Genomic DNA, 113,705 nt, shown 5'->3' with positions numbered 1-113,705 from the left:
ACATATATATATCAATATATAGTTCTATTTTTATTTCTCGAGACAGGGTCTTGTTTTGTAGTTCAGGCTAGTTTTAGCCTTAAATTCACTATATAGCCCAGGCTGACCTCAAACTCATGGAAATCCTCTTGCCTCAGCCTCCCAGGTGCTGAGATTATAGGCATGTGCCACCATGCCTGGTATGGTTTACTGTACCATTTTATGTAAGGGACTTGAATATCCATGGATTTCGGGTTCCCCATGGGAGTGGCAGTATCCGGGAACCAGTCACCCACAGATACAGAGGAAAAATGTCTGTATTTTGAAAACATTGGTGGCGGGGCAGATTTGGCCCAAGAACTAGACTTTCCCAACCTTAGTTTTTGTTTTTGTTTTTGTTTTTTGAGACAAGGCCTCCCTATGCAGTTCAGGTAGGTCTTGAGCTCACTTTGTAGCTCAGGCTCGCCTCAGACTCGCAACAATCCTCCTGCCTCAGCCTCCTGAGTACTGGGATTACAGGCGTGAGCCACCATGCCTGGCCCAACTTTGGAATTACCCACCACCACCACCACCACCCCTCAAAAAGAAAGAAATTATATCATCCTGGAAAAGAAAGCACGGGAAAAATGAAGAGAAACAGTTAATTTTTAAGTATGTATTTTAAAATTTTTAATTGAAGTCTGGGTGGGGGCCTGAAATCCCAGCACTGGGGAGGTTGAGGCAGGAGGATCACAAGTTCAAGCCCACCTTGGGCAATTTAGTGCAAGTGCCTGTCTGTCTCAGAGTAAAAAATAAAAAGGGCTCTGGGTATGTAACTGACTGGTAGGGTATACTTGGGTTCCATCCTCTGTGCTGGAAAACAAATTGACACAATAATTGTCCATATTTATGGGGTACGGCGTTGTGTGTGTGTGTGTGTGTGTGTGTGTGTGTGGTGTGGTGTGCGTGACACTGGGGATAGAATACAGGTGCTTTGGGCTGAGTTACATCCTCAGGCCTTAGTTGGAGACAGGGGCTTGCTGCATTGTCCAGGCTGGGTTTGAAATGTTATCTTCCTGCCTCAGCCTCTCCGAGTGCTGGGATTATAAAGGTGGGCCACATAATGTGACATTTTCATACATGCATAAATATACGATGATCAAGGTAGGGTAATGAGCAGATCCTTCACCTTAAGTGTTAATGGTGTCATTGTGAATAGATGCATTTTTTTAGTGCTAGGGACTGAACCCAGGGCCTTGTACCTGCGAGGACAGTGTTCTACCACTGGACTACATCCCGAGCCCGTTTAAAGTTTTATTTTGAGACAGGATCTCCCTAAACTTCCCAGGTTGAGCTCTAACTTGCAATCCTTTTACACCTCCATCTCCCAGCTAGCTGGGATTATAGACCTGAGCCTTTACACCTGGTTGTAAGTTCATTTCTAACTGTTTAATGAGGATCCAGGTGTTGACAGTGTACAGAATCTTTTTTTTTTTTTTATTGGTACCAGGAATTGAACTCAGGACCTGTGCTTGCCAGGCAGGTGCTTATGTGGCTGAGCTACATGCCCGGCCCAGAATCTTCTAAAGACATGTTTGAAAGTTGAGAGCAGTAGCACATCTCAGTACTCCCAGCACTCTGGGAAGCTGAGGCAGGGAAATCTCAAATTTGAGCCCAGCCTGGGCAAGTTGGGCAGTTTATCAACTTAGAAAGACCCTGTCTCAAAAGAAAAAGGACTGGGGATGTAGCTCAGTGTGAAGATCCTGAGTTCACTCCCCAGTACCCCAAAGAAAGTGGGGGAAAGGTGGGAGGGGGCATGTTTGATCCAATAAGCTTCTCCTAGCACTTGTCTTGATCTTCACAGTCTGAAGAACATTGTGACGTGGGGAGGTACGCATGCCTCGGGTTGGGAAGGTGCCGTCGGAGGCACCTTGACCCTGGGCGGCAGCTGCTCCTAACCCACTCCCTCCGTCTTCCCCTCAGGGCGAGAAGTCTTTTTTCCTGCAGCCGGGCGAGAAGTTGGAGCGAGGCATCCAGGACGTGTACGTGCTGTCTGAGCAGCAGGGACTGCTGCTGAGGGCGCTGCAGTCCCTGGAGGAGGGGGAGGAGGGCGAGGAGGGCCCACACCAGGCCGGGGACCACTGGCTCATCCGAGGGCCCCTGGAATACGTGCCGTCGGCCAAGGTGGAGGTGGTGGAAGAGCGCCAGGCCATCCCTCTGGATGAGAACGAGGGCATCTATGTGCAGGACATCAAGACTGGAAAGGTGACAGCTGGGGGATGGGCCGCTGTGCTGCTGGGTGCGCGGTGGTGGCTTCCTCTGGCCAAGCCGGGGATGGTGATGGGGACAGGTCTGAGGGGAGGTTGGCAAGGGAACTTGAGCAGCATGGACAAGAGCATCTGCCTGGAGCCGGGCGTGGCGGCGCACGCCTGTAACCCCAGCACTCGGGAGGCTGAGGCAGGAGGATCCTTGCGAGTTCGAGGCCAGCCTGGGCTACAAAGTAAGCTCAAGGCCAGCCTGAACTGCGTAGCGACACCCTGTCTCAGAAAGACAAAGAAAAAAAAAGAAAAAGAGCATGTACCTGAATGAGACATTCCATGGAGAATTTGTCATCTCTTTGTCTTAAATATCAAACTTCAAATTTGAAAAACTCAGCTGAGAGGATGAGCTAGGTTTTAGGGTGGAGGTTCTGCCCCACCGCAGATCTGGTACCAGTATAGAGGTCTCCCTGGCGCATGACCTTGGGACAGTAGGAACCTCTCCCCCGAGCCAGGCCTGTAATCCCACCACTCTGGCATCTGTCTCTGTGACACTTTCCCAGCCACCCCAGGAAGAAAGATTCTAGAATTAATATCAGACACTCACCATGTATCAAGTGCTGTTCTTTGAACTATGCGTACGAAATTCCTATCAAGGTGAGGTACCACCGTCTAGTCCGCTTTACAGACAGTGACGCACAGGAAGGAGGCAGCTTGCCCAAGGTGACAGCTAGCAGATGGCAGAGCCCAGGTGGAGGCCAGCTTTGCTGTTGCTGCAGAAACTGCTGAGCCGCGAAGCTGCACCCCCATTGCCAGCCAGTTCTGCAGAGCACTGCGGGCTGCTCCCGGCCTTCCCTCCCACTGTAACGCCCCCACCCCGTCCCTGTCCCTCAAGGTGCGCGCTGTGATCGGAAGCACCTACATGCTGAGCCAGGACGAGGTCCTGTGGGAGAAGGAGCTGCCTCCCGGGGTGGAGGAGCTGCTGAACAAGGCGCAGGACCCCCTGGCCGACAGGGGCATGATGGACACCACCGGTGCCCCTCAGCCCCCGGCTGTCCGGAATAAGACCCATGTGGTCAGGTACCGCGCGCCGCACAATGCAGCCGTGCAGGTGTACGACTACAGAGCCAAGCGGGCCCGGTGAGCCACGGCACAGGGGCGGCCGGCCACTGGGCGGGGGGCGCTGTCCGCTCGTGCATGTCTGACCTCCGGCTCTCTCTGCAGCGTGGTCTTTGGGCCGGAAATGGTGTCGCTGGGTCCTGAGGAGCAGTTCACTGTGTTGTCCCTCTCGGCAGGGCGGCCCAAACGTCCCCACGCCCGCCGGGCGCTCTGCCTGCTGCTCGGGCCTGACTTCTTCACAGATGTCATCACCATCGAGACAGCGGATCATGCCAGGCTGCAGCTGCAGCTCGCCTACAACTGGTGAGGGCTGCGCCTGGGGCCTTGGCAAGGGCTGCTGCGGGCACAGTGCCAGGGAACCTCTCGGAGGAGATGCGCCTCACGAGGTCAGAGCATCGAATCTGTGAGATCAGGATTCGATGCCCTGGTCAAGAAGGAAGCTGGAGGCTTGGAGGGTAGCTCAGTGGTTTAGGATGCCGGAAGCCCTGGGTCGCATGCTCAGCACTGGAAAAGAAAAAGGCTAGGAGTTCGTGACGTCTAAGGAAGATGCCGGCTCACCTCCTGGCACCAGGAATTCAGGGATCCAGTAGCAGGACACTACCCCAGCTGAACTCGCAGTTTGTGTTCAGCCAGCTGTATCCCTGGAATGCTTTTAACAGATCAGTGGTTGATGCCCAGGGTGGTGGTACGTGCCTGTAGTCTCAGCTTCTCAGGAAGCTGAGGCAGGAGGATTTCAGGTTTGAGCCCTCCCCAAGCAATTTAGTGAGACCTTGTCTCAAAACTGAAAAGAAAGAGGAAATGGGTGTAGTGGCACACACCTGTAATCCCTGCATTCTGGAAGGCTGAGGCAGGAGGATCTCAAATTCAAACCCACCCTGTGCAAGTTAGAGACATAGGATTTAGCTCAGTGTGAAGGCCCTAGGTTCAATTCCCAGTACCAGAAAAAAGAAAAAAGAAAGAAAAGGAAGAGGTAGGGGAAAGAAAGAAAGAGAGAGAGGGAGGGAAAGAAAGAAAGAGCGAGCAAACCAGCTACCTAGCTAGCTCACCAACTCCCGAGCAGGTGGGCCTCACCCCCCCGGCTGAGAGTGGTCACCAGCACTGTGACAAGGGCACGTGGTGCTGGCATAGTCCAGGGCACAGTAGCTTTGTAGTTGAGAGCACAGACTCTAGGGCCAGATTGCCTGGCTTCAGCTTTTTGGCTCGCCATATACGGGGTGACCTTGGGCCCCTTAACCTCTCCTGTTTCCTCTGCTGTAAAATGGGAAGAATGTTTGTCCCTACCGCCAAGGTTGGCCGAGAGGTAAATGGGAACAACTGTTAGGCTTTTTAGGGTCTTACTGGGCACAAACTGTGTCTGAATCGTAGGGGATGCTGTCCAGGTGCAGAAGGTGGGTGTTAAAGTCCTATTGAAGAGAGAATTGTCCTTTCCCAGGGTGAAGTAACTCCCCTGTTCTGGGCCTCTCTGCTCACAGGTACTTCGAACTGAGCAACCGCAATGACCCCCAGGAGGCAGCCAAGCTCTTCGCAGTGCCCGACTTCGTGGGGGACGCTTGCAAGGCCATCGCATCCCGTGTGCGGGGGGCTGTGGCCTCGGTCACCTTCGATGACTTCCATAAGAACTCGGCCCGCATCATTCGCACGGCCGTCTTTGGTTTTGAGACCTCCGAGGCCAGGGGCCCCGATGGCTTGGCCCTGCCCAGACCCAGGGACCGGGCCTTCTTCCCCCAAAACGGGCTGGTGGTCAGCAGCGTGGACGTGCAGTCTGTGGAACCTGTGGACCAGCGGACGCGGGACGCCCTACAGCGCAGCGTGCAGCTGGCCATTGAGATCACCACCAACTCCCAGGAGGCGGCGGCCAAGTGAGCGGCACCTGGGGGCTCGGCTGCCCAGATTTCCCCGGGTACCCCATCACCCACTGCTGGGGCCTCAAGCTTAAGTTTTAGCGAATAGATGGTGAACGCGAGAGCTTCAAACGATGACGAAGAGAACCTCCAAGGCACGCAGGCTCCCCGCGAGGAGCCAGTTCTTTATCAGCAGACAGTGTGGCCTGCTTATCTTTATTTGTTTTTTGGTGCCGGAAATCGCACTCAGGACCTTGTGCTTGCCAGACAGGCGCTGTGCCACTGAGCTATATCCCCAACCCCCGTGTGACCTGCTTAGGTTGTGACTCAGGCGCCGCACCGCACCTTGCTTGTGCAAAGACCCAAGGTCTTCCTATGGCCTTCCAGGCTCTGTGGGGTCCAGCCCAGCTCCCCGCACCCCGCTTTGCACTCTGCTCCCTGCGGGACTGTTGCAGCCCTGCTCAAATGCACACGGTTCCACCTGCGGCCTCTCGCAGTAGCCATCCTGCCGCCTGGGAAGCACTGTCCCTGGGCCGCTGCAAGCTGTTCCAAGGCAGCTCCTCCTTGGAGAGCCTTGCGTTTTCTTACTGACCTCAGAGGCACCCTCTTGGCTGGGTCCCCTTTCACCACATCCACGGAGCTCATCGCTGCGTGAAATCGTCGTTGGTTGTGCAGTCGCTGGAGGGTCCTTTGGGGGAAAGCGGGGCGCGCGCTCCCCTGCCCTCCTCAGGCCTGGGGCTGCGGGTGTGTGCAGCGGGCGCGAGCCACGCCAGCCCAGGTGTATGCTGAGTGCCTCTGGGGCGCAGGGCCTGTCCCGGGCTCGCTGTAGCCTGGTGGTCTCTGCCCTTGGCACTGCTCCCCCAGCTCGGGCCCACACAGGGTCTCAGCTGCCCCTGCTCCTCCTCCAGGCACGAGGCGCAGAGACTGGAGCAGGAAGCCCGGGGACGGCTGGAGAGGCAGAAGATCCTGGACCAGTCGGAAGCCGAGAAGGCTCGCAAGCAACTCTTGGAGCTCGAGGCCATGAGGTGAGTAGAGACTAGAAGAGGAAGCCTGGGAGGGAGGGCGAGGGTCTTGGAAGAGCTGTTGGTGGGGGCAGTGGTGGGTGTGAGAGAGGAAGAAAGACACAGCGCGCATGCGCTATAAAGTGGCTCAGGCCCCCAGGTGGGCGGAGCTTCCTCCTGGGTCTTGCCTGACTCCGCCTCCTGTCTACCCCCCAACAGCATGGCGGTAGAGAGCACTGGGACAGCCAAGGCTGAGGCCGAGTCGCGGGCAGAGGCTGCGCGGATTCAGGGAGAAGGTTCTGTGCTGCAGGCCAAGTTGAAGGCACAGGCCCTGGCCATTGAGACGGTGAGAGCAGAGGGGTCACTTGGGAAGGGCGTGACCATCCCTGAAGGCAGATAGGCTACCAAGTGCCCTCCGCCAGAGCCCTGTTCAAGTGCTTTGAGTTTATGGCAGTTCTTTGCCCTGCAGCAATGTATTTCTACCTTCCCCAAAGGCACAGAGTATCATACCCATTCTACAGATGTGAGCCCTGAGGTTGGCCCCTTCTGTGCCACCTGGTGCATGTGGTTTATATGCAGGGCCTTATTTCATGCTTAAAATCCCTCTGAGGGGCTGGGGTATAGCTGGTGGTAGAGTGTCCATGAGGCCCTGGGCTCCATGTCCAGCTCTGCAGAAGGAGAAAGACTTCCCGTTGTGGTACATTTCATTCTCACTTACTGTGGAGGGACCAAGGCTTGGGTGAAGACGCTCCACTGTCACCAGCTCAGTGGTGTCCTTGAGGTGTGCGCCCTGCTGGCTGAGCTTGCAGCTCCCTGCCAGGCTCGGTGGCTTCAGTGGCTTGCTGGGCAGTTCCCGGGGCCACATGATCTGAGGTGGCCAGCGTTGTCCCCTGCAGGAGGCTGAGCTCCAGCGGATACAGAAAGTACGAGAGCAGGAACTGGTCTATGCCCGCGCCCAGCTGGAGCTGGAAGTGAGCAAGGCCCAGCAGCTGGCGGAAGTGGAGGTGAAGAAGTTCACGCAGATGACGGAGGCCCTGGGTCCCAGCACCATCAGGGACCTGGCCGTGGCCGGGCCAGAGATGCAGGTGAGAGTCGGGGGAGGGAAGAGGGGCTGTGCGTGTGTTTGGGGCCAGCCTTGCAACCAGCTGAGGCAGAAGAGAAATGTAGCATCTGGATGTCACGGAAGGGCGAGCAAACGGTCCCTGTCTGTCATTTGAGCGGTGTCACACTGTATCAGGGTCAGTCAATGTATCAGTCCATCAGCCTGCTGGACTTCAAGGAGCTGGGGCTCCTGGGGGAGATAGAAGACAGATGGGACAGGAGCCGGGCATGGTGGCGCACGCCTGTAATCCCAGCACTCGGGAGGCTGAGGCAGGAGGATCATTGCCAGTTCGAGGCCAGCCTGGGCTACAAAGTGAGCTCAAGGCCAGCCTGAACTGCATAGCGAGACCCTGCCTCAAAAAGACAGAAAAAAAAGAAAGAAAGAAAGATGGGCCAGCAGTCTGCCACAAGTGCTCTGAGGCAGGGGGAGCAGGGTGATACAGTGAAGGAGGAGGTGGCGCCTCAGCCAGTGGCTTATGGAGGGTGACACCAGAGGCAGCCAGAGGTTGAACGGAGTGATCAGTGTCTCATTACATCTCACCTTGCTTTTCCTCACACCTGCCAGGTCAAACTGCTGCAGTCCCTGGGCCTGAAATCGACCCTGATCACCGACGGCTCCACGCCTATCAACCTCTTCAACACCGCTTACGGGCTGCTGGGGCTCGGGGCTGACTGTCAGCCCCCAGCCCTAAAGGCAGCCGGGGGGCCCCGCCTGGAAGGCTCGTCCCATCAGCCCCCTGGAGGAAACCACGTCGTGCCTTGACAGGTCCGCACTGACAGCTGACCAATAAAAGTGGGAGAGCAGTTGCCTGGCATGCTCTAGGCGCTGGCTTCAATCCCTGACACCACAAAATAAACAAAAAAAAATGATTGTATCTAAAAAACAAAGAGAATAGTCCTTTTCTCTTGTCTCAGTCCTTGGTCACAAGGGACCATAATTAATAGTGGAGGGAAGGTACCTCTGAAGTCTCGGGGCAGTTATGAGAGACTACTCCTATCTTTAAAGTGAAAGGAAAACTAGGCCAGGCAGAAGAGTTCATTTGCTGGGCGTGGTGATGCGTGCCTGCAATTCCAGCCCTCAGTAGGCTGAGGCAGAGGGATCTCTGCAAATTTGAAGCCAGTTTGCACTACACTGTAAGAGCTCATCTCAAAAAAATAAACGAAATCAAACAAAAGACTAAGACTAAAAATCACACCAATGGGAATGTCACCCCAAGCCTGAGCAAGCCAGCTGGTTGTTTTTTGTTTTTTTTTTTTTCTTTTTTGGTACCAGGAATTGAACCCAGGGTCTCACACTTGCCAGGCAGGTGCTGTGCCGCTGAGCTAAATCCCCAGCCCTGTTCTTTATTTTTTGTTTTTTTGAAATAGGGTCTCGCTATGTAGTTCAGGCTGGCTTTGCACTATGTAGCCCAGGCTGGCCTTGAACTTGCAACGATCCTCCTGCCTCAGCCTCTGGAGTGCTGGGGTTGCAGGTGTGCACCACCATGCCCAGCAAACCAGCTGTCCTCTGGGCAGTCAGTGTCCCCAGGTCCCAGGAGAGGGATGGGGTCTGCCTGGCAGGCTCCTCTGTGATGTTCCCACCACAGCAGCACTCACTGCCTCTCCTGCTGGAGCCCAGCCTGTCCGGGAGCTCTTGCCTCCAGCTGCGCAGCCATCTGAGCCTCTAGCCATGCTCAGCGCCAGTGGCTGTGGTGGGCCTGAGCCCTGTCCTTTCTCAGATGGGAATGGTGGCTGGGCAGGAGGAGCCGCAGCAGCCCCCCCGACTGGGGCTCCTAGTTTGACTCTCGGAAGCATTGAGGAGGTGGTCCTCTTCCCACCCCCCGCAACCAGAAGGGGCTCTCAGTGGGGAAGCAGCCAGGCACAGTCAGTCTGGAGCAGTGACAGCTCAAGGGGCCCCAGCCCTTTGGGCTAAGGAGCGTTGTAGGTGCCAGGCCTGCCCCGTGTCCACTGAGGAAGTATAAAGACACTTAGTGCTGTTTTAATTTACATTTTCCTGACCAGGCGTGGCACATGCCTGTGATCCCAGCACTTGGGAGGCTGAGGCAAGAGGATCCCCGTGAGTTAAAGGCAACCCTGGACTACATAGTGAGTTCAAGGCCAGCCTGAACTACATAGTCTGTCTCAAAAAAAAAAAAATTTACTTTAATGGCCAAAAATGGTGAATATTTTATTATGTACTTATTAACCATTTGTATTTTCTAAGAAGTGTCCATATCCTTTGCCTCTTTTTAATTTGATTTTTTTTAGGAGCATAATTTTTTGAGTTCCTTTTTTTTTTTTTTGAGTTCTTGATACATTCTAAATATTACCCCTATCTGAGGAATCATTAGCAGAATTTTTTCCATCCTGTAGGCTGCTTCTTCGTTCTGTTGCTTTCCTTTGTTGTTTTTTTGTTTGTTTGTTTTTGGTTTTTTTTTTTTTTTTTTGGTTTTTCTCCAGTGCAGGGAACCGAACTCACGACCTTGCGCTTGCCAGGCAGGCGCTTTGCCACTGAGCTAAATCCCCAGCCCTGCTTTCCTTTGTTGTGCAGAAGCTTTTTCATTTGACCTGATCCCATTTGTGGATTCTTTGTGTTACTTCTTTTGCAATGGGGATTCTGTTCAAAAAGTCCTTGCCTATGATTTGTCTTCAGAGGGTTTACCTATTTCATATTCCAGCAGATTGTTTCTGTTTTAACATCCAGGTCTTGGATCCATTTTGACTTTAGTTTAGTACACATGAGCGGTATGGGTCTAGATTTAATCTTCTGCATATGGATAACTGGTTTTCCCAGCACCATTTAAGGAAGAGACTATCTTTCCTGCAGCATATGTTTTTGGCCCCTTTGTCAGAGATCAGATATCTGAGCATGCCTGGGTTGTTTCTGCATCTTCTGTTCTGTTCCATTGAGCAACATGTTGGTTTTTGCACCAGTACCATGCTGTTTTTAATCATTGTAGCTTTGATTATTTGTTTGTTTGTGACAGGGTCTCACTTTGTATTTCAGGCTGGCCTCAAACTCATGGTGATCCTTCTGCCTCAGCCTCCTGAGTGCTGGGATTACAGGCATGCGCCACCATGCCCAGCTTTATCAGTGTAGCTTTTTTTATTTTTGAGACAGGGTCTTGTTGTGCAGTTCAGGTTGGCCTTCAACTCAGGCTAAACTTGAACTCACAGCGATACCCCTGCCTCAGTCTCCTGAGTGCTGGGATTACAGGCATGCGCCACCACACCCAGACCCACTGTAGCTTTGTATAGAGTTTGAGATCCAGAATTGTGATGTTTCCTGCTTTGCTCTTGTTGCCCAGGATTTCTTTTATTATTCTGGGCCTCTTCTGGCTCCACATTAATCTTAGTGTAGCTTTTTTCTAGTGCTGTGAAGAATGCTATTGGTATTTTTTTTTGTTGTTTTTTGTTTTCTTGGTACTGGGAATCGAAGTCAGGACCTTGCTCTTGCCACGCAGGCGCTGGTGCCACTGAACTATATCCCAGGCCTGGCATTTTGATTTGGATTGCATTAAATCTATATATTACTTTTGGTAATATGGCCATTCTGACAGTACTGGGTCTACCTATCCAGGAACAGGATTTCTCTTCATTTGCTGGTGTCTTCTTTGACCTTTTTCGGAGTACTACTGTTTTCTTTCCTTCCTTCCCATTTTTATTTTTTTTTTGGTAGTGGGACTCGAACTCAGGACCTTGTGCTTGCCAGGCAGGCGCTTATGCCGCTGAGCTATATCCCTGGCCCTCCTTTTATTTTATCTCTTTGTGTGTGCTCATGCTATATTGTCTGTGAGTACAGAGGCCCATTTTACCCACCGTTGCTCTGTGTGGCTGCCAGCTTCCTGTCCTTCAGCAGTGGTGAGTTGGATTCCTTTTCCTCAAGGCAGAAAAATCCACTGTTTTTTTGCCTTTGCCAGTAAGGTGAGCTGGGTGCCAAAGCTGTGGCCATCTTTTATCTAAACCACATCAAAGAACCAAGTGTCCTTCCCTGTTGGTGATCACAGTTCTTCCTAAGGTAGCACCCCCGTCATCAGGCACAGGTTACCAGGGTCAAACTTGAGGAAATCGGGGATCTCACCAGCCTCCAGATCAGTCTGGGTGGCATCATTCGCCTTGGTGAGGGGTTGGCATAGCAAATGGCGGAGCATCAGGGGTCACCAGATGCAGGCCTCTGACTGCCAAGATGTTTCTTACTTTGCTTCCTTGTACTTGCACTCCTCAGGCCTCATGTGATGAATAACAAAGGACCACTGGTGTGGTTCATCAGATGGAAATTCGTTCCCCGGTCTTGTCAGTGCTGACGCCATCCAGTAAGCCAGCAGAGTAGGTCATGTCAGTGCCGACTTCGCCATCAATCTTAATGTAGTGCTGCCTGCAAATCTTCACTTCATTGCCAGTCAGGGAATAGTTAGCCAGGCGTGGTGGCGCACGCCTGTAATCCCAGCACTCGGGTGGCTGAGGTAAGAGGGTCATTGAGAGTTCGAGGCCAGCTTGGGCTACAAAGTGAGCTCAAGGCCAGATTGAACTGCATAGCAAGACCTTATCTCAAAAAGACAAAAAATAACCCAAAAAAACACGCCATAGTTAAGTCTGGTCCTTGAGAAAATGAAGGGCAGACATTCTCTCAGCTTGCGGGGACCAGTGGAGGAAGGAGGAACAAATATACCCGTCAGTTTAGCCAGCATCCAGTGCTCGGGAGCTGCTACTTCAGACGCTTCTAGGGAACAGGAGCCGTGGCTGTGCTGGCTCTAGATTTGGGGGTGTTTGTTGTGATTTTGCCTTTTTCACTGTAATTGCGTTGATATTTCCTTCTTTTGGTAAGTTTGGCTACAGGTTTGTCCGTTTTAATTATTCTTTTGGAGAACCAGCTCTTTGATTCATTAATTCTTGGTTTTGTCTTGGGTTTTTGGGTCTCAGTTTCATTAATTTGTACTCTGATCTTTATGAGTTTCTTGCTTGTACTAGTTTTGGATTTGCATTTTTCTAGGGTTTTGAGGTGCATCATTAGGTTATTTATTTGGAATCACTCTAAATTTTCTTTTTTTTTTTTTTTTTTTTTTTTGGTCTTTTCGAGACAGGGTCTTGTTATGCAGTTCAGGCTGGCCTTAAGCTCACTTTGTAGCCCAGGCTGGCTTCAAACTTGCAGTGATCCTCCTGCCTCAGCCTCCCAAGTGCTGGGATGACAGGCATGTGCCACAATGCCCAGCTTGGAATCATTCTTAACTTTCTGATGTAGTCATTCACAGCTATAAACTTCCCTTTATTTTGTCCCGTAAGTTCTGGTATGTTATACTGGCATTAACATTTGATTCTAGGAAGTATCTGAATTCACGTGACCCATTGATTATTCAAGAGTATATTTAACTCCATGTATTTACATAATTTCTGTAGTTTCTCTTGCCATTGACTTCTAGTTTCATTGCACCGTGATCTGATAATATGTATAAGACTATTTCAGTTCTTTTATATTTAAGCAAGCTTTATGGTGTGTCATGGAGAAGGTTATGTATGCGGCTCAGAAGAATGCATATTCTGTTTTTACTGGCTTGGACACTCCAAGCTCTTGGCCTTTAAGGTTTGTGTTGAGAAATCTGAGTAATTGTAATAGGTCTACCTTTATAGGTGATTTGTTGCTTTTCTCTAGCAGCTTTTACTTTTCTGTCCTGCTGTTGAACTTCTGGGATTTTTTTGTTTTGTTTTGTTTTGTTTTTTTCCTTTCCAGTACCAGGAATTGAACTCATGACCTTGTGCTTGCCAGGCAGGCACTGTGCCACTGAGCTATATCCCCAGCCCCGAACTTCTGGGATTTTGACCATGATGGTCATGGAGTTCTTTTCTGACTGTGGCTATTTGGGGTTCTGCATGCCTTGCTTACTTGTATATTGAATTCTTTCCTGTTACTGGAAAGTTCTTTGCTGTAATTTCTGTAATATATTTTTTATTCCCTTCATGCTGCCTTCTAATTTTTCTCTAATTTCAAATTAGTCTTAGGTTAGGCTTCTTTGCATCATCTAGCAGTAGTTGGATCCATTTCCTGTGATCTGTTGTTTTCAAGGCATCTCTGAGTATACGGTCACTTGCGTCAGAGCTGACTTCTACGGCTGACGTGCTCTGCTCACATTGGTCTTTTTTGTTTGTTTTGAGACAGGGTCTCACTCACGAGTTCAGGCTAGCCTTTAACTATGTAGCCAAGGCTAGCCTTAAACTCACAGCAGTCCTTCTGCCTCAGCCTCCTGAGTGCTGGGATTACAGGTGTGTGCCACCACACCAGGCACCATTGATCATTTCTGCTGCCCATATTCCAGTAGAATTTTTGATCTCCTGGATTTCTGTTTGGTACCTTTTTTTGTTTTGTTTTTGTTTTTCTTCCGGTACCGGGAATTGAACTCACGACCTTGCATTTGCCAGGCAGGCGCTATGCTGCTGAGCTAAATCCCTAGCCCCTGTTTGGTACCTTTTCATAGACTCTAATTCTTTGCTAAGCTGCTCATTCAAATGTTCTATCATTTTGGTTAGCTCAGATAGCTCTGTATTTGTCTCTTTAAGCTTGCTGACATTTTAATTCAGCCCATCGTTTGTTACATCATGTGTGAGCTCCTTTTCCTGTTTCTTTCTGGTGTGGATGGGTTGAGGGTTGAGGACCCATCAGGGTGGAATGACTGTCTGCTTCCCAGTGACGTCACCTTGGCTTTGGTTGCATTTTGATATTTAGCCACCTCTTCATCCTATTTAGTTTAATGGGTGAGACCCTTTCGCTGTGTTGAAAGCAGAAAATTCCTACCACTTATATCAGTGTTAACAGAGCCGACCATACATCAGTCATGTACATTAACACTTGTTTGAACAATTTCACCCTTTTATCAGTACCCCGTACAGACTAAGCGTACTGCTACTAACAGGTAGACTGGGACGGGATGCATCAGGGGAAGGAGAAATGAAAAGAGGAGGGTGTAAATCAGAAGAAAAAGAGAGTAGAGCGTGGTGGTGCATGCCTGTGATTTCAGTACTCGAGGCTGAGGCAGGAGGATCGCCACCAAGATTGAAGCCAGCCTGGGCTACATAGTGATTTCAAGACCAGCCCAAACTATAGATTGAGACTCTGTCTCAAAAAAACAGAGACAAAAAAAAAAAAAAAAGTACTATAGTGCAGGCTGGGTGCCACTCCACGTCCACTGTGAAAACTCTGACCCGTGAGGGGTTCTGGGTGGATTTCTGGGTCTGGCTCCTTCCTGCTTCTCTGGCCTCCTGGGAGCATCACTGTGACCACAGCGCACCCTGCTCAGCCCCCCACTCGCTGCCTGCCCCCGCAGGTCTCTGAGCTGGTCCCCTCCGGGATTTGCTCAGCTGCCTGCCTGTGAAGGAGGAGGCTTGGCAAGCCAACGACCCCCTGGGCTGCAAGCTACCCTCGGGGCGAGGCTCCCGAAGGCCCTTGCCTCTGTCCCAGGATCCAGCGCTCCCAGCTCATTTGAGGAGGGGCGGGTGCGGTGTGACGGGACCAGCGCCCAGTTCTCCGCTGACTTCCGCCAGGCCCGTCCATCGCCGCTCTCCCGCGCACGGCAAACCCCGCGGCTCCTTCTGTTTTCTCCCTCCACGCTTCCTGCTGAGCCACCACTGCACGCCGGGTGACTAGGGCACCTCTGGCGCTACCTGGGGCTCTTCCCAAAAAATACCACTCCCCAGCCCGAAAACTCGGTGGAGCCTCAGGGCCTGCTCTCAGCAGCCCTCCCCCTCCTGACAGCAGGCAGTGGGCAGTGGGCAGTGGGCAGAGCGCAGGATGTGCCATGGGCACAGTACTCCTGACGTCTCGGGGAAGCATGGGCGAGAGCCTATTCTGGGCCCGTCTGGGCCCTTCTCTCCCCGGGTTTGGCCACTGCAGCTGCTGCGCCCCCAGGTTGGCCTCCGAGCCCAGCCGCCGTTTTCTCAGCACTCAGATCTGGCTCCCTCGGGATCCTGCATCTTATCTTTGCGTCCCCCAAGGGTCCCTTAGCTTCTCAGACACCCCGCTGGCTTCCACTTTCTCTGATTGTGGGAACATCACCCCTCCCTACTTACCTTTCCTGGCAGAGAGGATAAGAATGTTGGGGCTAATTCATGAGCCATGGCTGCTCCTGGAGCTCGAGCTCCCACCCTCAGGGAATCAGATCCTTTCCCAGGTCCCGAGGTCCATAGGCCACACCCGCAGTGTTAACGGTGCTGTGCTACAGTGCAGCCCCGCCCCCTCCAAATCATTTTCTTTTTTATGCTTACAGTGCACAATGTCCACGCTGTGCCTTGTGGGGGGTCGGTACATGTATATAACACATATTAATTTTTTGTTGTTGTTGCCTTTTTTGGAGATAGGGTTTCACTATGCAGTTCAGGCTGACCTGGAACTCGCAGGAATCCTCCTGCCTCAGCCTCCCAAGGGCTAGGATTACAGGCCTGTGCCACCACGCCTGGCACATTTTAATTCGTTTTCATCCCCTTTCCTCCTTTCCCTCCGCCATCTCTCGATCCCCTTCCCCTCTGAGAACGATCTATCTCTCCCTATTTAGTATCTTTTTTTTTTCAGTACCAGGAATCGAACTCACGACCTCACGCTTGCCAGGCAGGCGCTGTGCCGCTGAGCTAAATCCCCAGCCCCTCCCTACTTATTATCTGTCTTTCGCTTTGCTCTTTATTTATACTTCCGGTGTCTCACCTAAAAGACCAGCTTCACTTGCTAAGCCCTCCCAACACTAGATTTGGGGCTGCTGGTTTTCTCTCGTGTGTTCACACGTCTGGTTCTCCTGCCGTCCGTTTCAGTGTACCCGGAGATTTCCGGGTGCATGTCCTGGAGCCCCCGCCCCTGCGGGGTGAGGTCAGTGCCTCCACTTTCCAAGTCACCTTGGGAGGGTCGCTCCCAGCCTCCTCACTGAGCTTGCCCGGAGGCTCTCAGGACCTCCCTTAACTCCTTCATCTTCCCCTCCCCGGAATGCTTAGCGGGAAAGCGCCATCCCTTCCACCAGCTTTCTCCCCCCACACCCTGCCCGCGCATGCCCTGACTGAGCTCATGCCCGGGGGGCCGGGCTGGTGCCCGCTCCGAACTCCCTCGCTGCTTCTGGTGCACTGCGTGCGCGCGATGCCCTCACAACTATTCATACCTCTGTCTTCTCAGCCTCCCACAACCCCGCCCACTTTTTCTCACCTCTTTGAGAAAATAGAAGCACACTGGGCTGGAAGGCGCTCTGCATCTTCGCTGCAGGGAGTCCACAAGCTGTGGGCTCTGCGCCTCCTGTCCTCCCCCCGTTCCCACCCGGCCCTCATCCGCGTCACCCCACGCCCGCAGCCTCCTGTCTCAGCCTGAGGTTCTCCTGGCTCCTGGGGCCCTGCCCCGTGGGGGTCTAAGCACACATGGGACAAGCAGATAGTTCCTCCCTGAGCCTCCCTGGCCCGCAACTGCCCTCTCTTTCTCTCCCTGGACGGATCCCGCAGGTTCTTGCTGTACCCCGGGAAGGACGGGCGGCGAGAACGAGGGAAGAATAGACAAGAGACAAAAAGCTGGGGTCAGGCGGAGGTCCTTTGTCTCCTGAGCGGAGAAGGGGACCTGCCCAAGAACAGGAAAGCGTTTTTTTTTACCCCGAGAGGTTGATTAATTTCAGCCTGGCTGCCCAGCAATCTGTTAACGAGCTACCACGGCCTGTTTACGCGCTTCCAGGAGCTCCCCTGCCCTCGGGCTGGCCTCGCCCTGCGCGGTAACTACTCTGCAGCTTCCGCCGCTCCCAGCATCTCCCTCCACAGCCAGGTCCTCCAGGGTGCTCTGTGGTTTCCACTGCTTACGTCTCATCGTCTCTTCAGACCACTCTAATCAGCTCTTGTCTCCACCCTTACTTTAGGGAAACCGATGTAATGGGCATCAGCGGTGCTCTCCCACTGGTAAATCTGAAAGCTGGAGCTCCTCTCTTTTTTCAGCTTTTATCTTTTTACTGGTACACGTTTGTGGTCCATAATGATTACATTCCTGTGAGGAGTTGGTACGGGTACACAACACACCTTAATGCCCCCTCCCCTGCTTCTTCCACACATCTCTCCCTCCCCTTTCCTTCTGCAAAAGATCTGTCTTTCTGTTTGCTCTTACCTTTTCTTGCTCTTTGTTTATACTTTGGGTTTCTCATAAGAGAAACCATGTCAGAGATGTAGCTCAGTGGCACAAGTGCCTGGCTGGGTAAGCACAAGGTCCTGAGTTCGATTCCCAGTACAAAAAAAAAGAGAGAGAGGGAGAGAAACCATGTAAACCGGGTATGGTGGCATATGCCTGTAATCGCAGCACTCGGGAGGCTGAGGCAGGAGGATCATTGTCAGTTCGAGGCTAGCCTGGGCTACAAAGTGAGCTCAAGGCCAGCCTGAATTGTATAGTGAGACCTTGTTCAAAAAAAACCAAAAACAAACAAAAAAGAGAAACAGTGTAATATTTAAGCTTATGTGTTTTGTTTTTCTCACTTAACATTATGGTCTCAGAGTGTGTATGTTTTCCTACACATGACTCAGATTTATCTTTATAGCACAGTAGTACTCCATTGTGTAGAAATACCACATTTTCTTTATCCATTTCTGTTCATGGACAGAGGCTACTTCTGCGATTTACCTATTACAAACCGCTCCATTATACACATGGGCGCACATGTATCGCTGTGGTATGATGCTTTTAATCCTTTTAAGAAGATACCAAGAAGGGGAATAGCTGGGTCACATGGGACCTCTAGTTTTAGTGTTTGGAGGAGTTTCCACACGGATTTCCACAGTGCTCACACCAGTCCACAGTCCCACCGACAGTGGAGAAGGGTCACTTTTCCCTATAGCCCCGCCAGCATTTGTCATTGGTTGATTTCTTGATGATGGCCATTCTTTCTGGAGTGAGAGGGAATGTCAGTGTTGTTTTAATTTGCATCATTTGAATGACCAGTGATGTTGGACATTTTTTTAAATCATGAATGGAACTCTGTCAAACCCTTTTTCTGCATCTATCAAGATGATCCTATGGTTTTTGTCCTTGGCTCTGTTAATATGGTGAATTACATTTATGGATTTGCATATGTTGAACCATCCCTGCATCCCTGGGATGAATTGTGTTGGTTTTGGGAATATTTTTGCAAGGGAGAACAATATAATAAAGGACACATATTTTATAAGCTTATTTATAATAGTCACCCAAAGAATGATATACAAGAGTGCAGGAAATCTGTCTACACACTAAGACCAAGGAATCCAGCTGAGAGCCTGGATCCCATAACAGTATCTCAGGCAGACATGTTTCACGGATTTGCACTGGGAAGGCCCAACAATCAGTGGTGGAATCTAGGAAGTCTGTGCCAGCGGGATAAAGGATCTGTGCTAGCAAGCTCAGGGATCTGCACTGGAGCCAGGAAGTGACACTCAGACGAACCGGAGCTCCCCTGAAAGATACCACAGCCATCCTCAGCAACAGTGAGGTCCCAAGCTCCTCTGATGATCAAGATGGCCGAGTTCCCATCAGGGAAGCCAACACAGCAGGCTTCTCCAGGAGACCGGCAGTGCACCATCTTCCCCTCCGGAGCCAGGAAGCGATGCTCAGAGTGAGGACCAGAGCTCCCCCAAAGTGAATCGAAGCCTTTCTCAGTGCCATCAAGGTCCCGAGCTCCTCAGAGGATGAAAACAGCCAAGTTGATCAGGAAAGCCAGCATGACGAGCTCCTCCAACAGAACTAACAGCTCCTTACAGCTTCTACCAGCTCCCAACAGCCTCACTTCTTCTCCAGGTCTGCCTCTTATGCTGCTGGCAACAATCTTCAGGTGGGCCTCCCACACCCAGCACCCTGCTTACTCAGTTCAGCTGGGGATTATAAATTGACCACCAGTTGTCAGTCCACTACCATAATCTTTTTTTTCTGTCTTTTTGAGATAGGGTTTCGCTGTGTAGTTCAGGCTGGCCTTGAACTCACTTTGTAGCCCAGGCTGACCTTGAACTCACAGCAATCTTCCTACCTCAGCCTCCTGAGTGCTGGGATTACAGACATGTGCCACCACACCTGGCCTTCTCCTTGATTATTTGCTACATTCTGTTTGCCAGTATTTATTAAGGATTTTTCTGTCTATGTTCATTAGGGAGATTGGGCTGTAGTTCTCTTTTTTGTTGTGTCCTTTTCTGGTTATGAATTTGGGAGTATTGCTTCCCTTTCCATTTTATTAAAGAGTTTAAGAAGTAGCAGCACTAGGTCTTCTCTAAATTTCTTGTAGAATTTAGCAGTGAATCTGTCAGGGCCTGGGCTTTTCTTTGTTGGTGGGCTTTTTCTTAAATGAGAAAGAATGAACTTTATTTCCTAGACCTTGGAAATAAAATATGATTGTTTAGCTAGAACCTTAGAGAAGCTGAATATCAGGGATATGACTAAAGGGAAATGGCAAGGAGTAAGAAAAGAACGGAAGAATCTCCCTAGAGTAAAAGCCCATTGTTGTGGCACATGCCTGCAATCTCAGCACTCAGGAGGCTGAGGCAGGAATATCACAATGAGGTCAAGACCAGCCTGAGCTGCATAACAGGACCCTGTCTGGAAAGAAAAATTCCCTGGACTATAAAATAAGAAAAAGAAAAAAGAGTGGCTGAAAAGACATGGTATAATAAGAAGGGTCACTTCAGAAGTTCCAGTGTCCATCCAGTCGGAGTTCCAGGAAGAGGACAGAGAAATTGGTGTGTGGTGTTGGTAGGTTTTTAATTCCATCTTCAATTTCATTGGCTGATATTGGTTTATTTAGAATTTTTATATGGTCTTAATTCAGCATTGGTAATTTATATGTTTCTAGAAACCTGTTTCTTCTGTGTTTTCCATCTTATTACAATACAGATTCTCAAAGTAGCTATAGATGATCTTCTGGATTTCTGTAGGAACAGTGGTGATTTCCCCCTTTTTATTCCTCATGGCATGGATTTGAGTCTTTTCTTTCCTTTTTTGATAAGGTTGGCTCAGGGTTTGTCAGTTTTATGTACTCTTTCAAAGAATCAACTATTCAGTTCATTGATTTTTTTGTATTGTTTTCTTAGTCTCCATTACATTAATTTCTGCTCTGATCTATATAATTTTCTCTCCTATACTAGCTTTGGGCTTGCCTTGCTTTTATTTTTCTGGAAGCTTGAGGTTCAATGTTAGATTGTTTATTTGAGCTTGCTCTGTTTTCCTAATATGGATATCCCCTGCTATAAATTCCTCTTGTAGGACTACTTTTATTGTGTTGCATAAGTTCTGGCACATTGTATTGGAATTATCATTTAATTGTAGAAACTAATTTCTTCATTAATTTCATTTATATCCCATTGGTTGTTCAGAAGGCTGTTATTTAATTTCCATGTGTTTATGAAGTTCTTGTTGTTTCTTTGGCCATTGATTTCCAATTTCATTGCACTATGGTCTGATAATATGCATGGGATAATTTCAGTTCCTTTTCATTTACTTAAGCATGTTCTATGAGATAGTATGTAATCTATTCTGGATAACATCCTGTGTGTAGCTGAGAAGAATGTATCAGAATTGATGCTGTGGTGTGGAACACCCTGTAGACACCTGCTAAGTCCATTTGTTCAAAAGTTCAGTTCAGTTCTAATATTTCATTGTTGATTTTTTTGTCTAGTTGATCTGTCTATTTGTGACAGTGGGGTAGTTCGGTCCTGTATTGTGATTATATTAGTGCTTATTTGATTTTCCATGTCCGTTAACATTTGTTATATATAGTTGGATATCCTGGTATTTGGTGCATATATATTTATTGTTGTTATATCTTCCTATTGGATTGTTGCCTTTATAAGGGTATATTTTCCTTCTTTATCTCCCTTTATCAATCTTAGTTTGAAATCCATTATGTCTGCAAATAGAATAGCTACCCCTGCTTTTTTCTGGGTTCCTGTCACATGGAATATTGTTTTCCATCCTTTGACTTTCAGTCTATGAATTTCTTTTTGAGTTAAATGTATTTCTTGTATGCAGCATAGTGTTGGATCTTGCTTCTTGATCCATTCTGGCAGTCTGTTTCTTTTGATTGGTGAATTGAGACCATTAACACTGATGGTTATAACTGACATATATTGACTCAACCTGTTGTTGCCCACCCCCCTACCCCCCCATTTAATTGTTTGCCTTCATTCTGGAGGCAAACAATTCATTCTGTTGGGGTTCATGGAGTTGCAGTCTTTGTTATCTCTTACTAGACTATCCTTCAGAATGTTTTGGAGTGCTGGTTTGGTGTTCTTTGTCATGGGAGTATCTTATTTCTCCATCTTTTTTTTTTTTTTTTTTTTTTTTTTTTTTTGTCTTTTTGAGACAGGGTCCCGCTCTGCAGTTCAGGCTGTCCTTGAGCTTACTTTGTAGCCCAGGCTGGTCTCGAATTTGCAACAATCCTCCTGCCTCAGCCTCCTGAGTGCTGGGATTACAGGCATGTGTCACCATGCCCAGCTTCTCCATCAATTTTGGAAGACAGGTTTGCAGAGTACATCAATCTGGGTGGAGGTTGTTTTCTTTTAGGGCTTGGAATACTTCACTCCAAGCTGTCCTTGACTTGTGGGTTTGTGTTGAGAAGTCAGCTGTGCTTCTGATGGGCTTTCCTTTATAGGTGATTTGTTTCTTTTCTCTAACAGCTTTTACTATTCTATTCTTGTGTTGAATTTCTGGAATCTATTATATGCCTTGGTGTAGTTTTTCTAAATCATGGCTTGGTCTGGGGATATAGCTCAGTGGCACAGGCGCCTGCCTGGCAAGCATAAGGTCCTGAGTTCAATTCCCAGAACCAAAAAAATTTAAAAAAAAAAAAAAAATCATGGCTTATTGGAGTTCTATATGCCTCACTTAATTGTATATCAAAATCTTTTTCCCTGCTTAGTAATTTTTCTGCTATGACTTCTGTGAACAAGTTATTTATGTTATTTTTGCTAACTCCTATGTTTTCACTGACTCCAAACATTTTTTTTTTTTGAGACAAGGTCTCACTATGCAGTTCAGACTGGCCTTGAACTTACTTATATAGCCCTGCCTGACCTCAAATGCACAGTGTTCTTCCTGCCTCAGCCTCCTAAGTGCTGGGATTATAGGCAGCACAACCACACCTGGCTACTCCAATCAATGTTATGTTATTCTTTGCATCACCTAGCAGCTCCTGGATTGATTTCTTGTGGTCCCTTGCTATTTTTAAAAAATCTTTCTTTTCATGATTGCTGTCTGCCATCCTGTCTTTTATAGCTGAAATTTTTTCTTCATGCTGGCACATTCTCTTTTTTTTTTTTGTCTTTTTGAGAAAGTGTCTCGCTATGCAGTTCAGGCTGGCCTTAACTTTGTAGCCTGGGCTGGGTTCAAACTCACAGGGATCCTCCTGCCTCAGCCTCCCAAGTGCTGGGATTACAGGCACGCACCACCACACCCAGCTACACATTGGCACATTCTGCTGTATAAACTTTTGATGGAATTTTTAATCTCCTGGATATCTGTTTGAATCTGTTTCATGGATTCCATTCCTTTCCTATGTTGGGCCTTCATGGTTTCCATCATTTCCCTAAGCTCTATTTTTTAAAAAATCTGTATCTGCTCTACAGTCACTAAGCATGTCTTTCACTATGGTCACCATCTCTGTATTTATCTGAGAAATTATTTATGCTTTGAGTGTTTCTAGAGCCTCATTCCTTTACTTTGTTACTTCTGCTATTACTACTTCAGAGAGGTCAGGTGAGTGGTTTTCAGATTGTCCCCCCCCCCCATTACCCCCTGGGTTTGCCTTTGGTGAACTGGAAGTCTGAGACTGCATCTTGTTTAAGTGTCTTCTCATTTTTTCTCTCTCTCTTTTTGGCTTAATTCCTGAGCTGATGCTTATAATTACGTATGTTGAGTAGCTTCATTGCTAGTATTTAGAATCCTTAGAAAATTACTACTTCTCATAGATATCTTCCAAGTGTATCTGGCTTTTGGGTTTTGAGTATATTGCAAGATCCTACCTCTTCAATGTATTGGGGATGAGAAGTTGCTGCTCACTTGGCGCAGCTCCTGGCTCCTTGGCACTGGTCTACAGTATTTTTTTAATGACCATTAGGCAATCTCAGTCTTGGCATACTATGAAGAACAACTGATTAGAACAATTATGTCATCTTGGCTAAACTAGTACAATCAGCAATAACAACAGCATCAAACACAGCCTACAAAATGACTCATTGTGGTTACTATTAATTTACCACCTTTAATTATATAAAATAGATCTGTGGTTATATAACAAAACCTGAAATGAACCAGAAAATTGTGTGCAGTAAATAAGCCCTCAATATGGCAATTTGGGGCTGGGGATATAGCTCAGCAGTACAGCACCTGCCTGGCAAGTACAAGGTCCTGAGTTCAATTCATATATATATATATATAGTGATTTTACCCTCAGGGGAGAAAATTTAAAAGGGATTAGGGGAAAAATAGTGAAATAGGAGAAGAGGAAGGGATTAGAAGCAAGGCTGGAGGACAAGGGAAGATCAGGTAAACTTTGGGAAACTGGTAAAGAAGACAGGAAGGAAGCTGGACATGGTGGCACATGCCTGTAATCCCAGCACTTGGGAGGCTGAGGCAGGAGGATCATTGCGAGTTTGAGACCAGCCTGGGCTACAAAGTGAGCTCAAGGCCAGCCTGAACTGCATAGTGAGACCCTGTCTCAAAAAGACAAAAACAAACAAACAAACAAAAAAAAAAACCAGAACAAAACAAAAAAAAGAAGAGAGGAAGGAAAGAGAGAAGGAATAAATAGAAACAGGAACAAAACAGAGTACAATAAAAAATTGGAGACTGGGCTCACATTCATAAAAATGAGAACAAGTGGGGCATGGTGGTGTATGCCCGTAATCCCAGCACTTGGGAGGCTGAGGCAATAGGACCACTGTGAGTTTGAGGCGAGCCTGGGCTACACAGTGAGTTCAAGGCCAGTCTAAACTATGTAGCAATACCCTATCTCAAAAAAAAAAAAAAAAAAAAAGAGAGAGAGAGAAAGAGAGAATAAGCAAGAAAAAAACAAAACAAAACAAAACAACAAAAAGCAGGAAAGGAAAGAAAAAAAAAGAAAACGAAAATAAGAAAATAATGTCCACTTCAAGGTGTGTCTCTGCTGTCACTGGTAGACAGCGTGAGAAGTCAGAGTCCAGATCCTAGCTGATTAATCCCAGCAAGCCAGCCATAGCTGTAAGGCAGGGTAGTAGATAATCCCAGGGAGCCTGAACCTTTAGTTCCCCTGAAGTTAAGGCTGGTTTCTGGCTATGAAGCTAGAACCAGATTTGTTCAGCCTACAGCAGTCCATGTACCTCCTGCCAGTCTGAACTCAGCTCCCTGACCCTGTCACACAGTGGCCACTAGATGGAGCTGGTCCATGGTTGTCCTGAGTTCTGAGCTCAGCTGGCCCCTCTTCAAGATGGCTACTGGCCAATATCCCTCTTAGGGGACGTCTGAACCCAAATAACTCACCAGCCACTGCAGTCTGCTGCATCCACTGCTGTGTTCCACTGGTGCATTTCTCCATGGAGGCCTCTGGGGTCTCCAGTAGTAAGTCGTCATCTGCAAGTCCAAGCTGCTCCTCCCACGCAGGGAGTCGGACTCAGGAAGAAAGCACCACCTGCCACTTCCTCCTTTGTTGAAGGTTCGCTCTTCCCTCTCCCTGAGGGCTTTAATTCTCACTTCAGATCCTTCCTGGGTCCTGGGTCCCGGGGACCCACTTCCCTCCTTCTTCTCTTCCTCAAGTTGCTATATCCTAGCGTCTGGACACCAAATCTCAGAGACACTATTTCTGTGCTGCTCACCACTCCACCATCTTTGTGAAAGCCCACCTGCAATATAAATTCTTTAACTCTTTCTGGAAGAGACCTAGAAGAGTGGGTCAAATGGAATTCTTATTTTTAGTTTTTGAGGAATCTCCATACCGATCTCCATAGTGGTCACACTAGTTTACACTCCCACCAGCAATGCGGTTGTGGTTCTGTTTTCCCTGCAGCCTTGCCAGCATTTATTTGATTTCTTGATGATGGCCGTTCTTTCCTGGGTGAGATGGAATCTCTTACTCAGCCATCATTCACTGGACTCTGTGAGGGATCAGTGCCAGGACTCCCACAGAAATCCAAGTGCAAGGGCACTCAGGTCCCATGAATAAAATGGCACAGTATTGGCATATAACCTATGTGCATCCTCCTGTACACTTTATTTTATTTTTTGGTTTTTTTCTGGTACTGGGATTCGAACTCATGACCTCATGCTTGCCAGGCAGGCGCTGTGCTGCTGAGCTAAATCCCCAGCCCCACTTTATTTTATTTTATTTGGTTTTTTGAGACAGGATCCACTGTGTAGTTCAGGCTGGTCATGAACCCAGTATATAGCCTGGGCTGGCTGCAAACTCGTTGCAATTCTCCTGCCTCAGCCTCCGAGTGCTGGGATTACAGGTGTGTGCAACCATATCTGGCCTCCTGCATACTTTTTTATTTTCATTTGAGTTTTGAGACAAGGTCTCACGGTGTGGTTCAGGCTGTCCTTAACTCACTGCGTAACCCAGGCTGACCTTGATCTTACAGCGATCCTCTTGCCTCAGCCTCCTGAATGCCAGAATTACAGGCATGCACCACTATGTCTGGCAATCTGTTTGAAATCCATAGATGCAGAAACCCATATACGAAGCCCCAACGGCATCGCACATATGTCAAATGCACTGACTTGGGCCTGGGGGTGGGAGGCCTCCTGTGCATGTTCTGATCGCGGGTGCTAGGCCTTCAGTCCTCAGGGCCCTCAGGATGTACCCACATTTCGCCCTAGGTGGAAAGTACTTTCCTCTCCAGCTCTCTCTTTTGTCTTTTCTTCTTCTCCTCCTCTTTCCTCTTCCTCTTTCTCTTCCTCTTCCTCTCCTTCTCTCCTTCTGTTCCCCTCCCCCTCTTCCTCCCTCTTCTTCGTCTTTTTGGGGTGTTTTTGGCAGAACTGGAGAGTGAATCAGAACACTTCATCTCTGCATTGGGCTACATCCCCAGCTGAATTTCCTCTCTGGAGAATGAGCACATTAGCAGGACTGTTGCGTGATAGATTGCAGTCGTGAGACGAAGCGAGATAATGTGTGGAAAAATCGCTTAGAGATGTAGTAGCGTGCATTAGCAGCGCACTAACAGCCAATATATGAAATGAAAGCTAGAATACGGAAACAGCACAGTACCACACACCTGTAATCTAGGATACTTGGGAGGCTGAGGCAGAAGGATTGCAAATTCAAGGTCAAGGTCAACCTGGGCAATTTAGCAAGAGCCTGTCTCAAAAAATAAAAAGTGCTGGGGGATGTAGCTCAGTGGTAGACAGATTACCTAGCATGTGTGAGGCCCTGGGTTCCTTCCTTCCGCCTCTCTCCTTCCTTCCTTCCTTCTTTCCCTCCCTCACTCCCTCTTGCTCTTCCTTTTTCCTTCTTTGTATTTTTTTTTCCAGTACCAGGAATTGAACTCATGACCTTGCACTTGCCAGGCAGGTGCTGTGCTGCTGAGCTAAATCCCCAGCCCCCTTCTTTGTATTTTTGAGACAGGCCCCACTATGTGGACCAGGTTGGCCTCAGACTCATGGTGACCCTCCTGCCTTAGGCTCCAGTGCTTGGATTACAGGTATGCTCCACACCACACCTGGCTTCCTTTTTTGTGGAGAGCCATAGAAGTTTTTAAGGCAGAATTGTAAGTACATACTCTGAGAAAGTAGCATATAGGACCCTCAAGAGAAACATGCATTAGGTCTGCAGCTGGGAATATTTAAGTGTTGGGAGCCAGAAGTCAGGAATTTGTGAATCTATAGAAAATTTTAGTTTGGTTTACAGGAGAATGGCTCATTTGACACATGAAAGGACAGCCCAATTTACATGAGAAAGGGAAAGGCCCAGGATGTAGATGTATGGCTTTTAAAATTTTCTAACTAAGTTTATTGGTACATTTTAGGCATACATAATAACTACATTCATCATAGGAAATTTGTACCTGCACATGATATAACTTGATTCTTTTTTGTTGTTGTTGTTAAATGGGCGTGGTGGTGCATGCCTGTAACCTCATCATTCAGGAAGCTGAGGCAGGAGGATCCCCATGAGTTCAAGACCAAACTAGGCTACATACTGAATTCAAGGCCAGCCTGACCTACATAGTGAGACCCTGTCACAAAAAAAGGCAATCTAACTAAAAAACGCCAGATAGACTTTAAGAGATACAGACTCCTCCCTAAGAAACCCTCCATCCTCTTATTTTAATTATAACAATAGCCAAGGCATACACTAAAGATATCTACATTTTTAGGACCATTCAGCCATTAACATTTAAATTTTTATCCTATAAGCACACAAGAAGCCAAATCATGAGGAGTACTTGAAAGTACATTAAGATAACACTGAGGCTGAAGGGCACATCTTCGTTGATTTTGTTTGTTTGTTTTGTCTTTTTGAGACAGGGTGTCGCTGTGCAGTTCAGGCTGGCCTTGTGCTCACTTTGTAGCCCAGGGTGGTCTCTAACTTGCAATGATCCTCCTGCCTCAGCCTCCTGAGTGCTGGGATTACAGGCGTGCACTGCCATGCCCAGCCCTGAAGCACACATTTTCGGAAGAGCGGGTGTACTAGGGGTCCTGCCTTCTCCTGGCTGTGGGCTAAAATATCAGGGCAGCTGGAGACTGCTGATAACAGCAGCTACAGTGTCTCAAGCTCCTAGATATGAAACTATCTAGCCTAGCTCTGTTTTATTTTAATCTGCATATATATGTACATATGTATTTCATATATATACTTATATACTTGATATATATATATATACTTTTTTTGACAAGGTCAGTTAAATCTCCTCAGAGATTACTTTTGGAGCACACGAGGAGCCTCTTCGCTGCTCTAGTTTTTCTTTTTGGTACCAAGAATCAAGCTCAGGACCTTGCTCTTGCCAGGCAGGCGCTTGTGCCACTGAGCTAGATCCCCGGCCCTCTCCTCTAGTTTTTCACCTGTTGTCATCTGCCAGGATGGGTCACAGTCCTGCTGGACCGCACGCCTTTCCTGGGGACCGTGGGGGACCCCTCCCTCTTTACTTATGCTCCTCTGTGCAGAACACGCATCGCTGGGCACCTGTCCCATCCAGGTCTACTTGCGTTTGTCACTGCCTGGGTGCCGTCTGGCTTCCCCGCCTCGCACCGCTCCCCCAGCTAAGAGCACGGCCGCAGGCCTCCCGGTCGCTACCAGCTCCGCCCTTCACCCAACGCTCCCGAAGGAGCTGTGGCACCTTCCATCCCATCCGCACAAGCACCTCCCCGTGTGTCCACCGCTTACCCAGCGCTCAGAACCTTCCAAGGGGCTGGGCAGCCAGCGGCGAGTTCCCGTGGACGCCCCTGGGCCTCCCCCAGGACTTGAGGCCCAGTGCATGCCTGGTGAATTTGTTTTCCAAGGCGCAGGAGCCTGCTCTGGCCACCCGGCTGAGCTATTCTGAGAATGGAATGAGGAACGTCTGCCGAGAGCGCTGGCACAGGAGCTGGCATAGGGTAGATCCAATGCAGTGTAGAAAGGTTTCTAGTGGCTGGGGATGTAGTTCAGTGGGAAGTGCTCGCACAAGAGCCTGAGCTCAATCCCCAGGAACACCAAAAAAGTTTACTTGGCACAGGACAGAAGAAAAACTTAGGTGGCAGGGGCAGTGGATAGGGACAGAGCCCCAGAACAATGCCCAGCACGTGGCAAATGACAGCTGCCCCCCGCCATCCCTTTTGAGACAGGGTCTCACTTTGTAGCCCAGGCTGACCTCAAACTCTCAGCAAGCTTCCTGCCTCAGTCTCCCGAGTTCTGGGATTACAGGAGTGGGACACCACGCCCGGCTCCAGAAATGTTTAAGAAGGAACATGATCCTCAACATTATTGGGAAGAATGGCCTGGAATTTATCAAAATTATAGACTTGGCCCATTTCTGAAGATTCTGTGGTAACATTCTGTGGCCCAAGTGCTAACATTTTTTTTTTTTTTTTTGTCTTTTTTGAGACAGGGTCTCACTATGCAGTTCAGGCTGGTCTTGAGCTCACTTTTGTAGCCCAGGCTGGTCTCCAACTTACAGGGATTCTCCTGCCTCAGCCTCCCAGAGTGCTGGGATTACAGGCATGTGGTAATCAATGATACCACACCCGGCAAGTGGTAACATTTTAAGAACTATTCTACCAGGTGTGGTGCACACCTATAAGCCTAGCACTCTGAGAGGCTGAGACAGGAGAGATTACTTTTAGAGCACACGAGGAGCCTCTTTGCTGCTCTAGTTTTTTTTTTTTTTTTTTTTTTTTTTTGGTACCAAGAATCAAACTGAGGACCTTGCACTTGCCACAAGTTTGAACCCAGCCTGGGCAATTTGGCAAGACCCTGTCCCAAAAAAAAATGTTTTTCTGGGGGTACTGGGGATCCAACTCAGGACCTTGCACTTGCCAGGCAGGCACTGTGCCACTGAGCTACATCCCCAGTCCCTAATTTTTCTTTTAAAATGCTGACTAGGCTAGGTGTGGTGGCACACGCCTGTAATCCCAGCACTTGGGAGGCTGAGGCGGGAGGATCTTTGTGGAGTTCAAGGCCAGCCTGGGCTACAAAGTGAGCTCAAGGTCAGCCTGAACTGCATAGGGAGACCCTGTCTCAAAAAGACAAAAATAAAATAAAGTAAAATAAATAAAATGCTGACAATATAGCTCAGTGCGAAGACCCTCAGTGCAACGCGCAGTACCATGATAGAAACTTAAAAAATGAAAAAACAGAACAAAACAAAACGATCCAATAGGCAGTCTAAGGACCCCACTCTGCGAAACCAACTGATCTTTTCAAGAATATTTATTAAGCAGCCTACAATATGCTAGGTGAAGGTTAATCTTCATTCTACACAGAGAAAGGAAGAAAAGTCTGTGCCTTCCCAGAGTTCATATTCTAGCCGGGGGAGAAAATACCCAGAATACAAATAAAAGCAGACGAAGTAGGTGGGCAGAGAAGTGCAGCATGAGCCGGGTGGCACGAAGGCCTCTCTGCAGGGTGGCACTGTGCCACGTGACAGGAAGGGGCCAGCAGGAAAACTGGGGGGGAGGGCATTCACATAGAGTTTCCTTTTTCTCCATGTTCCCCTCAACCCAGACCCTGAGCCCAGAACTCCAAGGAAAGCACACCCACAAGAGTGAAGCTCCTGCCTTTATTACGGAGGCTTCCAGGGCTGGGCCAGGCCGATCGGGGAGACCGACAACCTCTTTCCTTTCGGGCACGGTGCCCCAGGCTTCATCTGGCCCGGAACAGAGGTCTGGTCCTCGGTCTTTTGGAAAGCCAACTCCTACTTTATCGCTGGCACTCAAGCGTCCCTAAATTCGCAGGCCAGGTGGAGCCTAGGGCCCGGCCAGCAGCAGGTGTGGCGGTGCTCAGCCCTCAGAGAGAGGCCCCCGGTACCCAGCCGGCTGTAAGGGTGGGAGCTCTCAGCATCCTTCATTTGTAGCCCAGGTCCTTGGGGACCCCAGGGATGGGCCCACAGGATGGCAGACATGGTGACAATACCAGAGACAGGCTGACCCCATCCACAGGGTGGAGAACACAACACAGGAAGACGTGAGACTGGGGCCTCCTGGGAGCGGCAGGGGGCCGTGTGGCGCTGTGAGACACCGGGCAGGTGAGGGCTGGAGGTTCCAGGATCACTTCTTCTTGGCACGGTCTGCTGCATCCAGGGCAGCCATGTTGCGGGCAGCAGTGATCAGGTGGATGACGCTGATGACAGACTTGAGCAAGGCGATGGGGGCAGTGATCCAGAGGCCCATTCGGAAAAGCCCAACGGATCCCACTGCGGGAGGCAACAAACAGTGTGTGCGCGGGAGAGCGAGACGGAGGGGCCCAGATGCCAGCACAGGGACCGGGCAGGGACAGGGCAGGACCCCCTCCCACCCTCCTGCCAGCCCCTCCTGGCCTACCTAATGGTCCCTCGGAGAAACTGAACAGGTAGAGGAGGCAGTAGAAAAGCTCGTTTCCAGCGCACAGCGTGAAGAGAGCGGGCTGCACAAAAAGCAGACTGTTGAACAAGAGGCAGGCCCTGTGCCCCTGCCACCCTCCGCCGCTGAGGGGGCAGCCCGTCTCAGCAGATCACCCCTCTCCGTAAAACCCCTTCCGGAGGCGGCCCAGGCTCCCAGATTGAAGGCCACACCCAGCATCCTCACACACACTTCTCTGGCTTTTCTCTCTCCCTCTCCTCCTTCCAGCCTCAGCTCCTCCCCTGGGGTGCTGTAGGCCTCCTTAGCACCTCTGCTGGAAGATTCACACCACCCTCTCGCCCTCTGGACAACCCACAGGCTCCTCCTCCCCAGCGTCCTCCAGGGCCCGCCTCTGTCGGTGCCCTCTCCAGACCTGGGGCCAGGGTTCAGCCAGGACTTCCCACACACGGCCCAGTGAAGCGGGGAAGGACAGAAGGGCTCACCCTGGATGTGTAGTAGATCCGGAGCACAGGATTCCCAGACAGGTCGATCATCTTGTGACTCTCACTGCCTCGCACCACGGAGCTTGGGGAGAAACAGGGAGGATGGGTGAGCGTTCATTACCGCTAACACCCAACCAGTCCTCACATCACTTGGATCCCCAGAAAGCCAGCCAGAAGGGGCTGAGGAACTGTGTAACCCCACAGAGAGACAGCTTGCCTGGGGTCGTTCAGCAAAGCAGAACCTAACAGCAGACATCCGGAGAAGCCCGCGGCCATCCCAGACGCCCTCCCCACTGCGGTGTCTACGGCTGTCAGCACCCAGAAGCAGGGCAGACCTGTGCAGGTGGAGCCAGTGACTGGCCACATCCAGGCTCATGCTGAGCTGGAAGAGAAGGGTGGCCCGAGGGTACAGCAGGGCCAGGTTGACCAGCAGACACATGGTGGAACAGCGGTCCGTCAGCATGTCCAGCATGGCCCCAAACCGTGTTCCTGGAAAACAGGGACTATTAGGGGGGAAGGGGTTGTTGGGGCAGTGCCCTTACATGGTATACCGCCCTGATACAGGCTAAAAGCATACTGAACATGTCCACCATGTGCAGCCCAGGGAGGAAAAGAGGCTGCTGTCAGTAGGTGTGAGAATAGTGCAAGGGTCACAGAGGCAGGAGATGACAGTGTGGAGGGAACCATGTGGGGGGTGTCTGCAACTCAACCTCAGAATGCAGGCTCCCCCAGGCAAGACAGGCAGAATTAAGGGAAGGCTTTTTTTTGAGACGAGGTCTCAAAGCTGGGCGTGGTGGTATACTCCTGTAATCCCAGCACTTGGGAGGCTGAGGCAGGAGGATCCTTGTGAGTTCGAGGCCAGCCTGGGCTACAAAGTGAGCTCAAGGCCAGCCTGCACTGCATAGCGAGACCCTGTCTCAAAAAAAAAAAAGAAAAAAAAAAAAAAAGACAGGGTCTCTATGTAACCCAGGCTGGCCTTGAACAGGCATGTGTGTGTGTGTGTGTATAAGCCATACCCAGCTAGGGGAAGTCTTAGCAGGTGGGTCTGGACATGAGATTATTTTTATTTTTATTTTTTTCTCCTTTTGAGAATGGGTCTCACTATGCAGTTCAAGCTGGCCTTGAGTTCACTTTGTTAGACTTCGGATTAATGAAGCAATCAACCCTCCTCTCCCCTCTCAGCCTGCCTGCTGGTGTCCTACTGCTTGAGCCCAGCACACAGCAGGCCCTGGTAAACACCTGTTGAATGCAATATTATTCAGAGGCCTCTATCAATGTCAAGGCCACGTTTGGTCTTGCGCTTCCATCCCTCTCACAAGCAGGAAATTTTCTGGAGCAAGTTTAAATTTCTTCTGCAAAACCAGGCAATTCTGCTCTGCTTGCTACAGAGATGGGAAGGACAGAGCCCTCCGACTCCGAAGTCCCGAGCGGGCAGGGAGAAGGGGCAAGGGGGCGTCGGGCCCCAGGGCTGGCGGGGAGGGGCATCTGTTACCTTGATCAAGGGCTCGAGCCGCGTGTCCGTCGACAGCGTCCAGAAGCCCGCTGAGCAGGTAGAAGGAGGAGGCCGTGAGCGGGCAGCAAGGCATGAAGTAGAAAGAAACGAGGGCGAAGACAATCCGGGCATAACCTTGGAACGGGAAGGCGGAGACACGGCGGGATCAGGGAGTCTGCCCGAACCCCGCGCCCTCCCATCGGACCCGGGGCCGCGGGCGTCACTCACCGATGAGGTTAGGCACGAACAGGAAGATGTTTTCGCCTGGCATCGCGGCGGCCTCCTTGCTGCCCAGGGCCCGCTCGGGAGGGGCCCGTTCTGTCTCACCCCTACCTGCGTGGCCTCACCCTCTGGCCAGTCGCATGGGCCACGCTACCTGCGCACTGGACCCCGCTGTCCCTGCCCGGACCCAGATGTTCAGCTCCGCAGCCGGCCGGGGCCTGGAGTGCAGAGGGCAAGTGCACCCCACCCCACCCTTCCGATGGGCAATCTCACGCCTCCTCCCGGCCCTTGGCGCTCCCACCTCCAGCAGCAGCGATGCTGGCTGCTCCAGCTGTGCTTGGCTTCTGGAAATCTACTCAGAGCCTGTCGTTGTGAAATTGGAGAAAGCCGCTTTAAAAATAAAAAGTCTGCGTCCCCTTTAAAATCTGCCTGCTTCCTTTTCCTCGTCCTGCCTTGGCCTCTTAGCATCGGCTCGTACCAAAGCTCAAAGGATGGGGGGAGGGAGCAAAGATCTGCCGGCCCCGAGCCAAGGAAGGAGATGAAATCAGGAGCAAAGTAGGAGCCTTGCATAAATAATTCTACCTCGCTTTTCACGGAGGGTAAAACTTGGGGCAGACAAAGAGAAGGCTGTAAGACTCCGCCCTCCTGAGTCTTCGCCTCCCCTGGATATCAGGGGATTTAGTACAGTCCACATTTTCCTTCCCCGCCCCCTAAGGCTCCGGCAGCCTTAGCTCTCGCTGGCTCTGGGCGGGGAAGCTGTGGCTAGAGAGGCTGCAGGGCGGGGGAGGGCGGGGTCCTTGCTTCTAGGAGCACCCTAGTGGTGGGAAGATTAGGGAATCAGGATCCATCCTGCGTCATCCCTCCAAACTTCTCAAAGCCCCGAGGAGGCAGGAGGAGGGGAGGCCGGAAGAGTGAACGGGGCACGCTAGAACAGTACCTTCGTCCTTGGTTCTAGAACCCCTAATCTCCTAGCAACGGGGCTGCAGAAGCTCCGCAAACATTGAGGTTCTCAGAAGAACCAGGAGCGGTGCCACCCTGGCTCCCCCTCTTTCCAGCCTTCCTCCCCGGCTCCGACTTCCCATCCCCGGCGACCCGAAATAGGAGCCCGCGGACCTGTTCTTCTCCCCTCCTTCCCAGGGTCCCAAGGTTTCTACCCATCTGCTGAGGGTGGTCGGCGGCAAGTAGGCTGCCTTGGCATGGGATAGGCCACAGGAGGGAAGAAGAGACTTTCTTGGCGAAATTGGGGAGGGGGTTCTTGTGGGAGCCCGCTTTACCGAGGAAAAAAAAAGACAGTGCCCCAACAATGGGTGGTGATGGTTGGTGAGACAGGGTTTTGCTGTAATAACACAGGCTGGCCTCGAACTTGCGATTCTCTTGCCTTAGCCTCCCCCCCAACTTTTTTTTTTTTTTTTTTTTTTTTTTTTTTTTTTCTCTAGCTATGTTTTTCTAGCTTTTTTGTCTTTTTGAGACAGGGTCTTGCTATGCCGTTCAGGCTGGCCTTGAGCTCACTTTGTAGCCCAGGCTGGTCTCGAACTCTCAAGAATCCTCCTGTCTCAGCCTCCAGAGTGCTGGGATGACAGGCGTGCTCCACCACTCCCGGCCTTTTTTTTTTTTTTTTTTTAAAGTTTTGCCAGGTGAGTTGTGACATTGCCTCAGCCTCTTTAAGTGCTGGTAATATAGGCATCCACCACTAAGCTTGGCTTAAAAAAATTTTTTTTTTTTCAGAGAGAGGACTGTTTCATCTAAAGTCTTTGATTAACCTGGGCTGGAAAAATGGTGGCACATGGGTTCTGTGGGAGGGGCTGCTTCCTCAGGCTGACACGGGCTTTGTTCCCAGGGCATGGCATCCACTCCTGTCAAGGAGGAGGGAAACAGCTGGCCGCCTGAGGCTGCACTGACCCTGAGTGGAGGGCCGGTGAGTGCTGGCCCGGAGTGCTGGAGGTGGGAGTGTGCTGAGATGTGCTGCCAGGCAGAGACGCGCAGACCTGGGTCTGAGCCACAAGCGCTGAGACTCCAGCGCTGATACCGAGCCTTTAGGTTTAGGCCCCACCCATGGCTCCACCAGATCTGGGGCCTTTGGGCGGGTCTCAGACCGCAAACCCCCAGTGCCAGACTCTTCAGGCCCTGGCTGTCCCAGCGCCAGAGCCCCCAAACCCGGGGCCCCCAGACTGAGTGGGAGTTCCCGGCTGAGCCCCTGGGCTTGTCTTTTCCCAGAAGGCTTCGGTGTCTCGTTCTGAAGAATCCCTGACTCGGATCAGCACGGAACTCACAGAAGAGGCCTTGTTTGTTGCTCGCTGCCACATGTACCCTGTGCCCCTCAAGAAAAAGCAGACAAAAGACCAAGGGACTCAGATGTCCAAACACGGTGATCCTCCACTCAGGAGCACGGTGTTTAGAGACCCTGCCACCTGTCTAGTTCCAGTCCTTGATCCCCTCTCCACCACAGCTGACTTCTCCGGGAACCTGGCCATGCGCGTCGTCTCTGAGCCAGTGGGAGGCACAGTGCCCCTACCTCACTAACCCTGTACCCACTCCTCCCTGGGGCCAGGAGTCCCCTTGGCCTCTTCTGCCCCAGTCCTGCCTCTTGCTGGCTTGTGGCATAGTCATGTCTCTGACTGAGCCTCTCTTCCAGCCTTCCTCACCCAGAGTCAAGGCACAGACCCCTGGTGAGTAAGTGATGTTGGGGAAGACGGCTTTTGTCCTGGGGGGAAGAGCAGGAGCCTGGAGGGGGCAGACAGCAAGGGCTTTGGGGCGGGGGCGGGGGCTGGGGGGGAGCTGGAGCCATGCAGTTTACACGCTTGCCTGATCCTCACATTCAGCGTTCTTAGCCTTCTTGCTTCTCTTCTGCCGTCTCTAGCTGCGACAAAAACCGTACTCGCACCAAGGCGCACCTCCGGCCATCCCCTCATGACAAGGTACGCGCACGGCAATTCCATGTTAGCCAGACTTAGGGGGTTTGCACAGCTGTCCAGTGCCTGTTGTAGGAGGCTGGGAACTAGCAATAAATGACATCGTTTCGGGCCTTGAAGAATTCTGTTTCATGTGACAGAAGACAAGTGAATGGCCAATTAAAAATTTTTTTTATTTTTGTGTCTTTTTGAGACAGGGTCTCGCTATGCAGTTCAGGCTGGTCTCGAGCTCATTTTGTAGCCCAGGCTGGTCTCAAACTCACAACGATCCTCCTGCCTCAGCCTCCCAAGTACTGGGATTATAGGCGTGTGCCACTGCGCCCGGCTTGACCAATTAGAATATACTATGGATGCGTGTCCATAACAAAAATGGAAATAATGAGCAGACCACTTGTACTGGAGCATAGCTCAGTGGTGGACCATTTACTTAGCAGGCATGGGGCCCTGGCTCCATCCCCAGAACTACAAAGAAAAAAAAAAAGACAGCTTATATCCAGACCTCAACTGAGACAGGAAAAGGAATCATGGAACTTCCTGAAGGCAGTGACATCTAAGGAAAGAATTTTCCAGGAAATCAAGGGCCAGGATTGATATTCTAAGCAGTAGGGGTTTCCTGAGCAAAGGCCCAGAAACGAGTCTTAGCAGAGTGAGCAGGAGCACCGGAGAAGTGTGTGTGAGTCTGCACCCGGCATGGGCAGAGGGCGTCCGAACAGTGTAACCACTGGGGGATGGAGACAAGGTAGCCAGGGACTGATGAGGGGAGAGTTGTGTGTGCCCTGCGAAGATGCATGGGTGTTTCCCTGTCGGTGAGGGTCACTGAAGACTGAACAAAAGCCAGTGTCGTCCAGTGCTACAGGGCCCCATGTGATTCCCTCCTGCACTGTCTCTCAGACCTCACTGGGCCAGGGATACAGCTCAGCGGCACAAGTGCCTGCCTGGCAAGTGCAAGGTCCTGAGTTCGATTCCTGGTACCAAAAAAAAACCCAAGGGACTCTCAGACCTCATTGCCTGTAACTGCTGTCCTTGTTTCAGGTTCCTGCTGTTATACACACTAGTGTTTATGAAGCTCATGGGACCTGAAGTGGAAATGCCCTGTAGACATTGGCAGTGCGGATTGTAGGCTAGTCATAGGGTCTGGAAGTCATCCTGAGGGAATTAGGACTGGAGGGAGAGCCTGTACTGGCCCCGCAGAGTTTAGGTACAGTAAAAAAGAAGGCAGTGCTGAGGGTCTCACTGAGGAACCCCTCCATGTGAGGGGTTGGCGGTTCAGGAAGTAGGCAGAGCAGGAACTGACAGCCAGCATGTTTGTTGAGTGTTTTATGACGTGCCGGCTCTACCAAGCCATGGGGATGTCATTTCTGTCCTTGGGCCACTGCTTCAAGTATTGGTCACCAAGACCTGGGACAAAATGCAGCTGAGAATAAACCACCATCCTTGTCCTCGTGGAGCTGACTTTGTAATGCCTTTGGGACATTTGATCTCTCTCAACTTGGATATATTAGAAATAGCTTAAAGTAGCATTATGCAAGTTGTGCCCTTCTGCCTATCTGTCAAGATGCTTTTTGTTTGTTTGTTTTATGTCTTTTTGAGAAAGGGTCTCGCTATGCAGTTCAGGCTGGCCTTGAGTTCACTTTGTAGCCCAGGCTAGTCTTGAACTCGCAAGGATCCTCCTGCCTCAGCCTCCTGAGTGCTGGGATTACAGGCGTGCGCCACCATACCCAGCAAGCCAAGATGTTTTGTGAGGACCCTCATGTCCTCCCCAGTGGTATTTGGTTGAGGATTGAATCCTGAGCAGACATCTTCTCCTGGTTCCCCTGCCAGGCTTCTATGATCCCAGGAGACTTTTTCTTTCTCACCCAAGAAAGAGACTCTATGTCACACATAAAAAAAAATATTGCCGGGGGTGTAGCTCAATGGTGGTGCGTTAGTTTGTCCAAGGCCCTGGTTTTGATCCTCAGTCACACATAGAAAGGAAAGAAGGAAGAAAAAGAAATTAAAAAATGAAGAAAAATTCAGAAACCTATTGATCTTTGAATTACCTTTTAATCTGGGTGCGTAGTAGGTAGTAAAAATTGCTACGAGGGGTAGTGGGTGAGTACATGGGGTGGGGGGGAAATGCGTGAGTGGATAGGTGGGCCGTTCATTGGCTGTGTGTTAAGGACCTGCTGTGTGCTGGCCCTGTGTGGGCTAAAGCTAGTGTGAGCAAAATGGGATTGGTGAAGCTGGGGGGCACGGGTGATTAGATAGCAGGGGGAGGGGTGGATGGGTGGGTTGACGAGGCGTGGATGATGGACGAGTGGAAAGATGGTTAGGGTACGGTGCACAGATGGTGGGTGAGTGGCCGGATGGATGGGGAAGGATGAGGGTGGAGGGGTAGGTGCAGAGCTGGCTCAATGAGAAATGGTGGGTGGGTGGTGCGTGGATTGGAGGGGTGGGTGACAACAACACACGAGCCTTAGGTCCGAAGCATCAACACGCTCTAACTCGCAGGGAGCTCTTCCCGGCGGCCCTCTTGGTGCTGGCCTCTCATGCCCTCCCCCATTCTGTCCCTCTAGAACACGCCTCAAAACGCCCCCTTTGCGACTCGCTGAACGCTTCCTGTTGAGAGGAACTCCTCCTGGTCTCGAGCAGCGTCACCTCTGAAGCCAATGGAGCCTTTGGGAACCATCGCGTGACTCCATTCTCAGCCAGCAAGGACTCCGCCAAGAGGAAAAGGCTTCAATAAAGAGCCGGGGAAGCCCCACCTCCACCCCCAACTGGTGCTCTGGTGTGGCTCCTCTGGGATGGAGGTGTGGGAGGCTGGGCCCTTTTTTCCAGATGTGGATGCAGGGTGTGAGCGTGTTATAGGGATGGCCTTCTCTCAGGCGGTGATCTGTCACCTGTTGGCAGAGGTGAGCTCGTGGATCTAAACCTAGACTCTCAGCCAAACTCTAACACCGTCCTGTCCAGTGCTGCGGCATTTGGGAGGGCCCACTCCTGCTCTGAGGAGCAACCGTGGCCTCCGCTGTTGGTGCCCAGCATCCTGAGCCGTGGCTCTTGCTCTGAGGAAGCGGTTCCTTTGGGCCTCATGTCTAGGGGAACACATCACACCCGTCACTAGCTGGAGGTCAGTGTACAAGGCCTCATGGCGTTTTCATTGCAGTGGCCCTGGGCCCTTTGGGCTGCCTGAGGATGTCAGTTTACCTCTCAGAACCTCAGTTTCCTTATCCTAAAAATGGGAATAGTCGGGCGTGGTGGTGCACACCTGTAATCCCAGCAGTAGGGAGGCTGAGGCAGGAGGATCATTGAGAGTTCGAGGCCAGCCTGGGCTACAAAGTGAGCTCAAGGCCAGCCTGAACTGCATAGCAAGACCGTGTCTCAAAAAGACAAAAAAAGAAAAAGAAAAATGAGAATAGTAAATTGACCTGGTTTCACAGGGCACTTGTGGTTGGTGCCAGAGAAGGGCCACACACCTATAATCCCAGCCTCTTGGGAGGCTGAGGCAGGAGGATGTCAAGTTCAAGGCCAGTCTGGAAAATTAGTAAGACCCTGCCTCAAAATAAAATGAAAAAGACATAGCTCAGTGCTCCCTGGGTTCAGTTCCTAGTACTACAAAACAAAAACCTATTGCATACAAAGTGCTTAACGTAGTGCTGATTCGAAAACAAATTTAAAGCCAGGTGTGATGGTGCACACCTGTGATCCCAGCCCTCAGGAAGCTGAGGCAGGAGGATTACAAGTTTGAGGCTACCCTGGGTTACATAGTGAGTTTAAGGCCAGCCTGGAATCCACAGAGGGAGCCTGTCTCAGAAAACAAACTAAAAAAGAACTTAAACTATTATGAAGATGGATTTGCCTCATGTTTGAAAATTCACCCCCCTTGGAGCACCCCCTCCTGTCTTAAACATGTTTAGTTGAAGTTTAATATATAATTTTATGTTAAGTAAAATTTAGTTCATTTAGAGAAATACTCTTTTGAAAAGTAGGCTATAAATTGGACTGAGGGTGCAGCTTGTGGTGGGGTATATGCTCGCACATGTGAAGTCCTCACGTTCACTCTCTAGCTGTAAATTGCTTACAACGTTCAAAAGTTTATTGAACATTATAGAAAGAAAGAACACCCATAAGCTCAGATGTGTAACAGCGGATGCCAAAAAACTGGGTGGGGGAGAATGGTACATTTGAATGAAAATAATTCTCAGAAGGAGGTAGACTTTAGGGAAATTATCCATGACATAAATTGAAAGCTGCCTGCCTGTTGCCAAACGGTGACAGAGAGGGCTGGCCACGGTCAGCTGTCCTAGCTGAAGCCACCGGGCAGCGCCACAGCCTGCTGCCAAGGCAGGTTGACCCAGTCCTCCCAGAGGCCCAGCCGAAGGCCAGGGCTTGTGATACCAAGCCAGCACGCATGCGTTGCTCTAGCCTGCTTGGCGGTGGATTCCCACCTTTTCCCCCAGCGCTTCCCCTTCCCGGCCCTCTCTCCCCTGAGGATGCCCGTCGTGGTCTGTCTCCAACACTCTTCGACCCTACCTTCCCACACCCCACCAGCCCGGTTACAAGTGGTGATTTTCTGTTTATTGCTCAAAACCAAAAAACTCCAGAAGCAAAGGTGGAGAGACTGTGGGTAGGGAAACAGCAGGACGGGGCAGGACCTTGGCCCGGCTCTCCCCGCTTCCTTCTTCTTTGCCCCTGTCCGAGGCCGGGACTCAGGCATCAGGGAGGGGAGCAGCCTTCACAGCCAAGGGGAGGGTAGAGCCGGGAGTTGCAAGGGAGCTGAGTTCCCTTCCCAGGGTCCGAAAGCCAGCAGGGTAGGGGGCAGGCCCCTTGTTTGGCAACTGAGAAGAGGCGGCTTTGGGCGGCAGGATGCTGGTTTATTTACTGTAGGGTCTCCAGGGCCATCAAAGCCCCATCGTGGGATGGGGCAACTATTTACACAGCAGGGATAAAGGAAGCCAGGAGCCAGAGACCAGGCCCTGGGCTCCCCACTGCCCTGAATGAGGAGGGAAGGGGTGTCCTGGGTCCTGCAGACTCGGTCTTGCGCTCAGATGGAAACTTCGTACTCCCGTGTGTCCTGAGGAGGGAGAGATCAGGTCAGTTGTGGGTGTGAGATGGAGGTGGGGTGGGAGGTGGGATCCGCAAGGGGAGGGAGGACCCTGCGTTTCTCAAGTAATTGACGAGGGGCCTGGAGTCACAGAGTGAGAACAGGGCTGAATCTGGCCGGTGGGTGTTTGGTTCATGCTATGGTGTCTTAAAATGGTATAAAAAATCCATTTCTGGATTGTCTGGAGCAACTGGAGAGCTGGCAGCGAGGCAGAAGTGCCCAGCGTGGGCTGGACATGTGCCCCTCAGGCGCCGTGTGAGTTCTCCCGTTAGCCACTGTCCTCACTGTTCACTCATATTCGCACATGGTTTGCTTTGCTCGTTGACACGGCCTTGTGGGCAGCCGGGCCTGACATTCCCAAGGAGAGATTACAGGGACGCGAGAAAGGGCCGTGGAGTCCTGGGGGAGCAGAGGGGGAAGGGGCTCACCCCAGCTTCATACAGGGGGTTGCTGAAGTCCGACTCCACGGTGATAGGGCTGTAGGAGTGCGAGCCCGAGAAGCCGAAAAGGGATTTTCCCTGCAGCCTGGAAAGGGAGGGGACAGATGGGCTTTCCAGCGCGTGAGCCCCCTTTGTCCAGGCCCCTGTGCCAGGCCGGCATACGAGCCCCAGCAGGCAGTAAGAGGGTACTTACTTGGTGTAGTATATGTAAACGCCACTGCCGAGGACAATGACCAAGCCCAGGGGCAGCAGGATGGCCAAGGCGAGGTTTCCACCCTCCAGCTGCCGTGACGGGTCTGTAGTCTGGGTCACTGGGGAGGAGGAGAGGCCAGTGAGCCAAGGCTGGGCCTGGTCCTAGGCTCTCCCAGCCTCCTGCCCTGGGCCCTGAAGCCTGGGCTTCATCCCTCCGGGGCCTGGCCTCCTGCCCCAGGCCTCTGCCTTGCCCTCCCGACCTGGCCAGGCCTGGGTCTCCACCTGTGCCCTCACTGACCTTCCAGTTTTCGGTTGTCCAGGAGCTCCTCATAGGCCACTGCGGGGAGAGGAGGGGGAGGGACGGGGTCTGAGCCAGGGAGGGAAGGAGGCTGGGGGGAGGGCCGGAGCCCGGTGGGGCTGGGCCAGACAGCCTGGTTCTCTCTGCCCTCTGCGCAACCTGAACTGTATCCTTCCCTGAGGTCTGACCAGGGCAGGGCCTTCTTTCTTCTCTGGACTCCTAAATTAAGGTTCAAAGCTCTTGGATGGTTTGAGCCAACCAGGTCTTTAGAGTTTATCAAAAGTCGGGAAACTAAGGCCTATCCAGAGAGGGCAAGGGCGTTCCAAACCAAGGTCCCCTCTGCTATGTTCCTTAGGATAATTCTGGGACCTCAGATTTTCCCAGGGCTTCTAGACATGCCTGTGAGGGTGACAGCCCACAGAAGGGCAGTGTCACCCGCTGTCCTGAACTTTCTACACAACTTCCCCAGCCCTGTCACTCCCTGGACACTGACGTGCCCCTCCTGCCCTGCCCGCCAGGCACCTTTGCAGAGTGGGGGCTGGCTGGTCCACTGGGAGGGATGCCCGGGCACACAGGTGATGGTGACCTCGCCGATAAGCTCAAAGCCCTCATAGCAGAAGAAGCGCAGAGATTCGCCAGCCTGGTAGTGATGCTTATACAGCGTCTGGTAGCCATTCTCGGGGACCCCGGGGTTCAGGCACGGCTCATACTTCACTGCAGGGAAGACACGGGTCACATGGCGGCTGTGCCCCTGAGCAGGCCCAGCATGCGGCTGCCAGGCTCTCCCCAAGGCTACCCAGCCCCCCTCCTGGCGTGTGTCTGGACTTACAGGCGCACTTCGGGACCCGGTCGCTCCACTTGGGCGTGCCGGTGTCCCGGCTGTAGCAGGTGAGCACGGCTGCCCCCTCCAGGCTATACCCTGGCAGACAGCGGTACTGCACATGGGAGCCCACAGGAAAGCCAGCGTCCGAGGCTGTCCGGTGCCCGTTGGTGATCTCTCCAGGGTCGGCACAGGTCATGACTGGTGGCAGAAGAGCAAGGTCAGGGTGAGCAAGTGCCTTCAGACTTCTCCCAGAAACTGGGAGCTGGGAGAGGCCTGAGCTTTAGGCCATCTCTGAGTAACCCTCCTTCCCACCTCCCAGCTGTTCCTAGGAAAGAGGGCATTTAAAATTCATTGTGTTCTATATATCACAGTTCTTTTGGAAAACAGGGTGAGTAGGGCAAACCTAGGCCCTGACCCTGGGGTAAAATTGAAAAATATTTAACTACCATACCAGGGAAGGGCAGCTCAGCCCTTGGGCTTACGTGCACAGCCTACCCAGCCCCTGCGGGCCTGTGAGGTTACAGCCCAACTGGGGAAGGTCATAATCATCACCATTTATTGCACCTGGGCCAGGCACCCGGCTCCAGGTTTTACAGACATAACATTTAACCTTGATTATCCTGAGGTCAACCTCGCTGTTATTTCCCGGGGGCCGAGGGCCCAGCACTCTGGCAAGGAGCAGCAGAGCTGGAACTTGCTCAGAGTCGCAGCCTGCACCACCGGGCACAGATTCAGAGGCCTGGGTCCCTGAGCTTCCGGTTGGAGGTGCTACCTTGGACCCCTTCTGAACCTCAGCTGGGTCAGCTGCAGGCCAGACATTTCGTGAATCCTTCCAGGGATGGGGGGCTGCGCCTGCCAGATCGTTTGTCTGGTTTCCTAAAATTCCTCCTGTTGGTCCCACCGTTGCCACGATTCCCAGGGACATGTGGAAGAGCCACAACCCTGTATCCATGGGTCAGGCTTCCCGAAATATGGAGACGGTAAGGACAAGCCCACCACTCCTGCTACAGGAGCACCTGCTACCCGCTGCCTAGAGCACCAGGCCCTGGGTGAAAATCTCCCAGCCCCTCGCCTTCCTCACCCAGACTCAAGATGTTAAGGACCTTGCCCAAAGTCACCCACACTGTAATGTCCTGTCTGCGTTGCTCAGGCAGCCCGTTCCCTCCCAGGTTGTATGCTCAGTAAGTGTGGGAAGGAGCCAGGACCCCTTCCTATAACTCCTCAGCCCAGAAATCCTTGGGAAACTGCATGACAATAAGCCAAATGCCCTGGTAAGCTTTAGTCCTAGTAAAGTGACCCCGGGACGTCAAAGGTTGGGAACTGAGAGACTGAGGAAGGAGGCAGAACTCGAGGGGCGGGCTCAGGCAGGGCAAGAGGCGGGGTCGGGCGGGGAAGGGGCGGGGTCGGACGGGGAAGGGGCGAGGGAAGGGCGCAGCGGATGCGAGGGACCCAGCCGAGGAGGCAGTTTCGCAGCCCTGGACGCAGGTGGGAGCCAGAGGACGTAGGCGCGGGGCCTAGAGAAAGACTCGGCGGGATCCAGAGCGAAGGGTGGAACCCAGGTAGGACAGGGACCCGACAGGGCAGGGCGGGGGCGAGGCACAGAGAGGCGGCGAGCGCGGAGGCGGGACGCGGCTCACTCTTTTGGCAGGCGGGCGGCGCCGCGCTCCAGGACAGGTCCCACTGGCAGGTGAGAATGTCCGAGCCCAGCAGCTCGTAGCCAGGCTCGCACTGGTACGTGAGCACCGTGCCCCGAATAAGGTCCCCGTGGGACGCTGTCCTCCAGCCCCATTCCGGAGGGGGCAGCTCGGGGCAGGTGTCGTTCCTCGGGACCTCTGCAGGAGACAGGGCGAGTGTGGGCGCCGCCTTGGGGACCGCGCGCTGGTGCCCCTCTCGGGACCCCTGACCCGCCGCGCCCCTGCCCGTTCCGCAGTCTCTGTGCCTTGGTACCTTTGAAGTGCAGTACGAAGCCCTGACCCAGGCCCGGATTTGGGGGCCCGGGAGGCGCCTGGAACTGCAGCGTGAGGTCGGGCCCGGAGGAGAGGAGGCGGCGGCGCGGCTGAGGCCCCCGCAGCTGGGCCAGGACCCGGGCGCTGGGACCGTCCCCGTCGAAGAGTGTCAGCATGTCGCCCTCCCGCACGTTCAAACTGCAGGGTGTGGGACATACAATAAGGTGGGGCGACGGGCCACCCCGCCCTCCTGATTTGACCAATCCCCAGCTCGGGTCATCAGTAACCCCACCTGCTCGGCTCCTTATTCCCCGCCCTCAGGGGAGGCGCAGCCTCAGTTTTACAGGGTTATTTTGTTTGTTCATTTGAGCAGGTTCTCCCTGTGTAGCCCAGGCTGGCCTCGAATTCACAGCGATCCTCCTGCCTCAGCTTCCCTAGTTCTGGGATTACAGGCATACCCCATGATGCCCAGCTATGCAACCTCAGTTTTAATTAATCTCGAGTTTCTCAGCTGCTCTAGCCCACTCCTCACCTTTCCCCCATGCATCCTCCAGTCCCCGGTTCTATGGCGTCTCTCATCCCCTGCGTCCTAATTTTCAGTCCTTTATATTGCTAGCTTCTCACACACTCCAGTCCATCCTTCACCTCCTCAGGAAACCCGGCTCTGACCAATCACAGACCAGTCTTCACCACCCCGCACATCACTGAGTCCCGCCAAGGTACCTTTTGGGCCACACCCCCTTGTGGGTGCATCCAGTCACGTGACCACTTCCTATCAAGTCAGCCTACTCGGCCCTCCCCGCGCCCATGCCCACCTTGGATGTTGGTAATGATCCAACATTTTGGGGCTTGGGTCCCTGGAAATCGCTCCAGGGGCAGCCTCAGAAACCCCCAGGGTGAGAGATGCCAGGCCAGATCCCTTGCTCACAATAGCACTGCCCCTCCACAAAAGGGCTGCATTGCCCCCTTGTCCAAAGTCTCCTGGCTAATAAGTGATTTGCACCCAGGGCTCCCACACCGTGCTGAACCCGCACACTATATCCAGCGAACCTCTTTGGACACAGGCCAGAAAGCTGTCATCCCACCTTGGGCCAAGCCCACCCACCCACCTCACCTTCCGTGGGACCCAGACATACATCTCAACCTGGAGCAAGATGCGTTTCTCCTCCTGGACATGCAGGCCCCACACGCAGTCCTGGCCGGGGCTGTAGCTCTGGGGCCAGTCAGGAGAGAGGACCACGCCAGCTGGCTCAGACAGCTCCCCACCACACATGGCTAGGGCACAAGAGGCGTCTGGTTTAGGATCCCTCACCACAGCCCTCACCAGACCACCTCGCATGTTGCCTAGTATTGATGATCTGTCTGGTAGTGTTTTTGCTTTTTGTTTTGTCTTTGTTTCGTTTTGGTATAGCGGACTGAACCCATGGCCTTCACACTAGGCTCTATCCTCGGCCCTTTCCACATCTTGGTCTTGTGCCCAATCCCCAGCCCTATTCTTTTTTCTCTTTTTGAGACAGGGTATCACTATATAGTGCAGGATGGCCGAGGATTCACTTTGTAGCCCAGGCTGGGCTCAAACTTGCGGCAATCATCCTGCCTCAGCCTCTCAAGTGCTGAGATTACAGGCATGCGGCGCCACGCCAGCCCAGCCCTATTCTTAAATTAACCCCACATACCCTCCACTTTACCTGCCCAGTCCCAGGCTTAGCCCAACTCTTGTTCTATGGCTTGGAGATATTCAAGTTTGCGACCTCTGAACACGGTAAGAGGTCCACCGATTATTCAGCTAAGAAACAGCCCCTGAAGGAACAGGATTGGCCCACGGCTTGGGTCTCTGAATGGCCTCACTGGTGTCTAGGGGGCCATCTGCAGGCCGAAGGACATAGTGGGTGTGGAGGCTCACCCTTGCAGGCTGGCTCTGTATCGTTCCAGTGGGGTTCTGTTGGATCCACACATTCGATGGCATTGGGAGGGCCTGGGGGCTCCAGAGCGTACCCTGGGAGGCACGAGAAGGTGGCCAGTGCCCCTGGGCGGTACTCAGGGTCTGTGGTCGTGACATTGCCATGCGCCAGGAAAGGAGCAAAGCAGCGGTCCTCCTCAAAGGCTGGGAAAGAATCAGTCATGAAAATTAAACATTAAGATGGGCCTTAAATTCCGGTGTTGTTTGGCCACATGGTGGGTTTTTAAAAACACAGTGCCCTTGAGCTTAGCTTTCATTCTCCAGTTTGTCAAAAACCTGAACACCCCTGACTGACACGGTTGTTATCTTGCTGGCCTCTGGAGGGGCCCCCTAGGCTAGTCCAGTCTACGGAGAGTCCAGCCTACGGCCCCCGAGGCTAGTCCCCATTCTACGGAGAGATCCACAGACAAAAGCCACTTGCCCAAGGTCACCTAGCAGGCAGTGGTAGAACCACGCCTCCCACCCAGAAGGTTCCACAGCCAGCCATAGACTGCAGTGGTGCCCCAGGGAGCTGTCTTGTGCGGGTGAGTTCCCTACTCCGAGATAACAGCTGGATTCGGATAATCTGCGCTGTTGCTGGAATCTAAAACTGCAGCTAATGCAGAAGCTGCTCAGTTTTTACTTTGGACTCGGTCAGCAAAAATGAACATTTGTGGAGCATTTTAGTTTCTGTCCACCTGATGGCATCTTAGCTGCAAAACTACCTGTGAGGTGAGACTTCCGTGCCCGAGACACAGATGAGAAGTCTGACACTCCCAGGGCAGCAGTGGTCCACGTGTGTGGAAGCGGCATCACAACTGGGCGGGAGGACCCTTACCAAAGGGCGGAGCTCTTCGCTCTGTAGCTTTTTATTCCTGCAGATCCACTGTTTGTTACTTAACCCAACAAGGCTTCAGGCCCAAGTCCTGCCCACCCGTCAGGGCCCAGTGCCAATTCCATTTCTCCCATGAATCATAGCAGAAACAAGCCCCCCTTCTCTGACTGCTTCCTTTTTTTTTCTGTCTTTTTGAGACAGGGTCTCGCTATTCAGTTCAGGCTGGCCTTGAGCTCACGTTGTAGCCCAGGCTGGTCTCGAACTCACAATAATCCTCCTGCCTCAGCCTCCCAAGTGCTGGGATTACAGAAGTGTGCTACCACGCCTGGCTGCTTCCTTTTCTTTGTCTCTCTCCTGCTACTGTTTATACAAATCCTCTGCTCAAGCCCCAGTGAAAGCCTGTTTCCCAAACATACTGGGCACTTTTCTACCTTCTCACCCTTGTTCGTACTTGTGCTCTTCACCGGAGCCTCTTTCAGGCTTCGTCTTCCAAATTAACCTCCATCCTTTAAGGCCATGTTTAATGCTTCTCCCATGAGCACTGTCCTGGTTGTTTCTACTTGCCCAGTGTCCATTCCCCCTTGTGTTAGTAAAAGCACCCCCATTTTCCATTTGGAAAAAAGGCCCTCTGTACGCCTAGCTCTTGAGGTTCAGCAGGGGCCAACCAGCAATGGCTGTGTGATATAGATCTGCCAAGGACAGCCCTGCCCCCGGCAGGGTGATGGACTCAGGCAAAGGCACAGGACCATAACCAGGTCAGAGGGCTCTTTCTGGCATTGTTCCTGAAGGGCTCAGGAAGCGTGTGCTTTTCTTTTCTCCCATGGAGTTACTGTGATGCTCTATGTAAGTGTGCAGCTAGGCCCATCACATGGGGAAGCTTGCCTGAGAAGGAAGCCAGCACTCTGGAAAGAACCTTGGGACTGAGATACCTGGTCCCCCAGCTTTGGCCCTGGATCCAGCGATACAAGGGGTGATCAAAATATATGGTGAACGTTTACATTAAAAGACTTTTTTTTTTTTTTTTTGTCTTTTTGAGACAGGATCTCACTATGCAGTTCAGGCTGGCCTTGAGCTCACTTTGTAGCCCAGGCTGATTTCAAACTCGCAGCGATCCTCCTGCCTCAGCCTCTCGAGTGCTGGGATTACAGGCGTGCACTATCACACCCAGCCTTAAAAGACATTTTGACATTGATGCCCCTAAATATGCCTCCCTACCTCCAAGCACACTTATCCCTTCATTCTTGCCATTTTCTGAAGCAGTTCTGAAAGTCCTCACTTGTGTCTTTATGAGGTGTGACCAAAAATACCAGGAATGTTTGTGCCAAGCGCCATCCAACAGAAAGGCAGGCTCTTACGACCATGACGGTGCGTCTTCATCCACTTCACTCACCGCTCTGGCACCCTGTGCCTTCTAGCTCTTCCACCAGATCAGCATGATCACGGGAGGCAACCCTTTCGAATTGATTCAGGACATCAAACAGCTACGACAGCACAACTAAAGGTACTCACAAGAGAGACTTCCAGAACTGCTTCAGAGTGGCAGGAATGTTAAGTGTGTCTGAAGGGAGAGGGAATATTTTGAGGGGATTAGTGGCCATGTGTTTTTTACTGTAATATGCTTTAAGATAGTTTTAAACATTCACAGTATTTTTCAATCATACCTTGTACGTGAAACTGAGTTAGAAATGGCAGTGATGGAACGAGAAGGAGTCTCTGTGAAGTGACCTTTGTAGTTTTGGGCTGGAGAAGTCAGATTGGAGAGCACCAACCACGGAAACGAGCAAAAGGGCAGAGTATGCTTGTGATGTGCCCCGTGTCAGGAAGAGGGGCCTGGGTGGGGCCTGGCGGGGAAGGGGGGGATCGTCACCTTCAAATCGGAGGCTGAGCAGCAGGGGGTTGGCGGGTGTCTCTGAGAGCAGCTCCACGTAGAGGGACTGAGCGTCACTGATGAGGCCTCGCTCTGGGACATCGTCCATGTCTGAGTCATAGATCACGGGGGACAGGGGACCGCCCCCTGAGCGCACCATCAGCCTGCAATGGACAGAAGAGTGGCCGAAGCTCTGTGTCCCCTCCAAAGCTGCTGTGCCTCTGGCTGCTTTCCTTGCTTATCTTTTTTTAAAAATTTATTTATTTTTTGTCTTTTTGAAGCAGGGTCTCGCTGTGCAGTTCAGGCTGGCCATGAGCTCACTTTGTAGCCCAGGCTGGCCTTGAACTTGCAACGCTCCTCCTGCCTCAGCCTCCCGAGTGCTGGGATTACAGGCGTGCGCCACCACACCTGGCCTTTCCTTGCTTATCTTTATAGCTTTTACTAGCAAACGTTACCATATGCCATGCATTCTTCTAAGCCCTGACACATTTTATCGTGTTTGATTTTCACAAGTGCTCTTGAGCCATATACCATTATTATCCCTCATTTTATAGATGGAGACAGCAAGGTACAGAAAGATTAAGTATCCTAAGGTCACATAGCAAGGAGAAAGATACAGCAGGTAGCAGCAGAGCTGGGGTACCAGGTTAAGTAAAAATGATAACGATGATGACTGCAAACATTTTTTGTAGTGCTTATTATGTCCTGGGCACCATTTCATGTACTTTACATATGTTAATGCATTTATTAATTATGCATTTAGGTACCACTATCTCCACTCTAGAGGTGGGAAAACTGAGGCACAGAGAGCTTAAGTGATTCATTGAAGATTGTGTGGTTACATTCCTTAAGAAAAGGTTAGGACTGAACTTTGACACCTATCCTGACAGAGATCTCCCGCAGGTCTGACTCCCCACGGCAGCCTCCCTATGTCCACAAGGTGGGGACATCTGATCTGAGGCCCAGACTCTCACCGGTCATTGTCCTCATCCAGTGAGACCCTCTCAAAATGCAGGTGTAGCCGGCGTCCCTCAGCTGCTTCGATGACCCAGCGGCAGGTAAGATTGGGCCCCGCCGCTCCCCCAGGCTCAGGGGACACGATGCGGCCCAGCGTAGCATTGTGGATGGTGCCGCCGCAGGAGGCTGAGGGCAGAGGGAAACAGGTTGAAGCAGCTCTGGGTACAGCCACATCTTCGGGCTGCTCTGGTCCAGGGCTCACCCGGGGGACAGGACCTTCACCAGGCCAGCCTCGAGAAAGGAGACCTCCCAGGAGGGGCAGCCCCAGGGTGGAGGTCCTGTTAAAATGAAGACCCCCACATGTAGACACCCTGGGGCAGGGAGTTGTCCTCAGATGGGAGGGCGTCATGGTAGGAAGCCCCGGAAGACATTACAGGATGGGGAGCCACAGGATGGAGACGCTAGGGTACAGGACCCCAAAATATGAACCCTAAAGATAGCTTCCTCTAAGACCAGGACAGAAGCCTCTAGGTGGGCTATCCAAGATGGCGGCTACCAAGGATGGAGGCTCCCCACGGAGCCTTGGGGTAGAGCTCCATCCTGAGGATGGAGACTCTTCAGAATAGAAACCTCTCCATATGGGCTTCCCTAGAAATGGAGACCTCAAGATAGGACCCCCCCCTGAGGTTCCTAGGACAGAAGCCCTCACCCCGTGGCAGGGGACTCACCCATGCAGCTGGGGGGTTCACCACTCCAGGCCGGCCGGGTACCATTGAGGCAGATGAGCGTCTCCTCACCCTGCAGCTGGTAGCCTGAGTCACAGTGGAAGGTGGCAGTGCCCCCAGGGTGCAGATCTGTCACACTCACATCCCCATGCGCCGGCCGGGGAGGGAAGCCACAGCTCAGGAGGTAGGCTGGACCAGGAGGGGAGACTCACTGTCCCGTGCCATCTCCCACGTCAACCCCGCCCCCCGGGCCCTGTGGGGCACAAACAGGCCCATACAAGCTCCTTGCACAGGCTCACTGTCCTGTGAGGAGGTAATTTCCACCCTCGTCATCTCCTCTAGTCTTTATAATTTACCTACTTTGGCTTCCATTTATAGATGAGATAACTGAAGTTCAAAGAAATTATTCTGAACCCTGATACTCGTTGGTTATATGAGCTCAGACAAAGCAGCTGACCCCCCTAATAATAACTAACAGTATTTGCAGAGTGTGTTCAACTTCCCAAGTGAGTTCACACAGTGAGTTTGAGGTAGGCAAAGAAAGACCGTGTCACCCACTTTCCAGGTGTGGAAACTGAGGTTCCACATTACTCAGTGCCTCCTAGCATTCTCTCTCACAGACTTCCATGGAGGACCACTACTTCCAGTCATACAAGCCACATAAAATTCGATTGGAAGCTGGGTGCAGTGGTGCACGCCTGTTAGCCCAGCACTTGGGAGGCTGAGGCAGGAGGATCGTTGTGAGTTCGAGGCCAGCCTGGGCTACAAAGTAAGCTCAAGGCCAGCCTGAACTGCATAGCGAGACCCTGTCTCAAAAAGAAAAAAAATTGCATTAGAAACTATTTTGCCATTAAAAACATTAACATTCAGTGTCCCCTAAATGAATCCCCTGGTGAAAATGAAGTGCTAGAGAAAGCTTTGCATTCTTTGAGAGACTGATTTGTCTTCTTTGTTGCAGCGAGAACTGTGAAACTTCCCTTTTAAACCGGCTACCAGGTAGCTCAGAATGGGATTAAATTTTGTCCCTTGCAACAATAGCCTGGCCATTCATAGTCCATTTTTTAAAAAGTCAAATAATTACCCCCTACTGCCACTTTTTCCTTACATAGTCTATATAATTGTATTGCTTGCATTCTTTCTGAAAGCCTCCTGAAATTCTTGTAGAAGTAGATGGGATAAAACAAATAAAGTGAAGGCCACTTGTTAATAAATGACAGGCTCTGAAGTTGATCCCAGCAGAACCCAACAGGGTTCATCACGAAGGGCTTCCTGGATTCGAGGCCAGTCTGGCCTCTACATCTGCACCAGCCTATCGGTCTCCAGGGTTGACTCAGCCAATCTGGCTGGCGAGGTGGGCGTCCCTTTCCTGCCTAAGCACTCCACGTGTGGCCCTCCCGAGGCAGCACACCTGGTGGGAGACCAAGTGTGGTCAAGGGTTCACATGGCGGTGCTCCCCTGCTAGCACCTCCAAACATTCACACAGGAGGGACTGGCTCTTCCCAGCAGAGGGCTTGGGAGACCCCAGCTTGCCCGGGCTTATGCCTTTGTGATTTGACATCCCTCAGTGATTCTCTAAGAGACCTGCTTTGCTCCATATTTCAAAATTCAACAAGTACTTCCAATCCTTGCCCTTCAGGAGCCTATAGTCTACAGAGATAGGCATAGAAACCACCTTCTAGAATGCAGTGGTTTCAATAAATGTTAACCTCTATATTGGCCTTCTATGGTCAAAGGAATCAAGTCTGAATTCTTTTAACATGACATTTTTAACTCCTGGATTCAGCCCAGCACTTTAGTGGTCCACATCAGAGACCTATATGTTCTAAGCAACCATTTTGTGACTCCTTACTGTCCCTCTTCAATATTTTTTTTTACAGCTGGGTCCCTGTCTATAAGGTCCCTTTTGAGCTCTGTCTCATCTTTCAAAGAGTAACTTAAGGGGCCGGGAATGTAGCTCAGTGGCACAGCACCTGCCTGGCAAGCATAAGGTCCCAAGTTCAATTCCCAATACCAAAAAAAAAAAAAAAAATTGCCAGGTGTGGTGGTGCACACCTGTAGTCCCAGCACTCGGAAGGCTGAGGAAGGAGGATCTTTCCAAATTTGAGACCAACCTGGGCTACAAAGTGAGCTGAAGGCCAGCCTGAACTACATAGTGAGACCCTGTCTGAAAAAGACAAAAAAAACCCACAAAAAACAACAAAACAAAACAAAAACAACAACAACCAAAAAGTAACTTAAGTACCATCCCTTCCACGAAGTCTACCTGACTGTACTACTTCCAATACTTAGTTGTTGTCTTACGTATATGCAATTTTTTTCTATTTTTTTGACTCAGGGTGTTGCTTAGTTGTCCAGGCTGGCCTTGAACTTGCAACTCTCCTGCCTCTGCCTCCTGAGTTCTGGGATTATAGGCAAGCACCGCCATGTGTATAAGTTCACATGCATAACTTTGCCATCACAATAACCAGTCTATTGTTGCTGTGACACTTAAAAAGATTTGTTTGTCTTATCTTCTAAAAGCCTAGGCTAGGCAGGGTGTGGTGGTGCAGGCCTGTAATCCCAGCACTCGGGAGGCTGAGGCAGGAGGATCATTGTGAGGGAGACCAGCCTGGGCTACAAAGTGAGCTCAAGGCCAACCTGACCTGCATAAGGAGACCCTGTCTCGAAAAAAGAAAAAAAAAGCCTGAGCTGGCTGATCAATTTGGAGACACACTGACCTGTGTTCTAGTTCTAGCTCCATACTTATTAGTGACATGACTTGAGCAGGTGACTTCACCACTGAGACCCCTCACTCATTAATGGCAATTATTCCTATCCATGAGGACCAGCCTGAACATTAAATAAAAGAAACACTGAAGGCTCCCAGTACACAGAAGGCGCTCAGAACAAGTTCATCGCCCCACAAGAGCGGAGGCAGGGACTCGGGGGTCTGATTTCTCACTCCATGATAATTTGCAGGTAGCTGAGAAATCCACATGACCTGTGGGTCTTTCTCTTCCTCTGAGGGATGGAGCTGACAATACCTGGGGGGTTCTGTGAGAAGTACAGTGGTTGGGGAACAGACTCCGCCTGTGAACAAGTTTGCTGGGCTTGGGTGAGGGCTGGCGGGGCCCCGGCCTTTCGGAGAAGCTAATGAGGCCGTGCTGGAACAGAGCTCCAGTTAGTGCAGGTTGGGAAGGGCCGAAACAGGGCTTCGGTCCCAACGGTGCCTGGAGGAGCTGCAAAGCAGAGAAAACCGAGGCAGGTAATGAAGGCCAGTTGCTGCAGTAACCCGGCTTCCCCAAATGCTCCACTTAGCCTATGAGTCCTATTTTCAATGCCCGAGGGAAATGACTGCTTGAAGCAGCCAGCGGGAATCCGTTTTTGTGATATCTGAAGTCCAGTCCTCAGCACTAGGCCCCAAGACATGCTCTTGTGCCCCGGCAACCGGGTCTCTAGCACACGTACTTGCCCACAGCTTACTGGCCTCTTCACAGGGCTACCACCTTGCCTGACAAGCCGCCGGGAAGACCCCAAGCACAGGCGCAGGAGGCGCCAGGAAGGACACAGGGTGCAAGCTGTGTCCTGGACGAGATGCACAGGCATCTGGGGCCAGCCGAGTTCCCAAGGCGAGCAGGCACATGCAGCCCAGTGAAGCCGTAAAGTGAGGCGAAGGGGAAACTGGCCCGACACACAGGTCCCCCTGTTTCCAGCGCACCTGGGAGAAGACGGAAGTGTCTGGAATTGGGACACTGGCGAGCCCTTTGCTTTGTGCATACAGGGGTGCTAGACCTCACACCTGCACGGCGGGGAGTTTCCCACGCACACAGGTAGCGTGGGAATGCAGTCGTGTCCTCCCTTTCTTGCCCCCTGAAGTCAGAAGTGACAATCTGAGACTGTCAAATGTCTCCCTCTCTCTCTTTTTTTTTTGTATATATTTTTTGTACTGGGAATCGAACTCAGGACCTTGCGCTGCCAGGCACGCGCTTATGCCACTGAGCTATACCCCCAGCCCAAATTTGTGTTTTTTTTTTTTTTTTTTTTTGTACTGGGAGTCAAACTCAGGACCTTGCACTGCCAGGCATGCGCGTATGCCACTGAGCTATATCCCTGGCCCTGTCTCCCTCTCATCTGCAGTTTAAAATTGTCTGAACCGATAAGGTCCTTTATGATCTACATCCAACCTGTCTCCCAGTAGGGTTTCTTAGCCCGTTTCTCCCCATAACTTCCTGTACTTTGCCTCTAATAAACTGATATTTCTGAGCTCTTACTGTGTACCAGACACTGCTTTAAGCACTTGACATGTATTAAGTTACATGTGATCTTCCTAATAATACCATGCAATAAGTATTATAATTGTGATTGGATACTAGGGATTAAACCCAGGACCTTATATATCCTCAACCATTTTTATTTTTTGTTTTGAGACAGGGTCTCACTAAGCCACTAAATTGTCCCCGCTGAGCTAAAACTTGTGATCCTCTTGCCTCAGCCTCCCTGAAGGCTGGAATTAGGGGTGTTGGGCACCATGTCTAGCTTGATCCCTATTTTTCTTACTTCTTTGAGGGGGTTTTAGGCAGGGTCTCACTATGTAGCTCAGGCTAGCCTCAAAATCGCAGCAACCCTCCTGCCTTAGCTTCCCAAGTGCTGGCATTACAGGCATACATGCACCATCACACCTGGCCCTATTTTTCAAAGGAGATCATGAAGCTCATAAAAGTTAAGTCAATTGTCCCAGGTTGCACAGCCAGGACAATTCTATCTTCATATTAAATTATTCCTGTCTAGGATCGACATTTTCTTCTCTCTCTGGGACTTGGAATGGGCTTTTCCATCCGCCTGGACAGCTGTTTCTTTCTTTTCTTTCCTTCCATCTTTCCCTTGGCTAACTAACTCATCCCTTGGGTCTCCGCTTTGTCATACCTCCTCCAAAAAGGTTTCCCCGTAGTCTTTTTTTTTTTTTTTTGTCTTTTTGAGACAGGGTCTCACTATACAGTTCAGGCTGGCCTTGAGCTCACTTTGTAGCCCAGGCTGGTCTTGCACTCGCAACAATCCTCCTGCCTCAGCCTCCCAAGTGCTGGGATTACAGGCGTGCGCCACCACGCCTGGCCTTCCCCATAGTCTTTGGAAAAAATGTAGGTCCCTTTTTATATTTGCTCCCTCTGCCTGTGTTCCCCTCATTACAGCCCTTATCTCAATAAATTATAACCATCTGAGTTCCTTGTCTGTCTCTCTACCCAGATTCTGGGTTCCCTGAAGTCAGATTAGCACTTGAATCATTGATTCCTCTCCTCAAGGCTAACAATAAGGTTTGGTATAAAGTAACAACACAAGGTGTGTCCATTTGAATGGATGAATTGGCACTTGGATATGTGCATGCTCAGAGTACGTGAGATAAGTGTGCATTGGTCTCTTCGGAGGGTCCTGCTCCCCAAGATCCCACTGAGAAGGAAGAGTCCCCACAGTACTCTGTGCTTGCAAGGCCCCCAGAGATATCCCTAATGTCCAGTGTGGCCCCTGCCCTTCCCAATACCCTTAGACTCCTCACCCTGATAGTGGATCCTGAAGCCACCTCCCCTTGGGGCCCGTGGGCTCTGGAAGTGCAGAAGCAGCCGGTTGGTTGGGCTCCGAAGGACCTGTCCTTCTCCCAGCATGGAGGAGTTGGCTAGGACTCGGGGTGCCAGGCCTGGGGACCCCCCGCCAGCCAGCACAAGGAGCTCCTCCTCCTGAGACAGGTTCAGTGTCTGCACCTGAAGAAGCCAGACAAAGGCCGGAGCGAGTCAACTGGAGGAAACACGATGTCCTCTGCCTTCCTTTTCCCCTCTGTTGCCGCCCTCAAAACCACAGGGACATTGCCCATGTTGTGGGCCCTAGGAGAGTTTCCAAGGTCGTCTGAGTCAGAAAACAGGCCCGTGTGAGACGGGAAACAAGCTCTCTGGCTCCCAGGCCAAACCTGTGCGCACTGAATGGGCCCAGAGGAAAGGGCTTGGAAGTCGCCCAGTCTTACACTCAGGTCCAGTTACCTGGATCTCAATGCCATAGCCAGGGTAGACGTGGATGCTGTAGGTGCAGTCCAGGAGCCCCAGCGTGCGGCTGGAGGGGCTGCTGAAATCTGGAGACTCCACAAACCCTTCGCCCTCCGAGATGTTGTTATTACACAGAACTGGAGGGATACAAGCAGCTGGGGTTGAGAGCGGCCCTGTGCCCTTGCCCTCCCAGCGAAGCAGCCCCAAAGGTCTTCATCTATCTTCTCCCCAGGACCCTCACCATCTTTATTCAATGCTCCTCCCCACCCTGGACTGAGAGCCCCGCCCCCGCTGTAATAATGACAGAACACCTGGACCAGCGCCTGGCGCACACTAAGGGTATAGAAATGCGAGCTCAAAGTCCTTTCCCATAGTGCCTACAGCGTCCTCCTCAGGTTCCAGGCAGTCTTTCCTCCATGCATCCCCAGCTTTCTCTTCCCACCGCTGTGCTGCTCCTGGACATCGCGCCCACCCCTTTCCCATAGCCTCACCTGGGCTGGTGACTGTAGTGGTGACAGTTGTCGTGGTGATGATGGTAGTAGTGGTCTCCTCCTCGCCGCCCTCCGGACCGAGGGGCGGGACTGGGGAGGCGGGGCCGGGAGGGGGCGTGGCCGTGGTGCCCGGGGGCGGGGTCAGCAGCTCCGGGGCCGTGGGTCCTGCCCCCCTGACCCCTTTAGGGGTTACAGCTGTGGTCAGAGGCCCTGTCCCCGGCTCAGTGGCCCGTGGCAGGGAGGGTGCTGCGAGAGTCTGGCCGGCTGGAGGGGTGGCTAGTGTGGGGTCTGGATCAGGTCCTGGGCGAATGAATGCAAGGAAAGTCACGAAAAGGAGTTGGCTGGCGGGGTGGGGAGCGGGCGGAGGGAAACGGAGGATTCCTCCACGGAACCCTCCTCACCGGGCAAAAGCCCCCATCTTTCCCTTTGTCACCCAAACTCCCCACCAATTCCCAAGCTTGCGCAGCGTGGCCCCCTCCCCTCGCCCTCCCCCAGGCCCCTCCCCTTCCCCTCCCTCTCCCCCTCCCCCGGGCCCCTCCACCCTGACAGCGTCCCTGGAGCCTCTCCCTACCTCCCACTAGGTCTGGCTGTCCTTGACACCTTCCCCCCCGCTCCGTCTTGCTCTTTCTGGAGCTCTTTATTTCTCTGTTTATTATTCTTCCTGCCCTCTGATTTTACGATTCTAAATCTACTAGAACCTACTAGTTTCTCTGTTTGACTCTCCCTCTCTCTGGCCCCCGCCCCCCTCTCCACTTCTCTGAATTCCCATCTATTTCTGTCTTTTCTCTGCCTGTCTCTTACTCACGGTCTGTACTTCTGTTTCTGTCCATGCCCAGCCTCACTCTCTGCTTGTCTCCCTCTGAATCTCCCTGGGCACGGGTGTAGCGGGGTGTCCTGCTCCTTCTGCAGCTTCTCTCTCCGGGCCTGGCCCCCGTCTCCTCTCTCACCACCGCTATGCCGCTCGCGCCACGCTGGGGGCCTTACCCGGCAAGTAGCCTATCTCCGGGCCCTTCCGCAGCAGGGCCCCATGAAGCAACTCAGCCAGGGCCTCAGAGGCCACTGTGGGGGTCTCACTTGCAGGTTCCGGCAGTGCCTCCTCCTCCTTCAGGGGCAGACCTGGGAGGAGGTGAAGTTCAGTGAGCCTCTCGACTCTCCACATCCCCTCCTTCTCCAGAGAGACCTTCTCCAGAGATCTTCCCTCTGCAACGGCTGGGCCTACAACGGCTGAGAGGGTCCTAGGCTGGGCTGAAGGCCAAGATCAGAGGAGAGGCTCCCAGCTGTCTCGCACACTCCTGTACCTCGCTCTCCCCCTCAACCACCCAGGGCTGTGAGTCTTTTAGCGAGTACCTTGGTTCTTAAGCACCTTGGACAGCGCCCGCGGGGGGAGAATGGGGTTTTGGGAGTTGCCCTCCTTTTACCCTCAGTGGGGCTCTCACAACCCTGGGGCTCCGGGAAGGGTCTGGCGGCACCTCCCAGCCCTTGCTCCGCAGTGCCCAGCTTTCTCTCTCTGGGTCTCTGCAGTGTAGCCGTTCTCTTGTTCTCTCTCTCTCTCTCTCCTCTCTCCTCCTCCTCTCTTTCATTCTCTCTCCTTCTCCAGTCTGTCTCCTTTGCCAGAGTCTGGCTACGGGTTAGCGAGAAGTGAGGGGCTGAATATCTGGTATCTGAGCCCTGCCTCTGTTCATCCGTCTTTGTCCATATGTCCAAGAGCATTTGTGTGTGCAGTGCCTGGCGTCTCTCCCGACACCTCCATCTCCCACCCAGGTACCCTGCATGCTTCTGCCGCCTCCGCAGACATCCCCCCAACTTCCCCAGCCCTTCTTCCTGGATTTAACCCCTAAGGTGCTGCTAACTGCCCGGTCATCCCTTTCCCCTCCTCCTCGACATTAGGGGTCAAGGGGCTCCAGGCACAGCAGAGAGCCTTCACGTCCCCTTCGCGGTCGACTGTGCTCCTCCCTCCCCCACGAGCTCAGACGACCCAGGTTGTTTGGAGAAAAAAGGTAGATGATCCCCCCCACCTTCCCGAGGCCCACCCCCACACCCTATGTCCTTACCCTGAATCCAGGGACAGCTCAGCAGAATTAGGAACAGCAGCTGGGGAGGCGGCGGGTGCTGGGCCTTGGGAGTCCCCATGGCGACTCACCCAGTCTCCTCTGCGCCTCTCCTAAATAATCTAGTTGCCACTTTTCCTCCGTGTCCTTTTATTTTTCCCTTTGATTTTGCTTTCCTGCTCGGGAGTCAGTAAAAGAAGACAATTTCTGTGCCCCTTGGGATGGAGGGGCAGAATTGGGCTAGGGGTTGGTTGCCTGGAATCCACCCCCCTTGCCTCAATCTCTGTCCTTCGCTCTGGGGTCTGTGGTAGAAGGGGGCGCGGCTCTAGCTGCAGGGGGTGGGGCCGAGAGGGCCGAAGGTTACCCTCCCGTTCGGGCGCCTGGGTCCCCCGGGCTGGTTGGATCCCAAGCCAGGGGAGTGGGGCACAGGAAGGCAGCGTCCGGGGGCCTGGGTGGGGCTGAGAACTGGGAGGGTACCCCCTGGGCTCTAGCGGGGATTGTCAGGAAAGGAAAGGGTTGCAGAACCCGGAGAGCCGAAGCTCGGGCACTAGAACTGCGGGAGGGACAGGCTGAAAAAGGTGTCGAGCCCACGTCAGATCCTGGGGACGGGCGAAGGGAGGGGCCTGGGATTTATTTGCGGAGGAGGGCGGAGGAGGAAGTGCAGATGGAGGAAGGAGGGCTCGGGAGCTAGAACCGTAATCCTCACTCCCGCGGCCTCTAGGGGAGGCAAAGGCAACTCTCTGGCCCCAGAAGTCATTAGCACCCTGCCCCCTCCATTCCAGCACATCTGGAACCTGAGTCTCCTCCTCCCAGGGCGCCAAGGGGTTGCACCGCTCGGTCCCCCAATATGCTGTCAGTCCATATCCGGATCCCCGTAAGACTTCGCCTTTTGTAGAAGCTTAACAGTGGAAGGGGCTTTCCCTTCCCCAGGAGAATGGCGAGGTTTCGAAGCGTCTAAGAGGTGACAGGCCAGAGCTGGGGAGGAGGGACCTCTGTCCTTAAAGACAGCGTGCCCCCCGCCAGTGGCCCGCGGCCTCGGCTCCGATTATCTCGGGAGCTCCCTTTTTCAGCACCGCCGGGTGAGGACAGCTCCTGCCCCGCCCCTGCGAGTCCCCCGGCGCGCCCGGCGATTGGCCAAAGCCGCTGTCGCTGCCGTCCGGCCCGCGCCGGGGGCTGGCTCCCGCGAAAGCCCAAGGGGAGGTGGAGGCGCAAGCTCGGGGGACCTGCGGACCCACCGAACGGCGGGGCGGCTGCCACCCTGCCCGCCCGCTGTCGGGGAGCACCGGCCCCGTCTGTCAAATCCTCGCTCCCGCCCCGCCCCCGATGTCCCCGCCCCTTCCCAGGCCCCGCCCTGCTTTTCGCATTGCGGGGCGGCTGGGGGTTGGCACGGTGCCCCCTGCACCCCACGTGGCGCCCGGCCTGGGCTGAGGGGGCGGGGAGGCAAATGCAGAGATGAGTCCCCCTCCCCCAGGGCTGCGCTGCGGCCGTCGCGGGGAGGGGTCGGAGGTGGCTAAGCAGAGAGGGCTGCAGGAAGGAGTGACGTCAGGGTGAGTGGGGGCGAAGGAACGAGCGAGTAGGAGAGGGAGCGAGAGAGAGGCAGGACCGGAGGGTCGGGTCGAGGGAAGAGCGGGGGCGCGGAGAGAGGAGGGAGGGAGGAGGAGACGGAGAACCGCCACGGAGGAAGACGGGCTTCAGGGTCTCGGGGCTGCGGGTCCAGGTGGGGCAGAAACTGCTGTGTGCGGAAGCCAGAAGAAAAGCGGGCAGAGACAGCGAGCGAGAGGAGGGGCGGTGGAGGGAGGAGAGGAGAGTGGAGGCCGAGAAGGTGAGGAGAGGAGAGACAGAGGGAGAGGAGACGCCGCGGGAGGAGAAAGGCGAGAGAGGCAGAGGGCCCTGGAGGAAGGGCGGGACGGAGTCGCGGGGAGACAGGTGCCCGGAGGAAGAGGGAGGAAGAGGCAGAGAGGAGAGAGCTAGAAGGAAAGCGCGGTTCGAGGCACCTGCAGGAAGGGGAGAGAACACAACGTGGAGACAAGACCAGAGAAGGAGAGAAGGAACCGAGAGTGGGAATGTGGAAGGGAAACGGCCCAGCAGGGAACCAGGAGGCAGCGATGGAGGCGCTAGGTGGAGAGCTGGGGGGCCAAGGGAGCTGGGGTCCAGAAGATGCCCCAGGCCTCTTGGCCAGGGCCTCCCTGCCCATCGTGCTGCCATGGCCACTGCCCCTGGCCTCCTCAGCCATGACCTTGCTCCTTGGGGCCCTCACCTCCCTGTTCCTCTGGTACTGTTACCGCCTGGGCTCCCAAGACGTGCAGGGCCTGGGTGCTAGGAGCCAGGCTGGAGGCTTCAGTGGTGGGCCCGGGCGGTGCCCTGAGGCTGGCAGGCCAGGCCTGGGGCGCGTAGAGGAGCCTGGGGAAGGACCCAGGACAGAAGGCCTAGTGAGCCGTCGACTTCGGGCCTATGCCAGGCGCTACTCCTGGGCTGGGATGGGTAGGGTGAGGAGGGCAGCTCAAGGTGGCCCAGGCTTTGGGGGAGGCCCAGGGGCCCTGGGCATTCAGCGCCCAGGCCTGCTTTTCCTACCAGACCTGCCTTCGGCCCCCTTTGTGCCACGGGATGCCCAGCGGCACGATGTGGAACTCCTGGAGAGCAGCTTCCCTGCCATTTTGCGGGACTTCGGGGCTGTGAGCTGGGACTTCTCAGGGACTACCCCTCTGCCTCGGGGCTGGTCCCCGCCCCTGGCTCCAGGGTGCTACCAGCTCCTGCTGTACCAAGCAGGCCGGTGCCAACCCAACAACTGCCGCCGGTGCCCAGGAGCCTACCGGGCACTGAGGGGGCTGCGGAGCTTCATGAGCGCCAACACCTTCGGCAACGCTGGCTTTTCTGTCCTCCTGCCTGGGGCCCGGCTCGAGAGCCGCTGCGGGCCCACCAATGCTCGAGTCAGATGCCATCTGGGTAAGTAGATCCTGCCTACAGACACCTCCTTGCTTCCACAGCTGCCCTCCAGACCCTCTTCTTTGCCACTAGACTTTTCCACACTGTCCTTCTCATCACACCTCTCTTGGAAACCTGTGACTCCCTGTTGCCCATAGCAACACTTCCTGAGTTCACTATGGGAACCGTGAGCATAACTTATGCCAGTCATTGACCTTCTCTGCTACATCCTGTCACACTGATTCTTTGAGTTTATTGAAAAGGAATCTTTATGGAACCGTAAGTGATATCAATATTACTTGCTCTAATTAGAAAGGGCTCCTAAACTTAAGTTTTAAAAAAAGAGAGCTGTAATTAAACTGGGTGTAGTGGCCCACACCTGAAATACCAACACTCGGGGAAGCTGAGGCAGGAAGATTGTAAGTTTGATCCTTGCCAGTTTAGTGACTTAGCAACACCCTGTCTCACAAATGAAGAGTCTGGGCGCTGGGCATGGTGGCGCATGCGGGTAACCCCAGCACTCAGGAGGCTGAGGCAGGACGATCCTTGCGAGTTCGAGACCAGCCTGGGCTACAAAGTGAGCTCAAGGCCAGCCTGAACTGCATAGTGAGACCTTGTCTCAAAAAAAAAAAAAAAAAAAGGTCTGAAGATGTAACTCAGTGTGAAGATCCTGGTTCAGTCCCCAGTGCTATTCAAAAAAAAAAAAAAGAGGAAGGCTTAAATATTTTAGCTAACTCTAAATCATTGCAGGCTTGAAACCTACACTTTCTTCATCAAAAAGGTAGCAATGTTAATGGGGTGTTGATGTCCCAGTGGCGCTAAACTGAGACTTCCTTTTTGATGTTTAAAGAAAATGGAAATCGATTTTCTGATTGTTATTCTATGTTATGACCTTGACTCATCCCAGATCACTTCCTGTGTGCCAGTTGGAGGTGTCTTGTACCTCAGGGCTCCCTGGCCTCAGGATCAAGGCCAGATCCTTCCTCCCACTCCTTCCCACTGTAGTCTCCTGAAGGTGCTCTGGCTAGTCCCAGCAGCTGCTACTTAGATGTTGAGCTTTCAGCGTAGAATAACTAACTTCCTCCCTATCCCCTCTACAAAACTACTCAGGCTTTGGGTGCATTTTCAAATGCCACGCCTGCTCCTGGGATGCCTTCCTGTTCCCCAGCATCTGAGCTGGCTGAAAGGGGCTGGGGATTTAGCTCAGCGGCAAAGCCCCTGCCTGGCAAGTGCAAGGTCGTGAGTTCGGTTCCCGGTACCGGAGAAAAACAAACAAAAAAAAAAAACGAAAACCGAGTTGGCTGCAAAGTGTTCTTACCACATTCCATGTGGTCCTTGGGCCAGGATGGAATCCTCGGTCGTAACTTATGGGGCGACGGCACCCAGCATACAGTAGGTTCTTGATGTGAATTGTGGGGAAGCCAAAGGGGACATGCCCATGTGCTCTAGGAAGCCTTCTCTTCTCTGTCATGGGCTATGCTTCCCACAGCAGCACCTCCCTTCCTTAGCTCTCTTTTCATCCAGGGCTCTGTTGTGACTGAACTGTCACCTTCCAGAGACCAGGACACAACCAGAGAGCCTGATCTCTAAGGCCCTTAGATCTACTGGCTGAACAGGGCAGGCTCCTTGGACAGAGGCAGGGTATGGGACGCCTGCTCTCCTCCCACAGGCCTGAAGATCCCGCCGGGCTGTGAGCTGGTTGTCGGGGGTGAGCCCCAGTGCTGGGCAGAGGGGCACTGCCTCCTGGTGGACGACTCCTTCCTGTACACAGTGGCTCACAATGGTAATGGGGACCTATTTGGCTAAGGGTAGGGGTGTAGGGCCAAGCCATGGGGACTGGAGGGCCACACAATCAGGTCTGCTTGACTTCCTGTCCCAGCACCGCCATTTTCCGGCTGCACGGCCCTGAGCAAGTCGCATAAACCCTCCCTTCACCCATGGGGTAGCTACCGTCTTTATCAGTGACTACAAGAAAGTGAGCTGTATCAGGGCATACAGCGTGCGTCAGCATAGGGCGCTGGCTTTGGTCACCTAGACGGCTGTCCTACCTCCTGCTCAGGAGCTGTGGGACCTGGGCAGGTTACTTGAATCTTGTTATGCTTCAGGGATAGCTATGGTACTACCTCACGCTTTGTGTTGATGACTGTGAGGCCTTACGTGGAAGGGTTAGAACAAGGCCTGACACTCACTCAGTTTTTGCTTTCCTCAGTGTCTGGTGGATGCTCTGGCAGAGAAGTACTTAACTGCCAGCCGTCCTCCTGTTTCCACCCCCGTGTGCCCTAGGCTCCCCTGAAGACGGCCCTCGCGTGGTCTTCATTGTGGACCTCTGGCATCCCAACGTGGCTGGGGCCGAGCGCCAGGCCCTCGACTTTGTCTTCGCACCAGACCCTTGAAGGAAGGTGCTGCGCTCAGACACCTGGGCCGGAGGCTGCACGGGGGACAGCTTGAGCGGCAGCCGGGAGCTCCCCCCACGGCTGGGGCAAGAGGGCTGAGGGTGGGAACTGGCCAGGGAGCACGGAAATATAAACTCTGAATCCTCTCCTAACTCCCGAGTTCTTCCTTCCCAGCTACCCGCCCCAAGAAGGGCTTGGGATGAGGGCTCCTATCTTCCGCCATGAAACTAGGAGGTATCTCCTTAATGCAGGCCATTTTCCTGTTTCCTCCCTGGGAGCCAGCAGCAGATCCTCAACTCAACTTTATTCCAATAATTTAATAGAAAATTAAAACAATAAATAATATGAAACAGATCAAGAAGACAGCTGAGCGGGGACAGGCCAGCCTAGGACAAACTTAAGGAAGCAGGGAGGGGAGCGCAGGCAGGAGGCGCTGGCTGGAGGCGGCTCAGAGCCGGTGAGGTTCCGAAGGGCTGGCTCAACACTTTTGTGTACAAGGAACTAAAAAAAGAGAAAGGGAATTCTGAGTCCTCCTGACCAGCTGGCGAGAGGAGACCGCGGGGCAGGAGTGGTGAGGAAGGGGTGAACGTCGCCTTCCGAAGGGCTCTGCCTGCGGGGAGGGGCTGGAATGGACGGTGTTAGCGCTGAGTAGGAGGGAGGACAGGGTCAAGGCGAACCGCACCATGCAGCGAGGGGGCAGAACGAAGACCCGCGACTTGGCCAGCAGAGCCGGGGCGAAGACAGGGGCAAGGGAGAACAGGGCGGGAGGGGCTGGGTCCTGAAGCCGGAGGCAAGGGCAGGGTCCAAGTCAGTCCTTGAAGACGATCTGCTGGCCATGGGGACGCTCGTCGTGGGTGATGTGGCGCCGGACATGGATCCTGCGGACGCGGTGCTCTCTGTTCTCCTCGTCTTCCCCTCGGCCCGCGCCACCACCTCCAGCCGCACCCCCTGTGGCCTCCAGGAGGGCTGGGTCTGGGCCCCGGGGCGTCTCATAGATCAGGATATTCAGGGTCTCCTCGAAGATCCGGGCCTCTGGGAATTCCACCTGCAAAAGGCCAGCAGTGACCAGCTCCTCCCTCTAGTCCGGCGTCACAGCCCCTTGCTGGCAGCCCCCGCACCACACGGCTCCCAGCCTCTGTGCGCTGGCTCTCAGGCCTTCACTGTTCTCGCTGCAACTGCGTTACCTGGCGAAGTCCTGATCAAGGCCCAGCTCTGAACCCAGGCAGGCAGAACGATTCTCTTCTGCCCTTCACTGCCAAGTCTCTCGGTCTGTTCTCACTGGACAATTACTTACGGACTCACTGCACTAGGCCAGGCTTGTTCTAGGAGCGGGGAAGCAATCAGTGAACAGAACTGACAGAAGCGCTTGCTCTCAGCAAGGCTGCATTCTGGGGGAGGACTCGGACACATGCAACGAAGCATAAACACAGTTAGAGGACGAATGCTGCGCGGAATAGATCAGGGTGAGAATGGCCCTGGCCAGGAGAGCCACACTTTCCAACAGGGAGTTAGTTCAGGGAAGGCCTCATTGGGAAGGTGGTATTTGACGCAAGCCGGGAGGGAGCAAAACAGGTGGACAGCTGGAGAAAGCAGGCTGGGGAGCAGCAGCAGGGTGAAAGCTCTGGGTCGGGAATGTGCCCAGTGTACAGATCACAGATCAGCAGGGAGGCCAAGGCCACTGAGGCAGAGTGACGAAGGAACAGAAAGGAATGAAGTGGAAGAAGTGACTGGGCAGCCCACGGAGGAGTCCCGGAAGGGTGCGATGAACATAGCTCTGAAGCTGTATTCTAATTATTGGTCTGTCTTATCTCTCCAACTGCAGAAGAAACCTCCTGAAAGCTGAGTCACTCACTCATTCATCTGCACATTCTAAGCATGTTTCCTTGATCAGTCAAGGACTAGGCTAGTATTAAGGGGATAGAAAGAAAAAGGTACAGCAGTGCCCTCGGGCAGCAATCCCTCCCCCAAATCACAGACTACAATAAACACTGTCTCCGGCTAAGAAGGGAGCATTACTAGCTTTGTCTGAAGTGTCTGGGTTGAAGTTATAAGCAAAGCTGTCCCAGGGGGAAAATGATGTTTAGCTTGTGTTATAAATATTAAGTACAGAGCTAGGCGTAGTGGCACACACCTGTAAACCCAGCACTTATGAGGCTGAGGCAGGAGGATCACAATGAGCTCAAGGCCACCGTGAGCTACATAGTGCATCCGAGGCCAGCCTGAACTGCATAGTAAAACCCTGTCTGAAAAAACGACAAAACCATACAAACAGCCAGGCATGGTGGTGCATGCCTGTAATCCTAGCACTTGGGAGGCTGAGGCAGGAGGACTATTGCAAGTTTGAGACCAGCCTGGACTATACAGTGAGCTCAAAGCCAGCCTGAACTACATAGTGAGACCCTGTCTCAAAAAGACAAAGACAAACAAACAAAAAAATACAAGCTCACTAGGCAGATAGGTATGGGGAAAGAAAATTCCAAGAAGTGGGAATAGGTAGGAGGTGTGAAAGAACTTTGGGTGCTGAGAGACTGGCAGGGATGTGGTGCACCTAAAGCAGCTCTCTTATTGGGCTTCGAAGGATGGGCAAGGAGGGGCACTTTCCTCAGCACTCTGATGCCCACGGTTATGCTCAGGGCAGAGCAGGTGCTCAGGAAGTATCTGCAGATGACTGTCACGTTCACAAGGCGTGATCTGCAAACCCAGCTGTGTTCTAAGTGGTCCAAGATTCTAAAGGGCACCACAGACCTTCTACACAGAAAACTGCACACAAACCTGCTCAGGCTGAGGATGCAGCTCAGGGGCAGATCACATCCTTGGCTTCAATTCCCAGGGCCACAAAATTTAAAAAATAAAAAAGAGAGGAAAAACAACACTACTCTATGCAAGGCCCCCGGTCCAATCTGCAGCATCAAAAACAAAGCAAAACCAAACCCCGCTGTGATCCAAACCCCTCATTTCGCAGGTCAAGAAATGGAGACCACTCGCCCAAGTTACAGACCAAGCCCCGGAATTTTAGCCCCCGACTCCCACTGCAGGACTCTCCCTCCCTGGCCTGCCTCGCTGCCTCTGACTAGGGTCCTGGTCTTGCCAACCCCATGCCCTCCCTGTTCAGGTCCTGCACCCCTCTGACCTTGGTCTGCTTCTTCTCAGTGGCATAGACAATGGAGGTGCAGCACACCTCGGCGATCTTGCGACCCTGCCCATAGAAAGACCAGCAGCAGATCTCGTCCCCCAGGACGTCCTTGAGGAAGAGCAGCCGCCCGTGGAAGCGCAGGGCCAGCTTGTCAAACAGCTCGATGTTCTTAAGTAGGTTGTCATCTGAAGTGCTGAGGACAGAGGCCAGGCGGCCTCAGCATGACTGGGTTCGCTCCCTCTGGTCTCCCCGGGATGGGGCACCTGGGTCCCATGTGCTTCTGCTCCAAAGGAGCCTCCGAAGGTAAGCAGCACTTGCTGAGCAGGTGCCAGCACAGTGGCTCCAGGGAGTCTCCTGAGCCCAGCTACCATTGCAGCTCTGCCACTCCCTCACTGAGTGCCATGGGGCAAGTTACCTCAGCTTTTGGTGCCTCGGTCTCCTTATCTGCAAATGGAGGTAACAGCTACCTCAAGCGTCAGGAGGGTTGTGAAAGTTAACGGGGAGAGCTCTTAGATGTAGTGTGAAAATAACTACCGTGTACTGTGGTTCACAAACTTAAATTCGTTCTATGACTCTGGAATAGATGGCAACATTTGTGTTTGTGTGGGAAAGATGGCCACGGTCATGTTTGTCACTTGATGCAGTTTGTAAACAAGAACAAAATTTTGCCACCTGCTGTGGTGGTGCACGCCTGTAATCCCAGCACTCAGGAGGCTGAGGCAGGAGGATCGTTGTAAATTCAAGGCCAGCCTGGGCTACAAAGTGAGTTTGAGGCCAGCTCAAACTGCATAGTGAGACCCTGTCTCAAAAAGATAAAAAAAAAAAACAAAAAAACTACAGTGTACTGTGGTTCACGCACTTACTTTGCTCTACGATTTTGGAATAGATGGCAACGTTTGTGTTTGTGTAGTAAAGATGGCCGCGGCCGTATTTGTCACTTGATGCAGAGTTTGTAAACAAGAACAGAATTTTGCCAAAAGCTTCTGCTTGCAAGGCGAAGTGTTTGTGAACCCAGGTACCACTGCCCTTGCTCCAGCCATTGTTTGGTCCTTGTCCAAATTCCAGCTTCCTGATGATAACACAGGCTCAGAAGGGGGTGACCTGCCCGAGGTGCCCAGCAGGCACGTGGCAGAGCTGCGAAGGGCATCAGGGATCCCTGGGCCCTCTGCACGGACGAAGCCCTCCCTTGGGCCAGGAGCAGGGCAGGCTCCCACCCCACAGGCCGATGTGCCCACACGCAGGCCCCGCGCGGTCACCTGGTGTAGGAGTACTTGTTGTTACTGCGGTTGTGCAGGAGCTTCACCACGGGCTGTCGGGGCAGAGGGGAAGAAGCACGGGGTCAGGCTGCAGGACAAGCCCTCAGCACCACCCCGCAGTGCTGGGGGCCTCACCTTGGAGGTGCTGGCCAGGAGCTGCTGCTCCTCCCGGGGAGATGTCACCGTGGGGATGAGGCAGAGCGGGGACAGGTTCTCCCTTTTTTGCTGGGAAAGAAGCGGAAGGTAGTTAACAGCACAACCAGTCACTCACACCCGCGCTTAAAGGCCATTAGGAGTTGCTAGTGGGCCTTAGGGTCAAAAACCCAGACCCCTTAGTGGTCTAGGAGTCCGCAGGACCCAACCTCTCTGATCTCAGCTCCGCCACTCTCCCGTGCTGCCTGGGGCTCCGGCTCTCCGGCCCGTCTTGTTCCTTCCACATCAAGCTGGGCCCACCCTGGTGCCGGGCCGCTGTTCTCACACAGCTGCGTCCACAGCTGGCTCCGTGTGCCACCCAGACCTCAGTGCAGAGCGCCCCCGCAAAGCACCAGTCCTGGCTCCTCGGTGCCCCGCCTCAAGCAGCCCCTCTGCCCCTTCCACTTCGTGTTACTGGTTCGTTTCCCTCACGGCACTCAAGTGCCTGACATTTCCTAACTTTCTGTAACTTGATTACAGCCTGTCCCTTGCTACCTGGGGAGCAAGTTTCTACTACGTAAATAAGTGCTCAATAGGTATGCGCTGAACCCTGGTTAGGCAGGCTGAGGCTGAGAAGGAATCCGAATCAAAGGTTGTTTTTGTTTTAGAGACAGGTTATTTCTATGAAGTCCACGTTGCCCTTGAGTTCAAAATCCTCCTGCCTCAGCCTTCTGAGTGCTGGGATTACAGGTGTGTGTATCACCATGCTTGGCTACGTGGGTTCTCTTCTCTGTCTTCTAGAATCTTCATGCCAAAACCCCTTACCTCACCCAATCTTGAAAACTAAATGTGCAATTCTAGTGTGAATTCCAGAGGTTTTTCTGAGACACTCTTGAGGTTTAAAGTTAACATGGGAGGCTGGAGCAGTGGCATATGCCTGTAGTCCCAGCTACTCAGAAGGCTGAGGTGAGAGGATCAATAAGCCTAGAAGAGTTTGAGACTGGCCTGAGCAACATGGTTAAGACTTTGTCTCAAAAAATAAAGAATACACGCCTGTAATCCCAGCACTTGGGAGGCTGAGACAAGAGAATCACTGTGAGTTCAAGGCCAGCCTGGGCTACATAGTGAGACCTGGTCTCAAAAAACCAAAAACCTGCCGAGCATGGTGGTATACACCTGTAATTCCAGCACTGAGGAGGCTAAGGAAGATCATTGTGAGTTCAAGACCAGACTGGGCTACAAAATAAGCTCAAGGCCAGCCTGAACCACACAGTGAGACCCTGTCTCAAAAAGACAAAAAATAAATAAATAAAAATAATAAAATAATAAAATTTAAAAAATAAAAAACCTTAAGATTAAGGTAAATATAAATAAAAGGATGTAATTACTTAAATCAATTTTTAGAAAAGAACTACAAAGATGAGACTCTATCAAATTTTAAGATATCCTACAAAGCTAAAATAATGAATATACTTTAGTTCTAGTGTGGAAACAAAATCAAAATGTAACAGAACACAACAGAGTACTCAGAGACAGTCCAGCGTGTGTACCTGCGACTTACAGAAAGACAAAAGTGAGCGGGGGAAGGAAGGGTGCAGAACAGTTATCCACCCCTATGTAATAGACCACCCCAAGCTTAAATGAACACCACAAAGTTTATTGTTTCCATTTCCAGGGCCAGGAATTTTCAAGTGGCTCAGCCAGGTGATTCTGGCGTTGAGTTTTCTTGTACAGCCAAAGTCAGCAGGCCTTGGGGAGTGTCTTGGTTACTTTTCTCTTGTTGCTGAGACAAAATCCCTGATGCCCAAAATGAAGGAAAGGTTTATGTAGCTCACAGTTTGTGGAGGTTTCAGTCCATACTTGGCTGGCTCCAAGGCAGGGTGGCACATGGCAGAGGGCAGAAGTTCATGGTGGTGGAAGACAGCAAAAGCAGCAAGAGCAAAAGGGGAGCAGCAGCAAGCAGCCTCTTTTCTTCCCTTATGCTGTATGCAGGCTACCTGCCCTGCTACATCCAGTGCAGGGTTGGTGTAGCACTCACACCCATAATCCCATTGGACCATGAATCAATCAAAAATGACGGCATGAGGCTTTGGGGAGGGGAGGTGGACATCCAGACACAAACCATAACAGGGCGTCTGAGGTGAAGGCATGACTACCTAGGGCAGAATCACTTCTGAGGAACTTAGAGCTGGTCAATTCACAGCGGCTCATCCCTGCCACGTGGACCTCTTTGTAACACAGCAGCTGGCTTCTTCAAAGCAGATAATCCCAAACAGACCAAGGTACAGGACTCACTGTCTCGTACATCACTTCACCAGCCCTATTCAGGGTAGAAGGGAATGAAGACTTGGGGACAAGAACCACTGGGGTTACCTAAGAGGTCGGCTCCATGGTCCACTCTTTGGTCTCTGCCAATTCAGGCAAAAAGCATTCGCATTACAGTAGTGGCTCGAAGTACAAAATGCTGCGTGTGTGTGTGTGTGTGTGTGTGTGTGTGTGTGTGTGTGTGTGTGTGTGTTTGGTTTTGTGGTGCTGGGGAGTGAACCAGGGCCCTCACACTGAACTATATCCCCAATCCTTTTTACATTTTGAGATAGGGTCTCACTAAATTAGCCAGGGTAGGCTTGAACTTGCAATCCTCCTGCCTCAGCTTCCTACAGTGCTGAAATTAAAAGGGTCCACCATGACACTCAGCCCAAAACGCTGCCTTCTAGGTCAGGTTCATAGTTCTTTATCACGCCTGAAGGACGTTTCCTACTTAAAGAACTGCAAAAAAACCAAGTGTCTCCCCGACACAGCCAATATGCAGTAGAAACAGGACCGCCACTAGGACCCCTTGTTCACAAGGGGAGGAGGCAGAAGGGACATGGAAGGCACCAGCCTAGAGGTTCCGAGATCCACTTGGGCCCTGGGAACTCTTTGATGCCTGCCCTGTTCAGGAATGATTCTCCACGGCTCCTGCCCGCGGCATCCTTCCTTTTCGATGAAACATGTTTGCGGCTCCAGTTTCCTAAGCCTGCTTCCTGTCTATAGAAGTTTAGGGACTCAAAGGCCTCTCTTCCCTCTTCACTCGGGATCTGCGCCTTTCAGTCCAAGCGTTTCTGCCACTGTAATTCTGAGTATCTTGTAAGTTTTGGGGCTTAGTGCGTAAGAAAAGGCCACAGCCATGAGTCTCTGTGAAGTAAGCCTCTCTCTCCTTCGGGCTGTGCTCAGACTACCGAAGACACCATTCCCCTTCAACTTTTCACAAGTGCAGCTGGCTCAGAATAATCTGATCAAATGGTCCTGAGGTATCTTCTTGGATATTTCTGAGGTCCTCACAAAGGACCTTTTCTTTTTGTTTTTTTTCAGACAAGGTCTCACTATCTAGTTCAGGCTGGCCTTGAACTCATGGCGATTCTCCTGCCTCAGTGCTGGGATCACAAAGGACTTTATAATCACAGTCTCAGATTCATCTTCAGACCATGTTTTCCTGAGAATGCTCTGTACTTGACCTCTGCTTAGATGTCAGAGAATGTTAATTTTAACAAATTTGTTATCTACATATCTGGAAAGGATATATATATAGTCTGTGTGTGTGTCTTTTTGAGACAGAGTCTCACTATGCAGTCAGGCTGGCCTTGAGCTCACTTTGTAGCCCAGGCTGGTCTCGAACTCGCAATGATCCTCCTGCCTCAGCCTCCCAAGTGCTGCAATTACAGGCATGCGCCTCCACGCCCAGCTAGGCTGGAAATTTTCAAATCCAACAGTTTCGAGCATTTTGTTCAATTGTTTTTTCTTCAGGCACCTTAAACATTCTGTCTGGGAATCTCCCTAGCTAGATCACCCAAGTTCATTAGGGTTCTTCCTAACTATACGTTACTGTAGGAGACAATGTTATTATTTTGCATATAACCAGGATCTGCTTTCCAGCAATTTCCAGTAACATTTTCCTAACCATTCTTGATGCTCTTACCGCCGCTCCCCCAAAGGAGGCTCAACATTCTGCTCAGAGTCCTCCCAACTTCTGCCCACTTCCCAGTTCTAAAGCTACTTCCATATTTTACGATTTTTTTCATGGCAGACTCTACACTCCAGAAACCAAAATCTGTTTTCTCTTCCTGGGAAACAGATTACTACAAATTTAACAATTTAAAACTATGATAAAGGCAGGGATATAGCTCAGTGGCGCAAGTGCCTGCCTGGCAAGTGCAAGGTCCAGAGTCCGATTCTTGGTACAAAAAGAAAAAAAAAACTCTGCTGAACACTTCTTACCACACACATGATCTGTGGGCCAGGAACTTAAGACTAGCCTAGCTGGGTAAGCCCTGTCCTGGGGTCCTTCATGAAGTTGCAACCTAGATGTTGGCCAGGGCTGCATTATCTGGTCTTGACTGAGCCCGCAAGATCTGCTTCTCCCCTTTTGGGGGAGTTACAGGTGGGAAGCAACACACCCAGCTCAGGATCTGCTTCTGAGACAGTTCCGCCATACAGCTGGGAGTCTGTGCCGCCTTTGTCAGCAGGCTTCAGTTCCTCACCAGGGAAACCTCTTCTAGGGTTGCTTGTGCCTTCATATAAGGGCTGGCTTCCCAGAGTGAATGACCCAAAAGAGGCAGAAGTGGTAATGCCTTTCTGACCTAGCTTCAGGAGCCACACACTATCACTTCTGCAACCTCCGACTGGTTAGCCTTCTTCAGTACGGGAGGAAACTAGACAAAAGGCTGGGTACAAGGAGGTAAGAATCACTGGTGGTCCTCTTGGATGCTGACGTTCAAAGACTGCTTAATAGATGGTACTAGAGGGGCTGGTGATTTAGCTCAGCGGCACAGTGCCTGCCTGGCAAGTGTGAGGTCGTGAGTTCGATTCCCAGTACTGGAAAAAAAACAAAACAAACAAACAAACAAAAAAAATAGATGGTACTAGAAAAACTAGCTCACTCCATGGAGGACAAAAAAAAGCATTAAATCCCTTCATAACCACATTCACAAAAGTGAGTTTCAGAGATTAGAATGTGCTTATATGAAAAATCCACACAGAAAACAATAAAGCTAATAAAAATACAGAATAGAAATGGTGGTATACACCTGTAATCCCAGCACTCAGGAGGCTGAAGCAGGATTCCAAGTTTGAAGCCAGCCTGGGTTATGCAGTGAGTTCAAGGCTAGCCTGAACTGCACACTGAGATCTTTTTTCTAAAAGTAAAAATTAAAAAAAAAAAAAAATTTAAAGGAAAACTTTTTTTTTTTGATACCAGGGATCGAACTCAGGACCCTGCATTTGCCAGGCAGGCACTTGTGCCACTGAGCTATATCCCCAGTCCACAGGAAAACTTCTTAAATAAGACTCTAAAAGGATACAACACTGGCCAATAAAAGGGTAAGTCGTTTGATGACATTAATGTCAAGAATTTCTCAGTGGAAGCCTGGCGTGTTAGTGCACACTTGTAATCCCAGTACTTGGGGGGCTGAGGCAGGGTGTCTGCCATGACTTTGAGGCCAGGCTGGGCTGTATGGCGAGACCTTGTCTCAACATCCCCCTCCCCACCCAAATGTCTCAGTTGACCCAGGAACAGTGGCACACACTTGTTATCCCAGCTACTCAGGAGGCGGAGGCTGGGGTATCATGAATTTGAGGCTAGCCTGGACAATTTAGAGACCCTGTCTCAAAAAAGAAAGAAACAAAAACAAAACAAAGCCAGGTATGGTGGGTACACCTGTAAGCCCAGCACTCCACACACTGGACTACATAGTGAGATCCTGTCTCAAAATCAAGCCAAACCAAAAAAAAAAAAAACCTCAGTTGACACCAGAAAGCACGGCTACACATTGAGGAAATAACAGACTTCTAAGCATCCCAGTGACATTACTGACTTGGGCAAGGATTACCAATTGGTGTGCTGAAGATAAGGTAACTGCTAATTGCACAGTGTCCAAATAACACCATACAGATGACTTGATAGTTGGCAGCGAGGAACTATGACTACAGTTCAGGCCTCAAACCAGTCACCTCAGTCCGGGAGTCACTCTGAGCATCACTAGCAAGAGGCATATTAGCAATACTGTGGGTCTCTCGGTGTAATACAATTTAAAATATGGAACATTACCTAAAATGTACTCTAACCAAAATGTTTAATATCAAGCCTTTAAACTTATGATCTAATTTACAGGAAATTCAGAATAAATAGGGTATCGCCAGGCATGGTGGTGCATGTCTGTAACCCCAGCACTCAGAAGGCTGAGGCAGGAGGATCATTGTGAGTTTGAAACCAGCCTGGGCTACAATGTGAGTTCAAGGCCGGCCTGAACTGCACAGGGAGACCCTGTCTCAAAAAGATAAAAAACAAAACAAACAGTAAACACGGTAACAAATCAAATGATACCAACAGTAAACCAGGCAAACTGGTAAGTTACTGTGCAGGAAAACTGGCAGTTTCTTTAACAAGTCAGCATCACGGATGAAGAAGGGGTTGTTTTAGGAAGGAAGAGCCTTATGGAACAGAATAACCAGATACAAGGCACAGATCCACACTGATCTTGGTTTAGAAGCACCAGCTATAAAAACATTTCTGGAACAACTGGGAAACTGAAGTATGCCCTGGGCGTCAGATAAAAACTTTATTGATATGGCAAGATGGCAATTATTAACAATGACTAAAACAAGCAGGTTACAAAATGGTTCATACAACATGATTCTAGCAGAGACACATACACGCGCACGGATACACACAAAGACCTGGAAAAGTATTTGGTGCTTGTATTTATTTATTTATCTGTTTCCTAAATTTCTACAATTGATAAATACTGCTTTAAAAATAATACGTGGCTAACTGTAATTTTGTTTTAAAACCAAGGATTTCTACTTAGTACCAGATTCACAGACAGGGAACATTCTAAAAGAAAATACTGGCAATATCTAAAATTGACTACGAATTATTATATAGAACAGACTTTCTCCACTAGGATTCCTCATCTCAATCTTAAAACTCAGTAAAAAATGTGAGTACTTTTGGAACTCTCCCAACTGTGATGGGTAAACTGTATCACTCTAGATGCTTGGGAGAAAGGCTAGTTTATTACGTACAACATATGCCTTAGGGTAGTGGTGGTTAACCTGAGGCGGTGGGCTGCTTGTATCACTGAAAGCTCTCACAGGTCCACCATGACTGCCTTAGGGAACGGTGTCACTTAGAAAGTCATAGTAAGATGAGCAGGTTGTGCTGCCTCTGTGGCCCTAAAGCTTACCACCGTCCCAAGTTGACCTGTGGCAAATGTGTCTTCCCTGACAAGAACAAGAGAAGGTAGAACTGGTATGCCAAGGCTACAAGATGAAATACCATGGGGTCTGGGCAAACAGGGCACCTAAAAAGTGTGCACTGCAGATTCAAGCATTGATTCTGTGAAGAACAATACCTAAACTCAAGAAAGCAGCTCATGTAGCATGCAAAATTATTGAGAATTTTGACTATTAGTCACAAAATATGTTCTGGCTGGGCATTGTGGCACACGCCTGTAATTCCAGCACTCGGGAGGCTGAGGCAGGAGGATCACTGTGAGTTCCAGACCAGCCTAGGCTACAAAGTGAGCTCAAGGGCAGCCTGATCTGCATAGGGAGACCCTATCTCAAAAAGACAAAAAACAAAAACAAAAACAATAAATGTTCTGGTCTTAAAAGATTTTAAAAAACTAAACCAAAAAACTCCACATGACTTATAGCATGTAAAATACGTGCCATTATATAATATGGCTTAATTTTCCTTTAAAAACCAGACTAAAATGTGCAAGTATCTCCTGCCAAGCAGCAGGAAGGAAATTCAGTAGAAATTTTGGTTAAAAAAAAGCAATTTAACAAAAAAAAGCAATTCAAGGGACACCAAAAAGCTGTCGAGTATGAAGATGTTCAAAAAATAAAAAAAGCTCCACCTCGTTAGTAGTCAGAAGATGCAAAGGAAAATCAGATCACTCTACACCCATCAGACTGGCAAAATTAGAAAGATGCAGGTGGCCACGTGTCACCGAGACTATGCAGAAGCAGAATCTCTACTCTGTGGATCATGAGTACCAATACTACGACCATTTGGAAGTTAAGTTTGCATGCATCTACAGCAATGCGCTCAGCTACCACTGTGAGAAACGGGCTCAGGATCATAAGGTGACGTGTACAAGTTTGTGCGAGAAGAGGTGGGAGGTAAGCTGGGTCTCCAACCTCACAGGAATGGATGAATAAAACACAGTGAGCAAAAACATAGATTCCTATGCAGCTCTTGGAAGCAAGGAATGAGATGTACGTCCAACAGCATCAATAGATCTCCAAAGAAGTACAGAATAAAAAAAACTGTGAAACAGGATCCGAAGCTCAATGCCCTTTATGGTAATTTAAAGTGCACACATATACAAAAGAGTGTTTTTGCTTTTCAAGAGTATAAGCCTAGCCCAAGTACAGTGTACGCACACAAACATTAGCATTGAATGGGTGACCCTGGGGCAAGGGGAAGGGGGCAAGGGGTTGGGAATGAAGGGGAAAAATAAAAGATTTGCACGGGCCAATGATGACAGTACCTGGGAGGTGCTGAGCTGCGGGCAGTGGGGCCGGGCAGGGTCTCTGGAAACCTGGGCCGGAGGCTGCTGCAGCAGGAAAAAACGCCGTCCCACCCGGGAGTCAGGTAACCTGGGGTCGAATCTGCACTCTGCCACTTACTGGCTCACTGACCTTGAGGGCATCATCCCACTTCCCTCGTGTTTCTTTTTAGGTCAACCAAGGGTACAGAATGTACACACAAGCAGATAGCACAATCACCCCGATACACAATCTGACAGCATACGGCGGGAACGTACTCCCAGGATCTAGCTCAATGTTTCGCACCTATACGCTGTAACTTGTTAATGGGTCATGAAATAAATTTAATGAGTCTCAGACGTGTTAGAGAGGAACAAAGGGAGGGTGGGAGGGGACACAATTTATCAAAGGGCACTGCACTAGCAGTACCCTTTCATAAACTTCAGTTACACACGTATGAGCATAAAAATGCATTTCCCCCTTATGAGCCGCAGGCAGGAAGTATGAAAGCACAGAGACCATCCAAAGGAATGCTAGACCTTTGGGCTTCAAGGAAAATAAGGATGCCCTGAGATGAGAGAAAGTTGTTCAAAGTCACCACTTTGTAACCTATAAAGAGCATTAACTCTTATTACTGCTGTGTCATAAAAGACGTTTTAATGTTATAAAACTTGAACGGAGTGAAAGGCTTTATGTAAAACCCACTACACTGCACTTATTTTTCTTGGTGATCTTTTAGAGCCTAAGGAGAGAACGCCAGAGGTTGGAACTGACTCACACAAGGTCACTCAATGGGCTGGGACAGGTGACTCCAAAGCCCTGGGCCCCGACTGAGCTTTGAGAAGCCCGAGGGATACACAGAAGGGGGGCTCCGCAGGTGCGAGTGGGGCCTGGAACCCTTCAGTCCTATTTACAGACAGTGGCTCTGCTTCTGTGACATTTTACCCGAGGAAAGGATCTCGCTGCTCTGAAAGAAAGGAAAAGCAAGAGAGCGAGCCTGCCCGCCCCTGGGTGGAGAGGCACAGGACTGCTGCCTCTCAGGGTAAATCAGTCAGGTAGGTTATTATATTCCAACTTAAATTTAGTTTTTTTTTCCTCTGGTGACATAGAGGAGTATCCAGGGCTTGGGAGCAAGGGAGAGAACAGACTGGGGCTGTGTTTGACATGTTCACGACAGCCATTAATTCGTATGTCTCGGTGCTGGGTGACACGAACTACCAGTGATTCGTGCATGAACTGTCCCATCGGCGGCTTTTCATTTTATTAGTTAATTTTATTAGTAAAGAGACTGATGAACATGACTAGACCGGTGGTACATGCCGCGATGGGGCAGCCATGCGTGTCTCACCAGTGGTTCAAGCTGGCGGGAACGTGCCTAAGAATGATTACTCAGGTGGCAGCGAGGCAGCTGGACTGGCCAGGAAGGAACGGCGAGAAGCAGAGAACAGGGATTCAATCATCACAGCAGTCTGGCTTGAGCTAGTGAAGGGACTCTGAGTACGCGCAGTCAGAGCCAGGCTCTCCAGGCCGTCTACCTCTGTGCTGTCCTAACAGCCAACCCTTGGGCAGCTCGCCCAGGCACATGGGCACAGACACTTGGGAGGTGGAGGAGGACCCTCACCTGCAGTGCCAGCTGGCAGTCCTCAATCAGGCCCTGTACCAAGTAGTAGCGAGCTTCACCTAGTAGCTCCCCCAGTTCTCTGGTACTCTCAGGTAGTGGCACGGACCCGTCCCGCAGGTAGTTGAGGATTGTACCAAAGTGGCGGCCACTGCGGTCAATCAGCACCCAACCTGGTGGGGTGGGAAGAGATAGGAGGAGGGGTGTTTTTTGTTTTGTTACGGGTTTTTTTGAGACAGGGTCTCGCTATGTAGTCCAAGCTGGCCTTGAACTCACTATGTAGCCCAGGCTGGCCTCAAACTTGTGGGGATCCTCTTGCCTCAGCTTCCCAGTTGCTGGGATTACAGGCGTGTACCTCAACGTCTTGCTAGGAAGGGTGGTTTTGGTAGGGGCCCTGGAGCTACTCAAATTTTCTTTAAAAAAGATTTCAAAGACACTCTGGGCTGGGGGTGGTGGCTCATGCCTGTAATCCCAGCCCTTGGGAGGCTGAGGCAGGAGGATCGAGTTTGAGACCAACCTGGGTTACAAAATGATCTCAAGGTCAGAATGAACTGCATAGCGAGACCCTGTCTCAAAAAGGCAAAAAAACCCAAAAAAACAAAAACAAAGAAAGTATGAATACTGATCTGCCTCAAACTTCTGCCATACCTAAGAAATTCTTCAAATACTGTATCTCCAATGGGATCTCCTAGAGGCGTTTACACATACCCTACCACAAGAGAACTGATTCCCTCCCAAATCTGTTCTAGTTAGAAGGCTCTCACCGAGAAAAAGTTCTTACAGAATTACCTTATGCACAAATCCCTAACCCCTGGTGTTAATTCTGACCATCCTATTTAATTCCTTATGCCCATTCTCCAGTTTCACTACCATTTTAAGTTTTACATACATATATTTTGTTGTTCACTAGCTTATGCTATCTCCCTGAAAAAGGCAAAGTCTGTAAAACTAATCTTGTCAGGTGCCTTTATCAAAAACTCTCCACCCGGGCGTGGTGGCGCATGCCTGTAAGCCCAGCTACTAGGGAGGCTGAGGCAGGAGGATCATTTTGAGTTTGGGGTCAGCCTGGGCTACACTGTGAGCTCAAGGCCAGCCTGAACTGCATAACGAAACCTTGTCTCAAAAAAGACCAAAAAAAAAAAAAAAAAAAAAAAAAAAAAAAAAAATCTCCAACACCAACTGGTGCTTTACATAATACTAATTAAATGAATTGTTCACCTATATTTGAAGGCTGAACTCTTACCTCCCGAATTTTTATTTTCCTCCTCCACAATACTCATTAACTCCCTCTGAATCCCCATCCACCTCCGCGCAGAGGGACAGGAAGGATACGCAAACTTTTAACTAGATCATGTGGTTCCCCAAATCGAAGGCGACACTCCAAGAAGGCAGGGTTCACCTGCCACGGAGAACTGTGCACCCCCCACTTTGGTGCTGCTGGTAACCCCAGAGCGGCCTTCTCCTACAACCTGCATTTACGGATGCTTCCTAGAGAGTACAGGACCCTGTGTTACGGGAACACGGAGACAGACATCTCCCGGGTCTCCAGGCTGGCTGCTGGGGGTCCCGAGGCACGGGGGACGGGGGTGGGTGGGTGGTGCAAAAGGCTGCGCAGTTGTTAGAAACGATGAAAGTTGCCTGAAGGGGTGCTGCTGGCAGCAGGGCTTGCTCCCACGTCTTTTGAGCTGCGGGCTGAAAGTGGGAGAACCTGTAACAGGTTTAGAGGTGACAGGTCGAACCACTTACCAGGGTGCCTCGAAGAGCTAAGGGTCCCATAACTGCTGGTTACTGCCGGGGGTAACGGTCTGGAGGAGGGAGGCTGCGAATGCGAAGGGCAGGGAAGACGCGAGGCGGGGGCGGGAGGAGCCCCGGCCCTGAAAGCGCGGAGGCAGAGCCGGGCCGGGGCGAGGGAGGCGCGTGCAAGGGCGGCGCGTACCTCCGGCGTCGGTGAGCACCTCCACGCGGCCGCTGAACATGGCTTTGAGCATGGTGTCCTGGCCCGTGAGCGTGCGCAGCGTGGTGTAGTGCAGCGAGCCGCCCACGTTCAGCTTCACGTACTTGCTGTTCGGGGTCAGCGGCTTCAGCCCGCAGGCGGCGGCGCCGGGCTCCAGACCCGCGGGCTTAGCGGCTTCCAGGGCCGGGGCCGCGGCCGCCGCGGGCTCCGAGGCCTCGGCCGACATGCCGGGTGGAGGGCGGCGGGCGTCGACCGCCCCGGACTCCCTCCGCGCCCTCCCGCCTGCTCTCGAGGACCCCGAGTCCTGCCGGACCCTCTAGCGAACACGCCCACTCGCCGCCGCCACTCTGCGACATCGATCCTCCGCCCCCAAGCGCTCGTACCACCCGGAAGCCGGCGCCCGGCCGACCCGCGGCGCGCCTCGGCCCCTCCCCTGGCCCGGAGGCGGGGCTTGGTCTCGGCGCATGCGCGCTGGGGAGGGGTGGGGGCGGGGCGCTGCGGGCTAGAGTGCGCGAGCTGGAACCTCCGGAGCAGGGCGAGGGGCAGTGAGTGCCAATCCCAAGACCGGATAAAGGAGGCCTCCCGGCCCCACGCTCTTTGTTTTCTTTGTTTTTTTTTTTTGGTCCCAGGAATCGAACTCAGGACCTTGCACTTGCCAGGCACGCGCTTGTGCCTCTGAGCTATCCCAGGCCCAAAATTTTGTTTTGTTTTTTGCGGTACCAGCGATAGAACTCACGACCTTGCGCTTGCCAGGCAGGCGCTTATGCCACTGAGCTATATTCCCCAGCCCCTGTTTGTCTGGTTTTTGAAAGTACTACTTAATGCCGTATTGCACTGGGGTAGTGTTTTTTTGTTTTTGTTTTTGTTGTTGTTGTTATTCTTGACAGGCTGTGGGAGAACTTGTGAGCGAAACACCAAGGGATGCTCCTAAAGGCGGCAGAAGACGGGGACTCCCAGAGAAGAGGGCAGGGACGCTAGGCGCCAGGGATGCCAGGGCTGTCTGACAGCTGGGGCTGAGGGGAAGTTGAATAGCGGCCACGTAGAGATGGAGGCATTCAGAGACCCTCGTGCAGGACGGAGCAAGCTCGGTGCCCTTGCGCAGCACGAAGGTCAGGAGTGGCTGCAGCCCTTGAGCTAAGACCTTAGAATCCCATCTAATGTCGTGAGACCAAGCATCGCATCCCCAAAGAAGAAATAACGTAAAAACCCCTGGGGGCGAGAAAGCAGTGAGAAGTGTTTTTATCTGACCCAATCGGCCTCAAGTTTACAGGCGGATACTTCAGAGGTTTAACAGTCTGCTTTAGCGTCTAGCAAGAGGCTGGGAGGAAAACCGCAGAGTGAAAGGTCTGGTTGCAACTTTGCCGCCAGTTCACCGGGAGAGCCTGTGCGAATCGCTTCTCTCCGGGCTTGTTTGGCTGCTTCCTTTTCTCTTTAAACGCCAGCAGGGGCGGGTGAGAGTGTAAATGAACGAGTGGGCCAGTTATATGGTATCGGAGAGAAATGGGTCTGTGGTTATGCAGAGAGCTCGCATTCTGCCAAAGGGCTGCAAAGTGTGATTTTCTAAGTGCAGCGAGGGGAAAGAAAAGGCCGCTCCCGGCAGCTGGGAGCTGGCTTGCGTTCTCTCTCCAAAAGTCTGGCTGTTGCTAGGAGCAGGTCAGGCCCCACAAGCAAGGCAGTGGTGTTGTCCAGCTGAGCACAATTTCACAAAACAGCGCCATCGACGGTGTCACACTTGGATGGATGGAGAAAAAGACCGTTCTGTAGTAATTTTTTTTTTTTTTTTTGGTCTTTTTGAGACAGGGTCTCACTGTGTGATGCAGGCTGGCCTTGAACTCATTTATGCAGCCCAGGCTGGCCTCAAACTCCCAACGATCCTCCTGCCTCAGCCTCCCGATTGCTGGGATTACAGGTGTGTGCCACTACGCCCAGCTCTGTAATAATTTCTGTATGTAAAAGGACATTGTCCAAACCACAAAAATGGCCAAATAGTTACTTTTTTTGGTCTTTTTGAGACAAGGTCTCAATATGCAGTTCAGGCAGGCCTTGAGATCACTTTGTAGCCCAGGCTGGTCTCGAACTTGCAATAATCCTCCTGCCTCAGCTTCCTGAGTACTGGGACTACAGGAGTGTGCCACCACTCCCGGCTTTTTTTTTTTTTTTTGAGGCCTTGGCTCTGTGGCCTGCCCAGGCTGATCTCCCCTTCCTGGCCTCGGTGGTCCTCCTGCCTTCGTCTTCCAAGTGGCTGGGACTACAGGCACACACCATCTGGCTGACTGCTGGTGCTTTAACAAATGGAGAATGAGCCCTGATTCTTCTATCTTGTAATCATTAAGATAACCAGAAAGAATTGTCTCCACTTTCTGGCAGTATCCAACCTACAGCAGATCTCTCGTTTCTTAAACTCTCCTAGGAAATCACCTAACGCAAGCCTCAGTCCTGTAATAAGCCCTCTCAAGTGTGCAGGTGCTGAGATGCTTGTGTCCAGTTTGCTTTATTCAACCACAGGTGCACTGCTGTAATCTTTGGCTGGAGGGCTGGTCAGAAATGGAGGGTCCACAGAAATTCAGCTGAGGACCTCACCCCCACCTTGGTAATTGCGTGCACAGGTGAAGTGGCTTGTGTTTCTCTTTGCAGTGCCATTCTGCTCGTGGCTAGGAGGTAGCTTCTTGCTGAATTGAGCTCTGATATTTGGTTATGATCCTTAAGCAGTAGACTTATTCTGCTTTTTGTTTTTCTCTCAGAATAAGAACCCCCTGGAGTTTTTGGTCAGAATCTGATCAAATCCCTGATCAGATTTGTCTTTTTCCTTGGTGAAATTGTCTTCTGGGCTACTACACCTATTCCTGTGGTCCGTATGTTCCTCTAGTGTTTTGAATGTTGTTCATCTGCAAGAGAAAGTCTGGTGCGGGGCGTGGTGGCGCACGCCTGTGATCTCAGCACTCGGGAGGCTGAGGCAGGAGGATCATTGTGAGTTCAAGGCCAGCCTAGGCTACAAAGTAGCTCAAGGCCAGCCTGAACTGCATAGTGAGACCCTGTCTCAAAAAGACCAAAAAAAAAAAAGAGGAAGTCTGTACAGAAAGGATTGGTGTGCAGGCCTAGATGTCTAAAAGCATCACACATGCTTGATCTTTCATGATTGAATATTTCTTGTCCCTCTAAGAAGTTGGGGATACCAACTGCTCCAGGTCTTGCAGCTAAGTAGCACCTCAGAGTCTCATTTGTTCTCAGAATTAACCAGACGAGGGCCAGGGATATAGCTCAGTGGCACAAGCGCCTGCCTAACAAGCACAAGGTCCTGAGTTCAATTCCCAGTACCAAAAAAAAAAAAAAAAAAAAAAAAAAATTAACCAGGCAAATTTATCCTTCAATCAATAAATGTACCCTACAGTCAGCTCCAGAGACTACAATTCAGAAGGTATTTCCAGGCCAGTGTCCTTTGGATAAACTTGGCATAGATCACTATTTCAGAACTCCTATAAAGAATTTTTAGTTTTGTGTACCTGGAAATAACTTTGTTTCATTTATTCTGCCCAAAATCAGGAGTGAAGACCAGTCTTTGGTCCAGCCCTTGAGATACAAAGTTACATGAGCACTAACCTTGTGGACTTCCTGTCAACTAATACCAGGCCAAAGACCTGCGCCTTTCATGTTTTTTCATGATTGCCCTAACAGGTACTCCTTTAATAAATATACTAATATTTAGTTTTAATGTTATATTTTCTTTTGTCTTTTTGAGACCAGGTCTTACTATGCAGTACAGGCTGGCCTTGAGCTCAGTTTGTAGCCCAGGCTGGTCTCAAACTCTCAATGATCCTCCTGCCTCAGCCTCCTTAGTGCTGGGATTACAGACATGCGCCACCACACCAGGCTATATTTTCATACATGCATATAATATATTTTGGTCATGTGATACTTACCTTTCTGAATCTGGCTTATTTCATTCAACATGATGATCTCCACCTCTATCCTTTTTTCTGCAAATGCCATGATTATGTCCTTTACAGCTGGGTAGTACTTGTGTGTGTGTGTGTGTGTGTGTGTGTGTATGTGTGTGTGTATATATCAATCACATTTTCTTTATGCATTCTCTGTAGATGCACGTAGGCTGATTCCACACCTTGGCTATCACGAACTGTGCTGCAATAAACAGGGGTACGCAGGTCTCACTATAGTATGCTGACTTTAATGCCTTCTGGTATATACCAAGGAATGGTACAGCTGATCACATGGTAGTTCTCTGTTTAGTTTTTTGAGAAATTTCCATACCGATTTCCATAGTAGCTGTATTCATTTACATTCCACCAGGAGTATAAAAGGGCTCCTTTCTCATCTCCATATCTCTAACAGCATTTATTATTTTTTGTATTCTTAACAGCCATTCTGACTGGCATGAGATGTACTCTCAATGTAGTTTTCATTTGCCTTTCCCTAATGGCTAAAGATGCTGGACTTTTTTCATATACTTACCATTTGTACTTCCTCTTTTGAGAAGTGTCTGTTCATTTATTGACTGGGCTATTTCACAGTGTTTTGAGTTCTTTATATATTTACTTTTTATTTTATTTTATTTTTTGTCTTTTTTAGACAGGGTCTCGCTATGCAATTCAGGCTGGCCATGAGCTGACTTTGTAGCCCAGGATCCTCCTGCCTCAGCCTCCCGAGTGCTGGGATTATAGGTGTGGGCCACCACGCTTGGTTTATATATTACTTTCAGTCCTCTGTCAAAAGAGCAACTGGCAAAGATTCTTTTTCCCATTCCATTAATTGTTTTCCTTAATGCGTAGAAATGTTTTAATTTGACGTTCTCCCATTTGTTGATTATTGCTATTATTTCTTGCGGTATTACAGTCTTATTCAGGAAGTCTTTTTCCCTTGTGTAAAGCTTCAGGTGTTTCCTCTCTGCCTTATTCTAGCAGTTTCAAAATTTCAGGTCTTATGCCTAGGCCTGTGATCTATTTTAAACTGATTTTTGTACAGAATGAGAGGAATCTAGTTTCAGTGGGTTTTTTTTTTTTTTTTTTTTTTGGTCTTTTTGAGACAGGGTCTCACAGGGTCACACATTTGTAATCTCAGCTACTTGAGAGGCTGAGGCAGGAATACAAAAAGCTCAGGGCTGTCAAAAAAAGAAAAAAACTACTGGGGTTGGAGCTTAGCGCTCCTCGAATTCAGTTACCAGTACTGAAAAAAAAAATCCTCCAACAGAGAAAATCCAGGAGCCTGGTGTTTTTTCTGGTGAATTCTACAAACATTTAGAGAAATAATACTAACTTTTCCCAAGCTTTTCCAAAAAAACCTTCGTGGGAATTGGGGATAGAGTCTAGTAGTAGACTGCTTGCCTAGCATACATGATGAGGTCGTATTGGCTTTGATCCCCATCACCACAAAAAAACCAAAGGTGGTCACAGTGGCACAAGCCTGTAATCCTAATGACATGGGAGACTGACTCAGAAGGATCACAAATTCAAGGCCAGTCAGGGTAATGTAGCAAGTTTGAGGCCAGTCTTGACACCATGTCACAAGAAAAGGACTGTGGGTATAGCTCAGTGACAGAATGTCCCTGGGTTTGATCCCAGCACTGAAAAAACAAAACAAACCAGAACAAAAACGCCTAAGAGGAGGAACACTTTCTAATTCATTCTGTGAATCTGGTATTATCCTGATAACAAAGCCAAAGACATTATAAAAACAAAACAAAACTGCAGTCCAATATCTCTTATGAATGTCGATACAAGAATCCTCCACAACATATCAGCAAACCAAATTCAGCAGCATTTAGGCAGACTATGTACCACGGTGAAGTGGAACTTGCTCTCAAAATACAAAGATGGATCTATGTACAGAAATCAATTAAGTGCCAGGCATGGTGTTGCACACCTGCAATCCCAACACTCGAGAGGCTGAGGCAGGAGGATTGCTGCAAGTTCAAGGCCAGCCTGCACTACAGAGTGAGACCCTGTCTCAAAAGACAAAAATAAATAAGTAAATAAATAAATAATAAAAGGAAATTACAAAACAATTCCACTTGCAATAGCATAAAAAATTAAAATATTTAGGAATAAATCTGACCATGGTGGTGAAAGACTGTGAAATGAAAACTGTCAATCGTGGCTGAAAAAATTAAACACGTGAATAAATGGAAACATCCCCACATTCATGGATTGGATGATTTTGTATTGATAATAAATCAATATTACCCAAAGTAATCCACAGATTTAATCCCTATTAATATCTCAACAGTATTTTTTCTGAAAAAACAAAACAAAACAAAAAACTAGGACATATTTTGTGGCCCCACAGTTCATTAAAATACTGAAATCTCCTTATTCTTTGGCAAATAGTGCCTTCTGCCTCCCCAGTCCTTCTGATTTTGAGACAACAGTCTGACTAATCTGCCCAAGTTTGACTCACCTTCTGCCTCAGTTTCCCAGAGTGTTGGGTTTACAGGTGTGCACCACTATGCCCACCCAACCTCTTTTAATGACTAATGACCACCCTGGTGAGAAAGTCACATGCCTGCTGACTGTGTCAAAAAGTAGGTGAGGGCTGGGCATGGTGGTGCATGCCTGTAATCCCAGCACTCAGGAGGCTGAGGCAGGAGGATCCTTGTGAGTTCGAGAGCAGCCTGGGTTACAAAGTGAGCTCAAGTCCAGCCTGAACTGCATAGCAAGACCCTGTCTCAAAAAAAAAAAGTAGGAGAGTCAGCTGATATGTCAACAAATTCCAAATTTCAATGGCATACTCAAAAGCCATCTTTTATGACTCCTCACTCACGGCTCAAATCAGAACCCCTAAATCTGTCAGCTACCGAAGAGTATAGGTTCCGAACTGATATTACCTTTTCATTATTCTTGCCTAAGACTTGACGGAACAGCTTGTGTTTGGGCTAGTTACATTAGGGAGAGGTGAGGTGAAGAGTCCACATCAACTGAAGTGAATTCCTGCTTCTTGGAGACAAACAAGGTCTTTTTAATTAAGAAAAATAGCCAGGTTTGGTGGCGCAGGCCTGTAATCCCAGCACTCGGAAAGCTGAGGCAGGAGGATCGTTGAGAGTTCGAGACCAGCCTGGGCTACAAAGTGAGCTCAAGGCCAGCCTGAACTGCAGAGCGAGATCCTGTGTCAAAAAGATAGAAAGAAAAACAGGAGTTTGACTAAATGACACACTTGGTAACCTGATATTCCAGTCAAATTGGTATATTCATTTTAAGTGATGTCCATGTCTTCCAAAATACAGATAGGAACATGAGTGAGGAGAATTCATCTTAAATGCTGGTGCTTTCTAAGATGAGAAAAGAAGAACAGAAACCAAAACCAAGGAAGTCTGGCTACCTGGACCAGCATAGTTTCCTCCAGTGACTGTGAGGAAGGACTAACCACACCACTTACCTTTGTTTAGCCAGTTAGCAGGCCCCATGTTTCAGAATGGTTAGTTTCTTCTGTATGAAGGACAGCTGAAATAACTTAGCTGATTTGGTTGCATGGTCTGTAAAACCAAGCAACAGAGGTCACTCCATCTTCAGAAATGTCTCATCCCAAATACTTTTAACTCTCTAGTCACCACTAAAATTAAGATTAATAATCAAGCTGGGCATGGTGGCGCACGCCTGTAATCCCAGCACTCAGGAGGCTGAGGCGGGAGAATCCTTGTGAGTTTGAGACCAGCCTGGCTACAAAGTGAGCTCACGGCCAGCCTGAACTGCATAGCGAGACCCTGTCTCAAAAAGACAAAAAAGAATTTAAAAAATTACAAAAATAATCAAACCTGATCAAAAGAGAAATGGCTAGACATAAACTATGCTAGACCAATGTGGGGCTGAGACCAGACTATTGAACAAACCTGAAAAGATGTTCGGTGTCCTCCCAAATGGTATTGTCTATAGATGTTTCCTCCCGCTCTTGCTACTCTCACCATGCTCTCTACCAAATGGTGCCCCTCAGTGTCATCCACATGGGTCCCAGCTCGTGAATGGCTTGCTACTGGCCCACAAGACAAATGCACACATTGAGAATACGAGGGCTGGGGATGTGGCTCAGCGGCATAAGCACTTGCCTGGCAAGCTTGAGGTCGTGAGTTTGACTCCCGGTACCAAAAAAAAAAAAAAAAAAAAAGAGAATACGAGTAATTTTTATGTCTGTTGAATTTAATAAAATAGTTGGTGTATATTTAAGAAAAAACAAACCAGGACATAATACTTGCCTAGTCCGCACGAGGCCCTGGGTTCATAAGGAACCGTAAGGAGTTTCAAAGGACCTTGAATACCAAAACCATCGAGAAAAACAATAGTGCCGAAAGCTTCCTACAGAAACTACAGTAACAGCGGAGTGTGGTGCTGCTATTATAAAGACAGATCCTATGGGCCAAGGGAGTAAAAGATAGAGCCCAGATATAAATGACTGCACATATATTCAAAATGATTTTTTTCGTTTGTTTTTTGAGACAAAGTCTCACTATGCAGTTCAAGCTGGCCTTGAATTCACCACGTAGCCCAGGCTGGCCTCAAACTCACAGCAATCCTTCTGCCTCAGCCTCTCGAGTGCTGGGATTACAAGGGTGCACCACCACGTCTGGCTACGGTCAACATTTTTGACATGGGTTCCAAGACCATTCAATGGGAAGAAGACACGAGGAATTATTGTTTAATGTATATAGAATTTGAGCTCTGCAAATGAAGCATTCGGGAGATTGCAGGAGGAGGGGAAAGTCTTAGTTACTTTCTCCTCGCTGAGACACAACATCCCATACCCACAAGTCTAAGGTGGAAAGGTCTATGTTAGTTCACAGTCTGTAGAGGTTTCAGTCCATAGCTGATTTCAAGGCTGGGCGGCAGGGCAGAGGGAAACTGCTCAGGCCATGGCAAGCAGGAAGCAGAGTGGTCAAGGGAGGGAGGAGACCCTTCCAGGCCCCGCCCCTTGTGCCCCACTTCCTCCAATCACGTTTCACCTCCCAACACCACAGTTAGCTATAAACTCATTGGCAGAGTAATCCACTTGTAAGTGTCACCTCCCATGACCCAGTCACCTGTCCAGCACTCTACCTATGAGTGCGTGAAGCTTTGGGGGGTGGGGGTGGGGAATCTAGACATAAACCATAGCAGTGAGTGTATTTAATACTACTGAACTGAATACTTTGAGATGGCTAAGATGGTAAGTTTTTTTGTTTATTTTGTTTTGTTTATTTGTTTGTTTTGAGACAGGGTCTCGCTCTGTAGTTCAGGCTGGCCCTGAACTCACTACGTAGACCAGGCTGGCTTGAAATCACAGCAGCAATCTCCCTGCCTCAGCCTCCTAAGTTCTGGGATTACAGATGTGTGCCCCCATGCCCAGCCTGATAGTAAGTTTTATATTGTGCTTTTATCACAATTTAAAAATTCTTACAGGGGCTGGTGATACAGCTCAGTGGCACAAGTGCCTGCCTGGCAAGTGCAAGGTCCTGAGTTCGATTCCCAGTACCAAAAAAAAAAAAAAAAATTCTTACAAAGGAGAAAAAAATGACAAAGTTTCAAAGCAGACTCTGTCATCATAAATTTAGATTTGTTCTTTGTTGTTGTTTTTCAATACTGGGGATCAAACCCAGGGGAACTTGGATTTATTCTAATAAGCTTCTTCTAGAAATTACATTAACTCAGATAACAAATTGATTACTCTTACCATGAACTGCAAGTTTACAAAAGAAAAGGGCAAATATTCACCCTGGTAGTAGTTGTATGCTTTTAGGTTAGTCCTTGACTTCAAAATGCTTTAGAACTGGGAGTGATGGTGCACACCTGTATTCCCAGCACTCAGGAGGCTGAGGCAGGAAGATCGCTGTGAGTTCAAAGCCAGCCTAGGCTACATAACCAAGTTCAAGGCCAGTCTGGACTACACGGTGAGACCCTGTCTCAAATCCTCCCCCACTAAAAATAAAATCTTGAGAAACAGAGATTCTCTGGCATCTTCAGGAATTTGTTTTGTTTTTCAGTTTTTTGAGACAGGGTCTCACTATGCAGTCCAGACTGGCCTTGAACTCACCATGGTATAGCCCAGGCTGGCCTGGAACTTGTGGCGATCCTTCTGCCTCAGCCTCCCAAGTGCTGGGATTACAGGCATGCACCACCACACCCAGCATCTTCAGAAACTCTTATAAAATGGACCACGTATTTTAACTGTTTAAATGTTTTACTACAATTTAAGGGTGTAACCAGAGGCAAAATGGAGTTTAGTAAAAAGGCTTCTTGTTTTCACCCATGCCTTTGATCCCAGCTGTAGTGAGGCTGAGGCAGGAGGATTGCCATGCTTTCGAGGCCAGCCTGAGCTACATAATGAGTTCAAGGCCAGCCCGGACTGTATAGCAAGACCCTATCTCAAAAAACAAAAAGTGATCCTGAGAATTTTTTTCAGTGCACACCCTGCTTACCAGTGACAGAATTGTGGCAAGATATACACAGAAACCAGAGGCTCAGGGCCCAGTGAATACCTCCAGTGAAGTATGACTGGGATCTGGTTTTGCTGCTTATTCTCCACGTAGGCTGAGGCTTATTCTCCACGTAGGCTGAGGCTTATTCTCCATGTAGGCTGAGGCTTTCTCTTGCTGGGCAGGTACAGATGTAATAGTGGGGGAAAAATTGCATATTTTTAAATTCCTAACATGGAGGTGTATTGAAATTTATCTCTCCAGTAAGGGACTAGTATTTCACAATGATTTCTTTTTCTTTTTTGTCTTTTTGAAACATGGTCTCACTATGCAGTTCAGGCTGGCCTTGAACTCATTTTGTAGCCCAGGCTGGCCTGAAACTTGCAGTAATCCTCTTGCCTCAGCCTCCTGAGTGCTGGGATTATAGGCATGCACCACCATGCCCAGCTTTGGTACTATGGTTTTATACAATTCTGTATAATTTTACCTTTTACTTGGAAAACACACTGTCCATATAGTCTAGAATCTTCAGGAAAAGTAAAGAGAACTGAGGAATTTTGTGAAAACAGACTTACCAAAGCTCTCGGAAATCCAAACTTTTGCCATCAGCCTTGATGGCAATAAGATCAATTCCCTCTAGGACGCACAAGTTATCCCTTCGGAGTTAATAGCAGCCTCCCCCGTGCATTTGAGAATCACTCTCAATCCTAGATCAGCCCTATTATACACTTATATGAGTAATACTGCAGGGACTCAAAGAAAGTCTCCAGATTTATCCCTAATAGGAATAAGCTGCATTTCTAAAACACCCACCTAAACAGCCCTGTGTATCAGAAACCTGGAAGCTTGATTCTTTACAAAAGACCAGGAAAAAACTACCCCTGAGCACTAGGAGAAGTGCCTTAACACACAATGCAATACACAGTGATCACACACCTTTAGATCCATGTTTTCCCACTGAGGAAAAATACATAACCTTCTCTTACCAACGTGACAGAACAAGGCTGCTTAGCTCTTTAACATCCTTTCTCATACCCTTGTTCCATCCTTGTATTGCCTGGTATTGTCTTTTTTTGTGGGGGGGGTACTGGGAATCGAACTCAGGACCTCACGCTTGCCAGGCAGGTCTATACCACTGAGCTAAATTCCAAGCCTAGTATTGTGCCCTATTTAGTGCTCTCTTTAACTCACTAAAATTTCCTTAATATAATTTCCCTTGTCTTCATCTTGTTAGTTTTAACTCCCCGTGGTCTTCTTTTGCTGCTCAAGAAAAAAAAAAAAATACACTGATCTATATTTTTCAGATCTTATGATGTCTCTGGATTTAACTGAATGCCAGATCTGCTGCCCTTCCTGCTACCATCTAATCCTGCTGGGAAGAAAAAATCTGTTATCTTTAAACACTTTAGAAGGTAGATTTCTTTTTACATACCCTTCCTGGTCTTACGTGTTCTTTACATAATTCCAAGCTTTGGTCTTGTAAAAAACTGGACCTGAGGCTGGATATAACGGGGGATGTGCCTGTAATCTCAGCACTCTGAGAAGCTTAGGGATTTAGTGAACTCCTATCTGTAATAATAATAACAATAATAATAATGGACTATGCACATAGCTTGGTGCAAAGGCCCTTCATTCAATTCCCAATACTAAAGAAAAAAATTGGAATGGGACACGGTGCTTCTGCTGAGGTCGTTACTGATTGGTAAACCTTAGCCCATCAGGAATGGGAACTGATGTTGGGGAGATCCTTGCTACAATAGACAGCTTATTCTCTTCAAGATACTCCGGCCTCCTTGGAGTATAACCCCACTCCTGGAATCTGTCCACCTCCAGAGCTGAGAACTGGGCTATTCTTTTGGTGATGAATGAGGCATAGGTTCTCATGTCACCTATGTCCACATGGGTCCTACTTCTTGTGCTGGTATCAGGTTTTCATCTCCCTGCTGCATGCTGACTTATCCTGCGTATTTGATGGGGCTTATTAGAGTCTTCAGATATTTTAAATTACTTCTCCAGTATATCTTTTTTTTCTGAGAATAGTACCCCAAATCTCCAAAACATAGCACTCGATTACTTAGGAAAACTCTCTGGAGCGATCGTGGGGTCCCTGTGATGTACAGCTACTGCTGTGCTTCCAAGAGGGCAGCACACACTGGGAAAGGTGATCCAACACTTGTCTCTAACCCAACAGACGTAAATGACACAACTGCTACTCCAAAGCTCAACAACCAACCCGAATTTACATATATTAGCTAAGGAACAATGTATGATGGAGCAAGCACTTCTTGGTTCCCCTGTATAAATATTATGGGCCGTGCAGAGCGGTCTGTGTCTGTGCTGAAAGAAAAAATCCACGTGGCTCTCTAAAAAAGACAAGTTCATTTGGGGACACGTTCTCATTGCCTGAGTTTGTCACCCAGTGTGTTGGTTTGGGGGATGTTTTGGCAAGGTGAAACAGTATAATACAGGACACCTATTTTATATGATTACTTATAATAGTCACCCAAAGAACGATATATAAAAGAGTGCAGGAAATCTGTCCACACACTAAGAGCAAGGAATCCAGCTGAGGGCTGGATCCCCGGAAATGTCCCTCATGAGTCCAGTTTAAGACCTAGAGCTCATAACAATGCCTCCCATAAGTCCACCTGGAGGCCCAGAGCCCATAACAACATATCATGCAGGGCTGTTTCACAGATCTGTGTTGGGAAGGCCCAAAGGTCAGTGGTGGAATCTAGGAAGTCTGTGCCAGCGGGATGAAGGATCTGTGCTAGCAGGCTGAGGGATCTGCACTGGAGCCAGGAAGTGATGCTCAGAAGAACCAGAGCTCCCCTGAAAGGTCCCACAGCCATCCTCAGCAACAGTGAGGTCCTGAGCTCCTCTGATGATCAAGATGGCCGAGTTCCCATCAGGGAAGCCAACGCAGCAATCTTCTCCTTGACGCCAGCAGTGCACCATCCTCCCCTGTAAAGCCAGGAAGCGATGCTCAGAGTGAGGACCAGAGCTCCCCCAAAGTGAACCGAAGCCATTCTCAGTGCCAATGAGGTCCCGAGCTCCTCGGAGGATGAAAACAGCCAAGTTCATCAGGAAAGCCAGCATGATGAGCTCCTCCAACAGAACCAACAGCTCCTTACAGCTTCCACCAGCTCCCACAGCCTCTCTCAGCTCCCGACAGCCTCCTTCTCCTTCTCCAGTTCTGCCTCTTCTGCTTCTGGCAACAGTCCCCAGGTGGGCCTCCCACACCCAGCACCACGCTGACTCAGTTCAGCTGGGGGTTATAAGTTGACCACTGGTTATCAATCCACTACACCCAGGCCCCTGGTTTTAGTGCCTTTTGCAAGTGGTCATAACCATGTTTGTTTCACATAATCACCTATGATGGAGTCAACTGATGACGCTGTGTCCCGAACCTTAAATGGTATTGTGCAGGCGTTATCATGGCAGAGGATTCAAGAACCCATCCTCCAACAAACAGACAAGACAAAACCAATCTATGTCCAACTATAGATGTTTATTTGATAACCTCCTGATGAACAAAATCTTGGCAATGTTGAAGAGTTAGAAAGTGAAGTCTTCCTGGTGGCCCACACCTGTAATCCCAGCACTTGGGAGGCTGAGTCAGGCAGATCTCTGCAAGTTAAAGACCAGCCTGGGGCTACAAAGTGAGCTCAAGGCCAGTCTTGTTTTAAATACAAGTTTTAGATACTCTGTCAAAAAACCAAGTCTGTGGGTAAGGTTTGGCCTGAGGGCTCCCAGCTAGCAGTCTTTCAAGTGGACGATCTCCCTGTTAGACATAAAGGTTACTGCCATGATGAACAATTCACACCTATTGAGCACCCCAGTTGAACCAGGGATAGAACACATACTTCCACATGTACTATTTCGTTTAATGTTCTTTCCTGTTAGACCATTCAGAACTCACCGAACCTTATTCGTGCTGTGCCATTCACAAGGTTTCCTGCTGCATGTTTGACTCCAACTGAGATCGGATCCCTCTTGTACAGGAAGATGCTGAGGTATACCCATCTCTTTCTTGCTGTGTGCCCGTAGCCATGGGAACTGCGATTGAATACACCTCCAGGAACAAAGCCTCAGGGAACAAAGTTCATTTTAATGCCACTGGCCTGGCCACAGAGGAATCTGGGGGACTCTCTGGGCCTCTCAGCATTACACCACCTCCTGAATGCCAGCTGAGGAGGAGGAAGTGGACCAGTCTCAGGTATGGGCTTCTTCGTGGGAGCTGGGACTTGGGCCAGGCAAAGAAAAGCTATGGAGCAGGCTCTTGTAGGCCTGTTCTCCTGAGGAGAAAGCAAGAGAACGGCCTGTATCCCAGGCCTGTAGGCCTCTGAGGGATTGACTTGTGAGTGTGTGGATCAAGCCTAGAGTATAGAAAGAGTTCAAGCATTGCCCAGAGCGTTGAATAGGACATCTTTAAGGGCCCTGTCAGCCCCAGAAATCATGGGACCAAATGCTATGATGGCTGCTTTGGCCTGTGAGGATGAGAACGAACAGGAAATGTTGTAGGCTAAGTGATAGAGCTCATACTTCTCTAACTCATTTCCTTGTCTGTATTCCTGCCATTTCCCACACAATATGTCTTCTGTCTGTTCTCCAAAAAGCCCTGGAAACTTTGCCTTCCTCTGACATTTGCCATCCAAAAGTCTCCTGGCCAGTGCTGTTCCCTGAGGTCAGGGCCATCTTCCTATGGCTACAGGGCCAGGCTGGGCTTTAGTTTTGCTGTAGAAGAAACCAATGGTTTAGAATGACAGTAAGGAGCCGGGCGTGGTGGTGCACGCCTGTAATCTCAGCACTCGGGAGGCTGAGGCGGGAGGATCATTGTGAGTTTGAGACCAGCCTGGGCTACAAAGTGAGTTCAAGGCAAGTCTAAACTGCATAGTGAGCCCCTGTCTCAAAAAGACAAAAAAAAAAAAAAAAAATAGAATGACAGTGAGGAATACAGTCACTGGCTGCCTCCCATAAGCACTGCAGATCTTAACAACAGCCAGAACCAAGCTGCTTCGGGCACAGTCCAGTGGGCACGGTTACCTCCGTCAGGCGTGCATCAGGTGTGTAGTCCTGGTCTCTAGTCCTAGTCCTGTCCCCTTTGTCACCTGCCTCTCAGCGGGCCTCTCTGGCCACGTTGCCCATTTTGAAAGACAAGGCCAAAAGAAAAGCAGAAGAAGAGAGAAAAGAAAAAATATGGAGGGAGATGAAAAAGAAAGAAAACAGAGGCTGCTAAAAAACACTCAGCATTTTTCTACCAGTCAATCCCTACGGCAAAACGGATGGCTGAATCCCTTTTTTCTATCCCTGTCTAATAGGCACTTTGGGGCTTATTTTATTATTTCATCTTTGTGTGTGTGTGTGTGTGTTGCTGGGGATTGAACTCAGGGCTTTTTACATGCTAAGCGTGCACTTGGCCACTGAGCTATTGCCCTAGCCCAAGGCTTCTTTTATTAAGAAAAATTCAATTATTAACAGATAATGCATCTGGTAAAAATTCATACCATAACCAGGAATTCAGTAGGGTTTTCCCCACCGTGGCCCCCAGTTCTCCTCTCAGACACAACCGCTATTCAGAGTTGCTTATCTTTCCCAGTCTATGCATAGATCAGTATGTATTTAATCTCCTTGTTTTGTACAAATATCAGCATATTATATATATTTTCCTTTTTCTTTTCTCTTTTGTCTTGCTTTCCTCCTTTTTTAATACCAGGAATCAAACTCAGGACCTCAAACTTGCCTGGCAGGCACTTGTGCTGCTGAGCTATATTCCTGGCCCCGTTCCTTCTTTCTTTCTTCCTTCCTTCCATTCTTTCTTTCTTGTGTTTGTTTTGTTTTGTTTTGTTTGAGATAAGGTCTCACTATGTAGCCCAGGTTGGCTTTGAACTCACAGCAATCCTCCTGCCTCAGCCTCCTGAATGCCAGGATTACAGGCATCTGCCACCACACCTGGCTTTTATATGTTTTCTATATTGTGCTCTTTCTACTTGATGTATCTTGCAGCTTATTCTGCATTTATACTCAGAGATATGCCTCATCCTACTTAACAGCTGCATAGTATTCTGGTATGGATCTGCTATAATTCATTTAAGGCCCCATTGGTGGGTCAGTTAGGTTGTTTCTGGTTTATTATAAACAATGCTGAGATGAATGTATCTGTAATACTTCTTAGAGGGCCAGGGATTTAGCTCATTGGCATAGCAACTGCCTGGCAAGTGCAAGGTCCTGAGTTCTATTCCTGGTACAAACAAAAAACTTTTTGGAATACATGAATGAATAACCTGTCAAATAAATTCCTGAGGTCTGGAGTTGTAGTTCAGTGATAGAACACTTTCCTGGCATGTGCAAGGGCCTGGGTTTGATTCTTTTTTTTTTTTTTTTTTGGTTTTTCTCCGGTACCGGGAACCGAACTCACGACCTTGCGCTTGCCAGGCAGGCGCTTTTGCCGCTGAGCTAAATCCCCAGCCCCTGGGTTTGATTCTTAGTGCTGCAGAAAGAGAGAGAGAGACAAACAGAGACAGAGACAGAGGCAGAGGCAGAGAAAGTTCTCAAAACAGAATTGCTGGGTCAGAGGTCATGTTCAGCTTGACAGTTGTTTTCACTTTGCCCATCATAGAGCTTAAACAATTTTATGCTCCATTAAAATGATGAGTGGGCCTCTTTTCCTTTACTGACACATGGTATTTTCAGACTTCTGATTGTGGCGTGGCTTAGTTTATTCATCAAAATCATCATGCGTGAGGGGGCTGGGGATTTAGCTCAACGGCAAAGAACCTGCCTGGCCAGCGCAAGGTCGCGAGTTCGGTTCCCAGTACCGGAGAAAAACCAAAAAAAAACAAAAAACAAAAAACAAAAAAAATCATCATGCGTGTATTATTATGTACCATGCCTTAGGAGGACTGCAAGAAATGTGGAAATGAATGAAATAAGTCCTGACTCCCGCCCACTAATCTTGACATGCAAATTACAATGTTATCTGAAAAACTAGCAATAGTTCAAGGTACAGAAGTAGAATAAAGAGGGGAGGAGTTAATTTTTTTCTTTTTATTCTTTCTGAGACAGAGTCTCGCCATGCAGTTCAGGCTGGCCTTGAGCTGACTTTGTAGCCCAGGCTGGCCTCGAACACTCAATGATCCTCCTGCCTCAGCCTCCTGAGTGCTGGGATTACAGGTGTGCGCCACCATGCCCAGCCTCAGAGGGGTTAATTTAATCAGCTTGGGGGGCAGTGGGGATTGTGCAGCTCTAGGAAAATCTTGGTGAAGAAGCTGAAGTCTGAGGTATGTTTCAAACAGTTCATTTATTTGAGCAATATGTGTTGAGTGTCTAGTATTGCTCTGGGTGCTTAGGATACATAAGTGAATAAAACCAAGAGTCCCACTCTCAGAAAGTTCATATTACAACGACTAGCTAGTCAATAAATGATGGATGTGTCTGGGTGCAGTGTAATGTATTTTTTTAAATTTTATTTTATTTTATCACTATTATTATTTTGGTACTGGAGATTGGATTTAGGGCCTTCACACTGAGGTATATCTCCAGCCCTTTTTTATATTGTGAGACAGGATCTCTTTAAGTTGCTAAATTGCCCAAGCTGGGCTCAAACTTGTGATCCTCCTGCCTCAGCCTGGGGTTACAGGCCTGTACCACCATGCCTGACTTCTACTCTATTCATCTTGAACAGCTTGGTCACCTACTTAGTTCAAAATTGAGGCCATCTGATGCTGAGCACAATGGCACAGTGGCACACTCGTGCAGGCCCAGCTCCTCGGGGGACAGGAGGGAGGCTGAGGTTTGAGCAGAAGCTGGAGTGCAAGACCAGCCTGGGCAGCAGAGTGAGAGCCTGTATTAAAAACATAAATGCAGTGATCTGGCCAGTCCTGAGCCTGTGTCTGAGTCTGTGTCCCATCCCTTACCTTATATCTACTGTTACGGCTTGTGTCTAGATGTCCCCCTAGAGCCGCAAGTCATCATAGGTGGGGCTTTACAGAGGTGGCTGAATCTAGAATGTGTGATTGATTCATGGTGCAATGCTAGGATTAAGGGTCCTAGGATTAAGGATGGGTGATCACTCAATCAGTCCACTGATTGGTTTGGCACTACCCTAATGCCGGTAGCCTGGATACAATATAAAGGACAAAAAGAGGCTTGTCTCTTCCCTCGCTTGCTTGCTTTTGCTGTCTTCTGCTTGCCATGAACTGGATCTTCTCTGCAGCCCTCCTCTGCCCAGCCACCCTGCCTTGGAGCCAGCCGATTATGGACCCCAAGGGTTCTTGGCCTGGGCTACTGATAAATGGAGCCGTCATCGTTGATATAGCTTGGTCTGGATGCAAGAGAAAGAATGTAAAAGATGAAAAGAAGGAAGAGAAATCAATGAAGAGAACAGCACTGGACAAAAATGTGGAGGTGCAGATGTGCAGAGCGGCAGACACTGCAGTGTGTGAAAGGGTGGAAAAGAGGAGGGGGCACAGAAGGGAAGCAGCAGGTTGTGCAGGAGCCCATGGGCCACAGGAGGCGGGGCCTCTGCCACAGAAGGCGGGGCCTTGCCCGAGGTCCAGGAGGTCTTTTGGTGGAGCAATGGGATCCCAGGTGGTTCTTTCAGGAAATGAGCTCAAGATGCCAGGTGGAGTTGCTGCAGGTCCCAAGGAAGGTAAGGAGGAGCTGCAGTCCCTGTGGGAGATAAGAGGGTGGAGTAAGTAGCGGTAGTAGAAATGGGGAGGCAGAGAGGCTCCAGGACGACTGATGTGGATGGGGTGGATGGCTGAGGGTGGAGTCAAGCCTGACTTAGTGGTTTTTTGCTGGAGAGACTGGGGTGATACAGTCAGAGGAGAATATTTAAGAAAAAGTAATAAGCTCAGTATTTTAAGCAACTGTAGTAAATTACACATAACATACAATTTACCTTTTTACCAGTTTGGTTGGTTGGTTTGTTGTTTATTTGTTTTTATTTGGAGACGAGGTCTCACCATGTAGTTCATGTTGGCCTTGAACTGAGACTGAGGCAGAATGATCACCATGAGTTCAAGGCCAGCCTGAACTACATAGTAAGACCCTGTCTCAAAAACAAACAAACAAAAACCAAAATTGCATCTCCACTAGGCATTAACTCCTCATTACCGCCTCTTCCTCCAAGCTGCTGAGAGCCACCATTCTGCTTTGTTACCCTAGGAATTTACTCGTGATACTTCCTAAGAATGAAATCATATACTACTGTGTTTCTGACTGCTATGTTTCACTTAAAATAATGTCCACAAAAGTAATTCACGTTATAGTAAGTGCCAGAATTTCCTTTCTTTTTAAGGCTGAATGGTATTTCATGGTAGGTATGCATTACATTTTGTCCGTCCATTCTTCTATTGATACATATATGGGTTATTTTCACATGTTGACTATGGTGACTAGAGTATCTACATGTTTTGTTTGAATACCTGTTTTTATTTTGGGGGTTATATGGTTAGGCATGGAATTACTGGTCATATGGCAAGTCTATGTTTAGTTTATTGAGGAATGGCCAAACTTTTCCATAGTACCTATAATATTTACATTCCTACCAGCTGTATATGAAGGTTCCAATTTCTCCACATTCTTGCCAACACTTGATATTTTCCTTTAAAAAATTATTATGGCCATTCTAGTGTATGTAAAGAATTATCTACTTGTGCCAGGCATGGTGGTACACATCTGTAATCCCAGCACTCTGGAGGTTGAGGCAGGAGGATCAATGTGAGTTCGAGGCCAACCTTGGATACATACAAATTAATTCCAAAGGTTCTTAAGTCACACGGCCAGGCAACATCACAACAATAATAACCCCACTCTCCCAGTACCAATTTTGTGTTGGTTCTGGGGGATATTTTGCAAGGGGAAACAATATAATACAGGACACATATTTTATATGATTATTCATAATAGTCACCCAAAGAACAAAATAGAAGAGAGTTCAGGAAATCTGTCCACACACTAAGACCAAAGAATCCAGCTGAGGGCCTAGATCTCACGGAAGTGTCTTGCATGAGTCCAGCTGAAGGTCTAAAGCTCACAGCAATGCCTCCCACGAGTCCAACTGGAGGACCAGAGCCCATACATGCAGGCCTGTTTCACAGATCTGTGCTGGGAAGGCCCAAAGGTCAGTGGTGGAATCTGGAAAGTCTGTGCCAGCAGGATGAAGGGTCTGTGCTAGCAGGCTGAGGGATCTGCACTGGAGCCAGAAAGCAACACTCAAAAGAACCAGAGCTCCCCTGAAAAGTACTACAGCCATCCTTAGCAACAGTGAGGTTCTGAGCTCCTCCAGTGATCAGGATAGCCGAGTTACCATCAGGGAAGCTAACACAGCGAGCTTCACAGGAGACCAGCAGTACATCATCTTCCCCTCTGAAGCCAGGAAGTCATGCCCAAAGTGAGGACCAGAGCTCCCCGAAAGTGAACCAAAGCCATTCTCAGTGCCAATGAAGTCCTGAGCTCCTCAAAGGATGAAAACAGCTGAGTTCATCAGGAAAGCCAGCATGACGAGCTCCTCCAAAACAATCAACAGCTCCTCACAGCTTCCACCAGCTCCCAACAGCCTCCTTCTCCTTCTCCAGTTCTGCCTCTTATGCTGCTGGCAACAGTCCCCAGGCGGGCCTCCCACACCCAGCACCACGCTGACTCAGTTCAGCTGGGGGTTATAAGCTGACCACCAGTTATCAATCCACTACAATCTACCCCTGGTCAACTTGATAACTGTACACATTTCCTTAATCCATGGTCTGTAGTGGCAGATTTGTGAAAAGTTAACATGTCTTAGTCTATTCATATTTACATTAATATAACAGTTACATATATACAATTCTCTTTTTTTGGTGCACTCATTCCTGTACCAAAACCAAAATATTTAAATGGTGACCAAAATTCAAGGTTAAAAAGACAATACTTTGATTAATTAACCTGATTACAAACATATATCTAAAAACAACATAAAAACCTATTAAAAGGGGCTGGGGATTTAGCTCAGCGGCAAAGCGCCTGCCTGGCAAGCGCAAGGTCGTGAGTTCGGTTCCCGGTACCGGAAAAAAATACCGGGAACCGAACTCACGACCTTGCGCTTGCCAGGCAGGCGCTTTGCCGCTGAGCTAAATCCCCAGCCCCCCAAAAAACCTATTAAAAGAACTATTATAATCACAGTGTTTACTTCTCATTAAATTTTACAGTATGGGCTGGGGATCTAGCTCAGCAGCACAAGTGTCTGCCTGGCAAGTGCAAGGGCCTGAGTTCAATTCCTAGCACCAAAAAAAACCAAAACAACAAAAAAAAATTTTTCACAATGCATGGCAAAACTAAAACATAGGGATCTCCTGCAACTGAAATACTCTTTATCTTCTGGTGAAAAGCTTCAGTTCATTTTATCACTGTCCTGTTCTTAACAATCATGTTTTCCTCTACTTCATCCTTGCAATCTAAAGCTCTATTAGAGCTGCCCCTCTGGCCAAATGCTTCATATCATTCTACTGGCTTTTTGCTCTTAATTTCAAACATAGATCTGGCCAAAAGCTCTCAACAGTAACCATGCTGCCATCCCAAAAATAGACTACATTGAAATTTTTGCTTCTCCAACCAGGCAATATGTCTAAACATAAACAAAATGCAGATCAACTTCTGCTAAAGCACAATATATTACCTGGGATCCAGCAGCCAATGTAGTCCTTCTCCACTGAAACCTCCTCTGAGCTTCATCTTAACTGGTAGCATTTTCATGAGTATTCTGATTTTCCAGACTTCAATCAGAGTTAACAATATAGTTTGCAGCATACAAGGGCTGCCTCTTTGGCCAGTCTCTCAAAACATTTCCAAATTAATTTTAAAGGTTCTGAAGTAACATGGCCAGGCAATGTTACAACAATTATAACCCCACTCCTGGTACCAAAATCTATATCAGGCAGGGTTTTACTCAAGATGTACAAATGAAGCACAAGGTCCTGAGTTTGATTCCTGGTAACCGCCCCCCCCCCAAAAAAGATGTACAAATAAGAAATTACAAGATTGGCTTACAGCAGTCAGCCAAAGAGTTGTATGAGGAAGCGTGGAGAGGGTGTCTGTACACTGAAGACTGAAGGAGTCACTCCAGGCTCTGGAATTGACTGCAGAGTTCCATGCAAGTCCATACCAGGAGGCTGATGAGTCTGTGACAGAAGGCCGAAGGATCCAAGGCTGAAGCTGGAGAGTCTGCACTAGGAAGCCAGGAGATGATGTCCAAGCTGAAGGTGAAGACTGGAGCTCCTCTAAAAGGAATGGAAGTTCCTATGTCCTTCCTCATTTCCCTTTTATATCATCTAGGTGACGATCTATCCTAGGGTGGTTCCTCTGCACCCTAGGGTGTAGAATTGCTGAGCCAATTGCTGAGCCAAGTTTAGTTAAGCTTCTAAACTTCTCAAGTTGACATAATCAGTCAACCACTACAATCCACCCCTTGTCAACTTGGCAACCAGACGCATTTCTTTAAACCAATCCCCAGATACAAAGACATGTATATAATTGCACCTAACATGTTATAGCTATCCTGCATACAAACAGAAATGCACTAATCCCCTCACCCAAATACAATGTAAATTTTCTTTGGTTGATGCTTACACTTATAATTTCATAATTTGAACATTGTAACACAGGTTTAACAATCCTGAAGAACCAGAATTAAATTTATCAACATTATATTACATTAACACAATATAGGAGAGAAATAGTACCATTATAATCCTCTTTCCTGTAGCTGGTCACGGGGTCATAGCTGGTACTTAGAACTACCTTCCTCCACTACCCATTCTGTATTCCCTTCACCTTCAGCAAGCACCTCAGCAGGTCTTGGCTCTTTTCCAGGTGGAGTGACCCATACCTTCATTCCTGAAGGCTCTGGACCATTTGTTATTGCGCCTATATTAGGTTGTTGTAGTTTTCCATTGACTTCAATAATAGGGCAAGGTAATACGAAGAGGCACCCTAAGGGATCCCCTGCACTCCACGTATATTCTTCTTTTCCTCCATTGTGGAGCAGTAATCCAATTTCCCCTTGATAGTCTGGGTCAATCACCCCTGACAACACTGTGATTCCCTTTTTAGCTTATTTCCTCAGAGGACAAGGAGTCCAGAATGACCAGGGGGAAATCTTAGCTTCCAGTTCCATTGTTGTGCTTCCTGGTGTAAGCCTTCCCCCCCTCTGGAACTAAGACTTCTAAGCCAGCAGAGCATAAGGTCATGGGGGAAGGAAGCAAAACTTTTGCTAGTGGATCACTAGGGGTAGTGGTTAGTGGTACCATTCCTACTTCCATCCCTTTATTCCTGGACCCATGAATCCTGGCAATGGGGGACATAGTACCATATAGTGGACACTCATTCAAGGCATATACAGCCTTTTGAAGTATCTTACCCCAGCCCTGCAAGCTATTGCCACCAAGCTGGTGCTGTAATTGTGTCTTCAAAAGACCATTCCGGGGCTGGAGATTTAGCTCAGCGGCACAGCGCCTGCCTGGCAAGCACGAGGTTGTGAGTTCGATTCCTGAAAAATTAAAAAAAAAAAAAAAAAAAAAAGACCATTCCACCTTTCTATCAACCCAGATGCCTCTGGACAGTGAGGAACATGGTAAGACCAGTGAATTCCATGAGCATGAGCCTATTTCCTGACTTCTTTGGCTGTAAAATGTGTTCCTTGGTCAGAGACAATGCTATGTGGAATCCCATGATGGTGGAAAAGGCATTCTGTGAGCCCACAGATGGCAGTTTTGGCAGAAGCAATACTTGCAGCAAAGGCAAATCCATATCCAGAACACGTGTCTATGCCAGTGAGGACAAAGCGCAGTCCCTTCCATGATGGAAGTGGTCCAATATAATCAACCTGCCACCAGGTCGCAGGGTGATCACCCCGAGGAATGATGCCGTATCGGGGACTCAGTGTTGGTCTCTGCTGCTGGCATACTGGGCATTCAGCAGTGGCTGTGGCCAGATCAGCCTTGGTGAGTGTCAGTCCATGTTGCTGAGCCCATGCATAACCTCCACCCCTGCCACCATGACCACTCTGTTCATGAGCCCATCGGGCAATGACAGGGGCAGCTGAAGAAGGAGGTTGGCCACTATCCACAGACCGGGTCATCTTATCCACTTGATTATTAAAGTCCTCTTTGGCCGATGTCACCTTTTGGTGAGCATTTACATGGGAAACAAATATTTTTACATCCTTTGCCCACATGGAGAGGTCTATCCACGTGCCTCCTCCCCAAATATCTTTGTCACCGATTTTCCAATTATGTTCCTTCCAAGTTCCTGACCATCAAGCCAGACTGTTGGCCATGGCCCATGAGTCAATATACAGTTGCACATCTGGCCACTTCTTTCAGGCAAAATGTACTGCCAAGTGCACTGCCCGAAGTTCTGCCCACTGTGATTTCCCTTCACCACTGTCCTTCAGGGATGTCCCAGAAAGGGGCTGTAATGCTGCAGCTGTCCATTTGTGGGTGGTGCCTGCATAGCGTGCAGAGCTATCCATAAAGCAGGCCTCTGACAGCTGATCATATGGTACACCCCACAAGGCCACAGGTGCATGCTGGGAAACAGAAGGCAGTAGAGTAGGCGGAGGAGCCATAGGTATTTGGGCAACATCCTCATGTAGTTTACTTGTACCCTCTGGACCTGCCCTGGCTCGATCACGAATATACCACTTCCATTTAATGATAGACTGTTGCTGTGCACGTCCAACCTTATGACTCGGTGGATCGGATAATACCCAGGCCATGATAGGCAACTCAGGTTGCATGGTGATCTGGTGTCCCATGGTCAAGCGTTCAGTTTCCACTAGGGCCCAGTAGCAGGCCAAGAGCTCTTTGTCAAAGGGAGAGTAGTTATCTGCAGATCACGGCAGAGCCTTGCTCCAAAATCCTAAAGGCCTCCACTGCAATTCACCTATAGAGGCCTGCCAGAGACTCCAAACAGCATCTCTGCCTACCACTGACACTTCGAACACCATGGGATCTGCTGGATCATATGGCCCCAGGGGCAGAGCAGCCTGAACAGCAGCCTGGACCTGTTGCTGAGCCTTTTCCTATTCTGAGCAGCTTTCCGAGTCACTCGGTAAATGGGCTGGAGTAAAACACCTAAGTGAGGAATGTGTTGCCTCTAAAATCCAAACAGGCCCTCTAGGCGTTGTGCCTCCTTTTTGGTCATAGGGGAAGCCAGATGCAGCAACTTGTTTTTTACCTTAGAAGGAATATCTCTACATGCTCCACACCACTGGACTCCTAGGAACTTCACTGAAGTAGGAGGACCTTGCAGTTCTGTTGATTTATTTCCCATCCTTTGGCTCTCAAATGCCTAACAAATCCAGAGTGGTTGCTATCTTTTGCTCACTAGGCCCAATCAGCATAACATCATCAATATAAGGGACCAGGGTGATATCTCATGGAAGAGGAAGCCAATCAAGATCCATGCGAACTAACTTGTGACAAAGGGCTGGCGAGTTAATATAACCCTGAGGTAAGACGGTGAAGGTATATTGCTGGCCTTGCCAGCTGAAGGCAAATTGTTTCTGATGGTCCTTATGGATAGGTATGGAGAAGAAGGCATTTGCCAAGTCAGCAGCTGCATACCAACTACCAGGAGATAGATTAATCTGCTTAAGCAAGGAAACCACATCTGGTACCGCCGCAGAGTCACCACTTGATTCAGTTTATGGTAATCCATCGTCATTCTCCAAGACCCATCCATCTTCTGCACAGACCAAATGGGAGAATTAAATGGAGATGTGGTGGGGACCACCAACCCTGCATCCTTCAAGTCCTTGATGAGGCCCAGAGCTCATAACAATGCCATCCACGAGTCCACCTGGAGGACCAGAGCCCATAACAATATCTCATGCAGGCCTGTTTCACGGATCTGCTCTGGGAAGGCCCAAAGGTCAGTGGTGGAATCTAGGAAGTCTGTGCCAGCGGGATGAAGGACCTGTGCTAGCAGGCTGAGGGGTCTGCACTGGAGCCAGGAAGTGATGCTCAGAAGAACCAGAGCTCCCCTGAAATGTGCCATAGCCATCCTCAGCAACAGTGAGGTCCCGAGCTCCTCTGATGATCAAGATGGCCGAGTTCCCATCAGGGAAGCCAACACAGCAAGCTTCTCCTGGAGACCGGCAGTGCACCATCTTCCCCTCTGGAGCCAGGAAGCAATGCTCAGAGTGAGGACCAGAGTTCCCCCAAAGTGAACCAAAGCCATTCTCAGTGCCAACAAGGTTCCGAGCTCCTCGGAGGATGAAACCAGCCAAGTTCATCAGGAAAGCCATCATGACAAGCTCCTCCAACAGAACCAACAGCTCCTCACAGCTTCCACCAGCTCCCAACAGCCTCCTTCTCCTTCCCCAGGTCTGCCTCTTCTGCTTCTGGCAACAGTCCCCAGGTGGGCCTCCCACACCCAGCACCACGCTTACTCAGTTCAGCTGGGGGTTATAAGCTGACCACCAGTTATCAATCCACTACACTTGTCTGTATTCAATATATTAGTTATTGTAATTTTCAGTTGCAGAGTTTCTTTTTAAAATGTTACTGGGGATAGAACCCAGGGCCTTTGCACTGAGCTACATCCCCAGAATTTTTTTTTTTAAGACAAGGTTTCACTCAGTTCCCCAGAATGGGTTTAAACTTGCAATTCTTCTGTCTCAGCCTCCCATGATGCTGGAATGTCAGGCATACCCAGCATACCCAACTCTACTTGGGCCTTTTATTTATTTTTTGCCTTTTTGAGAGAGGGTCTTGCTATGCAGTTCAGGCTGGCCTTGAGCTCACTTTGTAGCCCAGGCTGGTTTTGAACTCGCAATGATCCTCCTGCCTCAGCCTCCCAAGTGCTAGGATTACAGGCATGTACCACCACGCCCAGACATTAGTTTTTTGTTTTGGGTACCAGGAATTGAACTCAGAACCTTGTGCTTGCCAGGTAAGCGCTTGTGCTGCTGGGCTATATTCCCGGCTACTTGGGCCTTCTAAAATTATTTAATAACAAAGTTTTATTTTTACAAGTATTCAGCTGGTTGGACCTGTTCATGCACCAGCAGCTGGGGCACCTCCTCCCTTGGTTTTTCTGGTCTGAATAACTTGAGCTCTGCGCTTTAAAACTGCTTGCGAAGCCCTTCACTGAGGAGCTCCTGCAGGGTTGCCAGACCAGTGATCTGTGTACCTTCAGCCTCTCAGAGACCCCAACCAGGTTTCGAGTTTTGAGTTGGGAACTTTCTCACAAACTTTGCATATGTAACTCTATCAAACAAGACCAGGTAGCCAGGTATGGTAGTGAATACCTGTAATCCCAGCACTCAGGAGGCTGAGACGGGAGGATCACTGCGAGTTCAAGGCCAGCCTGGGCTACATGGAGAGTTCAAGGTCAGTCTGCACTACATGGTGAGACCATGTCTCAAAAAAAAGCGAAACAAGACCAGTTAGTTGAGCATGTTCCAAACTTTGCCTTCAGACCACTTCTTTTTGGCCTTGCCCCCAGGTTTGTTCACTGGTCTTTCTCTTTCTTAGCTAGTTTTCTGGCATCTTTCTTTTCCTTGTCATCCTTGGGCGGAATCTTGGAGCTGAAGATGTCAGACACAAAGAATGTGCTGTTCACCACGGTTCTTTCTTTCTTTGTTTCTTGAGCCAGGGTTTTGCTATGTAGTTCAGACTGGCCTCAAACTCACCATGTAGCCCAAGCTGGTCTTGAACTCATGGGGATCGTCCTGCCTCAGCCTCCTGAGTGCTGGATTACAGGTGTATGCCACCATGCCTGGCCATCACAGTTCTTTTAGTAACTTCTGTTTTTTTACTGATATCCTATACTTGCTGGGACATTGTTTTCCCGCTACTTTCTGGGGGAGAGATCCGCTCCACCCTGGCTGGACCCAGGCACTTGCACCAGGAATACAGGCTGAGCACAGGCTTCCGTCTTCAGGACTGCAGTGTGCGAGGGAGGTGAAGGTCGGGGCTGAAGTCCGAACACTGCACAGCAATCTTATGCTGAGTCCATGATGTTCTCTTGTTTCAGATTTTTCTCTTTAAATACTGTAAAGCCTTGACTACCTTCCAGAGCTCTGAGATGTTGACTGGGACCATTTTTGCCAGTTCTGGGAAGGAACAGGCTGTCAGAGGTCCCTCTGTGCCCTTTGCACTGTTATCCCTTCGCTCTGTATTGAATATACTAAGTTAAGTGCCTGTAAGAAGCCAAGAGTAATCGTTATGAGCTTTTGTTGTTGTTAGTGTTTTGTTTTTTCTTTTTTGAGACAGGGTCTTCTTATGTAGCTCACACTGGCCTCAAACTCACAATCCTACTGCCTCAGCCTCCCAGGTGCTAGTAGTGGTTATGATTTGTTTTCTTTCTTTTTCTTTCTTTTTCCTTCTTTCTTTCTTTCTTTCTTTCTTTCTTTCTTTCTTTCTTTCTTTCTTTCTTTCTTTCTTTCCATCTTTTTGGGTTTTTTGTTTTTGTTTTGTTTTGTTTTTTCCGGTACCAGGATTCAAATTCACGACCTTGTGCTTACCAGGCAAGCGCTGTGCCGCTGAGCTAAATCCCCAGCCCCTCTTTCTTTCTATCTTGCTCTCTTTTTTTTTGAGACAAGATCTTGCTTTGTAACTCACGCTGACCTGGAGGTGACTGTAGCCCAGGCTGGCCTCAGACTGGTGGCGATCCTATAAATTGCCCAGGCTGCGCTTGAATTTAGGATCCTTCTGCCTCCACCCCCTGAGTAGCTGGGATTACAGGCTCTGCTACTTCCTAGATGTTGACTTGCAAATTCTTCTCACTTACTTCATCTATAAAATGGGAATGGTAATAATAAATAGTAGGTTTCTCATGAAGTTTTCATTTGAGATGTAAGTGAAAAACTCCCTAAAAGACATGTAGCTCTGTGTTTGGTATTTAGTAAACTTTCATTAAAAGTTAGAGCAAGAAATCCAGAAAATAAATTAGGAAAACCATGCTTTTTACCTTAACATCAAAAAGTAAAATACTGTACTTAAGAATAAGACAACTCATAGAATGGGAGAAAATATTTGCAAATTACATATTTGATAAGCATTACTTACTTTTCTCTTGTTGCTGAGACAAAATACCAAAAATACCCAAAATTAAGGAAGGAAAGGTCTGTCCAGCTCACAGTTTGTGGTGGTTTCAGTCCATAATCAGCTGGCTCCAAGGCAGGTGGCACATGGCAGAGGAGGAACAGTTCATGGCAGGCAGAAAACAGCAAAAGCAGCAAGAGCAAAAAGGGGAGGAGCAGAACAAGCCTCTTTCTGTCCCTTATACTATCTGCAGGCTGCCTGCCCCAAGATTGGTGCAGCACCCACACCCATCATCCCAGCACTGGACCATGAATCAATCACAAACTCTAGAAGTCCACCCCATGACTGCATGAGGCTCTGGGGGGACATCCAGACACAAACTGTAATAATAAGAAGCTAGTTCATAGCTAAACATATAAAGAACCCCTGTCACTCAGCAACAAAATCACAAATAACCCAATATAGAAATGGACATAGGATGTAAACATTTTTCCAAAGACAGGGATAGATTTTTCTTCAAAGAAGATGTACAAAGAGTAGCTATACAAAAAATGTTCAGCACCATTAGTCATTAGGGACCTGCAAAGTAAACCCACAATGAGATGCCACTCCCTCTGCTCTAGGATGGCTATATCACAAAGGTAAAAGTATTGGCAAAGGCCTAGAGAAACTGGCACCTTTGTCCTTTGCCGATGGGAATGTAAAATGGTGCTGCCATTTGTGTGTGTGTGTTTTGTACCCAGAACTGAACTCAGGACCTTGTGCTTGCCAGGCAGGCACTGTGCTGCTGAGCTGTATTCCTGACCCAGTGCTGCCATTGTGAAAAAAAGGGTTTGGCAGTTTCTCAAAAAGCCAAATTTAGAATTACAGTATGGCCAAGCAGTTCCACTCCTAGGCATTCACCCCAAAAAATTGAAAACAGGGACTGAAGCAGATGCTTATATGTCAATGTTCTTAGCAACATAATTCACAATAACTCAAGTTCACCAATAAATAACTGGATTTATTTATTTATTTATTGGTACCGGGAATCAAACTCAGGACTTTGCACCTGCCAGGAGGCACTTGTGCCACTGAGCTATATCCCCGGCAGATAACTGGATTTAAAAAATATTGCATTGCTCAGCTTCTTGCCACTGTGACCAAATATCTGATATGCACAACTGTCATTTGCCGAAACAGGGATGGAACTGGAGGACATGCTATGTGAAATAGTTCAGACGCAAAGTCCAGACACTCCGTCTTGTCACATCTAGGAGGAAGCTGAAACGTTGATCTCAGAGAAGAGACCAGAACGGAGGGCAGGCACCAGCCTGGCAAGGGTTGGGGACGTCGAGATGAAGACTGCATACTTAATAGGCATAGGGGTGCACAGGGCAAGATGAATAACTTCTAATGTTCTGTAGCACAGTAGGATAACTATGGTTGATGATAATTTGTTGTATATTCCCAAATAGCTAGTAGAGAAGATTTTTAGCATTCCCCAAGAAATGCTATTGTTAGGTTTTTGGTGCAGGAGAAGAAACAAACAAAAAGGGGGGAAGGCTTTTACTCTGGACCTGGTGAGGAGAGGATCGCATACAGCACAAGGGCTCCTCTGGGGTACACAGAAAAAGCTGGGGGTTTATGAGGACGCTGGCTAGAGGCGGAGCTTGAGGGGCGGGCTCAGTGACGCGTTAGGAGCTGATTGGGGCTTCCCTCGCGCGCACGGGAAGGGTAAGAGGAACTCACGTTCAGGGCCGGGCAGAAACCTATCAGGTATGTTTGTGGTAAAAGCCATACCAGCTGTCCTGATGTGATCATTATACATTGTGTACATGTTTTATTTATTTATTTTGTCTTTTTGAGACAGGGTCTCGCTATGCAGTTCAGGCTGGCCTTGAGCTCCCTTTGTAGCCCAGGCTGGTCTCCAACTCACAACAATCCTCCTGCCTCAGCCTCCCAGAGTGCTGGGATTACAGGCGTGTGCCACCACACCAGGCTTGTGTATCTGTTTTAAAACATCATACTAGCTGGACATCGTGGAGCACACCTGTACTCCCAGCACTCAAGGCAGGAGGATCCCTTCGAGTTCAAGACCAGCCTGGGGTACTTAGTGAGTTCAAAGCCAACCTACACTACAAAGTGAGACCCTGACTCAAAAAGCATCATACTGCACCGTATAAATAGATACAATACATAGATAACTATGTATCAGTTAAAAATAAAAGCATAAACTGAGCATGGTGTGCAAATCTGTGATCCTGGCACGCTGGGAGCCTAAGCCAGGAGGATCTCAAATTGGAGCCCAGCCTGAGAAATTTAGCAAATTAATAAGTCCCTGTCTCAAAAGAAAATTTTTTTAAAAGCCTGGAGATATAGATCAGTGTGAAGGCCCTGGGTTCAATTCCCAGTACTATAT

At 49.9% G+C, this 113,705-nt stretch overlaps 5 protein-coding genes across 17 annotated transcripts in view; 2 read left to right on the top strand and 3 right to left on the bottom strand.

Moving 5' to 3' along the window:
- Positions 1-8,166, top strand: part of Mvp (major vault protein) — a 28,751-nt gene extending 20,585 nt beyond the window's left edge. For both annotated transcript variants that reach the window (XM_005405235.2, XM_013504773.1), the window contains 8 exons: positions 1,942-2,223; positions 3,112-3,356; positions 3,441-3,638; positions 4,808-5,194; positions 6,085-6,201; positions 6,397-6,523; positions 7,074-7,262; positions 7,844-8,166. In XM_005405235.2, the coding sequence (XP_005405292.1) occupies positions 1,942-2,223; positions 3,112-3,356; positions 3,441-3,638; positions 4,808-5,194; positions 6,085-6,201; positions 6,397-6,523; positions 7,074-7,262; positions 7,844-8,041 (1,743 nt within the window). In that variant the 3' untranslated portion in view covers positions 8,042-8,166. The remainder of the gene's footprint in view (positions 1-1,941; positions 2,224-3,111; positions 3,357-3,440; positions 3,639-4,807; positions 5,195-6,084; positions 6,202-6,396; positions 6,524-7,073; positions 7,263-7,843) is intronic.
- Positions 8,167-30,053: 21,887 nt separating this feature from the next.
- On the bottom strand, positions 30,054-33,869 carry Cdipt (CDP-diacylglycerol--inositol 3-phosphatidyltransferase). Its single transcript, XM_005405232.2, has 6 exons — positions 33,401-33,869; positions 33,173-33,307; positions 32,016-32,169; positions 31,681-31,762; positions 31,181-31,262; positions 30,054-31,053 (listed from the first exon to the last, which is right to left on the bottom strand). The coding sequence occupies exons 1-6, from the start codon at positions 33,441-33,443 to the stop codon at positions 30,908-30,910; spliced, it is 642 nt and encodes a 213-aa protein (XP_005405289.1). The 5' UTR covers positions 33,444-33,869; the 3' UTR covers positions 30,054-30,907.
- Positions 33,870-40,835: 6,966 nt separating this feature from the next.
- On the bottom strand, positions 40,836-61,495 carry Sez6l2 (seizure related 6 homolog (mouse)-like 2). Of its 4 annotated transcripts, none has more exons than XM_013504789.1 (18): positions 59,953-61,495; positions 58,886-59,017; positions 57,902-58,201; positions 57,408-57,547; positions 56,933-57,134; positions 51,409-51,594; positions 50,698-50,866; positions 49,724-49,887; positions 46,986-47,186; positions 46,219-46,357; positions 45,084-45,280; positions 44,774-44,968; positions 43,143-43,334; positions 42,836-43,027; positions 42,314-42,352; positions 42,017-42,134; positions 41,825-41,908; positions 40,836-41,353 (listed from the first exon to the last, which is right to left on the bottom strand). In XM_013504789.1, exons 1-18 carry the CDS (start codon positions 60,029-60,031, stop codon positions 41,212-41,214), a joined length of 2,871 nt encoding a protein of 956 aa, XP_013360243.1. In that variant the 5' UTR covers positions 60,032-61,495; the 3' UTR covers positions 40,836-41,211. The 4 variants fall into 4 exon arrangements, with proteins under 4 accessions (XP_013360243.1, XP_013360244.1, XP_005405279.1 ...); XM_005405222.2 differs by having other exon boundaries at positions 41,228-41,353; positions 41,812-41,908; XM_013504790.1 differs by lacking the exon at positions 42,314-42,352.
- Asphd1 (aspartate beta-hydroxylase domain containing 1) lies at positions 44,558-65,416 on the top strand. Of its 9 annotated transcripts, none has more exons than XM_013504794.1 (8): positions 50,693-50,781; positions 57,643-57,749; positions 59,076-59,228; positions 59,499-59,662; positions 59,789-59,898; positions 62,716-62,892; positions 64,541-64,654; positions 65,155-65,416. In XM_013504794.1, the coding sequence occupies exons 4-8, from the start codon at positions 59,598-59,600 to the stop codon at positions 65,262-65,264; spliced, it is 576 nt and encodes a 191-aa protein (XP_013360248.1). In that variant the 5' UTR covers positions 50,693-50,781; positions 57,643-57,749; positions 59,076-59,228; positions 59,499-59,597; the 3' UTR covers positions 65,265-65,416. The 9 variants fall into 9 exon arrangements, with proteins under 9 accessions (XP_013360249.1, XP_013360247.1, XP_013360248.1 ...); XM_013504791.1 differs by having other exon boundaries at positions 62,524-62,892; XM_013504793.1 differs by lacking the exons at positions 50,693-50,781; positions 57,643-57,749 and adding an exon at positions 44,617-44,695 and having other exon boundaries at positions 62,524-62,892.
- Positions 65,417-65,561: 145 nt separating this feature from the next.
- Kctd13 (potassium channel tetramerization domain containing 13) lies at positions 65,562-82,333 on the bottom strand. Its single transcript, XM_005405231.2, has 6 exons — positions 81,872-82,333; positions 79,939-80,108; positions 69,789-69,878; positions 69,654-69,706; positions 68,395-68,590; positions 65,562-66,309 (listed from the first exon to the last, which is right to left on the bottom strand). The coding sequence occupies exons 1-6, from the start codon at positions 82,113-82,115 to the stop codon at positions 66,073-66,075; spliced, it is 990 nt and encodes a 329-aa protein (XP_005405288.1). The 5' UTR covers positions 82,116-82,333; the 3' UTR covers positions 65,562-66,072.
- Between the last annotated feature and the right edge of the window lie 31,372 nt (positions 82,334-113,705).

Source organism: Chinchilla lanigera, unplaced genomic scaffold, assembly GCF_000276665.1.
Source record: "Chinchilla lanigera isolate Chin_1 unplaced genomic scaffold, ChiLan1.0 scaffold00092, whole genome shotgun sequence".
NCBI classification, from domain to species: domain Eukaryota; kingdom Metazoa; phylum Chordata; class Mammalia; order Rodentia; family Chinchillidae; genus Chinchilla; species Chinchilla lanigera.
The sequence above is the reverse complement of the archived record's forward strand: the minus strand, read 5'-3'. Positions and strand labels throughout refer to the sequence as shown.

Excerpts from the sequence above, each read along its gene's own strand:
- Cdipt (XM_005405232.2), bottom strand. The coding sequence starts at position 33,443 with ATGCCAGGCGAAAACATCTTCCTGTTCGTGCCTAACCTCATCG. Across the intron at positions 33,308-33,400 it reads GTTCGTGCCTAACCTCATCG|GTTATGCCCGGATTGTCTTC; the intron begins GTGAGTGACGCC and ends TCCCGTTCCAAG. Across the intron at positions 32,170-33,172 it reads GGCTCGAGCCCTTGATCAAG|GAACACGGTTTGGGGCCATG; the intron begins GTAACAGATGCC and ends CCTGTTTTCCAG.
- Sez6l2 (XM_013504789.1), bottom strand. The coding sequence starts at position 60,031 with ATGGGGACTCCCAAGGCCCAGCACCCGCCGCCTCCCCAGCTGCTGTTC. Across the intron at positions 45,281-46,218 it reads ATCTTGCTCCAGGTTGAGAT|TTTGAACGTGCGGGAGGGCG; the intron begins GTATGTCTGGGT and ends CACACCCTGCAG. Across the intron at positions 41,909-42,016 it reads GTTTACATATACTACACCAA|GCTGCAGGGAAAATCCCTTT; the intron begins GTAAGTACCCTC and ends CTCCCTTTCCAG.
- Asphd1 (XM_005405229.2), top strand. The coding sequence starts at position 62,013 with ATGTGGAAGGGAAACGGCCCAGCAGGGAACCAGGAGGCAGCGATGGAG. Across the intron at positions 62,893-64,540 it reads TCGAGTCAGATGCCATCTGG|GCCTGAAGATCCCGCCGGGC; the intron begins GTAAGTAGATCC and ends CTCCTCCCACAG. Across the intron at positions 64,655-65,154 it reads GTACACAGTGGCTCACAATG|GCTCCCCTGAAGACGGCCCT; the intron begins GTAATGGGGACC and ends CGTGTGCCCTAG.
- Kctd13 (XM_005405231.2), bottom strand. The coding sequence starts at position 82,115 with ATGTCGGCCGAGGCCTCGGAGCCCGCGGCGGCCGCGGCCCCGGCCCTG. Across the intron at positions 69,879-79,938 it reads ACTGCCAGCTGGCACTGCAG|CAAAAAAGGGAGAACCTGTC; the intron begins GTGAGGGTCCTC and ends CTTCTTTCCCAG. Across the intron at positions 66,310-68,394 it reads CTGAGAAGAAGCAGACCAAG|GTGGAATTCCCAGAGGCCCG; the intron begins GTCAGAGGGGTG and ends GGCCTTTTGCAG.